The sequence below is a fragment of the Lagenorhynchus albirostris genome, chromosome 10 (genome assembly GCF_949774975.1).
Source record: "Lagenorhynchus albirostris chromosome 10, mLagAlb1.1, whole genome shotgun sequence".
Taxonomy (NCBI): Eukaryota; Metazoa; Chordata; class Mammalia; order Artiodactyla; family Delphinidae; genus Lagenorhynchus; species Lagenorhynchus albirostris.
The window spans coordinates 46855361-46999539 of record NC_083104.1 but is presented as its reverse complement, the minus strand read 5'-3'; the positions used below and the strand labels follow the sequence as shown (position 1 = coordinate 46999539).

Genomic DNA, 144179 nt, shown 5'->3' with positions numbered 1-144179 from the left:
TGACACTGACATTTTATTTAAAGTTCAACAGATATCCATAATCCAGGTAACATGTACAAAGAGAGAAGCAAGTCACCATGACCCCTCACAGAACTGGGAAAGAATGCTCATCTTTTAAGAAGTTATATTACTAGCATCAGAAGAAAGGAAAAAAAAATTGAACTTTACAGTTGAGCAGGCATTCCCACCTTTGAGGAGGTCCGGTTAATGTATAAGGCAGATGCACATTAGGGAGGGAGGGAGGAGGCTGAAACAGAAAGAATCTTATGTTTAAATTTTCCTGTCCTGCCTTAAAATATAAATTTTATTTCATCATGCCATGGAGTGATTTACCAGCCAACATTTTTGTTTACCTAATACATCTATGATTTCTGACTTTTAGCCATTAACCAACAGTGGAAAGAGCACTGGAAATAACATCAAAAGCTAATCCTGAACACTGTCTGAAAGTGCTGATGAGGGAGAAGATTCTCATATTTTACATTAGTTTTCACTAAGTAATATTTAGGGAGGCAATTTTTTTTTTTTTTTTTTTTTTTTGCAGTACACGGGCCTCTCACTGTTGTGGCCTCTCCCGTTATGGAGCACAGGCTCCGGACGCGCAGGCTCAGCGGCCATGGCTCACGGGCCCAGCCGCTCTGCGGCATGTGGGATCTTCCTGGACCAGGGCACGAACCCGTGTCCCCTGCGTCGGCAGGCGGACTCTCAACCACTGCACCACCAGGGAAGCCTCCTAGGGAGGCAATTTTTGAGTTCAAATTGTGTTTAGAATCCTTCTCATACCAATTAAGAAAGCACACCATTGGACAGTCAGAATTTTGCTTTGTTTTTTGTTCTAAGATGCTTCTCAAATGAGTAATTTTGTCCATATCAGATTTCCTCCAAAGTGGCTACTAGGACTTCCCTGGTGGCGCAGTGGTTAAGAATCTGCCTGCCAATGCAGGGGACATGGATTTTAGCCCTGGTCCAGGAAGACCCCACATGCTGTGGAGCAGCTAAGCCCATGCGCCACAGCTACTGAAGCCCAAGTGCTTAGAGCCCGTGCTCCCCAACAAGAGAAGCCACCACAGTGAGAAGCCCATGCACCGAAAAGAAGAGTAGCCCCCCCTTGCTGCAACTAGAGGAAGCCCACGTGCAGCAACGAAGACCCAACGCAGCCACAAATAAATAAATAAATAAATAAATAAATAAATAAATAAATAAGTGGCTACTATAATTCCAAATTATAATTGCTGAAATTGAGCCAGTGAGAAAGATACGCACGGGCATTAGCATCATAGTGAGAACACGTTCAGGGAGCAGGTGTTTCAGAGTTTTAGATGGATAAGACCCCGGAGAACTGGGTGTGTGTCCAGAGGTGTGTAACTTTTCCTCTTGGAACTTGTCAAAGGCCAGTCATCACCAATCAGAGTTTTCAGATGCGTGGAAGACAAAGGTCTCAGAGCACGAATTTTAAGGGTTGGACACTGTGGTGAGAGCAAGTGAAATCTTAAGCTTGGTAATATTGTCAGCAAGCTGAGTTTCCAAGCTCAGTGAGATGAGGTATGAGTTAACATTCCTGGGGGAAGCTGCCCTTGTGTGTACATGTTACTGAGTCCAAACTCATAGTGCTCGCCACAAGGCAGGCCAGTAAATCGAGAGACGAGTTGTTGGGGCCGGTGTAGTGACTTTATTTGGAAAGCCAGCTGACCGAGAAGATGGTGGACTTGTGTCCCAAAGAACCATCTTCCCTGAATTAGAATTTAGGCCTCTTTTATGCAGGAAGGGGAGGGAGTAAAGTCCTGGTTCCTGTCAAACTCTGGAGGGGACGTGTTAATTTCTCCCTTCCTGCAGTCATTCACAGGTGGGCCTGGTCAGGATGTTTGCTGTGAGCTAAACAGGTATTTTTGCTTAATGCTGATTACCTAGGAGGCAGGGTTCCCAGAGATGGGCCATTATGTATAATTTAAGCTTACAGGCAACATCCCTTTAGTGATTAACTTGTAATAGAATACAAAGGTTCTTCCCTATAACAGACAGAGATGGGAGTGCTGGGGAAAGAAGTGGGAGACTCACTTAGGCCTAGACAAGTAGCAGGAGGGGATAAGTAGAGCCAGGGAAGGAGGAGACAGAGGGCTTTTCCCTCACCTTAGCAATGGCCTCATGCAAAGGACAGGCGCACAGCAGTCCCTGGGAAGAGTCAAGGCCACAAATGCCCAGGGGAGAAAGTTGTCGGTGGCAGGCTGCCGGGTGGAGAACACCTGGGGGCATAGAGGAGACTCAGAAGTGCTTCTGGACTGCCCTCCTTCAGGTGGGCTGCACCAGGCAGATGAGAAGAGGGGAAAAGCCTAATGGGATGACCTGGGGCCAGTCTAAGAGGTCCGCCATTCCATCTCCACCAGCGTGATGGGCCGGACCCTGTAACACTTGGCAGTTGCTGGGTCCACAGTGTGGGGCAGCCCCAGGTCAGAGGCAGCTTGGTGAAGATTCAAGGTGGTCCTGGGCTGGGGCAGAATCTCAGTTAGCAGATGGTAAAATGGGGAATGGGTCTAATTCTCAGGGAGCTGAGGCCGTGAAGAGGTTGTGGGTCCAAGGCTGAGCCAAACCCAGGGAGTGGCTCTGTGAAAATCCCTAACTGAAGAACCCCTGGCATCCACTATGCTAAGAAGAAACTAACCTTGCCAGAGGAGGGCATCCTTCCTTGTCTGTAAGTTTATGTCCTGGAAAAAACAGACACTGCTTGTGGAGACACACAGTGGGACTGGCAAAAGTCAGGAACTATGGGAAGGGGAAGGGTGGGTGTCAGGGACACCTCTAGGTTGGGGATATCAGACACTATGACAGAGGGGACTGGAGCAGGAGTGAGGTGTGTTTGTGGCTGTGCCGGAGAGATCTGAGGTCACCAGGTGGAATCAAGGCTGGGATAGGGTGGGAAACGCTTTACACAATAAAGATTGGGTTGCTAGGAGCCCCTGGTCTTCTACTGCTCCTTCTCCTCTCTGAAGCTCCCTCCACAGACTTCTCCCCCCAGCACCTCCTGACAGGTGAGCTTCAAACCCTTCATACCTTTTTAGTCCCCTAGCTCCTGGCCAGCCCCTACCTGTTCAACCCACCGAGCCCTTGCTACCAGCCACCCTGACTCTGGGAATCCCTGCAGGATGTGCTGACTTCCTCATGGCCTTGTGGACCATCAGGGGAAGGTGGGGGAAACCTCTCTGCCTGAGGGCAAATTGGAGCTTCATGTAGGATGCAGGTGTCAGGACCTTGAAAGCTCGTCGACTTGGTTGATGTTCTAGGTAGTGTAACTTGATGTTTCTCAGGACCTTGAAAGCTCGTCGACTTGGTTGATGTTCTAGGTAGTGTAACTTGATGTTTCTCAGGACCTTGAAAGCTCGTCGACTTGGTTGATGTTCTAGGTAGTGTAACTTGATGTTTCTCAGGACCTTGAAAGCTCGTCGACTTGGTTGATGTTCTAGGTAGTGTAACTTGATGTTTCTCAGGACCTTGAAAGCTCGTCGACTTGGTTGATGTTCTAGGTAGTGTAACTTGATGTTTCTCAGGACCTTGAAAGCTCGTCGACTTGGTTGATGTTCTAGGTAGTGTAACTTGATGTTTCTCAGGACCTTGAAAGCTCGTCGACTTGGTTGATGTTCTAGGTAGTGTAACTTGATGTTTCTCAGGACCTTGAAAGCTCGTCGACTTGGTTGATGTTCTAGGTAGTGTAACTTGATGTTTCTCAGGACCTTGAAAGCTCGTCGACTTGGTTGATGTTCTAGGTAGTGTAACTTGATGTTTCTCAGGACCTTGAAAGCTCGTCGACTTGGTTGATGTTCTAGGTAGTGTAACTTGATGTTTTTCAGGACCTTGAAAGCTCGTTGACTTGGTTGATGTTCTAGGTAGTGTAACTTGATGTTTCTCAGGACCTTGAAAGCTCGTTGACTTGGTTGATGTTCTAGGTAGGGTAACTTGATGTTTCTCAGGGGTGACAGTCACTGTCCACTTTCAGGAAGGTGAAGCAATTATCAAGCTTGACAGAAGGAAAGTAGGAAGAGTCTCTGGACTGGCTAATAGGCCCACACCAAAGGCAGGCTTACCCTGAGCTCAGGAAGAGTCAGCTTTGCAGCCTCTCTCTTGCACTGTTCCTGGAAAAGTGTTCTCATGGTGTATGAGTTTGTTGCTGCAGTAATAAATGACCACAAATTTAGCTGCTTGGAACAAGAGCCATTTACCATCTCACAGAGCCCGAGTCTGGCAAGTGTGGCTTGGTACGCCACTTAGGGTCTCACAAGACCACCATCAAGGTTTTGTCCACCCTGGGCTCTTACCTGGATGCTCTGAGGAAAATCCACTTCTAGGCTCATTCATTTTGTTGATAGAATTGATTTCCTTCTTTATGGTCTTCACTTGGTCCCTGCCATCATCAAGCCAGCAATGGTGGGAAAGTCCTTCTCATACTTAATCTGTCTTCCACTTCTCCTTCTGCTCCATTTCTCTGATCCCAGCCAGAGAAATCTCTCTACTTTTCAGAGCCCAAGTGATTAGATTGGGGCACCCAATCTATCTAAGGTGATACAGGATAATTTCCCCCTAGTTTTAGGTCCATAATTTTAACTACATCTGCAAAATCCCTTTGGCCATGTAATAAAACATATTTACAGGTTCCGAGGATTAGGGCAAGGACATCTTTGGGGAACAATTCCACAGACTACACATGGTCATGTTTTTGTAAAATTTGTAAGAGTGATTTTTTTTGTCTTCATTCGTAGAAGCTCCAACATTCTCCATTCTCCTCTTAATCTCAGACAGTGTTTTTGAAGCTATAGTTTATTAGTCATTGCTGCTTCCCTTATAAAATGAGCTTAAGGAATGGCAAAGAGCATTTTTTAAAGGAATATAGGAAAACTCAATTGCATAGGAAAATATCAGAGACCACTGCACACAACCACGCACATTCCATGAAATTGTTATCATTCATCCATACACATGTGCACATTCATTCACACAAACACACACACACACACAAATATATCTGAACTAGATCAAGATGTAAAGAATACTTTTTAGTATGCTTGGTTAAAATTTTAAAATTTGAAAAGATAATTAAGAAAAGACCCTAGGGACTTCCCCTGCGGTTCAGCAGTTAGGACTCCCTGCTTTCACTGCGGTGGCCTGGGTTCAATCCCTGGTTGGGGAACTAAGATCCCACAAGCCCACGTGGCACTGACATTAAAAAAAGAAAAAAAAGAAGAAGAAGAAGAAGAAGACCCTCGAATTCATCGGAGCCTCCAGGTAGGCCTGCTTTTGGTCCTGGGAAGATTTCTGGAGCATCTGGGACGACAGAAGCCTAGCACAGTTTGTTTACAGAAGCCCGGGGCTGGCGGCTCCCTTTGATGCTGGTTGTGTAGGTGGAGCCCTCCCTCAGAACGGACGGCTGAAGACCCTCCTGTGTTGTCTCCATTTTCTCCTTTGCAGCAATGTCAAAGAGTCAGTTCGGACAGGGGAAGAAGCCTCTAGATTTTTCTGGGTAAACGAGATAACTAGAGAAATCACCTACCCCCTGCTGAGGTCAGACACACCCGCAGATTCTCCAGCTCCGGTAGAGAAGCCAGGAGAGAGACCCAGATCTCAGCGCGGGAGCGTGCAGGGGGGGTCCTCCCGGCGCCCAGGGCTCAGCCAGCACACGCGCAGAAGGCCGCGCCTCCACCCCGTCCTAGGGCTTCACTGGAAGAGACTGGCTCCCGAAACTCCGTCCCACCTACACCGACCCATCTCCCGGCCAAAGCTGGAGCCCGGAGCCCCACGCTGTTTTCAGCAATTCCTGTCACCATCTCACCGCCAGGAGGCGCTCCGCTGCCATTTGGCCCCCTTGGGCTAGCGCCTCTGCCACAAGCCTCTACCTTTCCTCCCAGCCCTTCTGTGCGCCCCCTGCACCTTCACCTGCAAGCTGAAAAACGTCCTTACTGGGAATAACCGATTTTCCTTTTGAGCCTGAGAGAATGTGCCGGGGCATGCCCTCTGAGCATCTGTCTGAGCCATTGTCGCCTGCCACCTGTACGCCTTCATGCCCTGCAAGGACCATTCCGCCTCCCCTGGAAGCACTCAGGACCCTCTGTGGAATTCTTATAGGAATGTGCCCAGTGTTTTCAAACACCATATAAATTTAGCTTAGATTTTGACACATAATGTTTTCTAGAACGTCCTTTACCTCTTGAGACATCTTGGTGTTTTTAGCTCTTTGGGGTTCAAGAATCCAATTCTAATGTTGGCAGCAGAGTAATAGTTGCCAGCCAGAGCCAGAAGGATCCCCCACTTGGTTGAGATAGGAACAAGCCAGGATGAGTGGGACCCGAAGGCCTGGTGTCCCTGGGCACAACCTGGGGCCACCTGGGCTTGGGGGCAGCATTGAGGGCCAGCCTGGGCCCTGATCAGAAAGGAGCTAGAGCTGGGGCTGGAGGGACAGCCTGAGGCCAGGGGGCCTTTGGGCAGAGAGCCCCAGCCCCAGCCCAGCTCTGTGCCTTCCCTGGTGGAACAGGCTCTGGGTGATGCTTTGGGGGGCCAATGAGCAGCCGCTTGGCCCTCCAGGAGTGGAGTGACTGCTGCCTACTGATGCAGCCATGCTGGGCAGGAGGTGGTAAGTGGAGGCTCTGAAACACACTGTCCCAGCCTGAGGATCCCCGGAAACGTCAGTTCTCTGGGCTGGAGATTAAAGGCCTGGGGTCCAGCGTTGATTCTCTGGCTAATGACCCTCTGACGCAGCCAGGACCCCTCCTCTCTTGGCCTCAGTTTCCCTCCCTGCATGACGTGGGAGTGAGCAAGCCTGTCTGCACTTCTGCTCAACTGCACAGTCTGTGACTGTGTTCCCAGGAACCAGGACTGGGTGAGGCCCCGGGGACACAGGGGGCCTGGAGGTCAGGCCTAGGGTGGGATCAGCTGATGCCAAGGGCATGACTGCTTCTGAGAGTGGCAGGGGCCATTAGCTCCACAGGGTGGGTGGTGGGAGGACCAGAGTACACTCTCCGGGCTCCCTGCTGGTTGGCCTTGACAAAGACCTCGCTGTCATGGCTGGGGGTGCTGGCCTCTGAGGCAGAGCTGTTGGGGCCAAGCCCCCAGCCCTGACCTTGCAGGGGCTCTTAGCCTCACTCCCATCCAGCCCCCAAGAGTCCCAACAAGTGTCTCAGAGAGGCCCAGAGAGGTTCAAGCTCAGCCTGGGGCAAGGACCAGGGCTCAGTCTACACCAGCAGAGTCCCCAGGGTAACAGTGACTGTTATAAATCCCATGGACAAAACCGTCCAAGCCCTTCTGGGACAGCATGGCTTGGTCCTCTACTTCATGACCTCTCAGGGCCACTTCCACTGACAGTGTATATGTGAAAAAATCTTGGCAGGAGTTTCCTGTCAAGTTTGGCCTGATTGTCCATGGGGTCTCTAATCTGGAAAGCCAGCCAGCAGTGGGTATAACCCTCACCTCCAACACTCTCCAAGCAAGTGGATAACAACAAAGGCCCTGCAGTTAACGAAACCACAGTTTCGTTAACCTGCAGTTAACGGAACCTCCAAGGCTGGAGGTACTGCTGAATCAGGTGTGCATGTCCTACTTCCTCAGTGGCCTCCTGGCTCTGTTTTAGAGAGCTCTCTTAGCAATACTGACTCCATTTTTATTTTCCTTTCACACCCTGGAGATAGCATCAGATTTCACAGGCCAAGGGTTCAGTCCTACAAGACTGCCCACCCTGTCCCCCACGTCAGACACCAGTTGCAGGGCCAGGTTGTCACCTGTGCATCTGACCCACTATAGATCAGAGGTTCCCACAACCCCTTCCTCAGGTTTGATTAATTTGGTAGAACAGCTCACAGCACTCAGAGAAACATTTTACTTCCTAGATCACCAATTTGTTATAAAGGGATAAAACTCAGAAACAGCCAGATGGAAGAGATGCCTAGGGCGGGGAATGTGGGAAGGGGCACAGAGCTTCCAACCCTCTCTGAGAGCCCCACTCTCCCAGTACCTCCACGTGTTCACTAACCCTGTCTATTGGAGGGTTTTATGGAGGTTTCATTACCTTACAATGGTTAAATCATTGGCCAATGGCAATTGACTCAACCTGTGGCCACTTTCTCCTCCTTGGAGGTCAGGGGGTGGGACTGAAAGTTCCTACCCTCTAATCACATGGTTGGTTTCCTGGGCAACCAACCCCCACCCGCAGGTGTTTGCAACAGTCACCTCATTAACGTAACAAAAGACACCTTTACACTCTCAGCACTCAAAAAATTCCAAGGGTTTTGGAGCTCGGTGCAGGGAGTGGGGACAGGGATGAAGACCAACAATATATCTCTTATTATAAATCACCATATCGCACTAACTGAGCAGGACCCCTTATCCCCCTTGTGTGCTAATGTTTTCATGCAGCCATCAGCCCACCCTGGGAGACCCCGAGCACCTACGGCCCCTTCACTGGGTGAACCTTCCAATGTTACGCCAAGCCTGGTGCCTGCCCAGAGAAGGCCTTGGGAAACACTCCACAAAGGATTTCAAGACCCCCAAGACTGCAGGACTCCCTTCCTCAGAGTGCTCATGATCACGTAAAGTACCTGTTCCCCTGGGGCTGGGCCCCCTTGGCATCCTGATCTTACCTGTTCCGGGTCACTGTAGGCTGCAGGATGCCTTTGCTGATGGGCTGACCTGGAGCCAAGAACCCCTGGGGCCTGCACATCCCCGCTGGTGACCTGCATGGACGGGGGTCCTGAATGGTGAGGGGGCTGTGAACCTAGGTTGCTCCGACACTGGCCGCATGAACATGGGCAAGTGGCCCATGAGCCCAGCCCCCGCCCCACCCCAGGTGCTGGAAAACAGGGCTGTCTTTGTGCCCCCAGCGGGTCGTCACTGAGCCTCTGAGTTACTCTGGTGGTCTGTGTTGCTTCCCAAGTGATAGAATCACCACGTCCTGATTCTGGTGAGTTCTCTGATGGTCAGGAAGTTCTTCCTCCTGTCTAGCCACTGCCTACCTTGCTTTGACTTAAGCCAATCCAAAGGTACCTGGTTAACTGTCCAGGATGATAGACCAGGATGATAGGCCAGTGCGTGAGGAACATGCAAACCTCAGGCTATCAGGGGGAAAATGGCCCCATGGACTGCCAAGTTCTCTGCTCCCCCTTGTAGAGTTCTCCTCTCCCCAAGGAAGCAGTTTTGGTCAGAGCAGAGGGATCTGGCCATCCCAGGCGGTGGCCAGGGACAGAGGGTAGGCCTGAACGGCTGGCCCTGCAGATGGGCAGTGGGGAGGGTCCTGGGCTGGGAGCTGCTGGATGGCTTCAGCTGGCTCTCTGTGCAATGATCCCTTGGCCCTGGGTTCCAGGGTCATGTGCAGCACAAACGACCCTGGCTTGGCCCAGTCCCCCGTCGCACTTGTGGTGTGTGTGTTGCTGGTCAAGTGCACAGGGTCCTCTGTGCGGTTTCCCTGAACTTGTTGTCAGGCGTGTTTCAGAGCCAGCTTTGCCCGCTATCATGCGGTGACACGTGCTGAACCTTCCTGCCCAGGGCTGTGGCTGGGCAGAGCATAGAGGGTTTGTGCTCTGTTTGTTTGTTTTGGCCACACCACTCGGCTTATGGGGTTTTAGTTCCCTGACCAGGGATCGAAACTGGGCCTTCGGCAGTGAGAGTGCAGAGCCCTAACCACTGGACCGCCAGAGGGCTCGTGCTCTGGAGCCAGTGGGTCTGGGTTTGAGGACCGGCCTCTCCACTTCAGGGCATGTTGAACCTCACCTAGAGGATGGGGTGGGCCTTGCCCTGCCCCCGCTCGGGAGGCTTTAGCAAAGACTTCAGCTGGGGTCACCCTCCAACAGCTTTCTGTGCTGAGACCACTGGCCCACTCCCTCCCTCCTGTACCTCCTGGAGGCTCCTTTCAGCCTTGCCCTCCAATCCCGTGCCTCTCCTGCTGGCTGAGAGCCGAGTGGGTGGGTCCTGCCCTGACCCCCGTGGATGGGGGCATCCTCCGTGCTACCCGCCACTGCATGCTCTGGGGAGACTGCTGGGTTGGGACAGCTCCCACCTGTGCTGTCTTCTGTTCCAGGCCACACGGTGGAGGGGCTATTGCACCTTCCTGGTCTCATCTCGGACTTGGCTCGGTGAGACAAGGCGGGAAGTGAGACCCAGCCTGGGATGGGCCGTGGGTGCTGCGTGGATCCCAGAGTGGGGGATGAGGGGCTGGCCAAATGGGCTGCACCCTGAGCCATGTGGAGCTGGACATCACCCTTGTGGGTCAAGCGCTGGTTCTGGCTGGGATGCACCTGATCTTGGAGAGAGAGCAGTGAGTGGTGGCTTGAAGCAAGATCTTAGTTCTCTGCCCAGGCACTGGACCTGGGTAGCATGGATGAAAACCAGGAATCCCAGCCGTTAGTCCACCAGGGGCTAGAGGCTGGAAACTAAATTCCCCTGGCCCTTGCCTCCATTGAAAAATGCATTTCTCAAGAAGGCAAAAACTGTAAAAACAGGTACAAAGTTTATTATTAGAGACACAGCACAAGTGGGAAAGCACACAGAGAAACAGTTTGTTTATCTAAGACAGAAGCAAGGCAGAAATACACACCCGGAGAGAAAGGGTGTGGGTGTCTCCGCTAATGAGGGGGAGCACGGGAAAGAGGCAGTTAAGTCATTTATTTAGGGCAGTTCTTCCTGCTCTTTGTTTATCTTTGGCCCATTATTTGGTTTCTTTTTCCACTGCTGACCTGCCCTAGGACCCTCCCCGACATGGATTCCAGCCCAGAGGCCTATGGGGGCCTTGGCATCACCTATTATGGGGTGGCGCCCCCTCCTTTTTGACCCCCAAGGAGGCATTCTGCTCATGTGCAGTGTCTCCCTTGCTCCAAGGATGGGAAACGTGTGACCTCTTTATTTTTTACTCAAATAGGTTTAGCCCCTCTCTGTCCCCTCCATGACTGTCATCTTAAAGTGTCCTCAGGAGACAAAGTCCAGCTACTTACCCTGTTGCTGTTGTTATTTCTATCTCGTAGTGCAGACAGGAGGTTAGTTGTAAATACCTAGCCTAGAGCCCACCTGCCTCCTTCCTCAAGAAATGTAAACAGGAGGCCAGTGGTAAATGCCCAGCCTGGAGCCCACAGCCGGTAGGAAGCAACCAGAGCAGGGTTCTCCAGGGCACTCCCAGGTCCTAAAGTCCCCCATGAGCCCGCTCTTGGCCTGCCTTGGCTTCACAGCGCCTTACTTGATTCAGAAGCCCCGTGTTCCTCTCCTGTCGGTTTATACCAAGGCAGGTTCACGCTGCAGGGCCTAACTGTGCAGACAACAGGACCACAGCAGCTCTTCCTTCCAGAACACATTCAGGCTTCCCCCACCTGAGAAATGTCACAGAGGCTGTGAGCTTTTATTTATTTATTTATTTTTGTGGTATGCGGGCCGCTCACTGTTGTGGCCTCTCCCGTTGCGGAGCACAGGCTCCGGATGCGCAGGCTCAGCGGCCATGGCTCACGGGCCCAGCCGCTCTGCGGCATGTGGGATCCTCCCGGACCGGGGCACGAACCTGTGTCCTCTGCATCGGCAGGCGGACTCTCAACCACTGCGCCACCAGGGAAGCCCGAGCCTGTGAGCTTTATGTCCTTTGAGGAAGAGGTGGGCTGCTGAGGCCGAGCCAGCCTGCTGTATCTCAGCACCAAGGATATAGTCAATAATTTTTTATTTTTTTACATGAATGACCAGTATGCTAGCTGGACTCAGAAGACTGGAGCACCTGTGCAGGATCCTCTAGGTGGGGAGCACCCAGGAGGAGCGAAGCCTGGACTCATCCCCAAGGCTGGAGGTACTGCTGAATCAGGTCTGGGTCCAATCACAAGACGGTTTCAACAGGGAAACAATATAAAAATTGGTAGGGCTTCCCTGGTGGCGCAGTGGTTGAGAGTCCGCCTGCCGATGCAGGGGACGCGGGTTCGTGCCCCGGTCCGGGAGGATCCCACATGCCGCGGAGCGGCTGGGCCCGTGAGCCATAGCCGCTGGGCCTGCGCGTCCAGAGCCTGTGCTCCGCAACGGGAGAGGCCACAACGGTGAGAGGCCCGCGTACCGCAAAAAAAAAAAAAAAAAAAAATTGGTAAATTTTGTCTGATCAGGTCACCCAAGATGGCTGTTCTTCTGCTCTCTGTACATCCCCTGCTCTCTGTACATCCCCTGCTCGACCAGCCCCTGCTTTACCTATGCCTTATTCACGTGACTGACCTTCCCTCTCAGTCGTAGAGCCTGATCAGAAAATGCCTGTGTACTTGCCCCTGGCCCCAGCTGGTGATTGTTCTAATCTTTAGATGAGAGCTCTCTCCACTATGCTGCTTTATCAAAGGGGCAGTGAGGGGCGTGCTCCTCTGCTGGTTTCTCTGGCAACCAGTGAGTCAGTCTGACGTCAGTTCCTCCTCTAACTGGTAACCTCCTCCCGCTCCTCTCCCCTTGGAGTGAAGACTGCCGCTGTGTCCTGTCCGCTGTTTGCTGCATGCCATGGGTGTCTCGCTCCAGGACCTTGCTTCAGACGTGTAAGATCCTCCTATCCATTAAACCATTGAGCTTGCTCTTGCTGACTCTGGGCTGCTTCTTCTGGCTTGAGGCTCTGTGACATGGGCAAGTACAGGGCTTACTGGCTTGAGGGGTGCAGCCCAACAACTTAGATAAAATAATGACTATAAGATGTAATAAAACTCAATATGGGCCCTAGGGCTGAGGGAGAGCCCCCCAGGAAGAAAAAAGCTTGGAAGGGGTCCTCTCTCGAGGTCCTGTGTTCAGGCCTCGTTGGTGGCAGAGAAGTTGGCTGGATTGCTCCTGCCGTGGCTCCCCAACCACTGGGTAAGCAGGAAGCAACTCTCTGGGGCACAAACCAGGTGCAGGCAGGTCAGCTGATGGCTAGGCCTGTGGACAAGCGGAGGAGGTTGGAGTGCCAGTGTGGGCAGGAGGCCCAGTGTTTGCAGTGTGTTGATGTTACTGAGTCCAAGCTCATACTGCTTGTCTCATGACAGGCCAGTAAATTGAGAGACAATTTGTTGGGGCAAGGAATGGTGACTTTATTTGGAAAGCCAGCAGACCGAGAAGAGGGTGGACTAGTGTCCCAAAGAACCATCTTCTCTAGAATTCAGGCTTCTTTTATACTAAAAGGGAAGGGAGTAAAATCCTGGTTCTCTTCAGACTCTGATTTCTTCATTCCTGTAGCCATTCACATGTGGGCCTGGTCAGGATGTTTGCTGTGAGTTAACAAAGATATTTTAGCTTAATGCTCATTACCTGGGAGGCAGGCGTCCTAGAGGTGGGCCATTATGTATAATTTAAGCTTATAGGCAACATCCCTTTAGTAATTAACTTGTAGCAAAGCAGTAGGTTACAAAGGTTAAAGTAAAAGAAACAGATCTGATATGGAGTCAGATTTGTCTTCTCTATTACATTGTGAGGGCCACGAGTTCTGCACCCATGGCTGGGCAGGTCTGCACCAGATACCATCACGCCTACACTTGTGACCAATCAATCTTGCAGCCTCCAAAACCAGCAGGAGAGCCCCTCTCTCTGCAATGTCCCCCTAGTGCCCTCTACTGGAAAAGCTTACCATTGTGCTCACTCTGAAGGACAGAAGCTTAAAGGAATCCTGTTCATTACTGCAGAGCATGTGTGAAGGGTGGGTTGGAAGTTGAGCAGCAATAAAGGGGGAACTGGCACAGAACACCCGTGACACAGCTTTATCCTGGAACCCATTGGCCCAAGAAGAAAAGAGAAGTGCTGTGCACAAAAAAACTCACAACTAGCCAATTAGAAAAGTGAGAGGCTGGATCCAACCCAAGTGCCCAATGAATAGGGCAGGCTCAGGAGAGGCTGGAATCATGGGAGACCTTAACTTTGGGGGTGTGAGCGGATGTGAAATAATGCCAGGTGGACTTGGTGTGACACCCACAGATGGTGACTTCTCTCTGCAAAGTCATTCAAAGGCAGAATGAAACAAAGGGGAGTTTATAATGGTGATCCCGTCACCAAATGTAATGGATTGCATGCTGGCTCCAAGGATGTGTCATGTCCTAATTCCTGGAACCTGTGAATTTTACCTTGTATATTAAGGTATGTGACTTAGTTACAGATTTCGAGAGGAGGTGCTTATCCTGGATTATCCCATGAGCCCTGCACGCAGCCACATGCTTTTATTAAAAACTTCATAGGAAGAATTTTATATTTTTCAATAACTTGTCTTTAATATGGGTGCAATTTACATCACTTTCATTTTACCTAAAGATTTGGAAATGCTCTTTTTTTAATTAGAAAATTTTTTATTGAAGTATAGTTGATTTACAACGTTGTGTTAGTTTCCGGTGTACAACAAAGTGATTCAGATATATATATACATATATATATACACACACACACATATATGTATATATATATTATTTTTCATATTCTTTTCCATTATAGTTTATTATAAGTTATTGAATATAGTTCCCTGTGCTATACAATAGGACCTTGTTGTTTATCTGTTTTATGTATGGTAGTGTGTATATGTTAATCCCAAACTCTTAATTTATCCCTCCCCCACTTCCCCTTTGGTAACCATAAGTTTGTCTTCTATGTCGGTTTTCCCCTGACTCTTGTGGGGCACGTTCACCCCTTTCTAAGGGAAAGAGGCATAGAGTCGCATGTAGTCATGGCATCAGGTCAGGATCTCAGAGTGAAGCACAGTTTTTGCTGTTTTATCCTCTTACTTTTAATTCAGTTTTAAAATAGGCAAAACATGTATAGGTTTCAAAAATCAAAGCTAGGGCTTCCCTGGTGGCGCAGTGGTTGGGAGTCCGCCTGCCGATGCAGGGGACGCGGGTTCGTGCCCGGGTCCGGGAGGATCCCGCATGCCGCGGAGCGGCTGGGCCCGTGGGACGCGGCCGCTGGGCGTGCGCGTCGGAGCCTGTGCTCCGCGGTGGGGGAGGCCACAGCAGTGAGAGGCCCATGTACTGCAAAAAACAAACAAATAAATAAATAAATAAAAGCTAAACACAAAGTTTACTCAGGAGTTTCACTCCCATCCCAATTTCATTTACCCCAATCCCATTTTTATTCATTTCTGGGTGGTTCTGCCTGGTTTTTTTGGGCAAAAATGGAGATAAGTATCAAAAATTAATTTTGAAGATTTAGTCCTTCACTAACAGGAATTTCTCTCAGCTGCTCATGGGACTGTCATAGCTGAGAGTGGTGTATTATAATAAATTAAACAAAAATAAATGGACTGTTCCTAATTTCAGATCACACTGTGTTTCTGAGAAGAGACCTATAGGGATAAGAACAAAAGTTATTATTTATGCCATTTCTTGGAGCTGTTCCGTCACTAAAAGACATTTCTTTTTTCACTTAACAGTATATCCTAGAAATCACTCCATGTCCTTTCATATATATTGCCCGTGTCACATTCTTTCCCCCTTTTTTTCCTTTTGGTTGTGTAGCACTCCATTGAATGAAGATACCATAATTCAGCCAATCTCTGGATAGGCATTTTAAGAGCCTTTTATATAGAAAGAAATTAGCTCTTTACTATGAAATAACTTGCAAATATTTATTCCCAGTCAATTTTTGTCTGTCGACTCTTGTGTGTGTGTGTTTTCCTTAAAAATGTGTGGTTTTTTATGTGTTCTTTTTTTAAGATTTTTTTAAAAACTTACAATATTGTGTTAATTTCTGCCATACAGCACAGTGATTCAGTTATACAGAAATATGTATATAGTTTTTCATATTCTTTTCCATTATGGTTTATCACAGGATATTGAATATAGTTCCCTGTGCTATATTAAGTTTTTAAACTATCTTAGGTAATTGGATTTATCATTTATTACTTGAGATATTCAGTCATAGTTAGGCTTTTCCCACATCTAAGTTATAAAGGAACTCGGACATGTTTTCTCTAGTACTTATGTGGCCACATTTTTTTTTTTTTACACATCTCATCCCTATGGAGTTCCATGTTGTAAGGGGTGGATCCAATTTTATCCTGTACTGAGGAGCTATGAAATCCCACCATTTTTTAATACTAAATTCTTTAATGCACTCAATAATGTGTTTAAAAGGTCGGGATATAATTTCTGATGTTTCCTTGTTCTATTTTGTGTATAAATGCCTCTTAATATTGTTTTCCAGGAAGTCAATGAAAATTCTCTTAAGAGTTTAAGTGCCTACTTAGAAAACCTCCAGAAACCAGGCTTCAAGTCTTTGAAACCAACCCAGCTTATGTTTTATGTAAGACAAACAGACCGGAACTCTTCTGATGGCCAGGAACACTTCAGCACTTCCGGTACGTTTCTTATTTCTCGTGTGTCCCTTGCAGGCTTGGTGTGATGTGTCAAATCTGTCTAACGTTGCTAGAAGACCTTCGGATTGAAGCCTTGTCATAGAAAATAATATCATTTAATTGCATGTTTTCCTGGAGTTAGATTCTGTTCCTGGCTGCATGTGGTTGATGATCCATTTTTTATGTTTAAACTTTTCTGACTAGAAAACTGAAGTGTTCCTATTTGTCCCCTTCCTATTTCAGTGCTGTTTTAAGTATTAAATGTCTATATAACAATTTATATCTTTAAAAAATATAGCTTACATTCTCTAATTTAGTCCCCAAAGTACCCTGTGAGGGAGGTAGTATTTGCCCAATTGTAACTTAGTAATGTCCCAGGACCATGGAGGCAGAATAGGGGTCTTGAGCCCTTTAACTCCAGCCTCATGCTGTTCCTAAAATCTGAACAGTCTTCATGTACAGCCTTCTGTTTGTCCTTTGTCACTGCTTTAGCCATGATCCAGTGATCCTTTAAACTAAGGATGAATGTGGGTCTATCCATCCTTTCCGTGATCCTTGAGGAAATAACTTTATTTTTAGAATGAACTTTAAAACAGTTTAAAGATTTACTAAGAGCTTTCTGTGAACAAATGCTAAAACAAATAGCTGTCGTGAGCGCTGGCTGAGTAAAGAGAAAAATCCTCCACTTTCAGTTAATGGTTAACTTTGAACCATTTATTAAATGAAAATAGATTATAAAAAAATAAATTAGTGGGAATTCCCTGGTGTTCCAGGGAATTCTGCGCTCTCACTGCCAAGGGCCCAGGTTCAATCCCTGATCAGGGAACGACGATCCCACAAGCTGCATGGTGCAGCCAATAAATAGATAGATAGACAGACAGACAGACAGACAGATTTCCCTGGTGGCTCAGTGGTTAAGAATCCGCCTGCCAGTGTGCAGGGGACACGGGTTCCATCTCTGGTCCGGGAAGATCCCACATGCTGAGGAGCAACTAAGCCCGTGCGCCACAACTACTGAAGCCCAGGTGCCTAGAGCCCGTGCTCCACAAGAGAAGCCACCGCAGTGAGAAGCTAGCGCACCGCAACAAAGAATAGCCCCTGCTCACCACTAGAAAAAGCTCGTGTGCAGCAAGGAAGACCCAACACAGCCAAAAATAAATTAATTAATTAAAAAAATAAATTATATATATATGGAGTTCTTAGAAGTCAAAAAGAAAACAGACTAGCTTAGTTACAAAAATGGGCAAACACAGTGACTAGATAGTTCAGGAAATAATACACATAAATTGCCAATAAGCATATAAAAATGTTTAGCCTCAGTAATCAAATGCAAACTAAACTAATTAGTTAATATTTCCCAATAAAAGTTATGTGCAGTCTGGCACAAGCATTCCACACTATATAGCAGCATTTACATTGGATTAAATAATTAATGGTATTGATAAGAGAGAAACTGAGATTTATTCCTTGACTTACCTCTTCTGAGGATAAACTATTTCTTCATAACTTCAAATGCAGGAATTTGGATTTTCCTTTCCTCTTTCACTGACTAGAATAATTTTCCTACCAGTATTTCTCACTTTATCATCAATGATTCAACTAAAATGTCTTTCTTAGTTTGCATGTTATAGATTCTATAAATCTATGTGGCAGGCATAGCAGGTATATCTGAGAATGATTTAGATTGTGGTGACGGTCATCGTGGCAAAGAAAACACAGTCTTGTATGCAATGGTGAAAAATTAAAAACAACTTTTATGGTGATCAGTTTTGGCAGTGTTAAATAAATTGCACTACATTGATTATGTGGATTAGTATAGAGCTACTAAAAAGAAAGAGAATGATGTATACATACAGATAATGGAAGAGTCACCAAGGTTAAATAACAAAAGCAAGTTCAAAGTAATAGATCCAGAATGGTGCAGTTTATATGTTAAAAAGGAACAAATCACACTGTGGGTGTGTGTTCATGCAGACACAAAAGCGTATATGTCATATATAACATACACACAAAGCACATAGAAAAGGTCTAGAGCAGTGCTGTCCAAGAGAACTTTCTGCGGAGAGGTAACTGTTCTGTATGAGCGCTGTCTGGTACAGCTGGTACTAGCCCCATGTGGCTACTGACCACGTGAAGTGGGGCTAGTATGACCAGGAACCGAATTTTAAATTGTATTTAATTTCAATCAATTTAATTTTACCCATAAATAGCCACATATGGCTGGTAGCTACCGTATTAGGCAGTGCAGGTCTCAATGCTTGTATACCTAAATGTTAATGGGGTTACATCTAGTGCAAGTGTGAGGTTGTGTGCCTGTCAACAGGAGACTTTTACTTTGTATATATAAGTTTACAAGAAGGATGTACTTATATAACACTTGTATAATTTTCAAAACCAATTTAAAAAACTTTTCCAAAAAAAGAGCCAGCATGTTATAATGGGGAAAATGCTTGGCTTGCTGGCAGCTCAGATTTCAGCCCTCACTTCACGCTTCTTAACCTCCTTGAACCTCCGCTTCTTCACATTTCAAAAGAGAGATAATAATGGCACTGGTGAGAGTGTTCATTGAAAAGTTATGTAAATTCAACTAGCGCCATGTTTAATACCCAATAAAGGTGCAGGGGAACCAGTAGATTTCCTACTGTTGACGTAAGTTAGATTACTACCCTGAGCCCAGGGACTACTTGCATTAAAGTCAGATTGTGAAGTGCTAACTTTTAAAAAATTAGGGAACTTTGAGTCACTTCTGAAAATATTGTGTCCCTAGCTAGTTGGATGGGGGAGTATGAGGACAGTCTCTTTCAACCGTAGAGAAAATTTGAGATGGGTTTCTGTGACCCCTGAGACTGGATTGGCCCCCCTCCTTGAACCACTGAAGCAGGGCAGCCTGCCCCACCCTCCCCCTACCTCCACCCTCCCCCTTCTCTTTAGCGCTGGACACCCTCTCTGGTGGACGCTTGCTCATAGGAGAGCTTTTCCATCCCTTAGACTGTAGAGACCAAATTTATGAACAGCATTGAAAATATTCTCAATCCCCTTCTTGGGCTGGCATGGGTTTGGTCACTGGCACCAAACTAGAAACAGGAGCTGACAGAGGACTTCATGAAGATGGAGGTAGTGTGGTACAGTTTTGGAGAAGGGATGTAGTTTTCCATTTACAGATGATTTTCCAATAGGATGAATTTTAATGAGTAATGGAGTGTTTTAAAGATTTTGATTCTATAAATGTTGTATGAAAAGAAATGTTTTTCAAGTAAAGCAAATAATCATCTGTATTAACTGTTTGGGGGAATTATATTCTCTAGGATTTCGAGCAGTCAAATTTACTTTGCACACCAGAGATCTGCTAAGCACAGTGTTATATATTCTCAACTCCTGCAGTTTATCTATTGAACATATCCAAAGCTTGAATACTAATGTGCACTCCCAGCCTCTCAAAGAGGCCACAAGGATATCTGACAGGCCCATCAAATGGGACAAGTCTTACTACTCCTTTACTGGATTCAAGGACCCTGATGAAGACCTCGAGCAAGTCTGGAGAATGGAAACAACCCTAACGTACGTAAGAGTTTTTATTTAACTGAACTTATTTGTAGTTAGTAGTCCCCACTCGCCTCGACTAGACAAAAGCCCGCATGCAGCAACAAATACCCAATGCAGCCAAAAGGAAACCCCAAAAAAACATGAGCTAGAACAGAGGGTCTCAGCCTTGCACGCACTGGGATCCAGCCCATGAAACTTTTGCCTATACCCGTTGCTCTAACGATCTCACCGTGTGTCCTGATGAACAAAAACTTGGGAATGTCTGACCTACCTTTTGGTATAGAAAAAAAGTGGGATTGGATAAGTCAGGGCATAAAAGCAGCAATGAGAGTTGTTGGACCTTAAGTCAAGAGGCTTTAGAATAACATATTAAAGAAATTCAGCAATTAGTCTGTGGTTCAGTTGAGTGTTTCACAGGGTACAATTTTGGTCTGGAGCTAGATGTGTAACCATCATGAAGAGATTGTACCAAGGACCCAGAACTCAGAGTTAGTCAGCTGGCAAACAATGAAAACGGACTGGAACTGGGAAAAGCCAATTCACCAAGGTAAGTGCTATTCCATTGGTTCCTTGTCCAAGCTGAGTATTTATAATTTCCTTATTTGTATGTAGTTCATCCAATAAAATTCTTCAGTCTTCAATAAAAGTAAACACTCTTACATTATATTATATTACATGTTACTAGATAATGCATTTTTAAGAGTAGGGAACATGTTTTAATCATCTTTCTACTAATCTGCTTCGTAGATTCATAAAACCCAACCAGCGTTTTTATTTCATTGAATTAAAGAATTGTTGGAAAAGTGTGAATGTGAAGTGCTGGAGGCTGGGTGTGGACAAATCAAGGTTTAGTATGGAAATGTAAAGTAGCTTAATACAGATGGTAGCAGAAGAAGTGAGTCAGCAATGAATGTAGAGGACCATTTTTTTTAAAACAGTGCCTCTGTTAGTTTCATTACTGTTGACTTTAAGTATCTGCTGTTTTTAACAAGAGATACATTGTGTTAAGGAAATTTTCTAGTGTACATGAGTTGTGTTACTATGAATTCTTCATTTCCTCCAGAGGTATACTTTGTTTTAAATTCAAGCTCTCTTGTTGACAATTACCAGCACAAGCTCAACACATGTCATTTTGATTTGTCTACTCTTAAGGAAGATAGCAACATAAATTAAATAGACCACTGTTTTAGAAATTGAAATCAGTGGAAATATAACTGTCTAATTTATTGATCATTATTATCCAAATTCAGTTGTCAATAGCTATGTATCTTATCAAACAATGAAGTAAATCCATTCATAGCCAGAGAGAACCTTTGTTTTCTTAGCTTTGACAAATGAAATTAACAGCAATAAAGCATTACATGTTTTATCCCTGTTTATAAGAGAGATCTTGCATTCACTTTAAAACTGTGATTTAAAATTAATATTGAATTATCCTAAATGAAACAGACAGTATTTAGAGTTTCTTACAGAAGAGCTGGAATAGGGTTGTGGCTGGTTCTTGGTGTAATGCTGTTTCATATCTTTTACTTCCATATATTTTTCTTGGGCTAGAGAATATTGAGAGTTGACTGGTATCACCTTAAATCTTCCTACTCAAAGCTTCTCTTCTAAAATCGACCGGTTAGAGATTTCTGTTTTGTTTAGTTTTTGATGCTTGTATCGGAGGTCCTTGGGTTATATTTCTTGAACATTGATATGTTATTGACTTACCTGAACCAGATCATCACACCTCATAGAGTTTGAGTTTAGCTTATTAGGTATAATTTTAGAGCAGAGGGTCTAGGCTGGGTAGGATAGGAGAGGACAGCTCTACACTGAAAAAGGCAAGAAAAGGAATACATGCTGCTCTTTGGGCCCTTTGGGTAAATTACAGTATCGACTAAATGCTGCCAAAAAAAATCTGTTGCCTTTACCATCATGCCTTAGAGGGCCGGTGCCCCGGTTACGACAGTTGTATGAATTTGGAAGATTTCATATCTCTTATTTCCATAACCTAACCTGGTCTCCCTGGTCCAGTGTGTTCACACAGGCCCAGCACCCCTTTCCAATCTTGACCTTTTCCCAAATATGGATGTTGCCCAGTTTGCAGGAACCCTGATGAGGGTTTGTTCAAGGTTTTGTTTTATGTTAGTTTTTCCCAGTAAGGATTCCAGGAGCTTATGTCATCAAAGCCAGAGTGGTGTTTGTATCAGTTTCTTGTTTCAGTTATTAATTTTTTATTTGGCCACGCCACGTGGGACGTGGAATCTTAGTTCCCCAACCAGGGATCGAACCCAAGCCCCCTGCATTGGAAGTGTGGAGTCTTAACCACCGGACCGCCAGAGAAGTCCTAATTTTTTTAATTTGTTATTATTTTGCAAATAATTATAAAATTGTTGAACCATTTGACAGGTTTCAAACCATATGAATGGAATGACTGTCCCATAGTCAGGAGATTTAGGGGCTGTAACTCGGACAAAACTTTTTTACCACCATGGTCATTTTGGCCATATCCGGTTTGTTTTTATTTTCATTCTTGTATTGTTTACCTCATCTTTATTATATCTGTAGTTATAGGAGAGGACGCATAAGGAGCACATGCTGAGTTACACAGTTCAGAGGGAGCATAAAAATAATTCTGCAAATTTACATCCAGCTGATCTTCAGCTGGTTTACAAATTGCATTCACCTGATCAAAATTTAATCTTGAAAGCATGTTATTTCTAATATTTCAGGATGTAATGTTAAAAAGAGAAAATATAACAGTTCTATTTAGTGTAAACTTTCAAATAATTTTCCTTATGTTTCCGCAGAGACATGCAGGCTGAAATAAAACACAGAAATTATGAAAAGAAATCAATTGAGTTTTTAAAAACACAACATAGAAGAATTATCAGGTCATAAAAGCTCCATTTAATCTATTTTCTTCTTATATCTGGCAGTTACATTTCAATCTACATTTTAGGACATGCTGTGTAATTTTGTATTTCTCAGCAAATTATGCTTTATCTTACTGTAAAATAACTTTATAGTGATAAAAACACTATAGTGAAATGTTTAATATATAAGGTTTTCTAATTTTATACAATAATAAAAAGAATTTACCAGTCTAAACAAAATTAGAAAATGCTACTTTGTGTTGTAGTTTTTAGTATTTCCATATTTTGCATATATTCTCTGATTATCAAATAATTTTATAACTAAAATGTATTGCAATTATAGAATTTGTGTTTGCAAGGAGACAACAGGATCCATTTGTATCTAAACAAAATTATCCCATATGTAATGTCTACCCCACTGGAAAAAACATGTCATTGAACTATAGGAAGACCATTGAAATGCTATTCTTTTTTTTTTTTTTTTTTTGACCAGGAACATGTCATGTTAACTTTTTTTTTTTAATACAACAGGTTCTTATTAGTCATCCATTTTATACACATCAGTGTATACATGTCAATCCCAATCTCCCAATTCATCACACCACCATCCCCACCCCGCCACTTTCCCCCCCTTGGTGTCCATACGTTTGTCCTCTACATCTATGTCTCAATTTCTGCCCTGCAAACCGATTCATCTGTACCATTTTTCTAGGTTCCACATATATGCGTTAATATACGATATTTGTTTTTGTCTTTCTGACTTACTTCACTCTGTATGACAGTCTCTAGATCCATGCACATCTCAACAAATGACCCAGTTTCGTTCTTTTTTATGGCTGAGTAATATTCCATTGTATATGTGTACCACATCGTCTTTATACATTCATCTGTCAATGGGCATTTAGGTTGCTTCCATGACCTGGCTATTGTAAATAGTGCTGCAATGAGCATTGGGGTGCATGTGTCTTTTTGAATTATGGTTTTCTCTGGGTATATGCCCAGTAGTGGGATTGCTGGGTCATATGGCAACTCTTTTTAGTTTTTCTTTTTCTTTTTTTTTTTGGCCAAGCAGCTTACAGGGATCTTAGTTCCCCAACCAGGGATTAAACCTGTGCCCTCAGCAGTGAAAGCACAGAATCTTAACCACTGGGCCACCAGTGAATTCCCACTATTTTTAGTTTTTTAAGGAACTTCCATATTGTTTTAATAGTGACTGTACCAATTTGCATTCCCACCAACAGTATAGGAGGGTTCCCTTATCTCCACACCCTCTCCAGCTTTTTTTCTTTTTAATTTATTTTTGGCTGCATTTGGTCTTTGTTGCTGCACGCAGCCTTTCTCTCTACTTGTGGTGAGTGATGGTTACACTTTGTTGAGGTGCGTGGGCCTCTCAGAGCGGTGGCTTCTCTTGTTGTGGAGTGTGGACTCTAGGGCATACAGGCTTCAGTAGTTACGGTGCACGGGCTCAGTAATTGTGGCGCATGGGCCTATTTGCTCCACGGCACGTGGGATCTTGTCTCCTGCATGTCTCCTGCATTGGCAGGTGGATTCTTAACCACTGCACCACGAGGGAAGTCCCTCCAGCATTTATTATTTGTAGACTTTTTGATGATGGTCATTCTGGCCAGTGTGAGGTGGTACCTCATTGTAGTTTTGATTTGCATTTCTCTAATAATTAGTGATGCATCTAACCTTCTCTAAATCCTCTTTATCTTTTCATATTGGTTATGTTAGACGTCCTTGGAAACCTTTGCTTGACCCTCCAGTCCCTTCACCGTGATGTGGCACTTAGTACGCTGAATTCTGATTCTTGTTTTGTTTCCCTGCACCCTGACCATAAGTCCCTGGGAGACAGGGACACAAATTCTTATAATCTCTATACGCCAAGGGCCCAGTTTAGTGTTTAAGTACATGGTAGGTGCTTCAAAATAGAATTTAGGAAATTAAGGGAAATTCTGAGGAAACAGATTTGCAATTGAAATATGTAGACTTTATTTCTAAAACCCTTCTTTATTATACCATTTAATCTTTCTAACCTAATTTGAGAGTCTTACCTGAATATTTAAATGTTAGTACTTAACACTTATTTTTATTTGGAACGTATTTCTTTTCTTCTGCAATTTCTTCAATTCCTAGCTAAAAGTTCCTAAGATTTACAGTGGTTTATTTTGAATATTAATATTTCCAGCATTCCATAGCTTTTTTCTTATTGCTTACTTGAACTTTCCTTCTAGTAAAATAATTTATCATTTTCTTGTTAGAATTTCTCAGTACCATTTATTGGAGTCCTGAACTTGGACTGTTAAAGTACCATAAAACTAAATATTCCTTCCCTTTTTTTCAAAAAAAAAAATACTGTAGCTTTTTGAAAGATTACCGAGTTATTTTGACCTGCAGAGGAGGCTGATGCTTCTGGAGGACCAAATAAGCTATCTTCTAGGTGGCATCCAAGTTGTTTATATCGAAGAATTACAGCCAGTGTTGACACTTGAAGAATATTACTCTCTTCTCGACGTGTTCTATAATAGACTCTTGGAAAGTCGAATACCTTTTCACCCTCGAAGTTTGCGTGGTTTGCAAATGATCCTTAACAGGCAAGTATCTAAAACAATTACTTTTATTCATTCAGTCAGATGGGCTGTGTGTGTCCATGCATGAAATTGTTTTGTATTTCCATGTGTGATTCTTAGGAATTAAAGAAAGGAGTGTCACCACCTCTGTTGGCAACACTCTTTTACACATGAGAAAAGCCAACATGAGAGGATTGAAAGATTGAGTCCCTAGAACGTTCTGTAAATATATTGCCACTTATAGGGCAAATCAGTCCTGTGGAAAACTTTATAGGGTTAAACTAATGTGAAATAAACAGTGTGCATATCAGGCACCGTGCTTGGTACTTAAATGCATTATCTCTTCAGCTCTCACAACCTCACCATGGAGTGGGTTACTACCCACATCTTACAGATGAGGAAGGTCACAGGGCCAGGAAGCTTGTGGTCATCCTGATAGTGTGTCTCTTTGGGGACAGCAAAACTTCAAATCAATTCTGCTATACAGGAAGTCCACTACATATGAACCTTCAAGTTGCGAACTTTCAAAGATGCAAGCGTACGTTCACCTGTCCAATCTCATAAGTTAGTTCATGTGTCTGCTGTACATTGTCACATGCGTACATCCTCTACAAGTGGTTGTGCTTTTGTGTACTTCACTGTACAGTACTGTAGACAGTACAGTAGTACAGTATCTTTATTTCAAGTGTTTGTTTTTTCTGTATTATTTGTGTGAAAGGTATTATAAACCTACTACAGTACAGTGCTATATAGCCAATTGTGTTAGTTGGGTACCTAGGCTAACTTGTTGGACTTATGAACAAATTGAACTTAGGAACGCACTCTTGGAAAGGAACTCATTCATATGTAGGGGACTTACTGTACCTTTAAGGTAGACTTTCTTGATGAGTTCCTTTTCCATTAATCAGACTAAGAAAATCGTTTCTATGGGGGTGGAGAGGTCGCTGATTTTTCCTTTTACGTATGCTTTATTACAGTGACAGATATGCTCCAAGTTTGCACGAACTTGGGCATTTTAACATTCCTATCCTCTGCGATCCAGCAAACCTCCAGTGGTTTATTCTCACCAAAGCCCAACAGGCAAGAGAGAACATGAAAAGAAAGGAAGAGTGAGTGCTCTTAGCCCTCTTCCTGTCTTACCATTCCGTCTAATCGTTAAAAATATTCAGGTACGGGTTTCCCTGGTGGCGCAGTGCTTGAGAGTCCGCCTGCCGATGCAGGGGACACGGGTTCGTGCCCCGGTCCGGGAAGATCCCACATGCTGCAGAGCGGCTGGGCCCGTGAGCCACGGCCGCTGAGCCTGCGCGTCTGGAGCCTGTGTTCCGCAACGGGAGAGGCCACAACAGTGAGAGGCCCGCGTACCATTAAAAAAAAAAAAAAAAAAATTCAGGTAGTCAGAACTCATAAGTATGGGAAATTAAAACTGTATTGAACTTAGGAAATCGACTGTATTAAACTGTATGACACTTAGGAGTAACATTTATTTTTTTCCCTCCCGGTTGTGCCAGGGATTGGATGTGGCTGTTTTCTCAGTATAATAACCTCAGTTGCATTCCCACCATGTACCTCAATTTGAGAAGCAGCGCTTGTTAATATAAAAGTCAACTCAGGAGCAGAGTGAAAGATAAGAGTATCAGAAAGAAACTGTGCAGATGGAAAAGGGTGGCAACAAGGGGGGAAAATTCAGTTACTACTTGATTAATTAGAATCTTCACTGTTTAAAATTTTGAAATGTGCTGATAGAAAACAAGCCTCGTCTGCACTGTCATTAAATTGAGAAGAAATCTTAAAGTGAAAAAGGTTTTTTTGGTTCATAAGCAGTGCTGTCTCTATGCCATTTGTATCTTTGAAGGAATCCTGTTATAGTCAGTAGTTTTGTAGGCAGTAAGATAGTGTTGATGATGTTTCATGGATCTACTATGAAGAAAGGGAGAGTTTTCCTAAAGTTGTGGCCTAAGGAGGTTTGGCTAGCAAGGATTCATTCATTCATGCAGCCGTCATTTGCTGTGACCGTTGTGGATCGGAAGCTGTGCAAGGCGCCACTGGTAGAAAGATGAAGGCCTGGTCCCCATGCTCGCAGGAGATGCAGGTGCCCTCAGTGTCAGGGGTGGTGGACGGAGAGGGGTCATGCGTGAGAGGAGCCAAGGCTGATGCTCTGGAAAGGGAACAGGAAGCAGAGGCTGTGGCCGAGGAGGCCGAGGCTGACGTGTCCGGGGAGCAGGGTAAGGAGGGCGGGGGCAGGAGCCTGGTGGGTGGAGGACCGGGGTGATTGTCCGAGTGTGCTGCTGGGGTCCCCCTCTGGTTACTTACTTCTCTGGCCTCGCTGCCCGTTCTCTCCTCGATCTACACAAATTGCTTGTTTAAAAAGCCAAGGATGTGAAACAGAGAAAGGGTGGCCACGCAGGAGGGCTGTGGACATGATCCGTGTCCCAGGAGATGATGGGGTCATTTTATGCATCAAATAAGTGAAGGAGTCACGTACCTGTTTCACTTGTGGAATTGGTGACAGTTCCTGGCCAGATCCTATTAAACAAACAGCCTGCTTCTTGATTGGTTGGTGAGCATTTGTGTTTGTGTCGTTACCTTTTCTAACCATACGTTTGTTTTCGAACTCTATGAGCCTGTTTCTGTGTTGTTAATAAGTTCATTTGAATCATTTTTTCTTTAGATGCCACATGTAAGTGATATCATATTTGTCTTTCTCTGACTTCCTTCCTTCCCTTAGTATGATCATCTCTAGGTCGATCCATGTTTCTGCAAATGGCATTATTTTGTTCTTTTTAATGGATGAGTTATATTCCATTCTGTGTGTGTACCACACCTTCTTTGTCCATTCTTCTGTCAGTGGACATTAAGGTTGCTTCTCTGTCTTGGCTCTTTTAAACAGCACACGAATGTTCTGGTGCATGTGTCCGTTGGAATGATGTTTTTCTCCAGATATACGCCCAGCAGTGATATTGCCGGATCATATGGTAGCTCTAGTTTGAGTTTTTAAAAGAACCTCCATAGTGGCTGTTACCAATTTCCATTCCCACCAAGACGTAGTAAGGTTCCCTTTTCTCCACACTCTCTCCTGCATTTATTATTTGTAGACTTTTTTTTTTTTTTTTTTTTTGCAGTACGCGGGCCTCTCACTGTTGTGGCCTCTCCCGTTGCGGAGCACAGGCTCCGGACGCGCAGGCTCAACGGCCATGGCTCATGGGCCTACTTGCTCCACGGCATGTGGGACCCTCCCAGACTGGGACACGAACTCGTGTCCCCTGCATCGGCAGGTGGACTCTCAACCACTGCGCCACCAGGGAAGCCCTATTTGTAGACTTTTTGATGATGGCCATTCTGAATGGTGCGAGGTGGTGTCTTGTTGTAGTTTTGATTTGCGTTTCTCCAATAATTAACGATGTTGAGCACATTTTCCTGTGTTTTTTTTTTTTTTTATACAGTGTAAGGAAAATGTACCTTAAGAAGCTGGCTTCCTGAAAGTCAGCCCTGTTTTGAATTCTTTTTCCTTTTTTTTTTTTTAACATCTTTACTGGAGTATAATTGCTTTACAATAGTGTGTTAGTTTCTCCTGTATAACAAAGTGAGTCAGCTATACATATACATATATCCCCATATCCCTTCCCTTTTGCATTTCCCTCCCACCCTCCCTATCCCACCCCTCTAGATGGTAACAAAACATTGAGCTGATCTCCCTGTGCTATGCGGCTGCTTCCCACTAGCTAGCTATTTTACATTTGGTAGTGTATATATGTCCATGCCACTCTCTCACTTCATCCCAGCCTACCCTTCCCCCTCCCCGGGTCTTCAAGTCCATTCTCTATGTCTGTGTCTTTATTCCTGTCTTGCCCCTAGGTTCTTCATAACCATTTTTTTAATATTCCATATATATATATGTGTTAGCATACAGTATTTGTTTTTCTCTTTCTGACTTACTTCACTCTGTATGACAGACTCTGTCCATCCATCTCACTACAAATAACTCAATTTTGTTTCTTTTTATGGCTGAGTAATTTTCCATTGTATATATATGCCACATCTTCTTTATCCATTCACCTGTCTATGGACACTTAGGTTGCTTCCATGTCCTGGCTATTGTAAATAGTGCTGCAATGAACATTGTGGTACATGACACTTTTTAAATTATGGTTTTCTTAGGGTATATGCCCAGTAGTGGGATTGCTGGGTCATATGGTAGTTCTATTTTTTTTTTTTTTTGCATTACGCGGGCCTCTCACTGTTGTGGCTCTCCCATTGAGGAGCACAGGCTCCGGATGCACAGGCTCAGCGGCCATGGCTCACGGGCCTAGCCGCTCCGCGGCATGTGGGATCTTCCCAGACTGGGGCACGAACCTGTGTCCCTTGCTTCGGCAGGCGGACTCTCAACCACTGCGCCACCAGGGAAGCCCTATTTTTGTTTTTTTAAGGAACCTCCATACTGTTCTCCATAGTGGCTGTATCAACTTACATTCCCATCAACAGTGCAAGAGGGTTCCCTTTTCTCCACACCCTCTCCAGCTCTTATCATTGTAGACTTGTTGATGATCATCATTTTGACTGGTGTGAGGTGATATCTTGCTGTAGTTTATTTTTTAAATTTTTTATTTAATTTTATTATTTTTTGGCTGTGTTGGGTCTTTGTTGCTGCCCGTGGGCTTTCTCTAGTTGTGGCAAATGGGGGCTACTCTTTGTTGCGGTGCACGGGCTTCTCATTGCGGTGGCTTCTTTTGTTGTGGCGCACAGGCTGTAGGCGCGTGGGCTTCAGCAGTTGCAGCACGTGGGTTCAGTAGTTGCTGCGTGTGGGCTCTAGGGTGAGTGGGCTTCAGTAGTTGTGGCACGCAGGCTCAGTAGTTGTGGCTCGTGGGCTCTAGAGAGCAGGCTTAGTAGTTGTGGAGCACGGGCTTAGTTGCTCCATGGCTTGTGGGATCATCCTGGACCAGGGCTTGAACCCATGTCCCCTGCCTTGGCAGGCGGATTCTTAACCACTGTGCCACCAGAGAAGGCCCTGTTTAATCTATTTTAAGTATAGTAGTGTGTATATGCTAATCTCAAACTCCCGTTTTATCCTTCCCCACCACCCTTCCACTTTCGTAACCATAAGTTTGTTTTCTAAGTTTATTTGTATCATGCCTTTTTGTTACTGAGTTGTATGAACTATTTGTATATTTTGGGAATAAGCCTTTTCAGTCAAATTGTTTGCAAATATTTGATTCCAGTCCACAAGTTGTCTTTTCATTTTGTTTATGCTTTCCTGTGCTGCACAGAAGGTTTTAAGTTAGATTAGGTCCCATTTGTTTATTTTTGCTTTTATTTTGTTTGCCTTGGGAGACTTACCTAAAAAAATATTGGCACGATTTATGCCAGAGACTGTTTTGCCTGTATTCCTTTCTAGGAATTTTATGATGTTACATCTTATATTTCAGTCTCTAAGTCATTTTGAGTTTATTTTTTTGTATGGTGCAAGGGAGTGTTCTAACTTCGTTGATTTACATGGCCCTATCCAGCTTTCACAGCACATTTTGCTGAAGAGACTGTCTTTTCTCCATTGAATATTCTTGCCTCCTTTGTTGAAGATTAATTGACTGTAGGTGTGTGGTATTATTTCTTGTCTTTCTATTCTGTTTCTTTGACCCATATATGTGTTTGTGCCAATACTGTACTGTTTTGATTACTGTAGCTTTGTAATATTGTCTGAAGTCTTGTGGGGGGGGTTATGTCTTCAGCTTTCTTCTTTTTTCTCAGTTTTGCTTTGGCAATTCTGGGTCTTTTGTGGTTCCATATCAATTTTAGGATTATTTGTTCTAGTTCTGTGAGAAATGTCATGGGTAATTTGATAGGGACTGCCTTAAATTTGTAGATTGCTTTGGGTAGTATGAACAATATTAATTCTTCCAGTCCAAGATCATGGGATATCTTTCCATTTCTTTGAATCATCTTCAATTTTTTAAAATCAATGTTTTATAAGTCTCAGTGTGTAAGTCTTTCACCTCCTTGTTCAGGTTTATTCCTAGGCTTGTTTTTTTCTTCTTTTTTTTTTAAGATGCACTTTTAAAAGGGATTGTTTTTTACTTTTCCTTTCTGATATTTTATTAGTGTAAAGAAATTCAACAGATTTATGTATGTTAATCTTGTATCCTGCTACATAGCTGAATTCGTTTATAAGTTCTAGTAGTTTTTTGTGTGGAGTCCATAGAGTTTATACAGACAGTATCAAGTCATTTGCATATAATGTCAATTTTACCTCTTCACTTCCACTTTGGATATCTTTTATTTCTTTTTCTTGTCTGATTGCTGTGGCTAGGACTTCCAATACTATGTTGAATAGAAGTGATAAGAGTGGGCATCCTTGTCTTGTTCCACATTTTAGCAGGAAGGCTTTCAGCTTTTCACTGTTGAGTATTATATTGGCTTTGGGTTTGTCATAAATAGCGTTTATTATCCTGAAATATGTTCCCTCTATGCCCACTTTTGTAAGAGTTTATATCATAAATGGATGTTGCATTTTATCAAATGCTTTTTCTGCATCATTTTAAATGATCATGTGGTTTTTGTCTCTTGTTGATGTGGTGTATCACATTGATTGATTTTGTGTATGTTGAACCATCCTGTGACCCTGGTATGACTCCAACTTGATCATGGTATATAATCCTTTTTATGTGTTGTTGCATTCAGTTTGCTAATACTTGGTTGAGGATTTTTGCATGTATGTTCATCAAAGATACTGGCCTGTAATTTCTTTTTTGGTAGTGTCTTTGTCTGGTTTTGGTATCAGGGTGATGGTAGCTTCATAGAATGACTTTGGGAGTGTCCCTCCCCTTCAATCTTTTGGAAGAGTTTGAGAAGGCTTGGTATAAGTTCTTCTTCTTTGTATGTTTCACAGAATTCCCCAGTGAAGCCATTTGGCCCTGGACTTTTGTTTGCAGGGAGTTTTTTAAATTACAGATTCTATTTCACTTCTAGTGATTAGTCTGTTCAAATTACCTATTTCTTCTTGATTCAGTTTTGGCAGGCTGTATATTTCTAGAAACTTGCCCATTTCTTCTAGGTTGTCCAATTTGTTGGTATATAGTTGTTCATAGTATTTTCTTATTGTTTTTTGTATTTCTGAGGTATTGGTTGTTATTTCTCCTCTTTCATTTCATATTTTGTTTATTTGGGTCCTCTCTCTTTTCTTGGTGAGCCTTCTCAGAGGTTTTTCAATGTTGTTTATGCTTTCAAAAACTGGCTCTTGGTTTTATTGATATTTTTCTATTTTTAAAAAATCTCTATTTGTTTCCTCTCTGATCTTTATTATTTCCTACCTTTTGCTGACTTTAAGTTTTGTATGTTTTTCTTTTTCTGATTATTTTAGGTGATAGGTTAATTCGTTTATTTGAGATTTTTCTTGTTTTTTTTTTGAGGAAGGCCTTTATTGCTATGAACCTCCCTCTTAGGACGGCTTTTGCTGTATCACATAGATTTTTGTATGGTTGTGTTTTAATTGTCATTTGTCTCAAATATTTTTAATTTCCTCTTTGATTTCATCATTGACCCACTGGTTTTTTACTAGCATGTTGTTTAGTCTCCATGTAATAACTTTTTTCTTGTTTCTCTTTCTGTGGTTGATTTCTAGTTTCATGCTACTGTGGTCAGAAAAGATGCTTGAAATAATTTCTGTCCTTTTAAATTTGTTGAGGCTTGTTTTGTGTCCTAGTATGTGGCCTATCCTAGGGAATGTTCCATGTGTGCTTGAAGAGTATGTGTATTCTGGTTTTGGGGGGATGTAATGTCCTGAAAATATCAATTGAGTCTAACTGTTCTATTGTGTCATTTAGGATCCCTGTTGCTTTACTGATTTTTCTGTCTGGAAGATCTCTCCCTTGATGTCAGTGGATTGTTAAAGTCTCCTATGATTGTTGTATTCCTGTCAATAGCTCCCTTAGTCCATTAGTATTTGTTTTATGTATTTAAGTGCTCCTATATTGGGTGTATATATGTTAATAAGTATAATATCCTCTTCTTGTATTGATTCTTTTATATAGTGTCCTTCTTTTATGGCCTTTATTTTAAAGTTTGTTTTTGTCTGATGTGAGTATTGCTACCCCTGCTTTCTTGTCATTTCCATTTGCATGAAATAACTTTTTCCATCCCTTCACTTTCAATCTATGTGGGTCTCTTATAGGTAGCATATTGTAGGCTCTTGTTTTATTATCCAATCTGTCACTCTGTCTTTTGATCAGAGCATTTAGTCCATTGACATTTAAGGTAATTATTGTTAGATATATATTTATTGCCATTTAAAATCTTGCTTTCCAATTGATTTTGTATTTCTTCTTTGTTCCTTTATTTTTCTTTTTGTTTTCCTTTTGTGGTTTGATGGTTTTCTTTTGTATTATGTTTGAGTTCTCTTTTTTTTGTTTTTTGTGAACCTATTGTATGTTTTTTTTTTTTTTGGCGGTACGCGAGCCTCTCACTGCTGTGGCCTCTCCCGTTGTGGAGCACAGACTCTGGATGCGCAGGCTCAGCGGCCATGGCTCATGGGCCCAGCCGCTCCGCGGCATGTGGGATCTTCCTGGACTGGGGCACAAACCCATGTCCCCTGCATCAGCAGATGGACTCTCAACCACTGCGCCACCAGGGAAGCCCTATTGTATGTTTTTGATTTGTGGTTACCCTGGTTTTCAAATATGTTAACCCATTATTGTATCTACTTTCTTTAGACTGGTAGTCATATAAGCTCAAAAACGGTCTAGGAAAAAACCTACATTTTCTTACTCCCCTCTTCCACATTTTATGATTTTTTTTTTTTTTTTTTTTTTTTTTGCGATACGTGGGCCTCTCACTGTTGTGGCCTCTCCCATTGTGGAGCACAGGCTCTGGACGCGCAGTCCCAGTGGCCATGGCTTACGGGCCCAGCCGCTCCACGGCGTGTGGGATCTTCCCAGACCGGGGCACGAACCTGTGTCCCCTGCATTGGCAGGCAGACTCTCAACCACTGCGCCACCAGGGAAGCCCGAGGGAAGGGTTTTGAGTGACCAGTAGGACCGGGCTGCAGTGGGAGGGGCGTGGAGGGAAGAGGGTCGCATGGCATTGACCCAGGTCTGTGCTGTCTGGTCACTGGCTGCTCCACCTCCTCCTCTTCTTCCTCGTCTAGCTGTTAAGCAGCAACAGGCACCTGGGCTGGTGGCCAAGGACCATCCAAGGGAGGACTCTGTTTTCCTGGGACAGACTCACTGGGGGTGAGAAGGAGCTCCAAGAATGGGCATGTTTCACAGATGGGGAGACAGAGGCCAAGGGAGGGGTGGGTTACAGGTTCCAAAGGTGAGCTGGCTCCTGAGGCAGCCCTGGTTCCCCTTGCCCACCTGTCCACCCCTCAAGGCCCATAGCCCCTCTCATGAGCTCAGGGAGGCTGCCTGGAGGCAGAGTCTTTTAAGAGAGAAAGGAGGAAGCAGGGCCTGGGGAGACCTGTCCTGTGGACAGACGTGGCTCTGGACATACGCCTCCCTGACTGGACAGCCTGGGCAGAGGGTACAGCCCCCAGGCAAGCTCATGGCCTGGTTCTTCCTTGGGAGAGCTCTGGCCTGAGGCTGGAGCTCAGGTCCCTCTGGAGATCATTTCTGACCCAAGGCTTTGAGGTTAGGGGTCTCATCCTGTCCTAGTTTTCAGTGGTGGGAGAGAGTTTTCCAGAACTTTTATGTTCGATTGGAAGAGGAAGTCAAACAGGCATAAACAGGCCACCAATTTTTTGTAGATTCCTTTATGTTGAACTAGTTATAAACTACTAACAAATGAATAATGAGAAAACAATTATCTGGTTAGTGTATTACTTATTATGTAACAATTAGTTCTGAGACAAAGTCCAATTCAAAACATATTACTGAGGATTCTATATTAGTTGATTTTAGAAATGGCATAATCCAAACCTATTTTTCCATAAATTATTATTTTTTTGGCCACACTGCATGGCTTTTGGGATCTTAGTTCCCCAACCAGGGATCGAACCCTCACCTTTGGCAGTGAAAGTGTGGATTCCTAACCACTGGACCTCCAGGGAATTCCCTCAAATAAATTTCCCTATGTAACCTCTAAAGAATTTTTCACTCCCATCATTTGGCTCTGGAAAACTTATAGGCAACAACATTTTTATATGAGAAAAAAAAATTAAGTACAGTTGTTAGGCACAGCTTAAAAGGGGTGATATGCACAAACTATAATAATTGCAAATCAATACTTATTCAAACACACATTTGAATTTAAAGCGTTCAAATAATCATAATCATTCAAATAATCAAATAATCTCGCACCACGCTTCGAGAATCATTTTTAACATCTCTTTTCCTTTCTAACGCACTATGGAAAAAATTCCTTTCTTATTTCTTCAGCAGTAAGAGCCTCAAAAATGTTGTTACAAACCTGGATTCACCTTGTCCTCTTGAGAAACAAGCTGAAGAGGTTTTTGGATCTGGTTAAAAATATTATCCTAAGGGAAATATCCACAGAGAGAAGCCCTGTGTCTGTCTATAGGGCTTGGGACTGGGCTGGGTGGTGGGTCCAGGAAAGTCCACACAACTATGGACAGGGGGTGACTCAGAGGGGCTCTAACCAGCATTCTAATCATTGGAAGACCGGGGTTGAGAGGGGTGGCAGATCCTGAACGGCCCGAATCATTTTAAACTTGGCCCTACTTGATGGAACTCTTTGAGAAACAAGGATTTTTCTGGATAGTGTTTGTCCTTGAAACAAATGAATCACCTCATTCAGTGTTTCAAAAAAATTCACTGTCTCTTGGTTATAGGCTATCAACAGTTAGGCTATCTTAATGCATAGGGAATGCATTCTGGAAATGCTTTAACAAACTGTATCAGACAGCTTATGATAATGTCAATATCATTTATTAATTCAATTGCTTTTTCCCATCTACTCTCTCTTTAGGCAAATTTTTTTTTTTTTTTTTTTGCGATACGCGGGCCTCTCACTGTTGTGGCCTCTCCCGTTGCGGAGCACAGGCTCCAGATGCACGGGCTCAGTGGCCATGTCTCACGGGCCCAGCCGCTCCGCGGCACGTGGGATCCTCCTGGACCGGGGCACAAACCCGTGTCCCCTGCATCGGCAGGCGGACTCTCAATCACTGCGCCACCAGGGAAGCCCCTAGGCAAAATTTGATTAACGAATTTTTACTACCCATCAGTCATCTGTTTTGGACTCGAACTGTCCATAATTGGCTGTGAAATACAGGTGTGTGTATCGATACATGTGATGTAACTATAAAGTCACATGTTGAATTGTTACAGGTGGAAATGAGTTCCGCAACTCCAGAGCTATATTGAACGAGACCTGTTTATACTTACCAACATTCACTCATAAAAAAAAAAATATATATATATATGTGTGTGTGTGTGTATATATATATATATATATATATATATATAAAATCTTTCACCCTGTAGAATCCTTTCTTTCTAACATCTTTTCAGCCAGTCCTGCCAATCAGATAAGAAACACTACAAGATTGGGAGATAAAACCTTTTTAAAACAAGTTTCCTAATAGAAATTAATTTTTAAAAAGTCTACTTTTAAAGCAGCAGTTAGAAACTTTGTTCTTGTAACATGTCAGTAATACTGTTACATCAAATTGTGGATTTAAATAAGTTTAGCAGTTTCTTATCTCTTTAAAAAATAATACAGATTTCTGTGTTATTTAATGGCTTCTCCATTCTTCCAATTCCAAGGAATACAAAGGTCTCCATCCTGCATAACAGAGTAAAAATGTGAAATGCACAGGTGCATCCCTTGTAGATAAGGCAGTGATTGTTCTAGAAGTCTCTTACAACAATCCACCATTTGTATACTTGAAACGCTGGGCTCCTTATAAAACTTTTCCAGAGAAAATTTCTTCGTGGAAGCCTGCATCAATTCGTTTTCAATGACTTTCAACCTGTTATGTTGAAAACAAACATCTGATTGCCACAAGCTATAACCAAATAAAAGAACATAAAATGTAAAAAATATTTTTGTATATTGGGCCATAACTTTCTACTCTCAACACTGAAAATGGTATCCACAAAGGCCAAATTATACGCTCAAAAGACTGTCCATAGGTATCTTGTAGCACCTATTATTACCACATGTATCTCTACGTATTTGTTAACTCTTTTTACCAGTAATGGGGTAAAGATAATTAATACAATAATTTTTTTGGCTTTTTAAAAATTTTTATTTTTTATTTAAGTTTAACTTCTAATTAAAAAATGTTTTTAATTGAAGTGTAGTTGATTTACAATGTTGTGCTGGCTTCTGGCGTACAGAGAAGTGGTTCAGTTATACATACATACATCTACTCTTTGTCAGATTCTTTTCCCTTATAGGTTACTACAAAATATTGAGTATGGTTCCGTGGGCTCTACAATAGGTCCTTGTTGTCTAATTAATGCATAATTCAAAAGCCTCTTATCCCTTCTCCGGGAGCAGCTGTTGGTGACTGAGAAAAGCAGGAAGCTGAGAGCACCACCGGCAGCTTCAGGAGGCCCTACAGTCCAACCCTGACCCAGGCAGGAGCGACTTCTGGAGATTCCTGAAAAACCCCAGGACCAGAGGCTGGAGGAGGCCGCCCTCCCCACCAGGGCACAGGTTCTGTCTTCTGCCCGCCAAGGGTAAGACACAGACGCTGAAAGCCAGGCAACCTGGAGAAGTCGTGCAGGGGCTGGAAGAACAGGACCCAGATGTTAGCTTAGAACAGTGGTCTTTAAACGGCTCAGCAAGCCGAGGGTGGTGCAGAGGTGCTCTGAGGGCCCTCGTGGGTATGGACGGCCTCCAGTTCCTTTCCTCTTCAACTGGAGCACCTGCCAACCTTGATCTTTCTTTATCAATTGGGTTTCCACTTGAGAATCCACTTTATAAAGAGAGATGCAGCTCAAAGTGTCTGAAAACCACTGTCTCAGAACAGGCTTCATCTAAGGCAAGAAGGCTGTCTAACCAGCACCGAGTGGCTGCGATGCAGGCGGCCAGACTAGGGAGGGACCGCGGGCGCAGGGAGAGGAGAGAAGGCAGCGGGGAGGGGAGACTCAGCCGGGCCGGGGCAGACGGCTGTAGGGGGCCCAGGCCAAGGGGCCAGGCGGGACGGGACCAGCAGCAAATGGTTTCTTTACCCTCCGTGTTGGAGGGGACAGGGATGAAGGCTCCGGAGCCCAGAGCCAGAAGGAGGCCAGGGAAGCATGAGCGTCAGTGGATCCAGTTGGTGAGTATTGACTGAAGCCTCCCATGTGCCAGGCCCCGGCCCCGGCACTGGAGCGAACGAAAGAGACAAAGCCTCTGCCCTCATGAAGCTCACATTGCTATCTGGGGCGGGCAGACAGTAAATGAACAAGGAAAGCAGCGTATCATAGGGAGATGGGTGGCAGGTGGGCGGGATGAGGGGGAAGCTGCTGGGTGGCAGGGGAGCTGAGACCTGAGGCTGGGAAGGGGCGGAGCCTGAAGCCATGGGGGAGAAGGGCTCCAGGCAGGGTCAGAGCGCGTGTCCTTGAGGAGGTAAGAAGCTCCTCTGGCAGGAGCAGCAGGGGTGAGGGCAGCGTCTTAGGAGGCGAGTTCAGGAGGCCGCCGGCAGGGCCTCGCAGGCAGGAGCACATCCGGGCTCTCAAAGGACCACTCGCTCCGGCTGCTCGGCTGAGAATCCGCTGGGCGGGGGCGTGCATGCGGAAGCGCGGACACGGGACAGGGCATCACAGGATGGTGGAGGCTGAGACCCGGGCGCAGCGGGAAGGGACACGAGACGGGCGGGGTTCTGGAGAGACGGCGAACGTGGAGCTGAGAGGTGTGCCGGCCCGGATGTGGGGAATGAGGAAGCAGGACAGGAATCAAGATGGATCACGGGGTTGGATTTACCTCAGCATCTGGTGGATGAAACGCTCAAAAACTAAAATATTTGATTTTTATTTCTTTTTATTTTCCTTCCTTCAAAATCTACTGGCACTATTTCAAAGCTATAGAATGCCCAGTGCGAAAACAGAAAAAGCAGCAGATACGATGTAGCAAGATCCTCAGGCCTCACAACGGAAGGTAGGTGAGACTTACAATTAATTAATTAATTTCTGGCTTATCCTTCAGTGCTTATTTTTTTAAAGATTTTATTGGGGTATAGTTGATTTACAACATTGTTAGTTTCAGGTGTAAAGCAAAGTGATTCAGTTATACATACACATATATTCTTTTCTCATATAGATTATCACATTCAGTAGAGGTCCCAGTACTATACACTAGGTACTTGTTGTTTTTCTATCTTACATGTAGTAGTGTGTGTATGTTAATCCTAAGTTCCTGATTTATTCCTACCCCCCCAATGGTTCCCCTTGAGTAACCATAACTTTGTTTTTGAAGTCTAAGTCTGTTTCTGTTGTGTAAGTTCATTTGCATCATTTTAAAAAATGAATTCCACATATGAGTGATAACTGTATTTATCTTTCTCTGTCTGACTCACTTCACTGAGTGTGATCATCTCTAGGTCCATCCATGTTGCTGCAAATGGCATTATTTCGTTCTTTATTATGGCTGAGTAATATTCCACTGTATATGTGGACCACATCTTCTTTATCCACTCCTCTGCTGATGGACATTTAGGAGGCTTCCATGTCTTGGTTATAGTAAGTACTGCTGCAGTGAACATTGGGGTGCATGTGTCTTTTCAAATTATGGTTTTCTCCAGATATGCCCAGGAGTGGGATTGCCAGATCATATGGTAGTTCTATTCTTAATTTTTAAAGAAACCTCCATAATGTTCTCCAAAGTAGCTGTTACCAGTTTCCATTCCCACCAGCAGCTTAGGAGGGTTCCCTTTTCTCTGCACCCTCTCCAGCTACTATAGTTTGTAGACTTTTGGGTAATGGCCATTGTGACCTGTGCAAGGTGAGACCTTGTTGCAGTTTTGATTTGCGTTTCTCTGATAATTAGGGATGTTGAGCATCTTGTCATGTTTTGTTTTGTTTTTTTTAAACAGTGTGAATAATGTTACCTCTTGAAATTGGCTTCTTGAAATACTGCACTGATTTGAATTCTTTTTCGATTACTTATCCCAGGACATTTCTTGAGGACAGAGGTGTTATTTATTTACAGCCCTGCAGGCCTTGTGAATATTAAGACCTGGGCAGGTGTCACATCCCTAGAGCCTGAGCAGGCTTGGTTCCCAAGGCTGGACTGTCCTGGGGCTGAGGGAGCTGGGGAGGATATGCCAGCAAATGAGCCCCTCCTTGGCCCTCTAGTGCCTGGTCCCCTCTGGATGGAACCACAACCTCCAGATCCAGGTGGGCCCTCCTACAGCTAAACCAAGCCTACTGCACCCAAAGGATGGTGGACTCTCTGGGCTGGAAGAGTTTGAAAAGTCACCTGGTCTCCACGTCTCCTAGTGGTGGGGCTCCCACCTCCAGCTCCGTCCGTACAGTCGCCCGCCTCCGGACGACAGCACACTCAGCAGAGCGGTTTTGCAGGGGTTGGGTATTGTCTGGTGGTGAAGGGTAAGGGGGAAGGGGCAGTGAGACAAAAGCCCTTGGGTGTTTGTTCTAATTTACAACCCAGAAACAAGTTTCCCTAAGGTTCTGGGTGCCCAAGGCAGCAGAGCTGGCATGAAGAAATCCTGCCACCTTGTGGCCATTTTCCAGAAAAACAAGTTAAAAACCAGTGCTGATGGGCACTTGTCACAAGGCCTGGCGGGGGGGGCTGTAAATGACACCTGCCCTCAAGAAATGTCCTGGGGTTGGTAATCGCAAAAGAATTCAAACAGGGCAGACTTTCAAGAAGCCAATTTCAAGAGGTAAATTTTACACTGTTGAAAAAAAAGGCACATGAAAAGATGCTCAACATCAGTAACTTTTAAAAAAATATTTTTATTTTTTAACATCTTTGTTGGAATATAATTGCTGTACAATGTTGTGTTAGTCTCTGCTGTATAATAAAGTGAATCAGCTATATGTATACATATATCCCCTTATCCCCTCCCTCTTGTGTCTCCCTCCCACCCTCCCTATCCCGCCCCTCTAGGTCATCGCAAAGCACAGAGCTGATCTCCCTGTGCTATGCGGCTGCTTCCCACTAGCTAGCTGTTTTACGTTTGGTAGTGTATTTATGTCAATGCCACTCTCTCAGTCCGTCCCAGCTTACCCTTCCCCCTCCCGTGTCCTCAAGTCCATTCTCTACCTCTGCATCTTTATTCCTGTCCTGCCCCTATGTTCTTCAGAACCATTTTTTTTTTTTTAGATTCCATATATATGTGTTAGCATATGGTATTTGTTTTTCTCTTTCTGACTTACTTCACTCTGTATGACAGACTGTAGGTCCATCCACCTCACTACAAATAACTCAAATAACTCAATTTTGGTATTTTATGGCTGAGTATTCCATTGTATATATGTGCTACATCTTCTTTATCCATTCATCTGTCGAACATTGCTAATTATTAGAAAGATGCAAAGCAAAACTACCATGAGGTACCACCTCGCACCAGTTGGAACGGCCATCATCAAAACATTTACAAACAATAAATGCTGGAGAGGCCACGGAGAAAAGGGAACTCTCCTATGTCACTGGTGGAAATGGACATCAGTAACAGCCACTATGGAGAATAGTATGAAGGTTCCTTAAAAAAACTAACACTAGAGCTATTATAATATGATCCGGCAATCCCACTGCTGGGGCGTATATCTGCAGAAAACCATAATTCGAAAAGCCACATACACCCCAACATTCACTGCAACACTATTTACAATAGGCAAGACATGGAAGCAAGCTAAATGTCCATAGACAGAGGAATGGACAAAGAAGATGTGGTACATACAAAGAATAGAATATTACTCATCCATTAAAAAGAACAAAATAGGGCTTCCCTGGTGGCACAGTGGTTGAGGGTCTGCCTGCCGATGCAGGGGACACGGGTTCGTGCCCCGGTCCGGGAAGATCCCACATGCCGTGGAGCGGCTGGGCCCGTGAGCCATGGCTGCTGAGCCTGAGCGTCCAGAGCCTGTGCTCCGCAACGGGAGAGGCCACAACAGTGAGAGGCCCGTGTACCGCAAAAAAAAAAAAAATAAAATAATGCCATTTGCAGAAACATGGATTGACCTAGAGATGATCATACTAAGGGAAGGAAGGAAGTCAGAGAAAGATAAATATGATATCACTTACATGTGGAATCTAAAGAAAAAGTGATTCAAATGAACTTATTAACAACACAGAAACAGGCTCATAGAGTTCGAAAACAAACGTATGGTTAGAAAAGGTAACGACACAAACACAAATGCTCACCAACCAATCAGGAAGCAGGCTATTTGTTCAATAGGATCTGGCCAGGAACTGTCACCGATTCCACAAGTGAAACAGATATGTGACTCCTTCACTGATTTGATGCATAAAATGACCCCATCATCTCCTGGGACACGGATCATGTCCACAGCCCTCCTGCGTGGCCACCCTTTCTCTGTTTCACATCCTTGGCTTTTTAAACAAGCAATTTGTGTAGGTCGAGGAGAGAACGGGCAGCGAGGCCAGAGAAGTAAGTAACCAGAGGGGGACCCCAGCAGCACACTCGGACAATCACCCCTGTCCTCCACCCACCAGGCTCCTGCCCCCGCCCTCCTTACCCTGCTCCCCGGACACGTCAGCCTCGGCCTCCTCGGCCACAGCCTCTGCTTCCTGTTCCCTTCCCAGAGCATCAGCCTTGGCTCCTCTCACGCATGACCCCTCTCCGTCCACCACCCCTGACACTGAGGGCACCTGCGTCTCCTGCGAGCATGGGGACCAGGCCTTCATCTTTCTACCAGTGGCGCCTTGCACAGCTTCCGATCCACAACGGTCACAGCAAATGACGGCTGCATGAATGAATGAATCCTTGCTAGCCAAACCTCCTTAGGCCACATCTTTAGGAAAACTCTCCCTTTCTTCATAGTAGATCCATGAAACGTCATCAACACTATCTTACTGCCTACAAAACTACTGACTATAACAGGATTCCTTCAAAGATACAAATGGCATAGAGACAGCACTGCTTATGAACCAAAAACCTTTTTCACTTTAAGATTTCTTCTCAATTTAATGACAGTGCAGACGAGGCTTGTTTCCTTCAGCAGATTTCAAAATTTTAAACAGTGAAGATTCTAATTAATCAAGTAGTAACTGAGTTTTCCCCCCTTGTTGCCACCCTTTTCCATCTGCACAGTTTCTTTGTGATACTCTTATCTTTCACTCTGCTTCTGAGTTGACTTTTATATTAACAAGCCCTGCTTCTCAAACTGAGGTACATGGTGGGAATGCAACTGAGGTTATTATACTGAGAAAACAGCCACATCCAATCCCTGGCACAACCGGGGGAATAAATAAATATGTTACTCCTAAGTGACATACAGCTTAATACAGTCGATATCCTAAGTTCAATACAGTTTTAATTTCCCATACTTACGAGTTCTGACTACCTGAATATTTTCAACGATTAGACGGAATGGTAAGACAGGAAGAGGGCTAAGAGCACTCACTCTTCTTTTCTTTTCATGTTCTCTCTTGCCTGTTGGGCTTTGGTGAGAATAAACCACTGGAGGTTTGCTGGATCGCAGAGGATAGGAATGTTAAAATGCCCAAGTTCGTGCAAACTTGGAGCATATCTGTCACTGTAATAAAGCATACGTAAAAGGAAAAATCAGCAACCTCTCCACCCCCACTCCACCCCCAAAGAAACGATTTTCTTAGTCTGATTAATGGAAAGGAACTCATCAAGAAAATCCGCCTCAAAGGTACAGTAAGTCCCCTACATATGAACGAGTTCCGTTCCGAGAGTGCGTTCCTAAGTCCAATTTGTTCCTTAAGTCCAACAAGTTAGCCAACTAACACAATTTGGTTATATAGCACTGTACTGTAGTAGGTTTATAATACTTTTCACACAAATAATACATAAAAAACAAACACTTGAAATAAAGATACTGTACTACTGTACTCTCTACAGTACTGTACAGTGAAGTACACAAAAGCACAACCACTTGTAGAGGATGTACGCATGTGACAATGTACAGCAGACACATGAACTAACTTATGAGATTGGACACGTGAATGTACGCTTGCATCTTTGAAAGTTTGCAACTTGAAGGTTCATATGTAGTGGACTTCCTGTATAGCAGAATTGACTTGAAGTTTTGCTGTCCCCTATCAGGGACACACTATCACACTATCAGGACACACTATCAGGATGACCACACCCTTCCTGGCCCTGTGACCTTCCTCATCTGTAAGATGGGGGTAGTAACCCACTCCATGGTGAGGTTGTGAGAGCTGAAGAGATAATGCATTTAAGTACCAAGCATGGTGCCTGATATGCACACTGTTTATTTCACATTAGTTTAATCCTATAATGTTTTCCACAGGACTGATTTGCCCTGTAAGGGGCAATATATTTACAGAATGTTCTAGAGACTCAATCTTTCAATCCTCTCATGTTGGCTTTTCTCAAGTTTAAAAGAGTGTTGCCAACAGAGGTGGTGACATTCCTTTCTTTAATTCCTAAGAATCACACATGGAAATACAAAACAATTTCATGCATGGACACACACAGCCCATCTGACTGAATGAATAAAAGTAATTGTTTTAGATACTTGCCTGTTAAGGATCATTTGCAAACCACGCAAACTTCGAGGGTGAAAAGGTATTCGACTTTTCAAGAGTCTATTATAGAACACGTCGAGAAGAGAGTAATATTCTTCAAGTGTCAACACTGGCTGTAATTCTTCGATATAAACAACTTGGATGCCACCTAGAAGATAGCTTATTTGGTCCTCCAGAAGCATCAGCCTCCTCTGCAGGTCAAAATAACTCGGTAATCTTTCAAAAAGCTACAGTATTTTTTTTTTTGAAAAAAAGGGAAGGAATATTTAGTTTTATGGTACTTTAACAGTCCAAGTTCAGGACTCCAATAAATGGTACTGAGAAATTCTAACAAGAAAATGATAAATTATTTTACTAGAAGGAAAGTTCAAGTAAGCAATAAGAAAAAAGCTATGGAATGCTGGAAATATTAATATTCAAAATAAACCACTGTAAATCTTAGGAACTTTTAGCTAGGAATTGAAGAAATTGCAGAAGAAAAGAAATACGTTCCAAATAAAAGTAAGTGTTAAGTACTAACATTTAAATATTCAGGTAAGACTCTCAAATTAGGTTAGAAAGATTAAATGGTATAATAAAGAAGGGTTTTAGAAATACAGTCTACATATTTCAATTCCAAGTCTATTCTTTCAGAATTTCTATTCTATTAGAAAGTCTGTTCCTTCAGAATTTCCCTTAATTCAACTAAATTCAATTATGGAGCACCTATCATGTACTTAAGTACTAAACTGGGTCCTTGGAATATAGAGATTATCAGAATTTGTGTCCCTGTTTGCCAGGGCTCATGGTCAGGGTGCAGGGAAACAAAACAAGAATCAGAATTCAGCGTACCAAGTGCCACATCAGGGTGAAGGGACTGGAGGGTCAAGCAAAGGTTTCTAAAGATGTCTAATGTAATCAATATGAAGAGATAAAGAGGATTTAGAGAAGGTTAGACACATTGCTAATTATTAAAGAAATGCAAGTCCAAACTACAATGAGGTACCACCTCACATTGGTCATAATGGCCATCATCAAAAAGTCTACAAATACCAAATGCTGCAGAGCATGTGGAGAAAAGGGAACCCTCTTACACAGTTGGTGGGAATGTAAGTTGCTGCAGCCACTATGGAGAAAAGTATGGCGGTTCCTTAAAAAACTAAAAATAGAGTTGCTATATGATCCAGCAATCCTACTCCTGGGCATATATCCAGACAAAACTATAATTTGAAAAGATATATGCACCCCAATATTCATAGTGGCACTATTCGCAATAGCCAGGACATGGAAACAACCTAAATGTCTATTGACGGATGGATAAAGAAGATGTGGTCCATATATACAATGGAATATTACTCAGCCATAGAAAAGAATGAAACAGTGCCATCTGCAGCAACATGGATGAACCTAGAGATGACCAAACTAAGCGAAGTAAGTCAGACAGAGAAAGACAAATACCATATGATATCACGTATATGTGGTATCTAAAATATGACAGAAATGAACTTATCTACGAAGCAGAAACAGACTCACAGACATAGAAAACAAACTTATGGTTACCAAAGGGGGAAGGAGGTGGGGGAGGAATAAATTAGGAGTTTGGGATTAGCAGATACAAACTACTATATATAAAATAGATATACAAGGTCCTCTTGTATAGCACAGGGAACTATATTCAATATCCTGTAATAAACCATAATGGAAAAGAATATAAAAAAGAATATGTATATGTATGTATAACTGAATTACTTTGCTGTATACCAGAAATTAATACAACACTGTAAATCAACTATATTTCAATGAAAAAAAAAAGGAATAGAGAAGGTTAGCTGCATGTGGGAAAGTTTCAGGGGAAGAAAAAAGCATGTGCAAACCTGGAAGCACCAATAGGGACAAAGCAGGTTCAAAAACAAGGGGTTTGGTGTGGCTGGAGGGTGGCACACGTGGCCTAAGTGGAAGGAGGCGAGGCTGAAGAGGCAGGTGGCGCTGGGTCGGGGAAGGACCTGTGTCCTACATTACAGACTCAGATTTTATGCAGAAAGTTGCAGTTATATTAGAGGAGTTGAAAGGCATCAAAAACTCTGCTATAATAAAAGCAATAGCAGTATAAAAATTCCACAAAGTATTTATAATATACTTCTAACACTTTTTGAAAAACAATTTTACTACCTACTTTTCAACTTTTTTCTCAACGAGTTATTCATGTGTAAATGGTAGCTACGTTTTAAACACCTTTAATTTTGAGATAACTTTAGATTCACACGTCTTTCACCCAGTTTCTCCAATGGTGACATCTTGCAAAACTATATACAATCACAACCAGGAAACGGACATGGCTACAGTCCACTAACCTTGTTCAGATTTCATCAGTCTTACTTGCACTCGTGTGGATTTAATCATATGCAGATTTATCACACGTAGAGATTCATGGGACACGACCACAGTCAAGACATAGAAGAGTTCCATCACAAGGATCCCCTCTGCTGCACTTCCACAGCCACAGACACCTCTGCTCTCCCACCCCCTGACCCCTGCAACCACTAATCTGTTCTTTCTATAATCTTATTATTTGAAGAATGTTATATAAATGGAATCATACAGCATGTATTCTTGTGAGATTGACTTTTTTCACTTTGTACAATGTCCTTGAGAGCCACCCAAGCTGTTGCCTGTATCAGCAGTTCATTCCTTCTTACCACCGAGTGGAGTTCTGTTGCACTGATGTGCCAAGGTTTGTGTCACCATTCAAATACTGGAGGGTATTAGGGTTCTTCCTAGTTTTTTGCTATCACGAACATTTGTGTACAGTTTTGTTTCTCTAGTATAAATGCCCAAGAGGGCAGCTGCCAAACCCCATGATAAACACGTGTTTACTATTATAAGAAACTGCCACACGCTTTGCCAGGGTGCCTGTGCCATTGTACATGCTCAACAGGAATGCATGAGTGATCCAGTTTTTCTGCATCCTCGCCAGCATTTGGTGGTATCATTATTTTTCAGTTTAGCCATTCTGACCGGTGTGCAGTGACATCTCATTGCATTTCCCTATGGTTTTTCATGTGCTTATTTGGCATCTGTATGTCCTTTTCTGTGACATATCTATTCATGTTCTTTGCCCATTTTCTAATTGTTTATTTTTTTACTGTTGAGCTTTGAGTGTCCTTTATATATTTAGATACAAAGACTTTGTCAGGTAGGTGGTTTGCAAATATTTTCTACCAGATATTGGATTTGAACAGATATTTCACCAAAGAAGATATACGGATGGCAAAAGAGCACATGAAAAGATGCTCACCACCATTCATCATTAGAGAAATGCAAATTAAACCCACAATGAGATAGAACCACACACCTCTTAGAGTGGCTAAAATTAAAAAGATGACCATAGCAAGTGTTGGCAGTTTTTTGTTTTTTGTTTTTTTTTGCGTTACACAGGCCTTTCACTGTTGTGGCCTCTCCCGTTGCGGTGCACAGGCTCCAGATGCGCAGGCTCAGCGGCCATGGCTCACGGGCCCAGCCACTCTGCGGCATGTGGGATCTTCCCAGACCGGGGCACGAACCCGTGTCCCTTGCATTGGCAGGCGGAGTCTTAACCACTGCGCCACCAGGGAAGCCCAAGTGTTGGCAGTTTCTTAAAAAGTTAAAATACCCTAACATATCTGGCCATTCCACTTTTAGGTATTTATCCAAGAGAAAAGGAAATATATGTCCATATAAACTTTGTAGATAAATGTTCATAGCAGCTTTATTTCTAGTAGCCAAAAGCTGACATAACCCAACATCCATCCATAAGTGAATGGATAAACAAACTGGTATATCCATATGATGGAATACTACGTGGAAATAAAAAGGAATAAATACACACAATAGCATGGATGAATCTGAAATTATGCTAAATGAAAGAAATCAGATCCTAACCCCAACATACTCTGATTCCACTTATATAAAACTCTAGAAATATACACTAATCTATAGTGACAGAAAGCAGACCAGTGGTTGCTGGGGTAGGGGGTGGTAGATGGAAGAGAGGGTTTACAAGGGACATGAGCATTCTTTTGTGGGTGATGGATGTGTTCACTATCCTGATTATGGTAATGGTTTCATGGGTATTTACATATGTAAATATACATATTTACCCACTGTAATATACAAATTATACCCACTAAATATGTACAGTTTATTGTAAGTCAATTATACCACAGTAAATCTGCTGAAAACAAAACAAACAAAACAACAGAATGAAGGCCTGTAGCCTATGCTTCAGAAAAGACTATAAAATTTCCAGATAAAAACGGACTTAAAAATCAGTCCTCTAACAATTTAAACTACAAAATATTAAGCATCTGATCTGCAAACAGATGATTCAAATTTTTTTTAGTTTACTGACATATTAGCATAGTTTGAAACAAAAGTATGTCAATAACAAATTAGAGATTTTTTTTTGCTTTTAAGCTTTTTCTTACTTTTGTCCAGTGATGATGGACATCCATTGTTCCCAGCATCACATGGCCCACTGCACTCATCCCGGACCGGTCTGTAAATATTATTGTACATCCTGATGATAAAGCACAAACCTTTGGTCACTGTCCAGAGAGGCTTCATTCTTTCAGCACTGTGCAAATAATTACGTAAATTTCATGTGTCAACTCAGGATTAAATTCGGTAGAAGCTTAAAGCCTAATTTTATGTCACTGTTTAAGTCAAAGGAACGGATTTTAAAATTCAGCTGATATAAAGTCACATCTATCAATACAAAGACTTTTAACACTTAGCTTTCCTCTAGAGTTTACAGATGTGTATAGCCGTTAAGGGGTATGGATTTCGGAAGTGAATGGAAATTGTTTACCTTTTGCATTTTTAAGGCTTTCCAAGTTCTGCTGGGCTAAGCGGCCTAAACTGTGCAGCTGACTGCAGCGGTGGGCGATGCCCCAGCTCCTCTGCCACCTGGTCCAACAGAGCACACAGCCCATTAGCACCCGTGTCCCCCCAGAGGGAGGCACACACTCGCCCCCACTGCTTGACTCCCGTGAAAGCCGAGGAGTTGCTTTCTCAAGGAGACATACAACATGTTTCCAAACTAACTCATTTTTCAAGAAGCAGCCAAATGGGAAATGAATCGTTTACCAGAGGGTAAAAATCTTAGCACTATATTCAGCGATCCAAAGACTTAAAACAAGCAAATACACTGTGTTGTTTCTCTTAAAATAAGAGGATGAAATGGGGAAAACTTTGACAAAGATCTTTTTCTTCTTTATGTTGTTTAATGACAGTGTTGTCTTAGATTTAAGTTCCAACTAGGAATTCCAGTTTGGTTTATCAGAATTTTTTTTTATCATATTCTAGAGAAAATGATTTTTACGACATCGTGTAATCTGCTCATTTTATAGATGAACATTATTACACCTCAGTGACAAAATGGAACTTGATATTCACATGATGTCACAGAGGCACTTCTTTGTATGTGTAAAGAGCCCCGGTATTAAGTGGTATCAGAAAAGCAACCTTCGAATTCTAATTCTGTGATTTACTAGCTCTGTGACCTTCAACAAACTTCCTCTAGTCTTCCTAAGGTTTCTCTTCATGCTTGCCCAGTGGGGACACTTCTTACAGCACAGGTAGTGTAAATCATAGGGGATGAACATGTGAAGGAGTAAGGCGCTCAACAGGCTTTCAGAAAACTTAGGTTCCTTCTTCATGCTAACACCAATTCTGATGAATGTCATTTCTGATAAAGTGAAATCGGCTTTCAAAATTATTCCTTTAACACACAATGTCATCAGTCACAATGCTTCCTTTCGTTGGAGACTTGGTTAGTTTCCCAGTAAGCCGAGACACTCACGTCCATGGTCCTTAAATGTTTTGGTCTCGGGACCTCTTTGCACTCCTAAAAACTGAGAACCTCGAAGAGCTTTTGTTTATATGGGTTATAGCTATTGATATTTACCATAGCTGAGAAATTTCTCCATTATATTGTAAAATAATGTTTATTTCTCTTTATGTTTAAGAAATCCTTTCATTTTCCTGATCCATTCTGCCTTCTCACATCTCTTAAAATTTATTTAGAAAAAGTTATTTTCATGCATATTAATTTGGTTTTTTATATACCTGTAAGAAGGATCTTATTATTTTGTTTTTAGTTAGTGAAGTCTATGTTACTAGATTATGGAATTGGAAGGGCCCCCTCTAATCACAGCTTGGATGTGATGAAAAGACAGCAGTTATCAGCACAAACCCAAACATGCCACACAGTCCAGGTGTAAACACTTTCCTCTGAAATTTGAATCATCTTGGACAACTATGATTTGAATACATAAGAATAGAACATATAAGTACTATCTGTATTCTGCAAGCCCAGGAAAAAGGTGCTGTTACGATATCCAACTGGTCATTTGGTTCAATTTAAGTAAAAAGTCCTGATAATGATGGCTGAAAACAACAAAACAGGCTACAGCAAAGAGTAACAGAAGTTTAAGCTCCAGACCAGATGACAATACCTCAGGGTTCTTGTAATGCAGAGTCCCATGACTGAATCACACCACCCCCTCCTTAGGGTTGTAACAGCTGTTAAATCTATTTTTGTAATAGATAAAGATTCAGCATGTATCTTTATACAACTGTGATTTCTAAGTTTATGAAAACATTTAAAAAGTCATGTTATAGTGACTACAGGTAATAATACTGTATTGCATTTTGAAAGTTGCTTAAAGAGTAGATCTTAAAAGTTCTCATCACAAGAAAAAAATTGTTTTGTAACTATGTATGGTGACAGATGTCAACTAGACTTATTGTGGTGGTCATTTTGCAATGTATACAAATAATGAATTATCATGTAAAACACTTGGAACTAATATAATGTTATATGTCAATTATACCTCAATTAAAAAAAAAGTCATGTTATATAACACAGAATAAAAGAATACAACATTTATTTTTTATCTCCCTTCCTCTTTTTAAACTTAAGTACCAGTCTTACATGATTGGGAAATAATTATTTTTTATACATTATGGGCATAGGAAAAGTATATTTTTCACAAGCCCATTATGTTAAAAAAAAACTATTATGCTAAAAATATCAGTATCTAAACTTTACTTCACTATTTTAAGCAAGAAATTCATATGGATTTTCTTACATAAACATTTGATTACTTTCATAAAAAGATAACTGAATATTTAGTGAACACAATAATTAAAGATGCAAATATTTAACTGTTAGAAACCTTTACCAAAGGTAATCTCTAAATTAGGTTTTCTCTTCTTCATTACCTGATATCCGAGAGCTGCAATTGATGGGACAGTTCATCTTTTAAACGATCTAGTTCTTTTCTAAGTGGCAAACTATTCTTCAGCTTTTTAACAGCACTTTTCCCATTATTATCTAACCAGGATCTAGAAAGAAAAAAAACAGAGATATACACTTTGCAATACTAACTATAATGCAGACATTTCTACTATTGAACGACGTGTTCATTGACTTAAAGCAGCCCCAGTGTTAAACCGAGTTTGCCATCAAACGTTTGCCAAATTATAAGTACTGTTGTGAAGTCTATTCTTTTAGAGTAAATACTTCTAAAATAGGTTTCTTGGAAAACTGCCAGCATCTGTTAAATCATATTCTACTTATGACAACTTCCTTTGTCTATCAAAAATATTCAATTTAAATTACACCAAGCCTGTTGCTAGATTTCCAAAGATGGGATGATTTTTAAAGAATTAAAGATACTTCAAACCTCACTTATGTTTATTGCACTCTTAGGCAGGCTATACTAGACCGTCACCTACATCAGTCATCTACAGGCGACCCTTTTCCTACTGGAGCAAATGAGCAGATGATGTTCTAGTGCAGCCAGACGATGAAAAAGTCAATTCAGAAGACACACCTAATGGTACTGGTGACATTCAAAAGGCAGTATTTCCTGATGAAGGGATTTGCGAAGGGAACTCTGTGGATTCTAACTGGGTAGATCCAGTCTCTTCCTTTGTTTTCGTCTTGGTTGTTAGCACCCTGAGCCTCCCTGCTCACCCCCTCAGCGCTCTGTCCAAGTGCTCCCACTGGTCAGACCTCACCAGTCTTGGTGTCTCCATCCACATGCTCCTGTCGGGTGGGTCTGTTTGCCCCTCAGTTCCTTTCCACCCAACCAAATGCCCAGCTCTAGTCTCACCTCTCTCCACCTTTATTTTTTTCCCCCGTCAACTACATCATAGGCTCAGCAGAAAGATGTTCTTTTAATTCTGCATTTCTTAGAACGTTTACTTCAGTGAAGTCTTAAAAGAGAAAATAAACATCAAATTCGGTAAGGATTAGAAGGGGAGAGCTTTCAGAAAAGAGCTGAGGGCAGCCTGGGTGGCCTCGTACCGAGCAGCATGGCCCCTTGGGAGGTTATCACTTCCTCGGTGTTATAATGGTCATGGCACAAGGGATGCTGGCTGTCGCTCAGAGCCTCTAGTCTCCTAGGGGAGTCTGGACAAACGAGAGGCCTGGGTGGTGCCTAGGAGGCTGAATGGCTGCTGCAGGAGTAGGCAGGGCAGAATGGCAAGGTGACTTGGGGATCAGAGGAACATTTTGGGTCCAAGATGTAGTGGTGGAGTGGGCCCTGGGTACAGCCGTGCAAGAGAAAGCTCCAGGGGGTTAGGGGAAAAATGGTCTAAAGCACGCCATCCCCAGGCCACCTGACACCCCCTGTGGGACACCTGTCAGTGACTGATGGTCAGGTGTTAGGATAACTCTGCAGAAGGGCTCACATGTCCATCTCAGAAGTGCTTGCCAAATAAACCTTTTGAAGGTTCCTTATTAAGTCACTTTAAAGGTTTGAGATGTTGTGATCTAAAACATTTAAAAAATAATCAAGTTCAGGGGATTCCCTGGTGGTCCAGTGGTTAGGACTCCCGCTTCCACTGCAGGGGCCACTGGGTCCTATCCCTGGTCGGGGAACAACCATCTGGCACACTGCGCAGCGCGGCCGCAAAGTAACAGTAATCGAATTGAAACTTTCAGAACCAATCAAATCATTATGCGTGCATCAAATATTTATCCTGAAAGCCGAACAGTGTGTTGTGTTGGGAATCTAAGGAAGATACATCTAGTAAGGAACAGAGAGAGAAGCAACTGGAAGAGAATATATGAGCTTCTAGGAGAACAGAGGAAGAATTAACTAATTCTGCCTGGAAGGTTCTAACCTGAGAGATGGACCAGATTTTTCCAGGCAGATTAGTGAAAGGGAAGGGCATGCCAACCACGCCAGTGCACAGGGAAGTATAAGATGAACCAACGTGCCCAGATCACACGATGCCTAGAGGGAGGGTGGTGTGAGATGAGACTGGAGAGGCACATATGTGTGTGTGTGTGTGAGATTATAAAAGGTCTTGCACATTGGGGTAAGGAATTGGGATCTTTTCCTCTAACTAAAGATGTTCCACTTTGTTTTTTTGGCCATGAGGAGGAGCTTGCAGGGATCTTAGTTCTGGAACAGGGATTGAACCTGTGCCCCCTGCAGTGGAAGCTCGGAGCCCTAACCACTGGACCACCAGGGAATTCCCTATATTCCACATTTTTTTGACTCACTAAATGTGTGCAGTCATTAATACTTCTTCCTACTCCCCCTTTAAGAATACTGGTAGTGATTTTATTTCTGCTTTCTGTGTGAGAAATAAGAAAATAATATCTTACTTTATATCACGATTATTAGCTATTACAATTTTTCAACCTTTTCGTCATTTATTAAGTCATACGTGTTAATCAATTTACTTTAAATTATGTAATAGAAAGGATGCTTTTTGCCAAATGAATTACCAAATGGCATACTATGTTGGGTTTGGGGACCAAATGTCTTAAACTGTAGAATGAAATATAATCTTACGATTATATATATTCATGACCTGATTGTTGGGATTCTTACATTTAGTGTATAAAATTTAACTGATCTAGTTTAACAATTTTTGTGTTTTGTGTCTAAACACGGAGATAAAAATGAAGGTTCTACACATGGCATTTTCTTTCTATCTATGTAGATATTAGATCTATCTATAGATATAAAGACAAAGATACATGTATCCTAGCTCTGGCCACTAAGAAGTTCAGTAGCAATTGAGACATGCACCACCCAGATCTTGGTTTCTAAAAATCATTCCCTCCTAAAAAGAACCAGAGCTTCTTGGCAAAATGGTTCAATCAAACACTGGGCCAGGGAAAGTCCAGATGAGCCTGGAACACCTTGGTGAACCAGGAAGTAAGAGAGTTCTCAAAGAATGATGGGGACATAGAAGCCGGCTTGAAGGGATGATAAGGTTAGAAAATTGCCATTTGGCAACCATCATCATAATATGTGATTCAGGCAAAAATCATCAATGAGCACTAGAGCTAAGGGGTAAAACTTCAGTGTTAAAAGGATATTTACACAGCCCTAAGTATCTGCTCAAAAGAAACTAACTGAAGGGAAAAATAGTTCCTTTACTGGGGAAAAAACTGGGAGACACCACCTTAATCAAATGATCCAAGTTAATAGCACTAGTAATGGGATAATCAACATCATATGCCTCCTATATAACATTGAAAACAACACACTTCACTTTCCGGGTATTCCTGCCAAATATGAATAACCTGACTCTAATTATGAGAAATACCAGATAAACTCAAAACACTCAAATTGAAGGACATTCTACTAAATAACAGCAAGGCAATGGAAGACAAGAAAACACTGAGGAACCATTCCCGATTAAAGGAGGTTACAGAGACTAAAGTTATGACTTATAATTTGAAAAACAATGACTTAGCCTATAAATAAGGAGAAGACTGAATAAGTGTATTACATGAGTTAAAGCATGATTATAGCGTTTCCAAATATCCTACAGAAATAATTCCAATATTGTAATTGTCCAATGTGGCATTTTGTGGACACTAAGAGGATTCAGAGCTTAGACAATGCAAGTGAAATAAAACTTTGTGTGCAAACTTCAAATAGAAAAAATGGAAGTCTGACACTTACTAATATCTCAGTAGTTAACAGAATAGCATTTCAATGGTCTTTCTATAGTTCAATGACATGTTTTTTTCAGTGGGATAGACATTACATATGGGATCATTCTGTTTAGATACAAATGGATCCTGTTGTCTCCTTGCAAACACAAATTCTATAAATACAATATATTTTAGTTATAAAATTATTTGATAATCGGGGAATATATGCAAAATATGGAAATACTAAAAGCTACAACACAAAGTAGCATTTTCTAATTTTTTTTAGGCTGGCATATTCTTTTTATTATAGTATATAATTAGAAAACCTTACATATTAAACATTTCATTATAGTGTTTTTATCACTATAAAGTGATTTTACAGTAAGATAAAGCACAATTTGCTGAGAAATTGAAAATTACACAGCATGTCCTAAAATGTACATTGAAATGTAACTGCCAGATATAAGAAGAAAATAGATTAAATGGAGCTTTTATGACCTGATAATTCTTCTACGTTGTGTTTTCAAAAACTCAACTAATTTATTTTCATAATTTCTGTGATTTATTTCAGCCTGCATGTCTCTGCGGAAACATAAGGAAAATTATTTGAAAGTTTACACTAAATAGAACTGTTATATTTTCTCTTTTTAACATTACATTCTGAAATATTAGAAATAACATGCTTTCAAGATTAATTTTTTTTTTTTTTTTTTTTTTTTTGCTGTACGCGGGCCTCTCTCTGCTATGGTCTCTCCCGCTGTGGAGCACAGGCTCCGGACGCGCAGGCTCAGCGGCCACGGCCCGCGGGCCCAGCCGCTCCGCGGCACGCGGGACCCTCCCGGACCGGGGCACGAACCCGCGTCCCCTGCATTGGCAGGCAGACTCTCAACAACTGCGCCACCAGGGAAGCCCCAAGATTAAATATTGATCAGGTGAATGCAATTTGTAAACCAGGTGAAGATCAGCTGGATGTAAATTGCAGAATTATTTTTATGCTCCCTCTGAACTGTGTAATTCAGCATGTGCTCCTTATGCGTCCTCTCCTATAACTACATATATAATAAAGATGAGGTAAACAATACAAGAATGAAAATAAAAACAAACCGGATATGGCCAAAATGACCATGGTGGTGAATAAGTTTTGTCTCAGTTACAGCCCCTAAATCTCCTGACTATGGGACAGTCATTCCATTCATATGGTTTGAAACCTGTCAAATGGTTCAACAATTTTATAATTATTTGCAAAATAATAACAAATTAAAAAAACTAGGACTTCTCTGGTGGTCCGGTGGTTAAGACTCCACACTTCCAATGCAGGGGGCTTGGGTTCGATCCCTGGTTGGGGAACTAAGATTCCACGTCCCACGTGGCGTGGCCAAATAAAAAATTAATAACTGAAACAAGAAACTGATACAAACACCACTCTGGCTTTGATGACATAAGCTCCTGGAATCCTTACTGGGAAAAACTAACATAAAACAAAACCTTGAACAAACCCTCATCAGGGTTCCTGCAAACTGGGCAACATCCATATTTGGGAAAAGGTCAAGATTGGAAAGGGGTGCTGGGCCTGTGTGAACACACTGGACCAGGGAGACCAGGTTAGGTTATGGAAATAAGAGATATGAAATCTTCCAAATTCATACAACTGTCGTAACCGGGGCACCGGCCCTCTAAGGCATGATGGTAAAGGCAACAGATTTTTTTTGGCAGCATTTAGTCGATACTGTAATTTACCCAAAGGGCCCAAAGAGCAGCATGTATTCCTTTTCTTGCCTTTTTCAGTGTAGAGCTGTCCTCTCCTATCCTACCCAGCCTAGACCCTCTGCTCTAAAATTATACCTAATAAGCTAAACTCAAACTCTATGAGGTGTGATGATCTGGTTCAGGTAAGTCAATAACATATCAATGTTCAAGAAATATAACCCAAGGACCTCCGATACAAGCATCAAAAACTAAACAAAACAGAAATCTCTAACCGGTCGATTTTAGAAGAGAAGCTTTGAGTAGGAAGATTTAAGGTGATACCAGTCAACTCTCAATATTCTCTAGCCCAAGAAAAATATATGGAAGTAAAAGATATGAAACAGCATTACACCAAGAACCAGCCACAACCCTATTCCAGCTCTTCTGTAAGAAACTCTAAATACTGTCTGTTTCATTTAGGATAATTCAATATTAATTTTAAATCACAGTTTTAAAGTGAATGCAAGATCTCTCTTATAAACAGGGATAAAACATGTAATGCTTTATTGTTGTTAATTTCATTTGTCAAAGCTAAGAAAACAAAGGTTCTATCTGGCTATGAATGGATTTACTTCATTGTTTGACAAGATACATAGCTATTGACAACTGAATTTGGATAATAATGATCAATAAATTAGACAGTTATATTTCTACTGATTTCAATTTCTAAAACAGTGGTCTATTTAATTTATGTTGCTATGTTCCTTAAGAGTAGGCAAATCAAAATGACATGTTTTGAGCTTGTGCTGGTAACTGTCAACATGAGAGCTTGAATTTAAAACAAAGTATCCCTCTGGAGGAAATGAAGAATTCATAGTAACACAACTCATGTACACTCAGAAAATTTCCTTAACACAATGTATCTCTTGCTAAAAACAGCAGATACTTTAAGTCAACAGTAATGAAACTAACAGAGGCACTGTTTTAAAAAAAATGGTCCTCTACATTCATTGCTGAGTCACTTCTACTGCTACCATCTGTATTAAGCTACTTTACATTTCCATACTAAACCTTGAGTTCTCCACACCCAGCCTCCAGCACTTCACATTCACACTTTTCCAACAATTCTTTAATTCAGTGAAATAAAAATGCTCGTTGGGTTTTATGAATCTACGAAGCAGATTAGTAGAAAGATGATTAAAACATGTTCCCTACTCTTAAAAATGCATTATCTAGTAACATGTAATATAATATAATGTGAGAGTGCTTACTTTTATTAAAGACTGAAGAATTTTATTGGATGAACTACATACAAATAAGGAAATTATAAATACTCAGCTTGGACAAGGAACCAATGGAATAGCACTTATCTTGGTGAATTGGCTTTTCCCAGTTCCAGTCTGTTTTCATTGTTCGCCAGCTGACTAACTCTGAGTTCTGGGTCCTTGGGACAATCTTTTCATGATGGCTACACATCTAGCTCCAGACCAAAATTGTACCCTGTGAAACACTCAACTGAACCACAGACTAATTGCTGAATTTCTTTAATATGTTATTCTAAAGCCTCTTGACTTAAGGTCCAACAACTCTCATTGTTACTTTTATACCCTGACTTATCCAATCCCACATTTTTTCTATACCAAAAGGTAGGTCAGACATTCCGAAGGTTTTGTTCATCTGGACACACGGTGAGATCGTTAGAGCAATGGGTATAGGCAAAAGTTTCATGGGCTGGATCCCAGTGCATGCAAGGCTGAGACCCTCTCTTCTAGCTCATGTTTTTTTGGGGTTTCCTTTTGGCTGCATTGGGTATTTGTTGCTGCATGCGGGCTTTTGTCTAGTCGAGGCGAGTGGGGACTACTAACTACAAATAAGTTCAGTTAAATAAAAACTCTTACGTACGTTAGGGTTGTTTCCATTCTCCAGACTTGCTCGAGGTCTTCATCAGGGTCCTTGAATCCAGTAAAGGAGTAGTAAGACTTGTCCCATTTGATGGGCCTGTCAGATATCCTTGTGGCCTCTTTGAGAGGCTGGGAGTGCACATTAGTATTCAAGCTTTGGATATGTTCAATAGATAAACTGCAGGAGTTGAGAATATATAACACTGTGCTTAGCAGATCTCTGGTGTGCAAAGTAAATTTGACTGCTCGAAATCCTAGAGAATATAATTCCCCCAAACAGTTAATACAGATGATTATTTGCTTTACTTGAAAAACATTTCTTTTCATACAACATTTATAGAATCAAAATCTTTAAAACACTCCATTACTCATTAAAATTCATCCTACTGGAAAATCATCTGTAAATGGAAAACTACATCCCTTCTCCAAAACTGTACCACACTACCTCCATCTTCATGAAGTCCTCTGTCAGCTCCCGTTTCTAGTTTGGTGCCAGTGACCAAACCCACCCCAGCCCAAGAAGGGGATTGAGAATATTTTCAATGCTGTTCATAAATTTGGTCTCTACAGTCTAAGGGATGGAAAAGCTCTCCTATGAGCAAGCGTCCACCAGAGAGGGTGTCCAGCGCTAAAGAGAAGGGGGAGGGTGGAGGTAGGGGGAGGGTGGGGCAGGCTGCCCTGCGACAGTGGTTCAAGGAGGGGGGCCAATCCAGTCTCAGGGGTCACAGAAACCCATCTCAAATTTTCTCTGCGGTTGAAAGAGACTGTCCTCATACTCCCCCATCCAACTAGCTAGGGACACAATATTTTCAGAAGTGACTCAAAGTTCCCTAATTTTTTAAAAGTTAGCACTTCACAATCCGACTTTAATGCAAGTAGTCCCTGGGCTCAGGGTAGTAATCTAACTTACGTCAACAGTAGGAAATCTACTGGTTCCCCTGCACCTTTATTGGGTATTAAACATGGCGCTAGTTGAATTTACATAACTTTTCAATGAACACTCTCACCAGTGCCATTATTATCTCTCTTTTGAAATGTGAAGAAGCGGAGGTTCAAGGAGGTTAAGAAGCGTGAAGTGAGGGCTGAAATCTGAGCTGCCAGCAAGCCAAGCATTTTCCCCATTATAACATGCTGGCTCTTTTTTTGGAAAAGTTTTTTAAATTGGTTTTGAAAATTATACAAGTGTTATATAAGTACATCCTTCCTGTAAACTTATATATACAAAGTAAAAGTCTCCTGTTGACAGGCACACAACCTCACACTTGCACTAGATGTAACCCCATTAACATTTAGGTATACAAGCATTGAGACCTGCACTGCCTAATACGGTAGCTACCAGCCATATGTGGCTATTTATGGGTAAAATTAAATTGATTGAAATTAAATACAATTTAAAATTCGGTTCCTGGTCATACTAGCCCCACTTCAAGTGGTCAGTAGCCACATGGGGCTAGTACCAGCTGTACCAGACAGCGCTCATACAGAACAGTTACCTCTCCGCAGAAAGTTCTCTTGGACAGCACTGCTCTAGACCTTTTCTATGTGCTTTGTGTGTATGTTATATATGACATATACGCTTTTGTGTCTGCATGAACACACACCCACAGTGTGATTTGTTCCTTTTTAACATATAAACTGCACCATTCTGGACCTATGACTTTTTTTTTTTAATTTATTTGTTTGGCCGCTCTACGCAGCTTGCAGTAGCTTAGTTCCCTGACCAGGGATCAAACCTGGGACCTCTGCAATGGAAGAACAGAGTCCTAACCACTGGATTGCCAGGGAATTCCCTGGATCTATTACTTTGAACTTGCTTTTGTTATTTAACCTTGGTGACTCTTCCATTATCTGTATGTATACATCATTCTCTTTCTTTTTAGTAGCTCTATACTAATCCACATAATCAATGTAGCACAATTTATTTAACACTGCCAAAACTGATGACTATAAAAGTTCTTTTTAATTTTTCACCATTCCACAGAAGGCCGAAATGTGTTTTCTTGTCTTTGCCACGGATGAAAGTCATTGCAATATAAATCATTCACAGAGATACCTACTATGCCAGCCACATAGATTTACAAAATGTAGAACATGCAAACTAAGAAAGATCTTTTCGTTGAATCATTGACGGTAAAGTGAGAAATACTGGTAGGAAAATTGTTCTAGTCAGTGAAAGAGGAAAGGAAAATGCAAATTCCTGCAACTGAGGTTAGGAAAAAATAGTTTATCCTCAGAAGAGGTAAGTCAAGGAATAAATCTCAGTTTCTCTCTTAATTTATCAATTCCATTAATTGTTTAATCCAAGGTAAGGGCTGCTATATAGTGTGGAATGCCTGTACCAGATTGGATATATCCTTTATTGGAAAATATTACCTAATTAATTTAGTTTGCATTTGATTACTGAGGCTAAACGTTTTTGTATCTTATTGGCTATATATGTGTATTATTTACTGAACTGCCGAGACATCGTGTTTGCCCATTTTTGCAACCAGGCTGCTCTGTTTTCTTTTTGACTCCTAAGAACTACTTAGATACTAACATTATCTTTTTGTCACTTATGCTGTATGTTTTCTCCCATTTTTAATTTATTTTTTATAATCTATTTTTATTTAATAAATGGTTCAAAGTTAACCATTAACTGAAAGTGCAGGATTTTTCTCTTTACTCAGCCAGAGCTGATGACAGCTATTTGTTTTAGCATTAGTTCACAGAAAGCTCTTAGTAAATCTTTAAACTGTTTTAAAGTTCATTCTAAAAATAAAGTTATTTCCTCAAGGATCATGAAAAGCATGGACAGACCCACATTCATCCTTAGTTTAAAGGATCACTGGATCATGGCTAAAGGAGTGACAAAGGACAAACCGAAGGCTGTACATGAAGACTGATCAGATTTTAGAAACAGCATGAGGCTGGAGTTAAAGGGCTCAAGACCCCTATTCTGTCTCCATGGTCCTGGGACATTACTAAGTTACAATTGGGCAAATACTACCTCCCTCACAGGGTACTTTGGGGACTAAATTAGAGAATGTAAGCTATATTTTTTAAAGATATAAATTGTTATATAGACATTTAATACTTAAAACAGCACTGAAATAGGAAGGGGACAAATAGGAACACTTCAGTTTTCTAGTCAGAAAAGTTTAAACATAAAAAATGGCTCATCAAACACATGCAACCAGGAACAGAATCTAACTCCAGGAAAACATGCAATTAAATGATATTATTTTCTATGACAAAGCTTCAATCCGAAGGTCTTCTAGCAACGTTAGACAGATTTGACACATCACACCAAGCCTGCAAGGGACACACGAGAAATAAGAAACGTACCGGAAGTGCTGAAGTGTTCCTGGCCATCAGAGGAGTTCTGGTCTGTTTCTCTTACATAAAACATAAGCTGGGTTGGTTTCAAAGACTTGAAGCCTGGTTTCTGGAGGTTTTCTAAGTAGGCACTTAATCTCTTAAGAGAATTTTCATTGACTTCCTGGAAAACAATATTAAGAGGCATTTATACACAAAATAGAACAAGGAAACGTCAGAAATTATATCCCGACCTTTTAAACACATTATTGAGTATATTAAAGAATTTAGTATTTTTAAATGGTGGGATTTCATAGCTCCTCAGTACAGGATAAAATTGGATCCACCCCTTACAACATGGAACTCCATAGGGATGAGATGTGTAAAAAAAAAAAAATGTGGCCACATAAGTACTAGAAGAAAACATGGCTGAGTTTCTTTATAACTTAGATGTGGAAAAAGCCTAACTATGGCTGAATATCCCAGGTAATGAATGATTGATAAATCCAATTACCTAAGATAGTTTAAAAACTTAATATAGCACAGGGAACTATATTCAATATCCTGTGATAAACCATAATGGAAAAGAATATAAATACATATATATGTATAACAATCACTGTGCTGTACAGCAGAAATTAACACATTGTAAATCAACTATACTTCCATTAAAAAAAAAACTTAAGAAAAGAACACATAAAAAACCAACCCCGCCCCCCCACACACACACTAAGCAGTCTACAGACAAAAACCGAGTAGAAGAAAATATGTGCAAGTTCTTTCTTTTCTTTTTCTTTTTTGGCCGCCCTGTGCAGCTTGCGGGATCTTACTTCCCCGACCAGGGATTGAACCCAGGCCCACCGCAGTGAAAGCACCAAGTCTAACCACTGGACCACCAGGGAATTCCCCAATTTGCAAGTTATTTCATAGCAAAGAGCTAATTTCTCTCTATATAATGGGCTCTTAAAATGCCCTTTCAGAGATTGGTTGAATTATGGTATCTTCATTCAATGGAGTGCTACACAACCAAAAGGAAAAAAAAGGGAAAGAATATGACACAGACGGTATTTAGGAATGTACACAGAGTGATCTCTAGGATGTACTGTTAAGTGAAAAAAGAAATGTCTTTTAGTGAAGGAACAGTTCCAAGAAATGGCATAAATAATAACTGTGCTTCTTTTCCCTATAGGTCTCTTCTCAGAAACACAGTGTGATCTGAAATTAGGAACAGTTTGTTTGTTTTTGTTTGTTGAATTTAGTACAATATACCGCTCTCAGCTATATTGTGTTGGGGGTTTGATGATTCACTAGAAGGATTTACAGAACTCAGAAAAGCTGTTATACTCACAGTTACAGTTTATAACAGCAAAAGGATACAGATTAACATCAGCAAAGGGAAAAGGCATGTAAGGTGGAGTCCCGTAGGGACCAAGCGCAAGGTTCCAGTTGTTCTCTCCCAGGGGAGTTGTACAGACAGTGCTTAAGCCCCCAGCAAGGATATGTGACAACACATGAGAAGTGCTGCCAACCAAGGAAGCTCATCCAAGCCTTGGGGGCCAGGGCTTTTACTGGGGCACTACACGCGCACATGACTGACTATAGCTATTCAGTCTCCAGCCTCCCCAGAGGGCCTCAGACATGAGAAAACAGGCATTCACCAGTAAAATACATTGTTAGCATAAACTATCTGGTGTGGCCCAAGGCCCCGGCACACAAAAACATTCTTATCAGGCCAGGATATCCCAGGGGCTCAGAGCTCATCTCCCAGGAGGCAGTGAAGGGCCAGCACTGAAGCCTGGCATTTCTTTGCAACAAAGCAACCCAAGCCTGCTGAGTTCACCTTTTATAGCACACAGAAGTTTTAGTAAAAAAAAAAAAGGTACACTTGTAGAGGAGGGAAACCAGTCACCTAGTACTAAGCTTAATTTTTCCTCACACGTTGGATTTAAAAACTTTACATTATTAAACATTAAATTAAATTGTGTTAATTTATGACATTCCCAATAATTTGTATTAAATTATTACATCTCCAAGGTAGTATTTTTCTGTTGATTCAATTTACTAATTACTTAAAAAGGATATGACTTCGAATAGCCTATATATATATATATATATATATATATATATATATATATCAACTATCATAAACAGAATATTTTCCTAAAGCAAAGAAGCAAAACTGATTTATTTTCCATGGCAAGTAGAAAAAAGCAATACAGGAAATTCCCCGGCGGTCCAGTGGTTAGGACTCCTCGCTTAGTTGGGGAACTAAGATCGTGCAAGCCACAAGGCATGCCCCCCCACCCCCAAAAAAGGGGGAGAAGCAACACAATAATGTTCTAATTTTCAAGAGTTTTAAACTCCTTTTCATGTTAAACCAGGTGTCAATGTTAAGGAAGATAAAAGGAACCAATGAAATTATTCCAAAGCATCTGGCTTTGTAATATATTATCTAACATTAAAAAATAGTGACCTTCCTAACTAAGTTCATCATGAGTTTGTATTCCTTGAGAAGACATTAACTGATGATATAGGGAAGTGGACCAGCAGCATGCAACATAAGGAAAAACTATTTGGGCACTGAAAAACCCTCCTTGCATCAACCTTAAAAAAAAGGACTGATTAGGGTATCAGAGCCCTTAAATTTTCCTTCAAACCCTCAATTTTACTTTCAAACCTGGTACAGAAAATATGATTACTAATACTCTAAGGAGTTTACATGATATCTTTATTGCCTGCATAAAACATGACAGCTTTCATTTAGAAAAAACAATAGTTTTAGTTTCAATTTTCAGTATCTATAGTTCAAAGCACTGATTATTCCACCGTGACAAAACAACCCCAATTTATAGAACTCTCTGTATTATACTGTAGCAAAGGTAAATAAACTAAACAAAAACATAGACTAAATGTTAAAAAGTAAAAAAATAATTGTTTACCCTTTCCCTGGGGTGCTGTCCAAAGAAATCTGGATGTACAGCAAAATAGAATGGCCTCAAGGCATTGACTGCTTCAGCTCCTGATAAAGCTCTTGAGTAGAGAAACCAGTATGGAAATATCTTTCCTGGACATAACCTTTTTAAAAGATATGGATTTATTATTCACCAGAGCACTGACATGGACACAAATCCCCCGTGTATAAAGTGACAGTAGCATTAAGATTATTGTGTATGGAAAATACCGTAGAAATAAGACAGAAACCAAAGTGTAAAATTTTGTGGGTTTTTGAAATCTACAAAAGTTTTGAAAGCAATGAGTCCCACATGATTTCTTTTTCTTTTTTTAAAATTTACTTTTTTGGGGCTGCACTGGGTCTTAGTTGTGGCACGCGGGATCTTTCGTTGTGGTGCACAGGCTCCAGAGTACACAGGCTCAGTAGTTGCGGCGCGCAGGCCCTAGAGCACAAGTGGGCTTCAGTAGTTGCGGCGCATGGGCTCAGTAGTTGCGGCATGTGGGCTTAGTTGGTCCGTGGCATGTGGGATCTTCCCGGACCAGGAATTGAACCCGTGTCCCCTGCATTGGCAGGCGGATTCTTAACCACTCCGCCACCAGGGAAGTCCCAAGACATTCCTTTTAACAATGACTATTTACTAAGACATTCATGTACATAATAGTTAATTAAAAGTACTAATTATTGCCAAATATGTTTTAGAAATCTAAAACTTCACATGTCATTTTTATGGAACAGATCCAATTTTATTTTGGTTATATACTTTGAGCCAAATAAACACTTTATTTATCTCTTTTGACTGGGCTATCAAGAAGCCAGAATGAAATTTGATGTTTGAATAATTGTCTCATCAGTTCTATTTTTTTAACAAATGATCTTTCTCTAGAGGGTATCTGGTCTCCATTTTGATTACCCTATATATGCCTATTACTGTGCCAATTAAATTTTACTGAACTCCTTAAATCCTTTCTTGAAGTAGATAGGGTTTAGACTATCTACTCTTTACTACATAAATAGCAAATATGATAGTCAAATGACCTTACTATACAATTTAAATGTAACGTGGTTTTCTATATGATGGCAATAGACTTGAGGGCAACATGGTAATAAGAACTGTGCTAAGGACAAACTTTATCTTTTTTTCCTCTTAAACTTTTCACACTGAACTATTTTGAAAGATGGTATTCTTTTCACCTTCTACTCTGAATGGACTCTTGGGAGAATGGACCTGGATGTTCACATGAATTTTCTGTCTTTTTTTATTCCTGCCCTCCACCATATTATCCACAAAATAGTTAGAATTTGATAAATTATAATAAATTGAAATTAGCTAAACACCTAACAGATTCCACACCCCTCCACCCCAACAAATACTAGTAACAGATGGAACCGCAAAGCTTACCTCCTCACAGGTCTCAGGTGGCAAAACATTTCTGAATATATATGTAGGTCAACTTCCAGGCATCCATTAATCACTTAAAAAGTTAAGCAGATACCAGTAATGAACAAGTGGAATTTGAAATTAAAAACACATTACCATTTACATTAGCACCCCCCAAAATGAAATACTTAGTTATAAATCTGACAAAATATGTACAAGATCTATATGAGGAAAACTGTAAAACTCTGATGAAAGAAATCAAAGAAGAATTAAATAAATGGAGAGATATTCCATGTTCATGGATAGGAAGACTTGATATTGTCAAGATGTCAATTCTTTCCAACTTGATCTACAGAGTCAATGCAATCCCAATCAAAATCCCAGTAAGTTATTTTATGGAAATCAACAAACTCATTCTAAAGTTTATATGTAGAGGCAAAAGACTCAGAATAGCCAACTCAATACCAAAGAAGAATAAAGTTGGAGGACTGACACTACTGGACTTCAAGACTTACTGTAAAGTTACAGTAATCAAGACAGTGTGGTACTGGTGAAAGAACAGACAAATAGATCAATGGGACAGAATAGAGAGCCCAGAAATAGACCTACAAAAATATAGCCAACTTATCTTTGACAAGGAGCAAAGGCAATACTATGGAGCAACAATAATCTTTTCAACAAATGGTACAGGAACAACTGGACATCTACATGCAAAAATGTTAATCTAGTCACAGACCTTACACCCTTCATAAAAGTTAACTCAAAATGGATCAAAGACCTAAATGTAAAACAAAAATACTATAAAATTCCTAGAAGAGTACCTAGAAGAAAACCTAGATGACCTAAGGTATGTCAGTGACTTTTTAGATACAACACCAGACACATGATCCATGAAGGCAAAGAATTGATATACTGAATTTCATTAAAATTAAAAATTTTGCTCTGCAAAAGACAATGTAGAGAGAACAAGAGGACAAGCCACAGACTGGGAGAAAATATTTGTAAAAGATACACATATCTGACAAAGGACTGCTATCCAAAATATACAAAAAACATTTAAAACTCAACAATAAGAAAACGGACAACCTGATTAAAAAAGGGAGCCAAACACCTGAACAGACACCTCCTGCAAGAAGATATACAGATGGCGAATAAGCATATGAAAGTACGCTCTACATCATAGGTCATCAGGGAAATGCAAATTAAAACTATGAGATACTGCAACACACCTATTAGAATGGCCAAATCCAAAACACCAACAACACCAAATGCTGGTGAGGATGTGGAGCACCAGGAACTCTCGTTCATTGCTAGTGGGAATGCAAAATGATACAGCCACTTTGGAAGACAGTTTGGGGCTTTCTTACAAAACTAAACATACTCGTACCATATGATCCAGCAACTACCCTCCTTAGTATTTACCCAAATGAACTGAAAACTTGTCTACACACAAACCTGCACACGGATGTTTATTGTGGCTTTATTCTTAATTGCCAAAACTTGGAAGCAACCAAGATATCCTTCAGTAGGTGAGTGGATAAACTGTAGTACATCCGGCCAATTGAATATTATTCATTGCCAAAAAGAAATGAGCTATCAAGCCATGAAGAGACATTGAGGAAATTTAAATGCATATTACCCAGCAAAAGAAGCCAATCTGGAAAGATTATATACTGTATGATTCCAGCTCTATGACATTCTGGAAAAGGCAAAACTATGGTGATAGTAAAAAGATCAGTGGTTGCCAGGGGTTGGAGGAGAGGGAGGGATGAATAGGTGGAACACAGAGGATTTTTAGGACAGTGAAACTCTCTGTATAATAATACTACAATGGTAGGTACATGTCATTATACATTTGTCCAAACCCGTGGAATGTACAACACCAAGAGTGAACCCTAATGTAAACTATGGACTTTGGGCAAGAATGAAGTGTCGATTTAAGTTCATCGATTGTAACAAATGTACAACTCAGGTGTGGGAGGCTGTGTGTGGGGAGGGGGTATGTGGGAACTCGTACTTTGGTCAGTTTTGCTGCGAACCTAAAACTGCTCTAAAAAATAAAACTTATTTTTTTTAAAAAGGTTAAGCAGATAAAAGGGGGAACATGATTTGAATCACATGGACTCTTCCAATAATTTAGAGCTTCAGCAAGAATTTCAACTATACTATAGTCTCCATGTCAACTGACCAAGTGATTTTAAAAATTGTATGAGCAACCTGTCTTGAAATGCCATATTATTCACATGATAATCACCACGTAAAAAATTCTTTCTTCCCCCGGCTTATGAAGCTCTGAGCCTGTGGAAGAGTGTATTTGCTCAAAACAAACCACCACGTGGCTCAAGTCCTATTCTGTCAAATCTTAAGAACTAAAAAGTTTAAAAAATTTTTTCATAATGCAGTTAATATACCTGAACCAAGGTAATGAAGGAAAACTGCCATTAACAGGATAATAGAAAGATGTATTTAAAAGACAATTCAAGAATTACCTATTTAAAAAGTGCATTTGCAAACAACAGTGGGTGCTTCCATTCATTTTCTGGTTGGCTGGTGTGGCAAGACCCTCTTGGATACAGAATGTGTTTATAGGTATTCATTTAAATGTTTAAAAACGTGATTTTTATTTAACCCTTCACCTTGCTATTTTGTTTGAGACAAATACGGATACCAGAAATACTCCTACCATTTGGAAAATTTCTGAGATTAAATGGAGATACAATGAGGAAGAAAGAACCATTTTGACTAAAGTTTCAGTGCTGCCCATGACCGACTGAATTCTCACTAAACGTCATTATGAAGTAACTGAACAATCTCGACTTAGTAAGACAGAACAGGTACAAGCCTCCAAGCTTGCAAAGAAGAGACCAGAAGAATATACATATCCAATCCAGCACTGGCTCTCTTTAGGTGGTAGGATAGGAAGCCCTTTACTTTTTTTTATTTCCTAGTTTATTTACAATGAGCACGTGAAGTATGCTCTTAAAAAAAAAAATCAATGCTTCTAGCATACAAAGTTAAACAATGAAAAGGAATAGAGCAGGTACGTGTTGTTCATTCAGTATTTAAGACAGGCCCCTGGCCCTGGGAAATCTGTCCAGTGACGGCCCTGGACTGTGATTCCAATCTAGCTCAAGAAGAAAACAGCCCCTCATCTTCACACACAATGACATTTCATTTTTAATATTAGTAAGAAAATTTATGCCACTTAACTGCAAAGATGCTAATAAATGAGCTAAAACTTGGGTAAGAAACAAGGAATAATACTCGAGGGGCATATGATCAACCAAGAATATGAATGGGCAAGAGATGAAAATAATATGCAGCCAAGTTCTAACCATCATCCTTTTCAGCATAAAATGATCTTATAAGAAGCCTTGAAAAGTCAGAAGTACTGAACTAAGTAGGCCTAGAACTTAGGCCTACCATTGCAACAATGATGTAACCTGTTTTAATGGTCTGTTGCAGCAGCATTTTAGAAGTTCATGAAATCACAAGGTCTCCATCTGATGTGCAATGTAGGTGATCCAAGTCATACTCTACTCCCCATTTTCCAAAGCAAGACATCAAAACAAATAAAACACTGAAAAGGAACTGTCATGATCACTGATTTGAAACAGAAGTTAAAGCACACTAAAAAGACAATAAAATTTTTGGAAGTTGATTTAGAAAAGACTGGCTATCTCCAATTTGATTCACAAAGAATTTGAGAGGCAGGCAGCCAAGTTACACTGTTTAGAAATGTACATATCTAAACATCTATAAATAAGAATTGTTAGGAGGGATTTCCCTGGCAGTCCAGTGGTTAGGACTCGGTGCTTCCACTGCAGAGGGCATGGGTTCCATCCCTGGTTGGGGAACTAAGATACTACAAGCCATGTGGCCAGGCCACAAAAAAAAAAAAAAAAAAAAAAAAAGAATTGTTAGGAAAAGCTGATTTAGCAATTCATCTTAAGAGTTACTTCAGAATTAGTCTCCAAAGAGTCACTCACAGCAAAAATTAGGGATTGTATCCTCAGTGACTTACAAACATGGAGCATAAAGTATGTTATGCAGAGAATTATAGAGCATGTTTTAGAAGTGATTCTGTCAAAAATAATCAAAGCCAAAAAAAAAAAAGTTTCTGTATTTAAAAGTCCGGGTCTTCAGTTGTCCAGAAAAACAATTCATTCATTGTTCACTCTGTAATCATAGGGTATAATTAAACTTAGTACTGAGCAATGACTAAAAAAAGGACATTAATACTTGGAAGAGTGACAAGAGATTCTCCCAATGAAAATAAAATGTTCTCAAATACAAGTCTGAACATTAAATCATGGTTTCTAGATTTAGAAAGAACTTAAAAAAAATTAGGCTACTATAGGTTAAGAGTTAGGTATTTTCTGCCTGCTTTTTTGGTGAGTTGCCTATTTCCTAAAAAGGTTCACACTGCAGTAAAGAGAACTCGAATCTAGACTTGTGCTGCCTAATAAGGGAGCCCCTAGCACATGTGGCTACTGTGAACTGAGACGTGTTTTAAGTGTAAAGTACCCATTGGATTTTAAAGATTTAGTATGAAGAAAATGCAAAGTATCCCATTAATAATTTTTTATCCTGATTAGATGTTGAAATGATAATTTATTAATTTCACTTGTTTCTTTTTGCTTTTTTAAAAGCAAAACACGACCTGGTCTTTTGTGATTTACTACCAGAAAAATTTAAATTACATCTGTGGCTCATATTGTATTTCTGTTGGATGGCGCTGATCTAGGCCAATTCAAGGCAAATTTAAGTGAACATGACACTGTCAGGGAAAGCTCAGTAACTGTGGCGCACGGCCTGTTGCTCCGCAGCATGTGGGATCTTCCCGGACCAGGGCTCGAAACCATGTCCCCTGAATTGGCTGGCGGATTCTTAACCACTGCGCCACCAGGTAAGTCCTGTGCTGTTTAAAGTGAGGCATTACATCTTTTAGGCAGTTTCAGATCAAATTGGGTAGAAAGAGATATCTAAATTGGTGGAAAAGCCAAATTATGGGTAGTCTAAGAAGTTTAAATTACATTCGATAGAAACCACGTTTGCCACACAGAGGTCCTAGTAACTTATTTGAACAGAGTTAATATCCTCAGGCTACTCTCATTTAAACTGTGACTTTCCTTAGTAACTATCTTGTAAGGTTTTAAAAAGTAGTTTGTTCTATCAAGGAGAGATAAAAGCAGGCAATATTTCACTGCTCTTCGGTTTAACACTTCTTAGGGAAGGGAAAAAGCAGGAAGCCCTTTAGATAAATTAATAAATTGCAGCAAAGCAAAGTATCAAGGGTTTTTAAGCTTCCTTTTGTAAATCTTTTGCTATGAGATTTGAATCATAACCATATCCTAGGATAAGTCAAAGACTTCGGGGAAATGTAATAGTCGGAAACAAAACCTAAATCGTCTCAGGTTTCTCATTTCAAAACAAGTTAAAACAGATACTATGCGGGCGCTCCGATCCCGGCACTGCCTGGGTTCAAAAGTTAGCACGTCGAGCTAAGGCGACTCTGATCTCTGCCCACCCCGACCCCCACCCCCACCCCCGCTTCTGCCCCGAGCAGCCTGAAAGCACAAATGGAGCCCCTCCCGTCCTGCTCCTTACAGTTCTGGCAAGCGTCCGCCGCGAGGGCTTCCTCCTACCTGCTCCACCTCCCACCAGGTACCAGGAGGAAGGACGGTCGATCCTCTCGCAGGGCTCTGCAAGGTTGCGCTGGGCCAGGCAGGAGCGCATGCGCACCGGGGCGCCAGCCCGGCCAACGAGCGCGCGCCGCCGGGCCGGAGCTCCCGCCCGCTCTCGCCCCACCTGACGACAGGCTCTGACAGGCTCCTACCCGCGGTGCTGAGTCCCCACCCGAGAAATCTCAGCTGGGCGCGTACTGCTCCACCCGTCCGTCGGCGCCTGCCGCAGAGGCTTGCTCGAGAGGAGTCCGGCTCTGGGTCGGGCCGCAGGTCGCGCTCTCATTGGCTGAAGCGTGCCAGGCCTTCCTCTCTGGGGCGCCTGCGCACAGCCCCAGGACGCGGCTTAAAAGCCTAGCGGTTCTCAGCCCCACCCTGACGTCAGCAACTAGGTGAACGCCAGCCTTCTCGCAGCGTGGAAGCTCCCGTCCCTCCGTCTTCTTACGGTCCGGCCCGGAGCGGGCTCTGCGCACTCAGCTGAAAGCTTTAGAAGGCGCGAATGAGCGCTAAGGGATAGGAAGGACTAGGCGGGAGGCGGTCGGAAAATGACTGGGCGGCAGGTGGCCGGGCCTGGACCGAGGGTTGGTGGGGAGGGCAAGGAAAGAAGGACGACCGAGCGTGCGCATGCGCCGGCCCGCTTTCCGCGCCAGCCAGCTTTCCTCGCCAGCCAGCTTTCCTCCCCGGCCCGGGTCCCCCAACCCCCGGCGCCTGGGAGGGGAAGAGGCTGGCTTGGCGGATCAGTCCGTAGAGCGTTCGGAGCTGACGCCTTAGAACGACTCTCGCTTGAGACCTCCAGGTTTTAAAGGTCTTACTGAGTATAGCCTTTGGCTTTCTTTACATAAATACAGCTAATTAAAACTATTTTCTCCGGTTTGTATTTTCCTTTTGACTTTGGCCCTTAAGGAATTCTCCACTATCAGCTTGGGGTTTCTACTGTTAGCTGTATTTCGCTTCTATGACTTTGGTTATTCCCATAAACTGCCACAGATGGAATAAGACAAATACAATAACCGCTCTTTCCCTACCTTTTGGCACCGTTGACCGAGGTGGGGGAAAAAACAACAACCCCAAACCAAAAAATACCCCCAGAATACCAAAAAACAAAACAAAACAACCAACCTCCCTTTGTTCCAGCCCTAAGGGTTCTTGACTTATCATTCATTAGAAACCATCTGGTCAATTTGTGGTTCGTTCCATCCAATCCCATTTTTCCTAAAAGCTTAATTTATCATCTTTCGTATCTTCATCCTTTCAAATACATCCTTGCCACCAGCATAATGTTATAATTGCCCACTTACCGTTCTTCACTTGTCCTCAAAGGCACTTCAAACTGATGGTGGTAATCTCCGAACCCAATTTATTTCTTAGGTGCTGAATTTCAGTAATGGCAGTTAGTCACCCAATTTGTTCATACTAGAGAACTGGGCCTCTTTTTTATTTTTTATTATTTTTGGGGGGGGGCCTCTTTCTTGATGTCTCCTTATGCCTTACTTCCCATATCCCATTCATGAGAGTATTCATTCCACATTTTATCATAGTAAGGCATTCTGCTAAGCGCTAGGTTTTAACTTTTTTATTCTTGTGAGGTTATAGACTTATTCCAGTGATGCTGCCATTACCATATTTTGGGAACCCCTTTAAGAAATACTTTCAGTCTCCTTAGTTACCACTTACTCTTTTATTACTCCCCTTACTCAGACATTTTCTCTAAATGATTTAAATTATGGTTTAAAGTATCAAATCTAAAGTATCAAATTAAGGATTGAGGATGACCACCTTGGAGAATGACTGCTACAGATTCTGCAGATGGGTTCAGAAAAGAAGCTTAAACTTCCCAAGGTGGCTTGAAAAGTACAAGTCTTGTTTGGATAGGTTCTGGTATATTTGTTTAAAATACTGATTTCTTTAGTCATACCTAATGTAATGTACATAAATTACAAATTTTCAAGATACATATAGTATTTTAAGATACACTAAAGGAAAACTTTAGAGAATAATTTAAAATTTCTGGTATAACTCAGAAGGTACTCTGGAATTTTAGTGTTTGAGTCATTTTCCAGTATTATTTTACTATTCTATTTTACAAATGTACAATAGGCTTTAGAGACTGGACTGAGTGCTCACCAAATCTACTTCATAACCCTAAAGGTTGTTCTGAAAGCTCCAGACACCTGCTTGAATATTTTCCCCTTTATGTCTCCCTCTTATTAAATGCTGCACAATACTCAGTTTGTGATTTTTCATTGTTTGGATTTCAGAATAAATTGGGATTCACCATATTAGGTTTACCTAAATTAAAGAGATGTCAAAAAGTAATCTGAAAAATCATTTGCAGTATGGGTAAAACTGTTATAAATTGCATACCTCAAAATTTTTAGTGTTTGAAAGCTACTGACGTACTATAAATCAATAAAGAGCAAAAGCTGAATATAGTGAAAACTGTCTTTATTTTCATCAATGATTACTTGAACTTAAAAAAAAAAAGCCTTTAATAACTAATGGTTACTGAAAAGCCAAACCTTTCCAGCCCACTTCATATTCTCTTTCAACCATTTCAGGGCAGAACAATGTTCCAAACTATAAACCTGTTCCTTATTAACATTGACGGTCATGTGCTTAATGAAGAGCTTTGGATCTGATATACGAGCAGCCATAATTAATCTTTCCACTGCAGCTTGATAATCATCCTTGCTCCAAGATTTGTTTTCTTCACATCTACAAAGTGAACACCTCACAAAGTCAGAAACTCTAAAAAGAAGCTATATAGTTTCTTCAAAAGATAGTAATTTACATTTATTGGTTCTAAGCTATGACAGTCCCTGCGTCCCCTGCATCTGCAGGCGGACTCTCAACCACTGCGCCACCAGGGAAGCCCCTTTTTACTCTAACAGTGGCTTTCAAACTTGTTTGACCATGACACACAGTAATAAAGACATTTTATATTGTGACCCAATATATACCTGCATACATAAAAACTAAAAAGTTTCACAAAACAAGACTTACCCTTATGACCCTATTTTCTATTGTTTCATTTTTTAAAATAAAATGGTTGCAACCCCCTAAACTGATTTCACTACACAAATGGGCCACAACCCGCAGTTTGGAAACACTGATCTAGAACACAACTAATAACCTCTCTCTTTGTATTTTCAAATTAACAACTGTATAATTATTCATTATAATTCATAAAAGAATAGTAAATTTAATCGAGTTTGGAGTTACTAACATTCATGTGTTTTACCTTGATACGGCTATTTTAAATTATAAGCATATACTTAATTTGTAGCTCACATCTGGTAACAGAAATTGTAGCTGTATGCCTTTATACTAAATTTTTATAGTATAATATTATAGTATATTATATAGTGTATATATACTATAATATAGTATATTATAGTATACTATAATATTTATAGTATATTCATATCTGAATAACTTTCTACTAAGTTATTTTCAGTCCTGATTTAAGGTACTTCACTAAAGTGCTGGAATTTTAAAATAACTTTTCTAACAGTCACAAAATTTCATAAAACTCATACCTTATGGCTATTTCTCCTATGAGATAGGGAGTAAGAAGTATATAAAATAGAGATGTAGCTGTTACTAGGCATCACTTTTTCTCTGTGTTCACTGCATCCTGCTCTGGGCACCTATAAGGCTCAGCAGCAAGGCCCGAGTATGAGCCTACCTGTGTTAGCACAACAGTGTGGTCTACAGAGTGGTGGGAGTAAGGACTTCAACTTTGAACAGGAATCAGTGATCATAGAGAGCAAAGATTGGTCAGGCCGCTTCTAGTACATTCTGGCTTAGGATTGGTGCCTGAAATCTGGTAGACTGGGCATACACCAACTATATGCAGTTTCTGAAAGTCTTAAGATGAATAAAAACTCTCTCAGAGGTTAATGTAACAAAGCAGGGCTTGGTATGATAACAGTAATGGAGAAAACAATATTGGTTAGGACAAAATAGAAGATCCAGGCATGTCACTAGTTATGTGCTGGCATCACAAATACCCCACAAATTCAATAATGAATAAACAGACTGCATATTTGGGGAATGGAAAGTTATGAGAAAACCAAACCCTCATTAGGATACTGGAGAGCCCCAATGCCTCACGCAACCGTAGTGCATAGTTGTAAACAGAAGGCCCTCAGGAAAATTAACAAAATTAACAAATTTTGTTAATTTTTTAAACCCACTAAAATTAACAAAAAAGCTAATTTTAGTGGGTTTTAAAAAAAAAGGTGGACCTAAAATAAATTCTCCTCCCCTTAAGTGTAGGCTGGATTGAATGACTTGTTTATCTCCAATAAATAGAGCAGAAATGATGCACAACTTTGGACACTAGATTGTTAGATATCAATTTTCATGGTCCCTTGCATTTCTGGAAGTTCTGAGAGCAGAGACACTGATTACCCCTTGTTCCAGATTTCAAGGATGTTTAATATAGTGGACAACCTTGAAAGACAAAGATAGTTTCTCCTTCAGGAGCAAAAGACAGGTTTGCTTACAGCCTTACAAGGTGGAGATAGCGTTTCCATCTGAAGAGCAAGGGACAGGTATGTTTATTACCCATTGTAAAAGATTAGGGTTCCTAAGTTCAGGATTCCTCTCATGTAATGGAACCCACTGCATGTGCAGGTATCCATCTGGGCCCAAGTGTGGAACCTGGGAGCAAGAGGAAGAGATACAAATATGCAGATAACCATACTGCTTGCTGTGCCACGAGTAATAAAGTCCTGTCTCCAACCCAGGAGGTCTTGTGTCTTATGCCAGGATCCGTGAAACTATGGCAGGCTGACTTACAGCCTGCAAATGGGGTGGAATCTCAGAGCCTTCACAGTTCTTGATGTAAGATCACAAAAGGCACTGCAGCTTCCTCCTTGTGTTCTCTCTCCTGGATCACTCACTCTGAGAGAAGTTAGCTGTTGTGTCATGAAGACACTTAAGGAACCTATGGAGGGGCCCATGTGGTGAGGAGCTGAGGCTTCCTGCCAACAGGCATGAGTGAGCCAGCTGGGAAACGGATCCTCCGGCCGCAGTGAAGCCATCAAGTAGGTGACTGCAGGTCCTGACCACATCCTGAGTCCAGTGACATGAGAGACCCCTAGCCACAACCATCTGGCTAAGCTACTCTAAAATTCCTGACCCACAGAAACTAAGAAAATACTTGCTATTTTAAACCACTAAGCTTTGGGATGACTTATACACTGTAATAGATAACTAACAGAATATTCAGTCTGAGGATCTGGTTTCTAACACCAGTAAACTGAAGCAAAATTCTTGTTAAGAAACGCCAAAACAGGAGTCCCATGAGATCCTTATGTTACAAGTTTCCTGGATAAAGCTGACAAGAAATTGGAGTGGTGTAAAACTAAATTCTGGGATTTTGAACAAAATTATCTGAAGGGATGCCACTCTGGTCCAACAGCTACATTATAATATTTATGCATTTATAACAACATTTTAAAATATTGAAACTAGGCTGATGGCTTTATTTTGAACAGGATTCTTGACTGAACCTAATAAATTATCATATATTTCCCTTTTAGACCTGGTTCTTAGATCTTTTGTGTTGACCAAAAAGATAACTTTTAGGTACCTAACTAAAAACCACCAGTACACGAGAAAGGTCCACACCTAAAAAACACCCATCTCGGGCTTCCCTGGTGGTGCAGTGGTTGAGAGTCCGCCTGCAGATGCAGGGGACGCGGGTTTGTGCCCCAGTCCGGGAGGATCCCACATGCCGCGGAGCGGCTGGGCCCGTGAGCCATGGCCGCTGAGCCTGCGCGTCCAGAGTCTGTGCTCCGCAACAGGAGAGGCCGCAACAGTGAAAGGCCCGCATACCACACACACAAAAAAATAGACCCATCTCTTTGAACACCTAAACAAGATCTTTGAAGTTGTTAAAATGTTTACTGAAAGGTACTAACTTGTTTGGATTTCAACCTCAAATACGTCAAATCCTTTCTCAGTATAAATACTACCAAAGTTTGCCAATACACACATGCACAAGTATATGAATATATAAATATGCAGTATATAAATATATAACTGTTTATATATATACAAACAAATAAAACATTTACATCCTAGGGCAAGTGTAGGGACATGATCTGCTTTCAGGATGCAGTCAGAAGTTATTTCAACCAACCTTTTTAAAACTATCTGCAGCATCTGTGTAGAAGTTCCAGGACTCTGAATACTACTAGCATTAGATACCATGAAGATTTCAATAGCTAAAAGCATTTCAATCTCAGACAAATAGGAAGGAATCAGTAGAAGTTTTCGGTATAAATTTCCCTCCAATGGTGGGTAGCAACCCAATGAAAGAGCACCTGAAAGTCAAGTAACAGATCAAACTTTACTAAAATCCCGGTAGGTGAAAACCTAGACTTACAAAATATCCACAGGTGATAATTACTTTTGTTTCAGAATAATTCTTCACATTCAAAGCAGATTTATTGCATAAATTATATGGTAGTGAGCTTATCCTAGTACAACTGAGATCATTCTTTGTAAAATGGTTTTGAAACATTAAACATGAAGTGAGAAATTACAAAAAAAACAAACCCTGAAAAAGAATTTTTGAGCCTCATTGTAGCAAATGTCCATTTATTTTAAGCCATAGTCAACACAACATAATTTCAGAATAACTAAAAAACCAGAATAGCTACTTGGGCTTTGTTTTAATGGGATCTGGGTCTAATAGCAACTACATACAGTTATTATGTATATAATATTATATATAATTATATATATAACTACATATCTTGAATTATGAATCCAAAATGAAGAAAATAGAAATTATAATTTGAAGATTTTACTTTCTATCACACAGTTTTATAGTATTTTTGAGTGTACTTATTTATAGTGCTGCTAAAGTTTGTGCAATAAATATTTGCTGTTCCTACAAATGTTGGGCATTGTGCTAAACACTAGATATAAAAATGAGTAAGATACATTTCCATCATGTAGGTGCTCAGTGTGTTGTTCTCCAATTCATGTTCTAAAAATTTTGCTTTTCCAAAGAACAGATTCAACTTTTAAACTGTTTAGGTGCTTATTACAGGTGACATACAGGGAAATCTCCTATACATCAGTCCAGGACATCCAAATTGTATATAGGCAATATTATATTGTTGTCTTTTACTGAAACCAATTTAAATCTGTGTGTAAAATTTGTTTAAAATGTTTTATTAAGTTAAATTTCTTCAATAAATCTTTCTAATATGGATGATGATGACTAATCTTTGAGGACCTACTATACGCCAGGTACCTGAGCTAAACACACAGGTTTTATCTAATTTTAACCTGACAGTTTACTACCTTTGCAATTAGGTACAACAACTCCCATATTATAGATGGGGGGGCTTTGGGTAAGCGCCCTGGCCTTCTGACTCCAGATTTTGGAATCTTAACCACTAGGAAGTCCCGCCTTCCTAGATCACTGCCAGGACCAACAAACTATTGACTCGTTAACATTCCTAAATATTGGTAGGTATAATTTACATGCACACCTGTTTTACTTCTGAGCAGAAGAGGAAAACAAAAGCCAACAAACTAAGTAGAAATTTACTAATATTATCTTTTACCCTAAAATCAAACATGAAAAGAAAAATACTCCTATTTGGTTTTAGCGGGGGAAAGTAAGGAAAAAATATACTAATAACATCTTCCCTTCCCGACTTTTCAGTTCTGACAGAAAAGCCATATTTTTAGGACTAGGTAAGCACATCAGGAGCATCAGGAAGGCAATTCTGCTGTCCCTGGACAATTTCCTTCTGGTTAGTTAGGGAACACAAGCAAAGCCATCAAGAAAGTAAAAGATAACTCCTGGAATAGAAAAAAAATTGAATTCATATATCTGACATGGGACTTGTATGTAGAGTGCATGTATACATATATGAATAGTATGTATTTATATGTACCCACACACATACTTCACACACTCAACAAGGAAAAACAAGAAAAACGCCTCAATTTAAAAAAGTACAAAGAAAAAAATAGGCAGAGGATTGAATAGACATTTCTCTACAAAGATATACAAATGGCTAATAAGCACGTGAAAAGATGCTCAACATCATTAGTCATTAGGAAGATGCAAATCAAAACCTCAGTGAAGTATCACTTTATATCCACTAGGAAGGCTAAAATAAAAGACTCAGCAAGGATGTGAAGAAACTAGAAATTCCATACATGGCTTGGTGGGAATATAAATGTAAAACAGATAGCTTCTTTGGAAAACAGTTTGGCAGTTCCTCAAAATGCCAGACATAGATATACCATACGAGCCACCAATTCTGCTCCAAAGAGAAATGAAAACCATACATCCACACAAAAACTTGCATGTGAATGTTCAGAGCAGTGTTACTTATAATAGTCAGAAAGTGCAAACAAAGCAAATGTCCATTAATTGATGGATGGACAAATTCCGTACAATGGAGTATTATTCAGTAATTAGAAAGGAAAGAAATAATGATATAGGCTAATGATATGGATCTTGAAAACATTGAAACCTTGAGAACATTATGTTAAGTAAAAGAAGCCAGTCACAAAAAACTACAAATTGAATGATTCCATTTATGTGAAATGCCCAGAACAGGCAAATCCATAGAGATAGATTAATTGTTGCCTAGGACTGGGTCGGGTGGGAAACATACATGGAATGGGGAGTGAATATAAATGTGCTCAGGGTTTCTTTTTCTAGAGGTGTTGAAGATGTTCTAAAATTAGATTGTGGTGCACAACTCTGTGAATAAAATAAAAATAAATGCACTGTAGGGACTTCCTTCGTGGTCCAGTGGTTAAGAATCCACCTGTCAATGCAGGGGACACGAGTTTGAGCCCTGGTCCGGGAAGATCCCACGTGACATGGAGCAACTAAGCCCGTGTGCCACAACTACTGAGCCTGCACTTTAGAGCCCATGAGCCGCAACTACTGAGTCTGTGTACCACAACTACTGAAGCCTGCGTGTCTAGAGCCTGTGCTCCGCAACAAGAGAAGCTACCACAATGAGAAGCCCACGCACCTCAACCAAGAGTAGCCCCCAGTCACTGCAACTAGAGAAAGCCCGCGTGCAGCAATGAAGACACAGCACAACCAAAAATAAACAAACAAATAAAAATGCACTGTACACTTCACCTGTGTAAAGTTTATGGTATGTGAAATTATCTCAATAAAGCTGTAAAAAATATTAAAGAAAAAAGCAAAACAAAGGTACTGGTACTACAGCCTTAACAGTGCCTTGATGAAAACTTAACTGTAAGCTCAGAATCAAATATGTACTACTAGATGTGATTATAAGGCATGGAAAGGCTTTCCTAGCATGTGTTAACCTGTGTGTGAAGACAGATCCAAAGAGAGTTCCACTGATATTTTAAATGTCAACACTGTCAGGAAATGAGATGTCCTGAAGACTGATCAGTGACTATAAATTACTCACTTCATTTTATAACTCAGGCACATTAAAAACAAAACAAAACAAAAATACTCTTTACCCTATAACCTCACTTGCATAAGTTAAAGCCATTAAATTGTACATGTTTAAATGGGTGAACTGTGTGGTATTTGAATTATAGCTCAATAAAGCTGTCAACTGAAAATTTTTTAAATGATTAAGTTTAGCTGTTTTAATACAAAATTTTATTTTCAACTAAAAAACAGAAAGATTCATAGAAGTCTCATTTATGTGTTTCCAAGTTAACACGTTATTCCTGCGGCACATAAATGCCTTCTGATGGCATTTTTCCCAAATTGCACAATTATTTGAAAAAAATACCTCATTAACATCAATTCTAAAAACTAAAATCAAGAAGTTATAGCAAATAGTACATATATACTTTGTGGTGTGATTTCTAGCAGTCTGCAGGGAAATAGTATAAGTAGTTGAAACATAACCACAAAATTGAAATGAGGTGTTATGAACAAATAATTCCACCTTGCCTCTAAATTTCTGATCATCCTTTTATAAAAATTCTGCTTTCAAAACGTTTTATTGTAACCTACAATAAGAAATACATTTTACATAATGCCCTAGCACACATATAAGAATACATGTAACTGAAATAAAAATTTGATCAAATAATATGTTATTTTACTACCTGTAATGCACACTAATAGTTTCTTTCCCATTTCACTGGGAAAAAAAAGTTACCACTTGCTGAACTGATCACAGCTGGGAACACTGAAAACACTTCCAAGTTCAGAGAGGTTTTTGTTGGTGTAAGATGGCTGGGATGTTTGACACATTTGGCACAGTGGTGACACAGAGTAGGTACTCAAATGTTTGTCATATAGTTGATAGTGGTAGAAATGGAAATTTAAGACAAATTACTGCATGAAGGCAGAAAAGAATTCCTTTCTAGATCTAGATTCTACACAGAATTGTTTTCTAATTAAAATACTTGCAAGGAGATTGGGACTAGAGAAGATATTCATTTTTTAGGCTTACTTGTTAGAGAGGAACAGTTGTAAACATTACTAGGAGCCATGTGAAAAACTGTTATATATCATGTTGCGTTGTAACGACGCCCTCTGTACTTCCTATGTGCCTGTTATAACATATTCTAACCAAAAAGATCAGGGATATACCAGGGATAAATATGTATTCCTTAAGCTTCATTCTACCAATTGGTTTACTCCTATATATTTATAAAATATGCCAAACTGGTTCAAATTCTGTCATTTATTTCCTTTTCATATCCTCCCGTGGACATGGCAATATAGAAAGAAATAAAAATACAGCAATTAGAAATGAGAAATAACATGTTTCAAAAGAGCACAAATCTACGTAGACCACTATTTTTAAATGTGTATCAACTGCTCTTTTTACATATTTAATGCCCCGCCATGAATATTATACATAGATTTCAGGTTAGAAAATCAAATTCAAAACCAATATATCAAAATTTAAAATTTTAAAATGTAACTTACTTTTGTAGTGGGCTCTGGCTTTGAGCCATAAACAACTTCTTCCTAAAGAAGTAATTAATCTTCTAAGAAAGGAAAAATCAATAGGGATGCTCTTTGAAATCATGAATTCTGCTACGGAGGATGATATACCAAGACTGTTGCTTTCTATACAGGCATCTAGAAGTTTATTAAAAAGAAGGCTATACTGTGAGACCTCCACAGTTTCTGAAAAGAAAAAAATCATTGATATAGTGAAACTTATCTATCTTCTCTCAAACTTCTCTCTTACTCCTTTCCCCTCTGCTCTCCTTGGCCCCTTCCTACCTGCTATAAGAGTCAGAGTCACCAAAATGCAATCATCTTACATACTAAGTTAACAAAGAAACAAAAAATTCAACAAAAGCAAAACGGTTCATTCACTTTGTATGGAGAATGTGGAAGGAATATGATTTCAGAGGCTACATTAACACCTCTGTCCATGGTCCTCAAGTGTGACTGCATCTGCACGGTTCTGTTTGCATTCTATCTACAGTGCAGACCTCAGACTTGTTTTTCCCACGACTAAAAATAAATCATCCACTCATAAATATTCACTCTCAAATTAAAAAAAAAAACAAACCTCCTTTCTTGGGTATGTCTACTCCTTTCTGCTTTCCACGCAGAAGAAAGTGAAGTCACCTTGGATGCTTCGAACTCTTTTATCCCCTATATTCAGTCAGGTGGGTCTATGACCTAGACTCTAGGTCTTTATCACTTTAGGGCATTTTAGTGGTCTAGGCCTTATCAGGAAATTTATCTCCTTACCTTTAGTCTCTTTCTAAACATTACCACCAGAGGCACTTTCCGAAAATACCAACTCCATTATGTAACACCCTGGCGCCAAAACTCTAGTGACCCCTTACTGCACATAGAGAAGAAAATTCCTTTAGCCTGCCATTCAAGGTCTTCCAAAATCTGGCACAACTATCTGTTTGATCTCACTATTATACTTTGTTTCATTATCACGATAATTGTATATCAAAAGCCAGTTCTACAGCAGCCATTGTACCAGGGATACCACGATAAAGAGAACAATTGCCTTTAAGGAGCTTACTATCTAGAGGGAGAATCAGATAAGAATGTTAATGACAAAACAGTATCTCAGTGGAATACATGGGAAAATGGAGAGTGATAAAGCACTGAGGGGAGGCCTTCAAGTTAACGTTTTCATTAAACATTAACCCACCACTCTGAACCCATTGCCCAGCTCATTCCTGACCCAAAGCTTTTGCTGTTTCCCTTCACAGGGACTCTCTCTTGCTGCCGACATATGACTTGCAAGCATTCAAGAGCACTGCCTGTCATTGCCCACACAGGCATTCTCTTTCTTTGAACCCATCATCTGCTTAATTTCCTCCATTTATTCCATGTTTTCCTATGTTCCAAGGTAATGGAAACTATGTCCTCTGTTTGTTAAGTGATAAAAGAAAAGGTATTCTTTATTATGCCAATGCAAAAAATTATTTTAAGGCACAGTATAAAGCTTGCTGGGGTCACTTAACATTGATTGCTGATGACTTGACAGAGGTTAGAAAAGGAATGATGAAATGCTCCTTGTAGGAACTGCTGATAAAAGATAAGCATCTCTGGTTTGTTTTTTGTTTTTTTTTTTAAACCATCAGGAAAGCATATTCTATTGGCAGAGAACACATTTTACAAAAAACATCATTAAAAATATATGCTGGAATATAAAATTCAACCAAAACAGGTGGAGAACTGTTTCTTATTAAATACCAGATGGGCCAGAGATAATTAAGCTAGACTTTTTAAAAAACATACCTTGAGAATTTTGAAAACCTGGTAGATTTTGCAAAACTTCAAATGTCTGTCTGTAAAGACTCTTTGCTAAAATTTCTTGTGCAATTGTACAGAGCAGATTATGCCGATTGAGCACATCCAGTCTATCACAAGGCCACAGTGGTGTATTGATGACCCACTCTGACTCTTACAAAAAGAAAAAGTACAAGTACTTTACACCATGAAAATTACATTTAACAGTATAATCATAACAAATGTTTTTAAGTATCTTTTGGAGAAAGTGGAAAAACTTAAATATGTGTACTCAGAAAGATAACCATAGCTCAAATTTATTAGAAACAACTTATATAGTGATGATCATCATCCTAAGAAGATGCAACTAATGACCATTTTGTTATTTTTACCTTTTTACTAATTCTTCGTTTTTCTAAATGTACCAATCAGTTGTTGATTCTGAAGTTAATGATTATTTTTATATGACAAAATGTTCAGATTATAATGAGTATACATTATAAGGTAAAATATTGTTTGTGTAGACAAATTAAACAATTTTACAGTAAAGAATACATAATTTAATTAGTTTTGGTATTCTTGGGGAGCAGCTTTCCCCCACAATATCTGCCTATTCAAAAATTTTTAAATAAAATACTTGCTATGTACAGAGGAATATCTAACATATGGAAGTTACAAAAGTATAATAATAAAGTAATAAAAAGAATCCTTAGGTACCCATCACACAGCTTAAAGAAAAGAGAATATTACCTATAATGCTGAAGTTCCTTAATTTCTGCCCTGATTTTCACATTGAGAAAAACAATGGAAGACTGTAGTATAGAACACGGAGGTGTTAACATGTTAGAAATGCCAGCATTTTACCATTTATCTAATTGCCTCAATCATTTACACATAATGAGACACATAATGAAACGTTGTCATGTAACATTCAAATCACATTCCTGTGTTCTTTTTCAACTGGAGTAAGAGCAGGAGTCAATCCTTTTCTTTTGGGGCCTTCCCAGCACAGTAAATACAGAAAGTATTAAAGAAAGATTTGATAATTCAAGTATACAATGCCACATAAAATCTTAAGTATCGAGTAGAAAACTTTAAAGCAGGAGCTTGTTTTTAAATTACTAGAGCTCCCTTGACTGGTTGACTTGATTTATACTACCTACGAGGCAGTGTTTTACAAATATTAGTGCTTTACAATTATTAACTCATTTAGACAGATACCTTCATTAATTTACTTCTCAATTGATTAAATCAATAATGATGAGAAATACTAATATTAAAAAACAGACCAAGAATGTGAACTGGTAATTCACAAAAGAATAAGTACAAATAGAAATAAAAAGAAAAATAGTTCAATTTTCTAATAAGCAATTAAATGCAAAACAAACCAGTGAATATCACTTTTATCCTGTCAAACTAACAAAGAGATAGGAAAAATAACAATGAATTTGGCAAGGGTGTTTGCTTCATAATATGCATCTTGAAATGCTGGCAAGATGACTATAATTAGTTCAACACTTCTAAAGGTGTAGAGTACTTCTGTATTCTATTCACAGAGGTAACACCTGGAATGGAATGTTCAGAATAGCCAGATTAGGGTTTGCATAAACTGAAGTGCGCCAGTCTGTCTGGTAACTAAAAAACATAAAATTGGGCACTAACATCTGGACTGTTTATGTGCACCTGTGATCCCTAACAGGACAATGACTGTATAGACAATACCTATGCAATTGTTCTCTAAGGATTTTCTCACAAAGGGAGGCTTTCTAATTAACTCAAAATAACTTGCTGCAAATCTGAATGGCAACAAGGGCAAATTTGCCAACATTTATCAAAAAGCTTTAAACTGCCCTTACCTTTACCCAGCAATTCCATCAGAATTTATCCTAAAGGCATAATTAAGATTTAGCAGGGATGTTTAGTAGGGATTTTGTTTATCATAGAAATTTAAAAACCAGCTAGTTCAAGAAAAGTGGACTCATGGACATATCTATGTATCTATGTTTATCTATATTTGTTTATAAGATGGAAAACTATGCAGCCCATTAAGTGATGTTGTAGAGGAATATTCCCTTTCACAGAAAGATGTCCACAGAAAGACTGTTGCCTGATGAAAATGAAAGGTACTAAAGAGTCTGTATAGTAACACTATAGTGTTATTTATAACACTGAGTGGCTGGCTGAATAAGGATTTTTTGTCATCAGTTTTGCTTATCCACCCCTTCTTATTTCTCTATAGAAATTTCTCTATATTTCATTATAGAGAAATAAGAAGGGGTGGATAAGCAAAACATATTATTAAATCGTAATAACCATGTATTACTTATATAAAGGCAATAAAAGTTATTTTAAAAATTCAAGAGCAGTTTCTCAATAAATAGCATATATAAATTTTTTTTTTACAAAATTTGTATTCTAGAAAGTTAAGATTTATTTTTCAGCCTCCAAACCTTAATTATAAAATTATAGTTTTAAGGGTTTTTTTTGATGCTGGTAAGGGTATATAAGGCAAGGTAGGAATTTGTTGTTCATTTGCCAGGATACAAGGTACCAATGCTGAAAAAAGAGTTTAAAATGTGAAAGTGAAAATGTGTAAGGCCCAAACAATAGAGCAGGGGTCCCCAATCCATGGGCTGCGGACCGGTACTGGGCTGCACAGCAGGAGGTGAGCGCGGGCAAGCGAGCAAAGCTTCATCTGCCGCTCCCCATTGTTGGCATTACCATTCCCCCCCCCCCCCCGACCCCGCTCCCCACCGTGGAAAAATTGTCTACCATGAAACCGGTCCCTGGTGCCAAAAAGGTTGGGGACTGCTGCATAATGGCTGCCACCCATTAAATAAAAATGTGGGCTTCCCTGGTGGCGCAGTGGTTGAGAGTCCGCCTGCTGATGCAGGGAACACGGGTTCGTGCCCCAGTCCGGGAAGATTCCACATGCTGCGGAGCGGCTGGGCCCGTGAGCCATGGCCGCTGAGCCTGCACGTCCGGAGCCTGTGCTCCGCAACGGGAGAGGCCACAACAGTGAGAGGCCCGCGTACCGCAAAAAAAAAAAAAAAATGTATAAAATATTCTACATTACTCAAATATGAGTAAGTGTATATGAACCCCTTCTTTAAAAAGTTTAGTAGGTAATAAATGCACATATTTTTAAAAGGAAAAAATATAGAAAAAATACGTAACAAGTTAATATGCCTCTCATCCCTGTCCTCCAAGCAGTCAATTCTTCTTCCCAGAAGCACCCACTATTACTAGTTTCTTGTGCATCCTTCTGCAAGTATTTTAAGGGTATAAAGCAAGTATGTATGTATCCATTTTATTTTTTTACAGAAGTGGTAGCATACTGTGTACACCGTTCAGCACATTCCTTTTTTCACTTGGTGGTAAATCCTGGAGATCATTCCAATGAGTATTTGCAGCTCTACGTCGTTCTATTCCATCATATGGCTGTCACACAGTTTCACTAACTGGTACACCCTTAACAGACACTTAAGTTACCTGGAATTCTTTGTTATCATTGTTGATGGTTTAAAAAAGAGATTCCATATAACTTACAGTGCATACCCCTGTACACATATATAAATGTGTTTGTAGGACAAATTCCTAGAAATGGAGTTAATAGATTAAAGGAAATATGCATTACTAAATTTTGATAGATATTTTGTCAAAAAGCCCCTAAAGACAATATATGTGAAGGCTCATTTCTCTATACCCTCACGAAAAGCATATCACAAAACTTTAATCTTTGCTGGTCTGACAGGTGTTTAGGATTTTAATGTTTATTTCTCTTAATACAAGTGAGTATTACTCTCACTTATTACAAGTGAGATCAAGCCATTTGTATTTCTTTTCTTGAGAGTGGTCTGTTCACTGCAGAACCTTTGAAGAACCAAAAAATTCTGGGGACAACTTAACATACTTCTGTGGGCCCTTTTTTTTCAAAGAAATAAAATTTTACTTATGAAAAATGACTTTCAATTGGAATGGTCACTGCAAAAGAAAATCCTGTGTTTGTAACTGATAGAATTTTAAAAGATAATCTCAAAATTGAAACAACAAAATTATAAAAATTTAAAATCTCCATAGACTACTCCACACCCCTCCCACAAACCCTCCCCCAGTCTCTAGTTTGAGATAGACTAGTTTTGCCAGAAACTTTTAGGCAGAAGATCATCCAGGCCCATTTTTACCAACTATTTTACCCTTTCCATTTCTTGCCACATTTTTTCTTTCTCACAGAGCTTGTGAGCTCTGGCTTGCATTTTGCTACTTCCTATTTTTATGCACATTCTATTTTGTATTTGTATATTTGTATTTTGTGTGGTATCTTTCTATTTTGATTAATCTTCCCGTCCTAGGAAAACTCACTGGTTACATTTGTTAAGTTGAAGAAAACCTTTTCCAACAAGCTTTTGATCACGAAGTCTAATCACAACCTCTATATTCCATAAACCCTCAGCAGTGAACAAATACGGTATTTTATGTATATATGAATATGTATGCATGCTAGTTTTGTGTGTTAGTGTAAAAGTTTTCTATTTTATTTACTTGTGAGTTTATTCCATCTTCCACCTAAACTGAGATTCTCGAAGTTTCTTCATTCTTATCTATCTCATTTTATCAAATAAAATCTGCTTGATGGTCCAAGTAGCCAAAGCTACATTAGATGCTGTGCTACTACTGTGCTCTCTAAATTTTATTTACCTCATGACAAACTAACCTTAGTTGCTTCTGCTGGCTTAATTTCATCGCAATTTCTATTGGATGATTTGACTTACTAGGGGAAATAATCTTTACTGTCTTGGTTTGGAGCCATGGTTGTCGGCACATGCCAAGATAGAGTTATGCAGACTGCAATCAGGATTTCCCTGTCTCAGCAGCTGAAGCTTGGGCTCTGAAGCTGGACTGTCTGGGATTAAATCCGGCCTCCACTCCTTACTTGTTATGTCATTTTGGGCAAGCTGCTTACTGTCTCTGACAACATTTTCTTATCAATAATATGGGGATTGTAATAATTCCAAACTCATAGGGTTTCTATGAAGATTAATTGAGATAATCAGGTAAAGCATCTATACAGTGCTTAGGCCAAAGTAAGAACTAACTTTTCAGCAAAGGTTCACACAGTTTCTTCTTTAAAGCTAGGTTACCATTCTCCTTTCATTTTATATAACAACCTTTCCTACCCGCATGATCACTAGGGGTTTAGACCAAATTATCACCCACAATTCAGTATCAACTTGAGGTAACTACAAAACCAAGAATTTATAACAAGCTTAACAAATTATTTCATGCTGGCATATATCAGAACTTACCCCTTAACACCCAAATGGCGCCATCTAGGCTTCCACTTTTTAGAAAAATTTCTGCTGCAATATTCACAATTTGACATCTCGGTGCTAACTTCTCAGGCCCTGTAAGTCCTTTTAAACTTGTAAAATGTATTTTTAATTCATATAGTTTATCTAAGACCTTCCTTCCCTAGAGTTAAAAAAAAAAAAGACAAAAAAACCCACTGAGTATCAATCATTAAGAGTATTATAGAGGTACAAAGTCACTGATAATTATATAGAAGTCAATTATGCAATTTGAATAATTCTAGACTGATGGTTGTCAAACTGCTCTAAGACTCTCTCCTTAAGCCCTTTCCTGCTCAGCCACAAAGATGGAAAGGGAAGGTGAGCAAGCAGGGCTTTGTCTCATTAACCACGCCCACCACTGGGCCCCCTTTCATCGGTTCTCCTTTCATCTGTTTTATTCACTGAGCCTCCTCTAAAGATTTCATTTGGCAAAAGGATTTCATGCCTTAATGTGGAAAGCTACCCATCCTATGTTTTTGCTCTTCTTCTGTTGATCACCCTAAGATCCAGGAGGGAAAGTCAATGAAAAGATTATTTCATATGAAATTTAGATAAAGAATGATAGAAAATGATAGAAAAAAAGGTGGGGGGATAAAATTGTTGTCTGAAAATTGTTTTTTTGAGTCAATAGGCTAATTATTTCACATTGTCTACATAAAGGCTGTCTCTAGGGTGGACATCAGAAATTGGACATGTGTTATTATTTTATACCAAGGTCAGCAAAATTTTTCCATTAAAAGCCAGACAGTAAATGCTTTAGGCTTTGCAGGTCACATTTGGTCAGCTGCATATTCTTTTTGGTTGTTTTTAAATTTCTAAATCTTTAAAAATGTAAAATACATTCTTAGCTCATGAGCTGTATAAAAACAGGCTGTGGGCCAGATCTGGTTTTTGGTTTTCAGACTCTTGTTTTATATTATATTACATGCTATTTTGAGTCAGATGCATATTATGATGTCAAAGTACTTTCAATCTGACTGTATAAATGAGTGCATTTTTCAAGGGATACCTTAAGTTTAATTTCAATGGTTTTACTTTTATGTTCAAAATGGAATGTTTCATTAAAAAATTCATGCTAAGTAAGATAATAAAATACCCATTCTAAATAAGATAGTTAACATTTAAAATTAAAATACAGGCATTGGGACTTCCCTGGTGGTACAGTGGTTAAGACTCCGTGCTTCCACTGCAGGGGGCACGGGTTCAATCCATGGTCTGGGAACTAAGATCCCACATGCCACGCAGCACGGCCAGGAAAAAAAAAAAAAAAAGAAAAGAAAAGGGCACAAATTCACCAACTGCTTATATCCTAAATAAAAATAACCAAATAAAGGGGACTTCCCTGGCGGTCCAGTAGTTAAGACTTCGCCTTTCAATGCAGGGGGTGCGGGTTTGATTCCTGGTTGGGGAGATAAGACCCCACATGCCTCATGACCAAAAAACCAAAATAAAACAGAAGCAATATTGTAACAAATTCAATAAAGACTTTAAAAATGTTCCATATCAAAAATAAATCTTTAAAAAGAAACCAAATAAAATTAAAACATACTCCAAAATTTCAGCAAAATCAGTCTGAGTTTTAAAAAAGGGTCTTCTAACTAGGTAGTCCTCAAATTCTCAAGCATTAAATACCCAAGAAATTAATGCTATGATAGACTTTAAGCTAGAATGTGAGAGCGGAGCCAAGGTACATTTTGCCCATCCCAGGCCTACCACACAATAAGTGCTAAACCGCTTAGAAGACGTTGGAGACTGGAGACCTTCTGTACAATGATTATTTAAAAATTATTTTCTTTTAAAAAAAATTCATGAATTTTGTATGTGTACCTGAGTGACCATGTCCTTAAATATTATTTCAATTGTGAAATAACCTCTTTATACAAAGAAGGAAGGAATAAAATATACATTTTAATAGTTGATTCAATAGTAACCCCACTCTCAACCATCTTACTCTCCATCCCTCAGCACTTCTCCCTATTTTGGATTTTTCTGTCCTTTACTTTACTTAACTTTATTGAATCTATAACTCCACCACCACCTCAGGGAAATCTAAACAATGATAGCACAATATGGTCTAGAATCACTACACCACTTCTATGGTGAGCTAAGCCTCAAAGGTAGACATGAAGATATATGGTATACAGTATTCAAGAGCATCCTAAGAAGTGATTTTAAAAGAGTTCTGTTAATTGTTAGCATCTCGGGTTCATCTTAAGAGAGAGCTTCCAAAATTATAATACTACCAATACTCAAGAGCTGGCAAGATAAATTCTGAATTGAAAGGTGCTTCAAATAAATACGATATTTAGCACAGCTTCCTAAGTGTTCCTTATACTGAGATTCTTCATAGTAGTCATAGATATTCTTCTCATGCCATCTCCTTTCCGTATTTGCCTAATATACCACCTAATAATTCACTTATTGTGTAAGTTTCGATTTGCCACCCGTAATGATTATTAGCAAATTTTTAGCAAATTATTAGCAAATTTTCAGGGTTAACCTATATTCTGCTCAAAAATTTTAAACTAACACTCTATATACCAAGCCAAAATAAAATTTAGTGAAGTACCTTGGACCACTGCAACAGCTTGTGGTAGAAGTACATAGCACTGATTCCAATTCTTCCCAGCAAAGTTTTATCTACTTCACTGTTTTGTGGATCTTTGCTAACTGAAACACAAAGTAGGTATATGGAAGAAAGTGAAACAGTCCCTTAGAATGATGGAAAAGGCAAATTTAATATGGAATTAGTGATATTACCACAAAGACCAGGTATCAGCAAACTATAGCCCATGGGCCAAATCTGGCCTGTGGCCTGTTTTTGTACAGCCTGTTGAGATTCTAAGAATGGGTTTTATTTTTAAAGGTTGTTTGAAAAGAAAACCATGTGACACAGATTATATACTGTGTGTGCAAGGCCTAAAATCTGGTCCTTTACAGAGTTTGCCGACCCTGACAGAGAATATAGCAGTGAAGAGCTGATGTAAAAAGAAAGGTCTCAAAAATATACGAATTTTGTTGACGTGGCAATAGTGAAGATAGTAACAACTTAATGATTCAAAAATTCAGATGCTCCACTACAATTTCTAAGCAATAGTTTTACCAATCTGAATGAAAAGAAAAATAAGAACATGAAACATCTGATATTCTATTGACCTTTTATCATTATAATCTAATTTAACAATAAATAGATGGAAAAATTTATAAAAACAAGGAAAAGTATCTAAAAACTGCAGTGTTAACTTATCTCCAACATGGAGACTATTAAGAGCTTTATATGTTATGAACATTGTATCACCCTAACACACAATACTCAGACAAAAACAGTGACATTTACTTGTTTCAGCGAATTCACAAAATGGAACACCTGGTCTCTCTTCTTTACAGTCTTTTGTCAGTGTTTCAGCAATACAAGCACAAAATCTCTGGAAATCTGCAAATTTTTCACAGCCCAGTTTTATGTTAATGTATAAATTTCCCAATTTGGTCCAGTCACCTTTTTCTTTATAATGCTATGAGAATTATTAAAAACAAAACAAAAAATGCAAGTTGTCATTTATGCAAACATATTATGGGGTAGGCACATGCAGGCATCAGATATACAGAAATTAATAAGACAATCTCTGCAAACCTTATAAACTTACTGACAAGTGTTACAACAGCAGTAACATGTTACTGTACAATTTGCTTTTCTGTCCATAGCAATGCCTCTATAAGTTCCAGATGTCAACATACACTTGTTTTAATTATCTAGCTCCTAATGTACTTAATGATGTCACCCTCAAACCTGAACTACACAGTGGAGACAGATTTAAGGAAAACAGATGATTAGCAGCATGATTTGAGCTACTTCCACAGCAATACACTATTTTACTACTTTTAGAGATTGCATTTTACAGTTAGTTGGCCATTTATGATTTGCAGCCCACACATAATTTTGGGCATTACATTTCTTCTACAAAAGGCGCTACAAGGTAAATTTCAGTAAACTTACTATCTTCCTATTATTTTCAATTCTAAACTAAGAAAGTTTCCCATGCCAACAAAAAATTGTTTCAAGGATATAAATTCTAATTTAGACTAGATCAACAATTACTAGAATGAGTACAAAAATGATCTTAAATTAAAAAGTACAGTCATCCTGAAAGTCCTCTATTTCTTATTCAGACATTAAATGCTTGGAGAGTGCACAATGACCTTGGCTTTACCCTGTCATGTCACATACTGCAGCCACCTACGGATCTCGACAAGAAAGCCAAGTCATTTGTGCACTGAGGGAGTCTGCCTAGTGACAAGAATTAAAGGCTAAGCTATAGATTATTATAGCTTAACATAAGTCAATTTTAAACTGAACTATTTCGAGAATTATTTTTAGAACAGTTCACAACTCTAGAAATTATGTTTGCATTTCAAAGTATTAACCTGCAAAAAATTAAACTTCTTTTCCTTCTTTTCTCTGTGTAACAGCCGCATTGTAAAACTTTTCTAAAACTGGGTTACTATCCAAAGTTTCTTTGTTGTTATTGGTTTTCGGAGATCCCAGAAATTTATTTAAAAGATAAGCAACATACCTCTATTTCATTCAAGGCTGACTCTAAATCACACTTCCAGTTCTTTATAAACTGCCTCATCTGTAACCTTTAACAATAAAAAAGGGTTAATTATGTTCATCACCCAAAAAGTCAATATTGGTCCTAATTCATTTGTTCTATAAATTATACCTAAGAGACTGGAGAAAGAGAAATATACTATAAAAATTATTCAGCGCTGAAGAAAATGGCAACTGCACAGATACCTAACTTATACTATTTCCTCCTAAACCACAGGCAACAAGGAGGAAAAAGCAAATTCCACATGAAATCATACCTTCATCCTAACTTGAAGACAGAGAATGTCAAAACTTTAAGATAATTGTGATTAAAAAGAGAAAAAAATTAAATCTCAGCACTTGATCTCTACTGCTCCCACTTCACTCTCACTGGTCCATAAGGATTTGTGGCAAGCAAATACTGACCAAAACAAAACAAAGCAAACAAACAAAAATACTTGTAGGGGAGAACCAAAAAGGGAAACTACCAGAGGGACCTAACATTGATTAAGAACTACCATTACAAAGACAAAGTCCACACTAAATTTGAAAATGCTAAGAAAAAAACTGTCTGGGTATATTAGAACACAAACCACACAGAAGGAACTTGAAAGTTTTGTATGATTTAAAGAAAGTGATCTGTGAAATGTATAGATAGCTTCTGGGAAAGAAAAAAAGACAAAAATGAAAGGAGAAGCACACTGGCAACTGGGAAGAGGAGAAGAAGAAAAGGAGACAAGAGGAGGGTTCCATTAAACTAACAATAGTGTGTGACAGCCAACTATGGGGTCAATTTTGGTAATTAGTCCCGATGCTTTATAAATTATTCCAGAGCATTAAAAAGGAAGGACAAGTTCCTAATTTTTATCCATTCATCTGTCAATGGTCATTTAGGTAGCTTCCATGTCTTGGCTATTGTAAATGGTGCTGCTATGAACACTGGGGTGCATGTTTCTTTTTGAATTACAGTTTTCGTCTTTTCTGGATATATGCCCAGGGATGGGATTGCTGGATCATACGGCAACTCTATTTTCAGCTTTTTAAGGAATCTCCATACTGTTCACCATAGTGGCTGTACCAATTTACATTCCTACCAACAGTGTAGGAAGGTTCCCTTTTCTCCACACCCTCTCCAGCATTTATTATTTGTAGACTTTTTGATGATGGCCATTCTGACTGGTGTGAGGTGATACCTCATTGTAATTTTGACTTGCATTTCTCTAATAATTAGCGATGTTGAGCATCTTTTCAGGTTGGCCATCTGTATGTCTCCTTTGGAGAAATGTCTATTTAGGTCTTCTGCCCAGTTTTTGATTGGGTTGTTTGGTTTTTTGATATTGAGTTGTATGAGCTGTTTATATATTTTGGAAGTTAAGCCCTTGTCGGTCGCATCGTTTACAAATATTTTCTCCCTGTCTGTACGTTGTCTTTTGTTTATGGTTTCCTTTGCTGTACAAAAGCTTTTAAGTTTCATTAGGCCCCATGTGTTTATTTTTGCTTTTATTTCTTTTGCCTGGGGAGACTGACCTAAGAAAATATTGCTACGTTTTATGTCAGAAAATGTTTTGCCTATGTTCTCTTCTAGGATTTTTATGGTGTCATTATATTTAGGTCTTTAAACCATTTTGAGTTTATTTTGTATATGGTGTGAGGGAATGTTCTAACTTTACTGATTTAAATATATGAAGTTGTCCAGCTTTCCCAACACCACTTGTTGAAATGACTGTCTTTTCTCCATTGAATATTCTTGCCTCCTTTGTTGAAGATTAAGTGATTAACTGTGTGTGGGTTTATTTCTGGGCTCTCTATTCTGTTCCACTGATCAGCATGTTTGTTTTTGTGCCAGTACCATACAGTTTTGATTACTGTGGCTTTGTAGTATTGTCTGAAGTCTGGGAGGGCTCTGCCTCCAGCTTTGTTCTTTTTCCTCTGGATTGCTTTGGGAATTCTGGGTCTTTTGTGATTCCATATAAATTTTAGGATTATTTGTTTTAGTTCTGTGAAAAATGTCATGGGTAATTTGATAGGGATACCATTAAATCTGTAGATTGCTTTGGGTAGGATGGTCATTTTAACAATATTAATTCTTCCAATCCGAGAGCAGTAGCATTGTTTTAAATTACAAAATATTGGGGACAACTTAAATACCCATCACTGATTGAATAACCTAAAGTATATCCATAAAATGGAGTACTCTGCATTGTTTAAAAGATGACAGATTTCTCTATGGACTGATTTAGATTGATTTCCAGGATATACTGTCTGAGTGAAAAAAGCAAATTTTAAAAAAAGAGCATTATTTTCTACACTATATGTAATAAAGAAGTAGATATAAGAAAATACATACACATCTGCTCATTATAAGAGGATAAAACTGAAAGACTGGTTACCTCCAGTATGTAGGTGGAAAAGGGGTAGAGAGAAGGATGAAATGGAAATGGTGGAGCAGGAGTAAACTGGAGTGACATTGCTCATTGCATCTTTTTAGTACAGCATTGACTGTTAGAACAGACAGCAATTTTTCACATACTTCCCTAAATAATTCAAACCAACTAGGATGTGGGATAACTGAAAATATAATACAAACAGTAATAAATAAACCTAAATGGTCTACAAATGAATAATCACATTGAATGGGCATAGGAAAAAAAAAGAACTAAACAAAATAACTTAGGAAGCAATATTTTGGCTGAATACTATAATAACCTTATACTAAAAATGTACTAAATTTTTTTCCCACAGAGGTATGGGTTAGCAGTTCTGAAACTACTTTTTGTGGATCATAAGACTGAATAAATGAGCAAATATATTGTAGATAATGAGAGTCAGGTTTCTCACTGTTGGAGAAAGAATTTATAAATATGAAAAAGGGATGGCTAAGATGAACCTGTAGTGCTGGATTTGAATCAAGCTATCAGTATGTACTCATGTTTTTTGTAATATATATAAAAATAGAAAAATAAATATATATATCTTGTGTGTGTATGTATGTTGTGTATACATACATATATTTCCTAGCCCTGTCCACTGAGAAGACCTGGCTGCAATGATACTCTAGCAGCAATGAACACATTCAGGTCTTGGTTTTGAAATACCATTCTCTAATAAAAGGAACGAGAGCTCCTTGGAGAAATGGTTGCTGCCAATGTTGGAGCAGGGAAAAGAGAAGATGAGACTTAACTCTGTGGCTTCAAATAACACAAAAGTGGTAGAAAAACGAAAAAAAAAATGATGAAAGGATGTAGGAACAAACCTGAAGGAATTCCCAAAGGTCAAATTTGGAACAATTTGAGCAACAAAATAAATAACTATATTATTAGATTCTAAGTAACGCATAGAATAAAATAAATAGCCATGAGTTCACATTGACATAAATTTTGAATAAGTAAATAAATGGAGAAGGGACAGCTCTTCTTTACTGAAAAATTCCAATTAATAAATGTAGAAAAGGGAGGGACTTCCCTGGTGGTGCAGTGGTTAAGACTCCACAATCCCAATGCAGGGGGCCTGGGTTCGACCTCTGGTCAGGAAACTAGATTCCACACGCATGCCGCAACTAAGAGTTCGCATGCCACAACTAAGGAGCTGGTGAGCTGCAACTAAGGAGCCCACCTGCCACAACTAAGACTTGGTGTGACCAAATAAATAAATAAATATTTTTAAAACCCCCCAGCAATAATAGCTATTTAAAAAAAAGGAAGCATGCTATTTAAAAATAAATAAATAAATGTAGAAAAGGGACTTTCTTGGTGGTCCAGTGGCTAAGACTCATCACTCCCAATGCAGGGGGCCCAGGTTCAATCCCTGGTCAGGGAACTAGATCCTGCATGCCGCAACTAAAGATCCTGTGTGCCACAACTAAGGCCCAGTGCAGCCAAATAAATAAATAAAATTCTTTTAATGTAGAAAAAATGGGGAAAATACAAAATCACCATTGGGTAAATACCACAGTAGTAACCTGTAGTAAAGAGCCATTGAAGAATACTAAAATTAATGTATGAAGTTTTGAGGAGAAACAGCATAATACATAATGCTAAAGTCTCTTCCCCAAGATATTTATTCATTACAATAGGACAAAGAGTAACTTCACAGTGTAGAAACTTGGCAGATAATCTTTTTAACTAAGTGATAAAGGTTAACTTAACCAGTAATAAGATATACTGAACCATGTGCATCCTACTACAGTGCAATATGATCTGTAGTGAGTTAATGGATTTATACCAAAATTAATTTCCTAGTTTTGATATTGGCACTATTATTATGTAGGATGTTAACATGAAAGGAAGCTAGATGACGGGAACATGGGAATTCGCCACACTAATTTTTGCAACATTTCTGTAAATCTAAGATTATTTCAAAATACAATTTTTAAAGTCAGTAAATGTATGTTAACAAATTTCCTAGATTACATACACACCTAAATTTTCACTGATGTCCTGAATATAAATGTCAGAATTCTTTGTAGTAGCCTTATCCACTGAAAGCGAAAGCCTTTCAAATGAACTACAGCTAACTAAAAATTATAATCAAAATCAAAGTAAGAATGTCCATTAAAATTCACTTCCCTGTCTAGAAACGGGTAATTATTTCAAAGAATATCAGAAGATATAAATTCAAATACAAAATAATAAATACTAAATTTTTTTTCCCTTCTGCCTTGGGGCTGGGTCCATATCCCCAACCATGATCTACACATCTTAGCTACCCAGAGTTATTTTTAAATTTTCTCCTTCACTAATAAATAGGTCACCAATGTTAATACCTCCTAAAAAATACAAGATAACTGTTTTGAAGCAAGCACACAGGAAGGGGGAGAGTGCATAAGGATACAATTTTCAAACTTAGGGGTTACCAAATAAATTGTCATAATTTTCATATGCAACATAAATAGTATTAACTATCACTAAAGGAATTTAAAAAAATCATAGAACCTGAAGAACTCAAATGTGCCTTAAATGCTGGTGTTTGAAGGGAAGTAGTATAATTAGAGCTGAAATTCCCTAACTGCACTATGGCATCCAGAGCACTAGAGCAAATTCACAGGGGCTCCTCAGGTCATTTTAAATTTTCAAGCGACATCTGTCAGACACTGTCAAACTGCTATTAACTTGTTTGGACTTAACTACTTAATAAATGGTACTGTTAATGTATTTATTTTGGCCTCTGGACAGTGTGAACCAAGAAAGTTTGGAAACCTCTGTACTAGAGGATAATAAGAAATGAGATAAAAACAACTGTGGAAGCTCCTCTGAAGGAGGGAGCTTTCTGGGCACTCTCAAGGACTTTGGTGGTTAATATCATTTGTACTTTATCAAATCTGATTTTGTTAAAAAGTTACAGTTCATTTAAATACTTAAGATTTGTATACTTTTCTCTACGTATGTGACAGCATAATAAAAATTTTTATAGAAGTCATGGCTTTCCTTTTTCTCAATACAGGTATATTATGGTACTACTCTTACAATTAGTACAGGTTTTTTTTTTTTTTAAGGCCTTTGGAGGCCCATAAACTGAATAGAGAAAGTGAACAAGTAAGAGAAAGAATGAAGGAGAGGGCTTCCCTGGTGGCTCAGTGGTTAAGAATCCACCTGCCAATGCAGGGGACACGGATTCGAGCCGTGGTCTGGGAAGATCCCACATGCTGTGGAGCAACTAAGCCCATGTGCCACAACTACTAAGCCTGCGCTCCATAGCCCGCAAGCCATAACTCCTGAAGCCCAGGCACCTAGAGCCCATGCTCTGCAACAAGAGAAGCCACCGCAATGAGAAGCCCGCGCACCACAACAAAGAGTAGCCCCCGCTCACCGCAACTAGAGAAAGCCTGCGCGCAGCAACAAAGACCCAACACGGCCATCGATCAATCAATCAATCAATAAAAAGAATGAAGGAGAGACATTAAAGTATTTTATTTAATGTGGCAAGAAGTGACAGAGAAAAAAGAATTAAAGTAATTTGTATACACATAAGAGAGTGCATTAAGTAGAATCAAGTAAGTTATGAAACAGAGCAAGGGAGACTTTACATTTGATCTGCCAGGCACTGAGATGAAATCAGGTACTGAAAAAGATCTGGTGAGGCTGGCCAGGAGGGTTGGCTAGAAGCAGCTGATGACAATGTGACTAGGCCATAGCCAAAGGAAGGAGAAGGGCTTACGGTGAGCATATGAACAATAATAAGTGCTTTGCCTTCATCCTTTTTAAGTCCCCACCAAAATACATATATTTTAGTCCTAATTATAGTGATCCTTCTTACCTGGATTTCATTTCCAGAACTTCAGTTATTTCTTGCTTGGAAGCCTGTACTTGGTATAAAAGCTTAATAATATAGTTAAAGTGTTCTGGGTCAAGTACCATCCCAGCTTCAACAAGCTGTAGAAGAGGGAAAACAGTAGTCATTCTCATAAAAATATGAGAGTCAAAACCAATGTGTGTGGAAAAAAATGAGACTGATGGAAGAAGTGTAACATGGAGACAAACAGAATTAAAATTCATTTTAAAACTTTGAAGCATATTTTTCTTCAAATATTTGAGAACCACAATAAGACTGCTTACATCAAGAATTTAAAGCAAAAATGAAAATAATACTTTTGAATGCAAACTTGTATATTCTTCCTGTTCTCCAAGTTATCTCAACCACTTTATCAGCTGTACCTCATTGGTATTCATTCTGTCTTTTAGTAAGTATAGCACTGGTGGTTGTACTGTATCCCTGATGATAAAATTCCTGAGAGGTATTAAACTGAGGTTTTCTACAATGACTACAGGTGAGCAGTAATTTCTTTTCATTTTTTTAATTTTAAATTTATCTATCTATCTACCAGTTTTGTTGAGATATAACTGACATGCAGCACTGTATAAGTTTAAGGTGCACAGCATAATGATTTGACTTACATACATCACAAAAAGATTACAGTAATTTGAGTGAACATCCATCATCTCATATACATACAAAATAAAAGAAAAAAAATTGTTTCCTTGTGATGAGAGCTCTCAGGATTTACTCTCTTAGAACTTTCATAGAGAACACACAGCCGTGTTCATTCTATTCTTCATGTTGTATAATACATCCCTAATTCTCATTTATCTGATAACTGGAAGTTTGTAAGTTTTGACCACCTTCATCCAATTCCCAATCCCCCCACCCCCTGCCTCTGGTAACCATAAATCTGATCTCTTTTTCTATGAGTTTGTTTTCTGAAGTATAATTAACCTACAACACTACGTTAGTTACTGGTGCACAACATGGTGATTTGATATTTCTGTACATTACAAAATGATAACCATAAGTCTAGTTACTGTCACCATACAAAGATACTACATTATTACTGATTATATTCCCCATGCCGTACATTTCATCCCTGTGACTCATTTGTTATGTAACTGGAAGTTTGAGTAATTCTTGATTCAAAAAATTTCCAGGCAAGTAACTTTGTCAAGTTTTGTAATATGGTACTAGAGGTATTCACTGAAATATTTGTTCATCTGCTAGAGTGGTTCCAATGCTGCTTCCTGAAGAGAATGGGTGAGAATTGGGTGTTTTCCTGCTATTAAGCCTATTCTGAAATGAATGGCTGGGTAGTACCAAATACTAGGAAATATTCAACAACAGTAAAAATTTTAATATACCTTTAAAAAGCTGTAAAAATTTTTGTTTTTCTTTTTGCTTAATGCCAAATAGAAAATTAACTCCTTGCCACCATATTCTTATCTATCTGCTTTGTTTGGTAACAATGTCCTATTTATACATTGACTTGTGTATTTACTTTTGTTATATATGACCTCAAATCTTTTTGAAAAAGAAAACTTTCTTTAATCATCCTTAAGAAGTAGAGATGAGGACAGTTCACGAAGCTGAAAGAAGTCACCTCGAGTGCTTACAACTATTTAATTAAGGGGAAGCCCTGCCAGTCACTGGAGTCTGTTTATAAACCCTATTTTGGGAGAAAAAGAACATTTCTGAAAACAGAATTCTTTGGCATTAAGAATGTGAGTAAAAGGCAATTTAAGAGTGTAAGCAGAAATCATTATTTTCTTGGTTATTCAGTATTAGAGAATAAAAGGGATAAAATGAAATCATACCTTGCAAAAGATATCAATTAAAGCAGGTACAGCATTCCTTAATTTCATAGTTGCCACACACTCAAATGTTTTTAGTAATATTTTCAGAGCAGGCTGGATAAAACAAAAAAATTACACTCATTTTCATGTCTTCTTTCAGTACACCTCAAGTTTCTCAAATTCGTTTATGCTGAAAAACACAAGTGTTCTCTACGAAGTATTCAACAAACAGAAATGTAACTGCTCAATTATACAAACAAGAAATATAACAGATAAATTAACTTAAAGTATTAGAAATATTTTCAGGTTACTTACCAGCATTTTAACCATTATGCTGAGGCTCATGACCTGAAATACTTCTCTCAGTAAACAATGTTTGAGTAAAGAATTGAGAAGGTTATTTAGCACTTGTAGATCAAAGTGTATACCCGGAGGGAACTTTCTGTAGTACGCCATAAACGTGTTTACTAAAAAGGAAGAAGTATATGTTAAAGTTATTTGCTGCTTTTAAGATATTCATCTTTCCTAAATTAGACAATCTTTCCATATTTAAAGATCAAGTAGTATAAATTCATTTTCTTAAAAGGTACACTTCCAGTATCAGAAATACTTGATGAAAATAAATTAAAGCAAAAGTTAATGGCAACAACATGTTAACCAAGATGTTAGGCACTAGATTGGGAGCTAACTTATATGCTACCCACAAAAAACAGGGCCAAACTGCCTCATACATAATGGTCTAAATACGAACTCCTAAGGAGCCACACTCCCATGGAGACTTTAGGCAGTGGCCTGTTTAGGGGTGGATGCAGACAATTTTGACATATACCCCTTCTTGCTGTTTTAACCCCCACCAACATGTTGACCCTGGGGATATTTTTATTCCAATTTATGATATGAACATTCTACCAAAAATTATAACATTTCCTTTGAGAAAGTAGTTTCTTAACGGACACTTGGGTTGCTTCACATTTTACTGTGAATAATGCTGCTATAAACATGGGTGTACAAATATCTTTTGAGACCCTGCTGTCAATTCTTTTGTGTATATGTCAAGAGAAGAATTGCTGGGCCATACATTAACTCTATTTTTAATTTGAGGAACTGTCATACTGTTTTTCCACAGTGTCTGTACTATTTTACATTCCTGCCGATAGGGTATAAGGGTTCCACTTTCTCCACACCCTCACTAACACTTGTTGTTTTCTGTTTTTTTCGATAGCAGTCATCCTAATGGGTGTAAGGTGGTACCTCAATGTAGTTTTGATTTGCATTTCCCTTAGGATTGGTGATACTGAGCATCTTTTTACATGCTTATTGGCCATTTGTGTATCTTCGGAGAAATGTCTTTTCAAGTACTTTGCCTATTTTTGAATCAGGTGTTGTTGTTGAGTTTTACAGGTTCTCTGTATATTCTGGATACCAATCCTTTATCAGATATATGATTTACAAATACTTTCTCCCATTCTGTGGGCTGCTCTTTTATCTTGCTGATATTGTCTCATAATGAACAAAATTTTAAATTTTTCATGAAGTTCAATTTGTCTATTTTTTCTTTGTTCCCATTGTCTTTGGTGTCATAACCAAGAAATCACTGCCAAATCCAATGTGTGATGCTTTTGTCCTTGTGCTTTATTCTCAGAGTTTTATTGTTGTAGGTCTTACATTAAGGTCTTTAATCAATTTTGAACTAATTTTTGTATATAGTGTTAGATAAGGGCCAATTTTATTCTTTTGCTTGTGGATATTTAGTTTTCCCAGCACTAAAAAACTATCCTTTCACTAGTGAATGATCTTGGCATCCTTCTCAAAAATCATTTGACCATATATGTGAGGCTTTATATCCCGGCTGTCTATTCTAGCCCATTGGTTTATATGTCTGTCTTTATGCCAGTACCACACTGTTTTGATTATTATAGCTCTGTAGTAAGTTTTCAAGATAGGAAGTATGAATCCTCCAGGTTTTTTCTTTTTCAAGATTATTTCGGGATTCCTTGGGGATCACTTGGGAAGTAATGACTTTTTTTTTTTTTTTTTTGCGGTACACGGGCCTCTCACTGTGTGGCCTCTCCCGTTGCGGAGCACAGGCTCCGGACACGCAGGTTCAGCGGCCATGGCTCACGGGCCCAGCCGCTCCATGGCATGTGGGATCTTCCCAGACCGGGGCACGAACCTGTGTCCCCTGCATCAGCAGGCAGACTCTCAATCACTGCGCCACCAGGGAAGCCCCTGACATTTTAACAATACTAAGTTTTCCAATCTGTGAACATGGGATGTGTTTCCATTAATTTATCTTTAATTTCTTTCAGCAATGTTTTGTAGATTTCATCATACAAGTCTATCACTTCCTTGGTTAAGTTAATAAGTATTTTATTCTTTTTTATGCTATTGTAAATGGAATTGTTTTTGTAATTTCCTTTTCAGATTGTTCAATGTCAGTGTATAGAAATGCCCAGATATGGCTTTTTAAATGTTGAGGTAGTTTCCTTTTATTCCTAGTCTTTTGAGTGTTTTTATCATGAAAAGGTGTTGAATTTTGTCAAATGCTTTTTCTGAATCAATTGAGATGATCATGTGGTTTTTCCCCTTCATTCGGTTAATGTGGTGTATTATTCTGATTGACTTTTGTATGTTGAACTATCCTTGCATTCTAAGAATAAATTCCACTTGGTCATGGTCTATGATCCTTCCAATATGCTGCTGAATTTGGTTTGTTAGTTTTTGTTGAGGATTTCTGTATCAATGTTCATAAGGGGTATCAATCTGTAGTTACCTTTTTGGCAGTTTCTTTATCTGGCTTTGGTATCAGGGCAATGGTAGCCTCAGCCTCATAGAATGAGTTAGCAAGTGTTCCCGCCTCAATTTTTGGGAAAAGTTTGAGGATTGATATTAGTTCTTTAAATGTCTGGTAGAACTCACCAGTGAAACCATTTGGTGCATGGCTTTTCTTTGTCAGAACATTTTTGATTACTGATTCAATCTCCTTACTAGCTGTAGATCTATTCAGATTTTCTATTTCTTCATTATTTAGTCTTGGAAGATTTTGTTTTTCTAGGAATTTGTCCATTTCATCTAAGTTATTCAATTTGTTTGGCACACAATTATTCACAGTATTCTCTTATAATCATTTTTATTTCTGTAGAATTGTATTATTGTCCCCACTTTTTTTATTTTAGCAATTTCAATCTTCTCTCCTTTTTTCTTAGTCCATCTAGCCAAAGATTTGTTAATTTTGTTGGTCTTCTTGAAATACCAGCTTTCAGTTTTATTGATTTTCTTCTCATTGTTTTTCTATTCTCATTGTTCTCTATTTCATTTATCTCTGCTCTGATCTTTATCATTTCCTTCCTTCTACTAGCTTTAGGTTTAGTTTGTTTTTCTTTCTCTAGGTTCTTAAGTTGTAAAGTTAGGTTGTTGATTTGACATCTTTCTTGTTTTTTAACATAAACATTTATACAATAGCTATAAATTTCCCTCTTAAGTACCATTTTCACTCCATCTCATAAGTTTTGGAATGTTGTGTTTCATTTTCATTTGTCTCTAAGTATTTTCTGATTTCCCTTGTGACATCTTCTGTGATCCCTTGGTTGCTTAAAAGTATGTTCGATTTCCACAATTTTGTTAATTTTCCAGTTTTCTTCTGTTACTGGTTTCTAATTCCATCCTGCTGTGATCAGAGGAGATACTTTGTATAATATCTATCTTCTAAAATCTGTTGAGACTTAATTTGTGGCCAAACACATGGCCTATTGGGAAGATGCCTCATGTGCTTTTGAGAAGAATATGTAAACTACTGTTGTTGGGTAAAGTGTTCTGTATGTGTCTGTTAGATCTAGTGGGTATATTGTGTTGAGTCCTCTATTTCTTTACTTCTGTCTGGTTGTTCCATCCATTATTGTGAGTGGGGTATTGAAGTCTCCAACTATTATTGTAGAACTGTCTATTTCTCTCATTAATTCTGTAAGTTTTTGCTTTGTTTTTGTTTTTCTTGCGGTATGTGGGCCTCTCACTGTTGTGGCCTCTCCCGTTGCGGAGCACAGGCTCCGGACACACAGGCTCAGTGGCCATGGCTCACAGGCCCAGCCGCTCTGCGGCATTTGGGATCTTCCTGGACCGGGCCACGAACCTGTGTCCCCTGCATCGGCAGGCAGACTCTCAACCACTGCGCCACCAGGGAAGCCCAGTTTTTGCTTTATGTATTTTGATCCTCTGTCATTAGGTATAAACGTTTATACTGCTGCTATACTGAACCTTTCATTACTATATATAATGTCCTTCTTTGTCTCTTGTAACCTTTTTTGATTTAAAGTCTATTTTGTCTAATATTAGTATAGCCACTCCTGCTCTCTTCTGGTTACTATTTGTATAGAATATTTTTTCCATCATTTCACTTTCAATCTATTTGCCTTTGGCTCTAAAGTGAAAATTTTGTAGACAGCATGTAATTGGATAATGTGTTTTTATTCATTCTGCCAATCTGTGTCTTTTGAATGGAGAATTTAATCCATTTACTTTAAAAGTAATTACTGATAATGAAGGACTTACTTCTGATTTTGCTATTTGTTTTCTGTATGTCTCATAGCTTTTTTGTCCCTCATTTCCTGCATTACTCTCTTCTTTTGTGTTTAGCTGATTTTTTGAGTGAGTTTTAACTCCTTTTTCATTTCCATTTGTGCATATTCTATAGTTATTGAGGTTACCATGGGATTTATACCAGCTTAACTTCAATATTATACAAAAACTCTGCTTATTCACAGCTCCATCCCCACCCCTTTCAGTTGCTAAGGTAACAAATTACATTTTTATATACTGTGTGCCCGAAAACATTAATTAACAGTTCTTTCAAATGCATCAGTCTCTTAAATAATATGGAAAAGAGGATTTGGAGTTACCAGTCAAATTTACAATAATACTAGTTTTTACACTAATAATATACTTTTCTTTAAAGGTATTAGTTTCTTAAATCATGTAAAAACCAGAAAGTACAGTACAAACCACTGTTACAATAATACTAGCTTTTATAACTACCCACGTATTTACTTTTATTGAGATCCTTATTTCTCCATATGACCTCAGGTTACTGTCTCATGTCCTTTAATTTCACTTTGCAGGCCTCCCTTGAGCATTTCTTGAAGGGCAGGTCTAAAGAAAACAAACTCTCTCAGCTTTTGTTTATCCGGGAATGTCATATCAATAATTTATCCCTCAATTCTGAAGATACAGGATTCTCGGTTGACAGATATTTTCTTTTAGTACTTTGAATATATTGGCCTACTGCCTTCTGGCCTCCAAAGTTTCTGATGAGAAATCTGCTTATAATCTTATTGAGGATCCCTTGTATGTGACAATTTGCTTCTCTCTTGCTGCTTTCAAGACCCTCTCTTTGCCTCTGGCTTTTGAAAGTTTGATTAAAACGTGTCTTGGTGTGTGTCTCTTTGAGTTCATCTTAGAGTTTGCTGAGCTTCTTGGATATTTATATTTACAACTTTCATCAAATTTGGGAAGTTTTCAGCCATTATTTGCTCAATATTCTCTCTACCCTTTTCTCTTTCTCTTCTCCTTCTGAGACTTCCACAGTGTTCTGTTTCATGGTGTTCCTCAGGCTGTATTCACTTTTCTTCAAACATTTTTCTTTCTGTTCCTCAGACCTGATAATTTCCACTCTCCTATCTTCAAGTTATCTGATTCTTTTGCCTGCTCAAATCTGCCTTTGAATCCCTCTAGTGAATTTTTCATTTCAGTTATTGTATTTTTCAACTCCAGAATTTTTCTGGTTTCTTTTTAGGTTTCCTATCGCTCTGATATTTCCATTTTGTTCACACATTATTTTCTTGACTTTCCCCACATCTTCCTTAGTTCTTCAAGCACCTTTAAGACAAATGTTTTAAAATCACTGTCTAATTTATCTGCCATCAGGTCTTTTACAAGGATAGTTTCTGTTGATTTATTTTTTCCTTTGAATAGGCCATATTTTGCTCATTTCTTTGTATGTCATATGACTTTTTGATTGAAAAGTGGGCATTTGAATCCAATAATGTGGTAACTCTGGAGCTCAGAATACATATATTTTAAAATATTTGAAGCTAATAGCTTTTTTCAGTTTACATAAACAAATTTTTATCTTTTGTGCTTCCTTTGATTACTCTAAACCACAGAAATTATCAACTTTCAAAAAAATCTGATTGAAAATGTTAATTCTTTTTACTGAATTACCAACATACTACAATTATTCATTTTGGTGTATGCTAAGCAGTAGTAGTTTTTCACAATGTTTTTAGTCAAACAACTTCTGGAAAAAGAATTTTATGTGGAAATTTAAATATAAAACAGATAAAAATGAACTTATGGTTAAATAGGGTAATGGGGAGTCTCACCCTCTCAGTACCTCCCCTTGTGAACTAGGTGGTCCCTGAGGCCTCTCTGTAGGGCCTGAGCAGTTAGATCTATACTTTATACCAGTGATATTCAGAGTTTCTCTTTCTAAGTTGCTATCCAGTTTTCCTAACATCATTCATAAAATGAATCTTCCTTCCCAAACCCTATGGTCTTTCTAAACACTAAACCTCTTTATACATAATATCAAGTTTATTCTGAGCTATCTATCTGTTCTGCTGATCTTTCTATTTTCACATCAAACGTAATTTATATAGGTTTTTGCCAACTTCCTGCACTGATTCTTCACTATAGGTTTTTATTTTTGTTTTCTGTATTTATTGTTTTATAACTGAATAAACATATATTTTTCCTTTTCCCATACTGGATATTCACACAACCAGAATTATGTTTTGGGGAGTTTTGCATTTTTCTCATGTCATCCTCTTTTCTTCCATATATGTTATGGAATTATTTCTGGAATATAAATGTTCATCCATATCTAACCATATGTAGCTTCTCCCCCTTGGTTATCACAACGTGTCAGGTGACAGGTATATTCCCTATATAGGCTCCTATTACTTCTACCTTAACTACCTCCTCTTTGCTACAGCTGGATTAAGTCCAGACTACCAGTTCCCTCATATGCTTCCTCTAATTCTTAGAGGAGATGATATCACCAGCAAAACAAACTTGTCAGAGATTTTGTTTTTAGCTAGATGAGATTTTAAGCAGATGAATATGGTACTCTGTTACCATAATACTATGTGGTTTTGGTGGCTGTGTCAGGGTGACAATGTAAAGCTTGGTCCCTTCCTCTTAGGGCTCACAACGTAGTAGGGGGAGATGGGAGCAGGGAATGGGATGAGGCTGTGGAGTCAGATAAGGGCCTAATAGAGGAGATTATCTTATTTCCTATGAGTAAGCTTTGAAAGATGAATAGGTCTTTGCTATGGGGAAGTGGGATAAAAGAAAGGGATCCTGGGTAGAGACAGCAGTGCCCTCTCTATTATAACACAGCATGCCCTATTTAGGGAACTGCACAGAACGATGGATGGTGCACTGGCTACAAGGGATAGTGTAAAAAGAAAAGGGCTAATACGTAAGGAAGATACAGTTTCTCAAAGATCCCTTCAGAAAGATTTTAAGCCAATTAATAATATCTTTTTTCCTGTCTTACAACTGTAAATAAAATTTCTATGTCACAAAAATATTAGTATGTGAGGGAATTACAGTGTTAGGTGGATTATACTTTTTGTATTAACCAAAATGCCACATTTATTATTAATCCTTACTAACACCAAGAGAGCTACTCTAAGGCATTCAGTTTTCATACTCAAAAGTAATGAATTTACTTTCAAACTATTAAGACAATAGCACATTGTTTGAAACTCTTGTATTAATAAATTCATAGTAATCATTCCATTGTCTCATACCTGCACGTTGTAGCAAACAAAGTTCGTTGATACTTATATATTTCTTAAACACATCCATACAAACCTATAAAAGTCACGAAAAATGTAAAATTACCTTTTTATATTTCGTAAAATCTACACAAATTTCAGTCCTATCTTTTTGCTTATTCCAATTTTTTTAAGTCAATTGAAAGCAATGGAATAAAGAAGCTGATGTTAGGTTAACTAAGATTTGAAATGTACGTTGAATTCATTACAAAAGTCTTATTCAGAGAATCTCTGTCAAAGAAATAGCCTAGGAAACAGAGTCAAGATTAGCAATCAACTGGGGAAGCGAGGACTTCTTTTACTGGTATAAGGAGAAACACATGGACCAATGGATTAGAACAGAGATCCTATAAATAGACCCACTCATACACAATCAGCTGATTTATGACATGGTGATACTGCAGTGCAGTGGGGGAAAGGATGGTTTGGGGTCACCTGGAGATACACATGGGAAAAAATATGTATCTAGACCTTCTCACATCCTAAACAAAAATTAATTCTAGATGGCTTAGAGTTCTAAATGTAAATATCAGACAAGACAAGAAAACTTTTAAAGGAAAAACATAAAAGAACATCTTCATGATCTTGGCAAAGCTTTCTTGAACAGCATGTAAAAAGTCAACACCATAAAAGGGAAATAAATAGATAAGATTGGACTATATAAAGATTAATAATTTTGTTTACCAAAGACACTTTTAAAAGGGTGAAAAGTTTGACCCACCTCCTAGAGTAATGGAAATAAAAACAAAAATAAACAAACGGAACCTAATGAAACTTAAAAGCTTTTGCACAGCAAAGGAAACCACAAACAAGACAAAATGACAACCCTCAGAATGGGAGAAAATATTTGCAAATGAAGCAACTGACAAAGGATTAATCTCCAAAATATACAAGCAGCTCATGCAGCTCAATATCAAAAAAACAAACAACCCAATTCAAAAATGGGTAGAAGACCTAAATGGATATTTCTCCAAAGAAGATATACAGATTGCCAACAAACACATGAAAGGATGCTCAGCATCACTAATCATTAGAGAAAAGCAAATCAAAACTACAATGAGGTCTCACCTCACGCCAGTCAGAATGGGCATCATCAAAAAATCTACAATCAATCAATGCTGGAAAGGGTGTGGAGAAAAGGGAACCCTCTTGCACTGTTGGTAGGAATGTAAATTGATACAGCCACTATGGAGAACAGTATGGAGGTTCCTTAAAAAACTACAAATAGAACTACCATATGACCCAGCAATCCCACTACTGGGCATATACCCTAAGAAAACCATAATTCAAAAAGAGTCATGTACCACAATGTTCACTGCAGCTCTATTTACAATAGCCAGGACATGGAAGCAACCTAAGTGTCCATTGACAGATGAATGGATAAAGAAGATGTGGCATATATATAATGGAATATTACTCAGCCATAAAAAGAAATGAAATTGAATTATTTGTAGTGAGGTGGATGTCATACAGAATGAAGTAAGTCAGAAAGAGAAAAACAAATACCGTATGCTAATACATACATATATATGGAATCTAAAAAAAAGAAAGAAAAAACAGTTCTGAAGAACCTAGGAACAAGACAGGAATAAAGACACAGAGAATGGACTTGAGGACACAGGGAGGGGGAAGGGTAAGCTGAGACGAAGTGAGAGAGTGGCAATGACATATATACACCACCAAATGTAAAACAGATAGCTAGTGGGAAGCAGCCGCATAGCACAGGGAGATCAGCTCGTGCTTTGTGACCACCTAGAGGGGTGGGATAGGGAGAGTGGGAAGGAGACGCAAGAGGGAAGGTATATGGGGATATACGTGTACGTATAGCTGATTCACTGTGTTATACAGCAGCAACTAACACAACAATGTAAAGCAATTATACTCCAATAAAGATGTTAAAATAAAATTAGAGATTTAACTAAGCCAAAATAAATAAATAAATAAATTAATTAATTAAATAAAAGGGTGAAAAGGTCTGTTGATGCAATGTAAATTGGTACCATTATGGAGCACAGTATGGAGGTTCCTTAAAAAACTAAATATAGAAATAACATATGATCCAGCAATCCCCCTCTTGGGCATATATCTGGAGAAAATCATAAATTGAAAAGATACACACACCCCAACATTCACTGCAGCATTATTTATAATAGCCAAGACATGGAAGCAATCTAAATGTCCTATGACAGAGGAGTGGATAAAGAAGATGTGGTACATATATACAATGGAATATTACTCAGCCATAAAAAAGAATGAAATAATGCTATTTGCAGCAAGATGGATGCAACTAGAGATGATCATACTAAGTGAAGTAAGTCAGAAACAGAAAGACAAATATGCTTATATGTGGAATCTAAAAAAATGGTACAAATGAACTTATTTACAAAATAGAACTAGAGTCACAGATGTAGAAAACAAACTTATGGTTTACCGGGGGAAAAGGGGAGGGGAAGGGATAAATTGGGATATTGGGATTGTCATATACATACTACTATATATAAAATAGATAACTAATAAGCACCTACTGTACAGCACAGGGAACTCTACTCAATACTCTGTAATGACCTATATGTGAAAAGAATCTAAAAAAGAGTGGATATATGTATATATATATATATAACTGATTTACTTTGCTGTACACATGAAACTAACACAACATTGTAAATCAACTATACTCAAAAAAAATTTAAAAAATAAAAGGCTGAAAAGGCAACTTGTAAAGTAGTAAAAGTTATTTGCAATACGTATATCCAACAAAGCATTTGTATCTAAAATATATACAGAATTCTTAAGATGGACGAGAAAAAGATAATCCTCTAGAATATAGGCAAAATATTTAGATATTTACAGAAAGGGGATATTCAAACACCTAACAAACATTTTGAAAGATGCTCAACTTCATCAATCACTAGGGAGAGTATCACTCCCCACCCACTAGAATGGCTTAAATTAAAAGGCTGATAACACCAAGAGATGGTGAGGATGTAAAGCAACCAGAACTCTCAAACATTGCTGGTTAGAGTGTAATTTGGTAAACCACTTTGGAAATCTGTCTGGCAGTATCTACTAAAGTTGAATATATGTAGACCCTTTGACCCAATAATTCCAGTTTTAAGTATAACCCATCAGAATGTGTTCATATGTTCACCAAAAGACATGCAGAACACTACTGTATTTACCAAATTTAGAAATCACCCATCAAAAGCAGTATTTATCAACAAAAAACATTTTGATATACTCATACAATGGAATATTTAATATTATACAGCAATGAGAAAGAAGCATCTACAATTAAGTAAAAAAGTACAGATGAATCTCAAAAATGTTGAGCAAAAGCAGCCAGAAACAAAAGAATACAAATTGTATGATTCCATTTATGTAAAGCACAAAATCAGGCAAAGCTCATATATTAGGAGTTGATGAAAATCTGAATTAAAACATATGACTGAGATGGTTATTAAAACAATCTCTACTTCAAAGACTTAACATATTTTACCTTTTCATCCCCTTGCTCAGGCACGTGAGCAAACTTGCACTGTGATCGCTCACAGCCACGTAATGTATTAAAATGAAATTTGCAATATCTATGGGGTATCATCAACCCTAGGGACTTCTGGAACACCTAGAAAATTAGACAAATTCCCTTTCTGTGTTAATTGTAAAACACTTACTGCAATCAAGTGAGAAAGTATTTGAAACAATCAGAAATATTATACATCCAAAAAAGTATCACGATAAATTGTTTGCTGACTTGATAAAAAGTAACTCCAAACAATTTATATTTTAAAAAATTATGAAAAAAATCAATTTAAAGTTATTTGTCTGAATTTTTGCAATTTCCTTTAGTGTAAAACTTTTATATTTCATCAAAGTTACTACCATTTTACTTTACGTGGTTTTAAAAGTTTATACTTTCCCTCCTCCTTCTCATGTGCCTGCCCTTTTAACTTGTATAAAAAGTTAATTCTGTAATAATATGCATATTTCAGATGCATTTATTAGAACCAAAAATCTCCTTAGCTTTTCTGATTATTGGAAAAAGGCAATGAGTGAAAGCTTTTTACAACAGGCTTTTCCTATCAATTGCTTTATATCACTAGCTTTCTCCTTCATCACAGGGAACTATTCATCCTGTATTTTCTGTTTTGGATATCCCATCCCCCACCCTCTGCCTTAAACCTGTTATACTGTTTGTGAATATCCTCTGAATCGCTACCCATTTTCTGTCCCTTACCACCAACCCCCATTTAAAATCCATAAAATGTCCAGAACTGCTTAAATGATGATAGGGAAATTAATCAGAAAGCCCCAAAGCACAAGCTTATAAGATTATTATTTTTTTTTTAATGGGGCGCTTACCCCTATAGTTTTTTCCCTCTTAAATATTTCACAAATTTCAGGATCCTGCGGTTTTAGAAGAGAATGTTTTCCTGGAAATCTGAAATCTAGAAATGATTAAGAATGACATTACATTCCAATATGTTACAACTTATTCCTTTCATAACAATCAAACAGATGACTACTACTATCTGCTTTAATATTTCACTTTGAACTTCTTGTGCTCAGTTCAAGGTCTGCTGCTGTGGTATGTTCCTGTGAAATATACAGTAATTTACATCTTAGGTGTTCCTTAAGGATGTCTAGATCTGAACTTAACATTTTAAATTCATTATAAGCTAAAGATGCTTTCTTAAAAGCCTTACACAGCAGAACTGAGTACTATATTCAAATGATTGTCTGTAAGTTAAACAGACAAATATTACACACAATAAACCTTTCTTAGGGAAGAAAACTACTGACAAACCCAGGTGCTATGGACCGACTGTGTCTCCCCCCAATTCATATATTGAAGCCTTAACCCCCAAAGTGACTGTATTTGGAGTTAGGGCCTTTTGCAGAAGTAATTAAGGCTAAATGGGGTTGTAAAAATGAGGCCCTGATCTGATAGAATCAATGTCTTTATAAGAGACAACAGAGAGCTTTCTCTCTCTCTCTCTCTCTCTCCCGCCCCCCCCCCCCCCCGCATGCACATGCACCAAGGAAAGGCCATGTGAGGACTTAGTGAAAAGGCTGCCGTCTGTAAGCCAGGAAGACAGCCAGAAACTGAACTCTACCAGAAACCTGATCTTGGACTTCTAGCTTCCAGAACTGTGTGAAATGAATATCTGTTGTTTAAGCCACCCAGTCTGTGGCATTTTGTTATGGCAGCCCGAGCTGACTATTATACCAGGGATCATTATCCCTTAATGTTAGTCTTTTAAAATGAGAATTAGGACATTTACAAATTATTTTTTCGAAAGATAACACAAAAATGTTTTTATCTTAAGCAATTTCATTTTTCATTTTGGCAGCATCCAGATATAATTTGGGACAAGCTGACGTTTTTGCTGCATAGCTTTGCAGTACTTTTCATTATGAAACAGGTAAAGCTTTTTAAGATAAAACACGTGATCATCATGGGCTTGCTGCTATAGTACACAACACCAGGCAGCATGAAGTCAGTAATGGGAAGTCCAGAAGAGTTAGGTGTGAGCTACATACACAACAGGATTTTATTGTTTCTAAATTAATTCTTCAATCTAGTTTATTTTTTCACAGCATTATGAATTATCAAAAAAGACACAAATTCTAAACTACATTCTAAATTTCTAAAACACTCACTTAAAATATGAATATTTTACGTATAGACTATAATTTACCTATACTAACACTATTGCATAAATATAGATATCTCAGAAGTTGCTCCATTAAAAGTACTAACTAAAGGTACACAAACCTTCTAATCTTAGCATATTCTATACTTGTTTCAATTTTTTTCTCTTCTTTTTTTGGGGGGGCCCTGCCACACAACTTGCAGGATCTTAGTTCACTGACCAGGGCTTGAACTCGTGCCCCCTGCAGTGGATGTGCAGAGTCCTAAGCACTGGACTGCCGCCTGGGAATTCCCTCAATTTCTTTCTTAACTTTTTTGTTTTGGGTGGAAAAATCTCCTGTATCATTTCTATATTATCAAAAGCCAACAGAATTTTACTAAGAAAATCGTACCATTCATCCAGGGCTTCAGTAATGTGTCTTCCTGATGAGCACTTAGATTCAAAGGTGGCACTGGCACTGATAAGCACAGAGGTTTGGCACCCAGCGCTGCCAACTGACATTCACCAACCACATTATCTGTATTTTTAGAGTTGCTGCTGTGTGAGCAGAAAACCCAAAATCAGAATTTAAATTTATTCTAAAGACATAAAGTAATGCAAATAAGTAGAAACACATCCTAATGGTAGTATTGATGTAGTCTACATACTATGCTGTGTACTACCATCATATACTATGATTCTTCAGTATTTTCAATAGGTTGTTCCTGCCTTCTTAACTAGAAAACTGATACTTGTTAAATGGCTAGGGTATGGGTAAAAGTGGGGTGGTGGGGTTAAAACTAGAGCAAAGTATTTCTGATCATGTCAGACAAAAGGTTTGAGGAGGAACTGGACTAGCATCCAAATCCAGAAAAGATCATGCAATGATTCTATTAATAGTGCAATAAAATAAACGAATTGTAAGTTATTCTTCAGGACATGTATATATAATAAATTTATACATGTACTTGAGACCTTCCTTTGGGAAGAAGGTATAAGAAATGTATTGTTCTAGGCTACTGATTTAAACAGCTTTGACTGTGTTCTAATATGTGAGATCCTATATAGCCAATTAACAAAAACCCTTAATCTGGAGGTCACTTAACCTAGAAAAATAAATAACTTAAGCAAGGGGGAGGGTGGAAAGTACCTCAGAGCTATCAGATATAAATGATATAAATTTACTTTTTCGGAGAAAGACTTATACCCTCATTCAGATACTACAGTATTTTACCTTAAACACAATTCTAATAAAGCTTTTTCAGCTGGGGTTCCCTTGGCCAGCAGAGAGTAAAAATAGTAAGAAAAGGGGCCAATGCTTATAACAGTTGAAACCTAGTAGCACTGATGGGAGTTCAATAATTTCACACAAAAATATTTGTTTCTCTCCCCAACTTGGGATATCATTGATATGTGCAATTATTATACCCCCTCCAAATAAAACAAAATAAAAGCAGTAACATAAAACAAACAAATATGAATTATGGAATTTTATAGATGGAAAAGATTATCTAGAAAAATTCTTTTATTTTGATTGGGTAATGAAACCCAGGGTAATGTGGTGACTTACCCAATGTCACACTCCTGGTCATTATGGTAGAGCCAAGGTGATGACAAAACTCTGCAGGTTGCAACTATTTAGCTTGTAAGCAAAATGTTTTCAATAGGAAAAAAAAAAAGTTAACCTTGTCACATTTTCTTTTTAAGATCTTCAAGCGGGCATGAACCATACGGGCTTCTATGCCAATCTAATTCTTACCTAGGCTTTTCTTTAACGTAATGGTTCTCAAACTTGAACATGTAGCAGGATTAGTTGGTGACTTTGTTGAAACACAGATTGATGGGCCCCATTTCCAGAGTTTCTGATTCAGTAGGTCAGGGGTGGGAACAAATAATTTACATTTATGACAAGTTCCCACATGATGCAGCTGCTCCAAGGACCACACTTTGAAAAACACTGTCTTAACATAAAAGAACTTGAACATATTTGTCACCTGACCTGACTGTGCCTTGCCTCAACAGCAAAATAGGTGTGGGGGGTGGATCAAATGACCCCCAAGGTGTCCTCTAAATCTAAATTTGGTATCTGTATGTGTTCCAGTGAGTGTACTGTAGCTCTCAGTACTAATCGCTGCAGACATAGAAGATACCTGCAAATTGCAATGTTCATCTGATTTCAGCTAGTCTTACCTTCACAGAAGTCACATACACATCTTTTTTTCTTTTATTTTATCACTATTCCTCATTCCTCCCTCAAAAAATATTTTAATGACTCCAAACACTTAGTGATAACTTTAAGGTAACACCTGACACATTACTTAAATAATACCCATATATTGTTTACGGCATAGTAGCCCAAGTATATACAGGAGAGAATGAAAAATATGCTCAAGATACAAATTACATGAATGACTATTTTAACATTATGTAATTAAAAGTTATGTTACAGACCTTTTGCAAACTTCATAAATATCTTCTTTGTCTTCTTGAATAGTCACCTTGTCCAAAAATCTACACTGTGAAGAGATTATGATTAAATAGTACAAGTGACTATCTCTGCATTCCATATTAGGCTATGAGGCTTATCAGATCAGAATGTACTAGATGTTAATTAAACGACTAGCTTATGGTCAAGCAGGAAAATAATTCTACTCTACATTATTTAAAATATGAACACTGATTTTAAAATCTCTGCTGTTAAGAAAAACTAATATAAATCAATACATTTTTCCCAATTTTTGATGTCACCTTTAATTATGCAAGCCACCATTTCAAATTATTTTGGACAATTAAAGTTATATTTCTTTTTATTCAGAAAAATACAGCTTTGAGTGATTTTTATTTTTAGGTGGTATTTACCAACATAAATGTGTTTTTCATTAGAAATATTTATATGTATTTAAAACATTGCTACACTTAAAGCACTTTACAATTAGTAATTAATGTTTTGGGAATTGTGATTCTCTAATTATAAGAAAATTATACATACTAGACCTTTGAAAAAAAAGCACCAAGAAAATAAACACCCCAAATCACCCATCATTTGGGCAGCCAGAGATAACCACTTAATATCTTACTTTATATCTTTCTAGTCTTTTTGAAATACACAATCATATTTTACAATAATGGTACACACTATATATACTATTGTAACTATAAAAATCAACTGAGTAACATGAAACACTAGCAAATAGAAAGATACACCATGTTCCTAGATGAGAATGTTAAAGGTAAAAAATGTTAATTGCCTGCAAATTAATTTATACATTTAAAAAATTACAATGTGTGTTTAAAGCTCTTAAAAGAATATAAGAATAGCCAGAAATATTTTAGATTTATAATACATGTTAGTATCTTTTAAAGCAAGCCTTCCTGACTGTTTTTATTTTTCAAGTAATTGACAGTATGGAATTGGTACAGGACCTGAGCAATTAATGAAATAAAAGACAAGTAAAAGAATCATTCTATACATAAAAATTGAAACTATTAAAGATGGCATTTGAAATTTGTGAGGAAATGATTCAATAAATAGTAACAGGGCTTCCCTGGTGGCACAGTGGTTGAGAGTCCACCTGCCGATGCAGGGGACACAAGTTTGTGCCCCGGTCCAGGAAGATCCCACATGCCGCGGAGCGGCTGGGCCCGTGAGCCACGGCTGCTGAGCCTGCACGTCCGGAGCCTGTACTCCGCAATGGGAGAGGCCACAGCAGTAAGAGGCCCACATACCACAAAAAAATAAAAAAATAAATAGTAACAGAACAACAGGCTAGCTGACTGGATGGAAAAAAGCTTGGTACCAATTCACCATATGCCAAAATACTTTAAGTTCATTAAAGATTTAAATATAAAAAATACTGCAAGTACCAAAAATAAAATAAAGGTGAGTAGTTATATAATTTGGAGGCTGGAGAAAGCCTAAGCTGACACCAAAGGCAGAAACCATGAATTACAGTATCGGCAGGTTTGAATACAAACATTTAAAATATTTTCATATGCTAAGATGACAGAAGTCACCTGTCAAAATAAGAACAGAAAGGTTACATCGTTTCTACTTTTTTTCTTCCAAGATAAAATTTAAATTTATATTGATAAAAAATTTAAACATAATAACACCAAAAAAGCACTAGAAAAAGATACAGGTGAACATTTTTGATCCAGAAACGGGGAAGGGTTTCTCTAAATACAACTCATAACTCAAATATCATAAAATAAAACATACATTTGAGGGGCTTCCCTGGTGGCATAGTGGTTGAGAATCTGCCTGACAATGCAGGGGACACGGGTTCGAGCCCTGGTCTGGGAAGATCCCACATGCTGCGAAGCAACTAGGCCTGTGAGCCACAACTACTGAGCCTGTGCGTCTGGAGCCTGTGCTCCGCAACAGGAGAGGCCGCGACAGTGAAAGGCCCGCGCACCGTGATGAAGAGTGGCCCCCGCTTGCTGCAACTAGAGAAAGCCCTCACACAGAAACGAAGACCCAACACAGCCATAAAAATAAAAAATAAAATAAATTAAAACAACAAAAAAACAAAAAAAACACATACATTTGACTAAATAAAAATAAAAAGCTCCTTCAAGGTAAAACCAAACTATTAAAGATGGCATTTGAAACCAAGTCAAACACAAATGAAAAAACAGGAAAAAGTTATGGCAACATATGACAAAGAACAAATATGCTTAATATATGAAAAGTTCCTGCAAATAAAAAAAGACCAAAATCCCAAAAGAAAAATGGGCAAAGGATGTAAAAGAGAAGTTCACATAAGAAAATGTAAATGGCTTTTACACATACTAAAAGATGCTTAACTAGACTCATAAGAGAAAAGCAAATGAAAAGTCATTTGTAAAAATGTACAGATGGACAAAAATAAAAAAAATTTAATACTGAGTTGGTGAGTGTGTGGGGGAGAAAACTGTCATTCCCATACAATGTTGATGGAAGCATAAATCAAAGCAATCTCTATGTAGGGCAATCTGAAAATTCTACTTCTAAGAATTAATCCAAAAATGCTTGCACATATGCAAAATGCCTTATGCTCAAGGATGCATAATGCAACAATGTTAAAATAGCAAAAAATGGGAACAAACCAAGTGTCCATCAACAGTGTAACTTGTTGAATAGAGTATACCCATATAGTGGATAATTATATAATTGTAAAAACAAAGTATCATTACATATATGGAAAGGAAACAATCTCCATTATACATTAAGTTAAAAAAAGACAAAGAACGATAAGCTGTCGTTTGTATAAAATTAAAAAGAACACACAATAGGTCCAGTTTGAGAAATGGCAAATAAATATCTCTTATTGGGCTAATCCTTCTTCAGGTAACAACTATAACTCTCAGATGAACTATAAAAAAAAACTCTGCCTGAAAACACTGGAGAGATATGAAAAGTAGGCAGAATCTGGAGGAAAAGAGGGAATGACACTGGGTAACAGTCATGTTTTTATGGATTTATTCTTAAAGAGAGGCCTTAATTGGTTGGAACCACTGGGGAAGGCTAAAAATTTGCCATACTGACACAAAGAACCAGAAGACAGAGTACAGGGCAAAGTCAGAAACTGGGAAGTGAGGCTGGGAATCCTGGAAACGGGAGAGCCTAAGAGAGAAAGCCCCCAAATCTGCTTTAAACTTGGTCCAAATCTCTAGCTGACCCTTGAACTACACCTTTGTAAGGTAGACTCCAAACAACCCAGATGACACTAAACGAACTGAAAAAACATTTCAACTGCCTACTACCGCAGGGGAGTAACCTGGAGGCCAAGTCCACCCAAGTTAAAACCTAAGCATGCAATTACCAGACAGCCCAGCAACTGCAAACCTGGGCATTTATTTCAAAATACCAAGTTACAGAGATGGAAAACATATTAATGGTTACTAAGGTTACAGAAGTTAGGGGTAGGGAGGGATGTGTGACAAAGGGGTAGCATAAGGAATATCTTTGTAGTGATGGCATAATTATCTTGATTGCAGTGGTGGCTACAAAAATCTGCACACTTGATAATATACACAGAACTACATACACTCATTACACTAATACCAAATTTCTGCTTCTGATATTGTGCCTTAAGATGTAATCATGGAGGAAAACTACTTTTGCAACTTTCTGTGAATTTACAATTGTTTCAAAATAAAAATTAAAAAGTACACTAGGTGGGAGGGAGGGAGACGCAAGCGGGAAGAGATATGGGAATATATGTATATATATAACTGATTCATTTTGTTATGAAGCTGAAACTAACATACCATTGTAAAGCAATTATACTCCAATAAAGATGTTAAAAAAAAAAAAAGTACACTAGCATTTCAACTATCTGGGGGTCAAAACTAGAATCATTAAGCAACTACTACCATGGTAAATCTAAAAATTGTTATATATGGATTCTGGGTATAACTGATATACAAGAGAAAGAAAAAGCAAGGTCTGTAGAAAAGACAGAAATATATATATGTAAAAGATCAGTAAGGAAGCATTTCTAAAAATTCACAGAAAACCATACATAAAAGCAGAAAAGTGGCAGGCTAGACATATGTCCTATAAATCAACCTATTTACCCTCTAAAGTTCCTAAAATATAAGGTGAGAGATGGATAAAGTTTGTTAATTCCCAAATTTGGGGGCCAGATATTTTAATGACAAATATTATTGACAGGGTCATGTATCAATATTTTCTAAAGAGTTGCTACTTTGAAGCTTACCACGGTATCAGAAAGATAAAAGTATCATTCCCCTTCCCTTAAACAAATCCAAAAAGTTTACACTAGGAAGTAGATAAATGATTTCGGGGATTATTTTTAAAAGAGCTAATATTGAAAATAGTCTACATCTTTAAATATTTAGTTAAGAACTCAGTGAATTCTGGCAAACATCTCTTAAAATCTATCCTTGCAGAATTGAAAGCAAAAAGTCTTCTCTTCTGCTTTAAGTAGAATAGAGTACAAACTGTTTATTTTTTAATGCTTTAGAGCAAAGGTTGGCAAGCTATGGCAAGCTATAGCCTGCAGGCTGCCTGTTTTTGTAAATAAAGTTTTATCTGAACACAGCAATTGACATTAGTTTACATATTGTCTATGGCTTCTTTCTCCTTACAGTAACAGAGCTGAGTAGCTAGGACAGCAACCATATGGCCCACAAAGCCAGACAAGTATTTACTATCTAGTCTTAAAGAAAAGGTTTGCTGACCCCTGCTATAGAGTCAAGGGATTCTACTGTGTGACCCTGGACAAGATACTAAGTCTCAGTTTTTTCATCTGCAAAGGGAAATAGCAGTACACATTTCATGTGCAGTAAAGGATTAACTCAGTAAATCTGGGTTGTCCATATGCCGTATGTTAAAGGTCTGGCCTGTGACCTGCTCCTAGAAGGTAACTTATAAGCCCTTGGAATATGCTGCTTGATTGTGTGTCTTTGTTTACCTGGGTGTCTGGGATCACAACAGATAATGTAAGCTAACAGTGTAATTTATGGAAGAGGCCTTGGGCCACTCCAGAAAGTCTTTGTGATTTATGACGGGGTCCTTGAGCCATGTGGTATCAGCTTGACCTCTGGAGGGATTGGATGGAGACTGAGTGACTAAGGTCAGCTATGCAGATGGTCAACCATGCCTATGTGACTGACCCCAATAAAAACCCTGACCAAGCTTCAGGCAAGTCCCTGGCTGGCAATATTCTGTTTTTGTCATACATCACTCCTGGGAGGAGCAAGCAGTGTCCACGTGACTCTATTGGGAGAGAAAAACTGGAAGCTTGTACTCTGTTTCTCCTGTGCTCTGCCCTATGTGACTCTTTCTTTTGCTGACTTTAATTTGTATTCTTCCACTGAAATAAACTGTAACCTTGAGTTACAATAACAGCTTTGCTGACCTCTGTGAGTTCTTCTAGCAAATCACTGAACCTGAGGGTGGCTTTGGGAACTCCTGAACAGCACCTCCTTATATCATAGGGATAAGATATAACCAGTGCTAAGTCTCTAGCACTGGCTGGCTGGCATTTAATAAAGGTTCAATACATAGTGGCTGTTATCATCAAACCATTAAGCAAGTACTTTGTGATATTTTTATTCATGCTACAGGACACTTCTAACACTTAAAAGACTTTTTTTTTTTTGATGTGGACCATTTTTTAAAGTCTTTATTGAATCTGTTACAATATTGCTTCTGTTTTATGTTTTGATTTTTTGGCTCCGAGGCATGTGGGATCTTAGCTCCCCAACCAGGGATTGAACCTGCACCCCCTGCACTGGAAGGCGAAGTCCTAACCACTGGACTTCCAGGGAAGTCTCAAAAGACTATTTTCAAATGAGGTTCACGTTCAATATTCATTCAACAACCATTTGGGACTTCCCTGGCTGTCCAGTGGTTAAGATTCTGCACTTCCATTGCAGGGCACACAGGTCTGATCCCTGGTCAGGGAACTAATATCCTGCATGCCGTGCGGAGCGGCCAAAAAAACCCAATCATTTGTGTTATTGCTCTGTATCAGCCACTGCTCTAGGTGCTAAAGATTCATTTGTGAGCAAAATGGACAAAAATCTTTGCCTTCATGGAGTTTCATTCTAGCAGGAAGAGATGGAGGTAAACATAAATAAGTAAATGTAAAGTATATTATATCATGATAAATACAAGAAAGGGGGATATGAAATGTTGACAGAACGGAGAATACTGGAATTTTAGGTTGGATGGCTAGCGGAGGTCTCTCTAAGAACATGAAATTTGAGTAAAGATGTGAAGGAAATAAGAAAGTAAACTACATCTTTTTTTTTTTTTTTTTTTTTTAGGAGATAAAATGGCAAGGGCAAAGGCCGTGAAGTGGGAGAAAGCCTGGTTTGTTCCAAGAACAGCAAGGAGGCTAATGTGGTCAGAGTAAAATGGATAAGGAGAGTAGTCAAAGAGATCAGAGAGGTAACAACGTAGGGGAGGGGTAGGGGGAACAGATGAAGGGCCACGTAGGTCACAGTAAGGAATCTCAATATTAAAAGCCACTGGAGAGTTTGAAGCAGAATAATAACATGATCTAATTTATGCTATGTTGAGAATAAACTACAAGAGAACAATATCAGAAGCTGGAGAAATGTTAGGAGACCACTGCAATAATTCAGGCAGGAGATGATATTAGGCGGGGCCTCGGCCTGGGCCTGTGTGGTATGTGTGGAGTGATGAAAAGTGAATAATTTCCAGACATCATCTGAAGCTAAGGCCAGCAGGATTTCCTTACAGTCTGGATATAGAGTGAGAGAAAAAGAAAGTAAGAAAATCCAAGGTTTTTGAGCCTAAATAACTTATAAAGGATAGAGTTGCCTTTAATAGAAAAGGTGAAAATCACAGGAACGGCTGGTTTGTGGTAGGGTAGGGGACATCTAACAGGAGGTCAGTTTTGAACATGTTAAGTTTGAGAAGTATAATTGGACATCCAAGTGGAAAAATCAAATAGGCAACTAGACAGAAAGGTCTGCAGCTCAGAGACGAAGTTCAAGCTGGAGATATCAATTTGAGAGTCTTAGCACACAGATGGCATTCAATGCAATGAGGTTGGATGAGACCATCTAAGGAGCAAATCTAGATAGGAAAAAAGAACAGACTCCTGGTCTAGGCACTGGGTCGCTCCAACATGTAGAGGTCAGGGAGATCAGGAGAGACCAGCGAAACCAACTGGGAAGTTGCAGACAGACAGGACACTAGGCATGCATGTTTAACCTGAAAGCCATGTGAAAAAAATGTTTCAAGGAAAGCGTGATCAACTGTTAAATACTGGTGATAGGTTAAGTAAGATTAAGACTGAACTATGTCTATTAGACTCAGCAATGAGCAGGTCACTGGAGAGTTTAAGACAGGTAGTTTTGGTGGAGGTGAAGGTGAGTATCTTTGGAACTGGAGGAGAGAAACTGGGGATAGAGGGTCTAGACAAGTCTTTGGAGAAACAGGACGACAGGTGAAAAGGAAAATGGGACCATGAAAATGTATTTTTGGTTTTGTCTGAAGATGGGAGAAAAGCATGCTTATGTTGAAGAGAAATGATCCAGTAATGAAAGGAGAATTACTGGAGTAGTATTTTAAGAGAGGGAAGAGATGGATTCTTGCACACAGGTGAAGGGAATAGCCTTGGCCTGTTCATCCAGTGTAATAGAAGTGAAGCTGGAGTTTTGGGAACAGGTGCAGGTAGGTGGCCTAATGTATTGGTAGGAACTTCTTTTCCAATTACTTCAATTTTCTTGGTAAAGTAGGAAACAAGGTTGTTAGCTATGAGGACAAATGAGGAGGAATAAGGAGAAAGAAACATGAAATAGTTGTCTAGGAGTCAATTAAATTATTCAAAAGGTTAAGACAATCATACACATTATCTGGCAGATAATTGATATCCCCAATTTTCTCCATATCATACACCAGCGGTATGTTCCAACGTCAAGTTAGGTTTAGCTCCAATTCCTATGCCTTCTACATCTGTGGTCGAATAACTGATGCTTGCATTCATAGCACTCAGGCACTATGATATTCTAAAATTTCAAAGAAGATCATATGATATTCAGTACTTTGTACTTAGTGAGGCAGGAAGATATGTAACAATTTAGAAAGATTTACATAGGTTTAAGAACTTTAGGATTCTAAAAAGCTAAATATATAGTTAAACAGCATACCCCATTTTCCCAGACAAGTGAAACTCTATTAATACTGTGCCTATGGCAAGCATCAAACAGCATGTCCCATGGCCAGAATGACGTGACTCTTTTACTCAACAAAAAGGCCATTCCCTTGTCACCTGACAGCACTGCTAAGATGGACTTCTGTATTTACCACTATCTGGACCAAGAAATAAGAAAATGCAAAAGATTCCCTAGTACCTTTTCATCGAAGTCTGAACTTTTTGTGTGTTCACTGATGTCTCCCAGTTTTTCATTTGAAGAAGTCTCATTAGTAACTTCACCTAAGGAAATGTTTGCACCTTTGGAATCATGTTTTATCTCACTTGCTGAAAAGAAATAATATTCAACTGTAGAAACTTTAAATGACAAAATAACCAAGTCATTTAAAGATTGTTCTAAAAATGAGTTAGAATTCAGAGACTCTTTTAAAGTCCTATGTGACAAATATGAAGCAGCATTTTCAGCAAATTATACATTTATTCCTCCCTCTCTATCAAAATAACTCCATTACATGGTATAAAAAGAATTGGCAGTAAGACAAAATTGAGACATAAAGATAAATTTAAGAATCTTTCTTGATCATGTCCAGCTATTTTTCAATATATTTTTAAAATTTGAAAGTTTTTGAAATTAACTTTCAAATTATTTCCTGTAAAGATTCAGTTATTTAAACTTAGGATTAGCTATTATTAAAAAAATATTAAAAAGGACTCAGATTTAAAATGTGGTAAAGCTTAAATATATATTTCAATTTCAAAAATGAGACTCCAAAAATTGCTAAGGTCAATTATCTTTTATAGATAAAGCCTAACAAAGTTATTTATTAAATAATCAACTGGAAAATTTCTCAAAATCTGATCTGCCAACCAGGCAAAACTGAGGAAAACTGACAAACTGTAAAACGTGGTTGACAGACGCTAAAATGAAAAGCTTCCTATTTTAATGAATTCATTCTGACTATGCCTAAACAGAGATATAAAAATACTTCAATATTACACATTCTGAAAATGTCAAATTTTACCTGCTGACAAGGAAGCACAGATCTCTGACTTCATCAATTCAGGATCCAGTACAGGGAGTTCTCTATTATAAAGCAAACAGAGCTTACACATTATAACATATTCTAGCAAAACTATCCACTCCTCTAAACATTACACAATACTAGCTTTAGCAGCCTGGTGAACATCAGCTCAAGTCCTCCAAGGCCAGAGTACTATTCTGGGATAGCACACCCAAGCAGATTCTGCATTTGGTTCTTTTTTTTTTTTTTTTTGCGTTACGCGGGCCTCTCACTGTTGTGGCCTCTCCCGTTGTGGACGCGCAGGCTCAGCGGCCATGGCTCACGGGCCCAGCTGCTCCACGGCATGTGGGATCTTCCCAGACCGGGGCACGAACCCGTGTCCCCTGCATCGGCAGGCGGACTCTAAACCACTGCGCCACCAGGGAAGCCCCTGCATTTGGTTCTTTAATCACATTCGCCACAATTGTTAGGGAGTGCTGCCACTCAAACTTTGTTACTCAGAGAGAACTGATGACATATACCAGGTATTTAAAACATTTTTAAAGTATTACACCAATGCAAGATAATGTTTACCTCCTACTCTTAAGCATGTGTATGTATGTCTTACTGCCAATGTAAAAGGAAGAGTGTGAGAGCACTTTGAATCTCTTTTTGTAGTCTCTGAAGACAACCTAAGGTCTAAAGGTAACAGCTATGGAGATCAGAGTTAAACCAACCTGGGTTCAAATATTGTTCTGCCACTTACTATGTCAACAGTGGCAAAACTATTTAAATTCTTTGAGTCTAACCATATCTGTAAAATGAGAATACCACTTACCCACGAGGTTATTGTGAGGATTAAATAAGATAAAATGTCCTTAAAGCCAATGGCATAGGCTCAACAAATGAAAACTACAGCTATAGGAGCCACTCAAAAACAAGTGGCCAGGGCTTCCCTGGTGGCGCAGTGGTTAGGAGTCCGCCTGCCGATGCAGGGGACACGGGTTCGTGCCCCGGTCCGGGAAGATCCCACATGCCGCAGAGTGGCTAGGCCCGTGAGCCATGGCCGCTGAGCCTGCGTGTCCAGAGCCTGTGCTCCGCAACGGGAGAGGCCACAACAGTGTGAGGCCCGCGTACCGGGGGGGAAAAAAAAAAACAAGTGGCCAAACACTATTCCATTTTTAAAAACTTGGACAAAAGTATATAAAAGTACACAGAATAAAATATAATAGGACTTCCCTGGTGGCGCAGTGGTTAAGAATCCGCCTACCTGGACAAGAATAAAGATGCAGACATAGAGAATGGACTTGAGGACACGGGGAGGGGGAAGGGTAAGCTGGGACGAAGTGAGAGAGTGGCATGGACATATATACACTACCAAATGTAAAACAGATAGCTAGTGGGAAGCAGCTGCATAGCACAGGGATGTCAGCTCGGTGCTTTGTGACCACCTAGAGGGGTGGGGTAGGGAGGGTGGGAGGGGAGGCGCAAGGGGGAGGGGATATATGTATACATATAGCTGATTCACTTTGTTACACAGCAGAAACTAACACAACATTGTAAAGCAATTATACTCCAATAAAGATGTTAAAAAAAAGTAAGTACATTTATATAACTTTAAGTTTATAGACACATGTATGAAAACCAATGGCTTTTTAAATTATATGATATTATACTTTGTGAGAGGGATTTTCCTTCCAAGTTTCAATGTTACCTCAATTATTCAGAACCTTAATTCTGCTTTTTAAAAAAATTTTCTCTGAAAATAGTATCGTCTTTGATTTTCTGCTTTGAACTACCTTGTCATTTGAAAAAAATTGTGTATATAACAAAAAAAAGGAATCCGCCTGCCAATGCAGGGGACACGGGTTCGAGCCCTGGTCCAGGAAGATCCCACATGCCGTGGAACAACTGAGCCCATGCGCCACAACTACTGAGCCTGCGCTCTAGAGCCCGTGAGCCACAACTACTGAGCCCACGTGCCACAACTACTGAAGCCCACGTGCCTAGAGCCCATGCTCCGCAACAAGAGAAGCCACCGCAATGAGAAGCCCGCACACCACAATGAAGAGTAGCCCCCACTCGCCGCAACGAGAGAAAAGCCCTTGTGCAGCACTGAAGACCCAACGCAGTCAAAAATAAATATAAAATAAATAAATTTAAAAAAAGAATGGGAAAATAAAAGCACAAACAAGACACAAATATATACAAATCTCCTCCCCCAATTCATACCTCTTGACTCATATCTATTAGAATATCTCCATTTCAGTATTTCAAAGGTCTCTCCAACTCAACATGTCTAAATTTGACCTCATGACCAGCATCCCTCCCCAATCCTGCCTGTTTTCATCAGAGAACTGTAATGCCCTTCTTTGAAACAAGAGAAACCAGGTATCATCCTTAACTCCTACCTCTAACCTCACCCCCATTGGATTAATCAATCTTCACTTCCTAAACCTCTCTCAAATCCACTCCCACTTCTGGTTGAAGTCACCATGTCCTTTGGTCTAATTATGACAATAGCTCCTTGCCAATTTGTTCTCCACACCAGAGCTATCATGATTTTTAAAATGTAAATCTGATCAAATTCTCTACTGGAAGTCAAGTCCTTCAGTGAATCCCTATATACTCTTAGGATAAAGTTCAAACTCACCATGAATTCTAGTTTGTCTAGGATGATCTGTGTATGCCTCTTATCCTGGCATATTAATTATTAATACCTCCCCCCGCATTTCCCTCTCAAAATTTTTGCAATTCAGAAGATCAATTCTATGGTCATCCTATTTACAAAGCCCTGCACGACTGAGCTTTCTGCATATTCTGTAGGTTCATTTCTTGCCACCTGAACACTAAGCCATGGGATGTTATTTCTGTCTCTCAGTTGTAACATGCACTTCCCTGCAGGCCTACCTATAGACTACTCCTTCCCTCTCAATTTTCTACTCACTTTTCTTCACCTATTGCCTAGTTCCTATTCATTATTTAGTGTTCAACTTAAATGTTACTAGGGCGAGGAAGCCTTCAACACCTTGCACTTTTCCTATCATATTTTATTGTATTTGCTTAATCATTTGCAGCCCTTGATAAGACTAAAAGCTCTGTGAGAACAAGGTCCATGTGCATCTAGTTGCTAACCATATACTCAGCACCTAACAACCTCCTGGCCAGACACTAGGGAGACGCAAATGAAGATGCCTCTCTCCTGTCTACAAACTCCCAGCATAGGAGGAGGTGCACATACAAGGAGACATAATATACTGAGATCTGTGCCAAGAGAACTACTGGAACAAATCCCTAGAATAATATCTCAGATGTGATTTAGAGGACAAATGAATGAAAAGAAAGGAACTTTTGGATAAAGAAACACATGCAAAAGGATTCAGATAATGACATATTGTGGAAACAGTGAGCTGCCTGCTCTGCTTATCTTTTATTAGCCTCCCCCCACACTTTCCTCCCCACCAACCCCATAGCTGCCAAAGACAGAATGGATGCAGATCCACCAAAGAGCCATAATAAGCCATGCCAATCAATTTAGACTCTATCCTCAGGTGGCTGAGAGCCACCGGAGTACTGTAAGCAGTCACTGGCAGATCAATTTCTACTTCAAAATATTACTGCGGAGGAGGATATACTAAGAGATTTCAGGAAGATTAACCAGGAGCTAATTGCAATAATTTAGAAGAAATATGAATAAGATAGTAGCAGTGAGAATTGAGAGAAAGGAAAATCCATGAGAGATATTCAAGATAACAGCATGAATAGGATTAACTGACTCAATAAATAGAGAATTGAGGGCTGTTTCTAATTATGCAGAAAGTTACATTCACAAATAGGTACAGCCCAGACACACAGAAGGTTATTCCTTAAAAAAAAAAATAAACCCAAAAAAGTAAATAAGTATAGCAAGTGTATTACAATAGTATTTTTTAATACTGCTGGTATAGTTCATAAGAGTGAGAAACTTTTTACTATGAATAAGTAACTTACAAGGAAGGTAAAATTGCACATGCCACTCTTGTTAGAAGTAATTTAGTTTTGTTTTGAATTTGCAAGACACAAAGAGATAGGAAAAAGTTAAATTCAACTAGATTAGGAAAAATAAAATTGTAACCCCCATAAATATATTACAGCTTTGCATCAGTGGAGTAGAAAGGGGGAAAAATGAAGGGTGGAAGGAGGAAAGGAGAGAAACAGACTTGGGTGAGGCTACAGAATACAGGGAAGCAAAAGAGAAGATCTGAGCAAAAAGGAGAGGAGAATAAGAGAGGCTTCTGAAGAACTACATAGATGACATCAGGTTTATCCTCTAACAAAGCATTTTTCAAGGGGGTGATGTAATTTAATGGGTTCCAACCAGGATTTTTAAATAAAACAGAATAAAATACAAAATATGATACTAGACCACATGTAGTAAGGGAAATACTATTTTTATAAATCTATTGTCTTACATATTCATAGGTAGGTACCAGACTGTAATGTAAAATGTATCTTTAGTATGGGTAACTGACAAACAGGTTTGAAGACGACAGCTCTAGAATAATTATTAGCAGAAAAAGCTTGAAAACTAAGAGAATGTTATTGCCCAAGAAAAATTCAGAATGTTATTGCTCAAGAAAAATTCAGAAAAAATTCCCAAGAAAAATTCAGAATGCCCAAGAAAAATTCAGAATGTTATTGCTTCCTTTTGAGATGCTAACTAGCTGAGTGCAGTCAATGTTCACTTATTTACACACTCACATATTGTTTGCGAAAAGGACTACCATAAACTCACTGGGGCAATTATTCTGCAGATAACAGTGGCCCAAAACAGAAATATTACAGTATCCAATTCAGTGGGCCAGAGGTTCCCAAGACTGATGCCAGGATGTGAGGTGCTCAGTCTCCTAATATTACAAACGATAACTCCATCAAGTACAGTACCATTTATTTCAGCAAAAACAAACAATGGTTTATGTGGTCCAAAAGAGAAAAAAGTTAAAATCAGAATGATGCTTCTTCATACTGCACCACCTGCTACTTTAAAGAGAAGGATGAGGGCTTCCCTGGTGGCGCAGTGGTTGCGAATCCGCCTGCTATTGCATGGGACACAGGTTCAAGCCCTGGTCCGGGAAGATCCCACATGCCGCGGAGCAACTAAGCCCATGCATCACAACTACTGAAGCCCGTGTGCCTAGAGCCCGTGCTCCGCAACAAGAGAAGCCACAGAAATGAGAAGCCTGCATACAGCAACGAAGAGTAGCCCCTGCTCCCCACAACTAGAGAAAGCCCGCGTGCAGCAACGAAGACCCAACGCAGCCATAAATAAATAAATGAATTAATTTAAAAAAATAAAGAGGAGGACAAGATGAGAGAGGAAAGGGGTCAAAAAGTAAATAATGTTCTGTGGCAGTCTATAGAATAATGGATTTGAAGCCATGTAAACAACCAAAGTGCCACTCTTCCAGCATGCTGTTTTGGGGAGGGGAGATCGACTTCGGAGCAGGTTGCCCTGTGTCCAGATCTCAGCTCTGATACTTACTAGTTGTGTGTCCTTTGGAAAGTTAGTGACTTTGACTCAATTTTAAAGATATGGTCAGTCTCAGAATTGTTCAACTTAATGAAATAGCATAAGTAATGTATCTAGCACAGGGTAGACACTAAATGTCAGTTCTTACAATTAAGTGTAAAATTGTGCATTATAGTTAGAGTGCCTCAGATATTCAGTGGACAGGGAGAATGGAGTAAGATGAGCTTCTTGAAAGACAGGCCAAGGAGTCTAAATAAATGAGGGAAAGAAAGAGAATGACCTTTACTTTTGCTGGAAAGCATTTTTTGTTTTTGTTTTTGGGTTTTTTTTGGTCATTTGGTATTGTAAACCTGGTGACAGAGGCCAGTCTCTCGGGGAACAAACTGATTCCCCAAGATCTGAGAAAGTAAGTGGGGTGGATTTCTTGAGACAATATAATTTACCCAGCATAGATCCATGCTAGGCATGGTCTAAATGGGACTCAAATGCCTGAGCAAAAGTAATAGGCTTTTATTTTCTGTACAGTGGTGCTAGGTATTTTTCCCCCTAGAAGTTTATTATTTACCAGCTCTAGAATATACAATGGCTTTTCATGGATTTAAGTCCAAGTTGCAAAGGTGGTATAAATGATCCAAACTGATCACCAGCATCAATTCTATACCAAGTTCAAATTTTGATGCCTAATTTTCCAACCTTCTTAGTCTGGTATCACCCTACTTATCATGTCTTATTTTTACTATTCTTAAACATCTATCTGCTTTAGAAAAAAAGGATTCACTGTCTCCATTTACATATATTCCAATGCTTGAGAAACAGCCTACAACATAGTAGGAATTGAAACCTTAATTCTCTCCCCTCCCTCAATGTATGAGTGACTGGGTTTACAAAGGCAAATGAGACATGGACATTTCCCACCCTCAAGAAGTCCAACAGTTTATGTGAGCCATGGAATACAAGATATGGTACACAAAAGTTAAATATCTGTCTCACACACACACAAAGAGAAAATGATGTTCCCATGGAAAAGTGTCTGAGATATCTACTCTAAACCAAGAACTTATTATAGAGGATAACACCAGAAACAAAAAGGAAAGAAAGAAAGAAAAATAGAGAATATACACAAGAGTATACATTCTTGTGCAACTGTATTTACATTGGTGGGTACCAAGATGAAAATTAGACTGTATTCAGTAACAAAAAATATGTTCTCCTCTCAAGACTTCACTGAACTCATTAAATGTTGCATCTACAAAGAAAATAAAACAAGACTAATAACTGTGTTTATAATAAAATGGGCAAATGAAACATATTTTATCAAAATTATTAAGGTCCACTAGATTAGTGTATGTTTTGTTGGCTAAAGTTAAATTTTCTGATTCCTGTTGTGTAATCAGGCCTGTACAATGCTCTTAGTTGGCTGACTCAATCTGTTGAGTTCCTAACTATGTGAAGATTAAAAAAAAGTAATCATGTTATTTGGTTTTTTGCTATTAAGTTGTATGAATTCCTTATGTATTTTGGATATTAATCCTTCATCAGATACATGATTTGCAAATACTTTCTCCCATTCCATAGGCTGCCTTTTCATTTTGTCTAGACAAATAGTGTATGATCTCACTTGTATGTGGAATCTAAAAGAAAGAACTCATAGGAACAGAGATGAATGTGTCAGCTAACCTTATTATGGTAATCATTTTGCAACATATACATATATCAAATCATCAAATTGTACACCCTAAATTTACATAAATGATATATCAAATATGTCTCAAATATGTCAAATATGTCTCAATAAATTTGGAAATAAAGAGAAAAAAGAAAAGTAAAAAAAAAAAAGGTCCAATAGTATTAGCAGGTGAGAGATGTAAATTATATCATCATGAAATCAGTGCCATAAGTGAGGTAGCAAAAGGTGCTGTGGGAAGAGAACGGCTCCTGCTTCTGTCTGAAGAAGTCATAATCTGCCCTGCACAACCATATTCATAGCTACCTTTACCTTCTGCCCACATTTTCTTTATTAATTTTCTACCTCTCCAAACTTTCTTCCTTCTTCCCCCTTGTTAATCTAAATCAATCCAACCGTTAAGGATCAGTACAAATTTTGGCTTTTCCAAGAGGCCCTTTCAACCCTCTTTTCTAAACTACTAGTGTTCATGTACCTCAGTTTACATATTTTTGTTTCAAACACATTAGTCCCCACTTCCCCAGCTATATAGTAATTCCCGTGAATATTTGGCAGATTCTTAAAATCTCAATGATCCACTGTATAATATCACTTGACTGATACTCTAGCATATGTGATTGAACATAATCCTATATTCTAGTACAGATTAACTGTCCAGCGCTGACTATTACAGACATTCTCAGATCTCTAACTATACTTACAGGCTAATTCAAAAGTTTTACCTATTTCACCCATTATATATGTCTAAGTTCATCAGTTCAAGTCTTAGGGAATTAGTTCTAATATGCTTCTAATGCTTTGGATTTTAATATGGACTTCCCCCACAGTGGAGACTGACAATGAATAAGTATTCTAACATAACTTAAATGCCTTACAAATAAGCTCATGTTTGTCTACCTGTTTTACCAATAAGAGGTAGTCCAGAGCTTCTGACAATTTCTGGGCATAGCCCTCCCATCTTCAATTTCTATTTCTGTAAAACAGAAACTCATTCTAACAGGTTTCAACCTCTCAGTGTCCTAGAGTGAGGAAACAGTAATGTACTAATTAGCAACTGATTGGTAAAAGGGAGAGAGCTGACATTAGAAATTATGTTTTAAGCTTCATCTAGTTCTAGAACCATTAACAATTTTCTGTATAACTATTAGCAGACCCTCTGGTGATCATGCGTCCATTTTTCCCTGTTAAGGTTTATCCTAGCACTGCGGATGACTGTAAAACTGGTATTTCCAGTGCAGAAAAATGAAAATATTAAAATAACTACTGAGGAAATTTTAAAGTTTATTTAAAAACCAAAACTTCAGAAGCAGGGATGAAAGAAAAAGAAGAGCTAAAAACAAGTATAATTGGTACTCCTGCCATAAAAGGAAATGAAGTTACAATAATAGAAAAATTATCTGAAGTAAATTTGATTCTTGGTTTGTCTTTTTTTTTTTTTTTTTTTTTTTTGCGGTACACGGCCCTCTCACTGTTGTGGCCTCTCCCGTTGCGGAGCACAGGCTCTGGACGCGCAGGCTCAGCGGCCAGGGCTCACAGGCCCAGCCTCTCAGCAGCATGTGGGATCTTCCCAGACCAGGGCACGAACCCGTATCCCCTGCATCGGCAGGCGGACTCTCAACCACTGCGCCACCAGGGAAGCCCAGGAACTAATTTCTTGTTGTAAAAAAGTATATTGATTCAGCAGTTCCTTTAGTTTCACTTCAGTCCCTCCTTCCCCAAGTTAAACGTAAGTAAAATTAAATGTTTACTAAAAAGTGGCATGATCCAACTTTTCTGAAATTATATCCACATATATGCCTAGACAGGCATACAAATTTTGAGTAATTAATTTGTTATTTTGGGTGGTGAGATTCCCTCCCTCTTACACTTTTAATATAATGAACACGTATCATTTTTATAAAATCAGCCATTATCCTAAGAAAGAAAAAAGTATAAAAAACAAACTTCATGCCCAGTTTACAACATTTCTCTCTTTCTACCTTCAACTGCAGTTCACTGTCAACATCTTGTTAGCTAACAGAGATGTTTGCCTTTGAAAGAGTTAAAAGCACCTTTAATTAACTACCTTTTATTGAGCTCTTACTATTCACTCAGTATTACACCAAAACCTTTCCCATCCCTTCATTGATTAATCCTCACGACCTTGAGAGGCAAGTACCGTCCCTTTTTACAGATAAGGTAAAATATCAATAATTTGCCTACAAGGTGACAGAGCTATTAGGGAAAGGAAAAGGTTCAAAAACCTAGGTCAGACTATAAAGGTTAAGTTCTTGACCACTAATTTTAAACTAAGATAGTTCAAATCCAGATTCTGTTACTAGCAGTGTGAATTTGGACAACTGACAACTTGTCATCTTCATTTTTTCCACCTCAAAATGGGCAGATTACCATCCTCATTATGGACGGTTTTAAAAAATAACAGATAAAGCTCTTGGTCCTTCCTTTGGGATATAGAAAGTACTCTATTCGGTGATGTTACAAGTTATTGTCACACTAAGAACATCAAGAAGAATGTAATATCACAAAAGTAACTAAAATTTATGAATACCAGACAAATTTAAGTCATGTACTATTGAATCTTAGTGGAAAGTGTTTATGTTTCGAGTCTGTTCACCGAACATTCCAATATTCAAGTACTGTAACATACAAATATAAATTAGAGCTTAAAGAATTACAAAACTTTAGTAAAATATAACAGAATAGTAAATAAAATTTAGGCCAATCAGATAGGTCAATTTCCCGAACAAGAAGGTTATTACTTGGCTCCATTTAAAGTTGATTCAGGCAAATTCACTCTCTTTGGGGGCTAAGTCATCATTTAAAACCATCAACTTAGATGGATCTAGAGACTGTCATACAGAGTGAAGTCAGAAAGAGAAAACCAAATATCGTATATTAACGCATATATGTGGAACCCAGAAAAATGGTACAGATGAACCGGTTTTCAGGGCAGAAACAGAGACACAGATGTAGAGAACAAATGTATGGACACCAAGGGGAGAAAGTGGTGGTGCTGGGGGGTTGGTGGTGTGATGAATTGGGCGATTGGGATTGATGTGTATACACTAATATGTATAAAATGGATAACTAATAAGAACCTGCTGTATAAATAAATATATAAAATTCTAAAATTAAAAACAAAATAAATAAAAATTCTACTATTTATGGCAAAAAAAAAAAAGAATCACCTTTACTTGCTTTTAACCAAGATGCCTATTCTATCCTTGCTGATATTAAAGCAACATTTGCTCAAAAAATAATAATAATAAATTAAAAAAAATAAAACCATCACCTTAAAAGTAAAACCATGAAAAAAAATTCGTGCTTTTCCCCTCTGAATATTAGTTTAACTTTTGATTCGACTTTCAAGTTCTAATTCAAATAAACTTTTCCAAGGCTTCTCTGGTCACTGAAAAATGGATTTTTTATCTAACAAGGAAGCCACAGAAAATGGGTTAAAATATATAACACTGTTCTTAATACGTAACTTGGTTGAAATAAAAGTATATCTGTATATTTACAATTATTAAAAAACTATGAAAATAAATTTGACTTTTGAAAGAAGCAATCTCACTAATTTAAAAAGCAACTTTATAAAGCACCATTTAAAATTCTGAACAGCTAATCTGCTCCATTATAATTTCAAATATATATAATTGTTTTATTTTGATTCTAAGTTTCAGCATTAATGACATTTCCAGGTCTTAGCAATTATATACTATATTACATTTAATAAATAACTGGGTTAAAAAAATAATGGCGCGTCAATGATCACTGAATAAATTAGTGACACCTAAGAGTAGAAAGTGCTTTTGAAACCTGCAACAATAATCTGTACCAAAAGGCATACTTGAATGTGCATACCTCAAGTCATCACTTGGTTCTTTCTTTTCTGGAAGTTCCATGTGCTTGGAGTCTGTTGACTGGTGCTCTTCAGCAACATTGGGCTCCTGGCTTATCACGGGAACCTCGGAAGTAAATGAGAGCTCTCCTTCATTGGAGACTCCAAAGAGATCTGGGTCATCTTGAATTACATCAATTAAGAGGACATCATCTTCATATGCTTTAAGAATATCTGGAAACCCCACTTCAATTTCTGAAACGTTCTCAGTCATTTTTCTACCACTAACTTCAGAGAAAACTGCTTTGAATCTTTCTTGTTCACTAGAGCAGAAGGCAGGACTTTTCTTTATACACCCAGGATCATAAGAAATAGTATTATTTTCAACTGTGAGAGAAACAGCTTCCTTATTAGAAACAATATTGCCTGGTTTAGAGATGTGGTTAGATGGTTTATTATCATTACCTTGCTTTAAAAAGCTTGGAGAAATAATACAGGAACTCTTACTGCAGTATGAGTCAGAACCAGCTTGCACTGGAACTACACTATTTTGTATGCTCAGAGATTGAGGTCCTGAAGTTACTGTGGTGACATTTTCTTTAGTCCTATTCTGCCTTACCTCTGCTCCAGATAAACTGTCAAGAAGTTCTAGGGGACTATATACTTCTCTCTCTGATGACTTGCCATGTATTTTTCTTTTTTCTGTTTTGTTCTTAAGTAAGGGAATTTTAAAATTAGTCAGCCGTCCTGTGTTCAATATCTTAATCAAGTCTGGAACAACCAGTGTTTGCTTAGCAATGCATGCTTTTCGATGAATAGTTTTGCCTGTAGAGCTATTTGCTTCCTGGCCATCCTGGGAAGCCACTGTCAAATTCAGTTTTGTTAAATTCCCTCTATCTTTTTTTTTACTTCCTGTTAAGTTTTGAGTCACATTAGTTAATGGAGTATCTTCAACAGTATTAGAAACTATCTCTGACGCACTTCTGCTTAGTTTCTCTGACTTCGTTTTTTTATTATCATTGATGATAGGTTCCTTTATAACCATTAAAGTAGGTTCCACTGTAGAGACTGAAGATAAACAATTTAAATTAGAATCCGATTTCTCTCTACTTGAAGATTCACTGCTTGTTTCTGTTAGAGAACTTTGTAGCATCAATTTGGAATCAGTTAAATGAGTTTGATTTGTTTGGTGTTTAAGAAAATCATCTTGCCTAAAACTTTCCTGAGACCCAGGAAGAAAGTTATTTGACTGTGGCAAGGAAGCCTTTTTCCAACACTGGGCAGATATTCTAGCACACGAATAACAAGGCCAAGTTCTTTTGCCAGTCATTGGTATTGTTCTTTGACAGCTAAATTTAGATTCTTCAGCTTCATTCTTCGAGTCTTCCCTCGAAGCTCTCTTTTCAATAGGATGGCAATCGCTAGGTGACTTCACTATTGAGTTTTTCATCCACTTAAAATACTCCTCTGGATCCATCCTTTTACATCCTAAAGACTCTGAAGCATTCTTTTTTTCTTCTTTTGAAAGTGGCTCAAGAGTTTTCTGAAACATAGGATTTACATGGTGTTCATGACTTGTTTTTTTCCCTGTTTCTGGAAGACTTAATAAATGATCCATTGGTGACAGCGTGTTATTGTTTACTTTTCTCAAAACTTCTAAAGGACTTTTTTTAGCCTCTAAAGTCTCTGTTTCTTTACCTTCAGCACCTGTTTTGTTTTCTTGTAACACCAGCTCATATTTGTTATACACATTAGAGAATTTCATCTTAATAACCATTTCATCTCCTTTTTCAGACACCTTCATCCTTTTCCTGGGTTTTCTCCCAACACTGCTCTCCTCTAATGAATGTTTATTTTTTTCACTTTGAAGGCAGGAAAGCAAGCCCTTATTTTTACTTTGGTATGAGTCATTTTCTTCAAGTAATAACTGATTTACTCCCATTAAGTTTTCTTCAGTTTGTAAATGCTGAGGAATATTATTTGTGTCACTCTTATCTCCAAGACTCCTAGGGTTTTCTTTCTTTAACTCTGAGGAGTCTTCTGGTACATGCATATATCCACCATCAGGTTTATATGCAAGGTTATTTTCATCATTACAACTCTTGGAATGGGGGAAACAACTGCAATCACGTAATCTTAAAATGCAATTATTTTCTACTCCAGGTGACAAGCTGTGACAAGAATATTTTGGAGTATTCTTGTACAGTTCATCTTGGAATTCAACCTTACTATTTTGTGTAGCCTTATATTCCGTTATTTTGAGAGGTGGCCGTTCTAAGCTTTTAAATTTTTTAATTCGAATTCTTCTTTTAATACCTTTTACCAAACTTTCCTTACCCAAAGACTGCAAGAAAGCCATACTTTGAAATTCACTGCATTCCACTGTTTGGAAAGATTCCGAACTGGTTAATGATTCCTTTCTTACCAGGTCAATCCCTGGCTGGGGATCATCACTTGAGGCTTCAGTAACTTTTCTTTTTTCCTTGGCTGAACAAAACAACAAAACATACCAGAAAAGATTTTACATTGAGGAGGAAAAAGCAATATCACTTAAAAAAAAAAATTGTGAAGCCATCCATTTTTATTTCCCTGAATAGCCATATGGAAACATACATTTGTTTTTAAATCAAAGACCTAATTTCTATTAAGGTCCTGTATAAATTCTAAGACAGCTGAATAACCTCTAGCATCGTGATTTCATACAAGCCAAAGTGAATCACTAGTAGGAATTCCTTTTACAGAACTTCTGAGCAAGGGATCCTAACAGGACAAACACCTTTTAAGCGAATTCCTGTTTTTTTCTCTCCGGGTCAACCGTGTGCATCAGTAAAGCCCATGTAGATGCAAGTGAAACGCCAGTGGTAAAACACGGGTGCAGGAGAAGGGGTGCAAAGGCTAGAAAGGGAGTGACCCCTGCGTGCTTCCTTACTGTGTCTTCCCGATTGCAAGGGGAGCTCCGCCTCCTTCGCTGCTTCGAAGCCCGGCCGGTCCGACGGGTCTGAAGAGCCCACCTGGCCCCCCGGCCCCTCCACTCGCCGCCTCGCTGAAGCCTTCCCAGCCCCGAACGCCTCACCCGACTTGTCACTTTCTACCTCTTCTCTCCCAGACTTCCGGGCCACCATCCCCCTCTTTTGCCTGCTCTCTTCGCGCCCCCCGGCCTCAGGGCCACAGCCTCCCGCCTCGCCTGGTCCCGGCCGCCTGCCTCTCTTCCTCGGGCCTCGCGCGTCGCCTTTACGCCCCAGGGCCGTCGCTGGGCCCGACGCCCGCGGCTGCCGCATCCGCCCCGGGCCGCCCGTCTGCCCACCGATGCCCGCCACGCCCGCTGGCAGGAGCCCACCGCCCACACAAAAGCTGCTTCGGCTGCCAGGCACCCGCGACCCTCAGCCCCGCCCCGCCGCGCCCAGCTGCCAAGACCCTGGGACCGGAAGCGGAAGTGGGGTCCGCGATGCCTGCCTGGGGCAGGCGCGGCAAGGCCCAACGGGCGGAAGGACCTCGAGGCTTTGCAGCTGGCCCCTCCACCGTTTGTTGTGGGGCATGGGGGTGGAGCCTTCCAGTAGGCCGGACTCTCCCACGGCCACCTCTGGCGCTTGGTTGCTCGCAAAAACCGAGTGGCTTCTAACTCCTCCCAAAGTCTCTTGTGGGGGGTCCCTTTCCATATGCCTTCCTGACATCCTATACGCACCTCAAACTTAAGTTGTGCAAAACTGACCTTGTCTTTCATCACGGGCTTGCTCCTCTTGTGTTGGTGGCTGCGTCACCGTCTACCCAGTTGTCTAAGTCAGAAACCTAGAAACCATCAGATACCCTTCTTTCCACTTCATCCCTCACATCCACGTTCATTAGGTCCGCTTGATTCGACTTTCTGTGTTTGTCAGCCACTCGCCTTGGCTCTGGCTTGCAGACTCTGACCCACTGCATCAACCTCCTAGATTTTATTCATGCCTCCATCCTTGTGCTTTGTCAGTCAGCTTCCACCTGCCGCCAGGCCATGCCCTTCCAATGAAAGAATGTCTTGGCATTTCCCAGCTTGACCTTTCATGAACCTCCTTTGCTCAAAGACTGAAACTAACAGAAAGTCCAAACTCTTCATTGTGGTATTTGTGGCTCTTTCTGATATGGCCCCTGAATTGTTGATTTTGTCTCTTACTGCCACTGTAGGGGAGAAGGTGTGCTTCGGTGGAAATCTATGCACAGGAGTCACCCTTCTGCATTATCTGATTCTGATTCTATGGGAGATACTTTACAACTATATAAGTTGTAAATGAGTGGTAGCATTGCAAAATAATGGTCTATAGATGTGCAAATTCTCTCCTACAGAAGTTCAGTGGACTTCCCACTCCTTGTGGAAGAAGCCAGTTTTGCCTCCGTTTGCACATTCATTTCAATATCCCTGGTCTATAAACGTGTCTGTTCTTTGGACTCACCCTTTGAGTGGTTATTATAAAATCTGCCTGATGGGAGAAACAAAATCTTTAACATGTTCATTTTTACATCTATATGACAGTCATGATTTTGAAACTGAGCAGGACCCTGTGGGGCCCTCCTGCTTACAAAAGTCTTTCTGTTTCCCCATTTCTTGTTTATAGGCTTCCCCTGAGTTCCAAAAGGGCAGATTCAGACAGTTACTAATTAGGGAAGTGAGGGAATGTAGAAACAAAG

The 144179-nt window shown here is 39.2% G+C and overlaps 3 protein-coding genes across 11 annotated transcripts; 1 reads left to right on the top strand and 2 right to left on the bottom strand.

Annotated features, from left to right (window-relative positions):
- The first annotated feature begins 26141 nt into the window (after positions 1-26141).
- Positions 26142-47404, top strand: LOC132527139 (uncharacterized). Of its 7 annotated transcripts, none has more exons than XR_009542875.1 (5): positions 26142-26341; positions 37677-37858; positions 38368-38442; positions 39191-39260; positions 47214-47404. XR_009542875.1 is itself a non-coding variant. In XM_060162303.1 (4 exons), the coding sequence occupies exons 2-4, from the start codon at positions 38008-38010 to the stop codon at positions 47333-47335; spliced, it is 627 nt and encodes a 208-aa protein (XP_060018286.1). In that variant the 5' UTR covers positions 26142-26341; positions 37677-38007; the 3' UTR covers positions 47336-47404. The 7 variants fall into 7 exon arrangements, 4 of the variants coding, with proteins under 4 accessions (XP_060018286.1, XP_060018287.1, XP_060018283.1 ...); XR_009542874.1 differs by having other exon boundaries at positions 39185-39260; XR_009542873.1 differs by having other exon boundaries at positions 37677-38442; positions 39185-39260.
- TCAIM (T cell activation inhibitor, mitochondrial) lies at positions 36570-73077 on the bottom strand. 3 transcript variants are annotated; one of them, XM_060162297.1, is made up of 11 exons: positions 72622-73077; positions 66995-67067; positions 65582-65717; positions 62673-62826; positions 59347-59599; positions 52071-52193; positions 49654-49751; positions 49271-49362; positions 44823-45055; positions 43712-43843; positions 36570-37143 (listed from the first exon to the last, which is right to left on the bottom strand). In XM_060162297.1, exons 1-11 carry the CDS (start codon positions 72710-72712, stop codon positions 36903-36905), a joined length of 1626 nt encoding a protein of 541 aa, XP_060018280.1. In that variant the 5' UTR covers positions 72713-73077; the 3' UTR covers positions 36570-36902. The 3 variants fall into 3 exon arrangements, with proteins under 3 accessions (XP_060018280.1, XP_060018282.1, XP_060018281.1); XM_060162299.1 differs by having other exon boundaries at positions 72584-72640; XM_060162298.1 differs by having other exon boundaries at positions 37004-37908.
- Positions 73078-75104: 2027 nt separating this feature from the next.
- Positions 75105-142798, bottom strand: TOPAZ1 (testis and ovary specific TOPAZ 1). The gene is made up of 20 exons (XM_060164078.1): positions 142450-142798; positions 139544-142007; positions 128508-128569; positions 127685-127812; positions 119297-119361; positions 117258-117403; positions 115572-115657; positions 114709-114834; positions 111186-111249; positions 103693-103844; positions 103399-103491; positions 101573-101688; positions 95304-95370; positions 94070-94244; positions 93302-93402; positions 90688-90853; positions 85391-85555; positions 83594-83797; positions 78812-78995; positions 75105-75372 (listed from the first exon to the last, which is right to left on the bottom strand). The coding sequence occupies exons 1-20, from the start codon at positions 142796-142798 to the stop codon at positions 75153-75155; spliced, it is 5133 nt and encodes a 1710-aa protein (XP_060020061.1). The 3' UTR covers positions 75105-75152.
- Between the last annotated feature and the right edge of the window lie 1381 nt (positions 142799-144179).

Excerpts from the sequence above, each read along its gene's own strand:
- LOC132527139 (XM_060162300.1), top strand. The coding sequence starts at position 38,008 with ATGGACGGCCTCCAGTTCCTTTCCTCTTCAACTGGAGCACCTGCCAAC. Across the intron at positions 38,443-39,190 it reads AGCGTCAGTGGATCCAGTTG|AATGCCCAGTGCGAAAACAG; the intron begins GTGAGTATTGAC and ends TCAAAGCTATAG. Across the intron at positions 39,261-42,890 it reads CTCAGGCCTCACAACGGAAG|AGCATCAGCCTTGGCTCCTC; the intron begins GTAGGTGAGACT and ends TTCCCTTCCCAG.
- TCAIM (XM_060162297.1), bottom strand. The coding sequence starts at position 72,712 with ATGCGCTCCTGCCTGGCCCAGCGCAACCTTGCAGAGCCCTGCGAGAGG. Across the intron at positions 49,752-52,070 it reads TTGCAGCTCTCGGATATCAG|GTGGCAGAGGAGCTGGGGCA; the intron begins GTAATGAAGAAG and ends CTGTTGGACCAG. Across the intron at positions 45,056-49,270 it reads TCCATCATCACTGGACAAAA|CTTTTTGAAAGATTACCGAG; the intron begins GTAAGAAAAAGC and ends AAAATACTGTAG.
- TOPAZ1 (XM_060164078.1), bottom strand. The coding sequence starts at position 142,798 with ATGCGGCAGCCGCGGGCGTCGGGCCCAGCGACGGCCCTGGGGCGTAAA. Across the intron at positions 103,845-111,185 it reads TTGTTTGCTACAACGTGCAG|TAAACACGTTTATGGCGTAC; the intron begins GTATGAGACAAT and ends CTTCCTTTTTAG. Across the intron at positions 75,373-78,811 it reads CTGCAGATAGTTTTAAAAAG|ATGTGAAGAAAACAAATCTT; the intron begins GTTGGTTGAAAT and ends TTCACTTTGTAG.